The following is a 140,797-nucleotide window of genomic DNA, read 5'->3' on the forward strand; positions in this document are numbered from 1 at the left end:
CTAGCCTAAAAGCCTCAAATGAGAAAGTACCTGTGTGATATGATGACACAAATGAGACATATAATCTGAGTAGAGAAATCACACATTCACTTGCTTGATCACCATACCATATCCTAAGTGAGAATTTAGGCCCTCTTTGGATCGATATAGCTAAAAATTCGTACCTATAAGTAATTATCCGTTAGTCGCCCCACTGAGCCTTTTTCATTAGCCTTTTCACAACCACAAATCCTTTACCCATCTTTTAAACCATTAAAAATAAAAATAAGCCTACCCATCTTTGAATGAGTCTGAAAATAGGATGAGTAAAGAAAATAAAGAAAAAGACCTATGGAAAACCAAAAATTAGTTAGTGCTTCAGAAAAGAAAAATAAGAAAGCTTCCATCTAAAGAAAATAAAACAAAATAAATAAATAAATAAAAACTCCAAAAATAGAATAAAAAGAGTTTAAAAGCCAAAATAAAAAGGCTAAGGATGGAAACTAAGTGTAGAAGAAAAGTAAGAACAAGGTTTTCTCTAGTACATATAATTGAAGACCCTATTATCTTAAACTTGTTTATTTGAATATCCATTTCGTTTCTTCTTAAAATCATCACCTCAGCCCCGTATCACCTAATAAAGACATTTAGCTCAATTAGGATTAATTTGGTGTGATAGTAAGTGGTAGATGTGATTGATCAACCTCGGCTCTCTTGGACGTCATTGAGATTGTGAATAAACGTGTGCCCACTACACACTGGAGTGAGCAAAACTTGAGTGGAAAAATCAAAGTTTTTTTTCTTGACAAATTGTGATGACCTACTTAAGGACGTTATTCCAAAAGTTTCATAAACGGACCGGCCATTGCATTTCATAACATAGTTCATTGCATGCATGTTTACTTTTAGATGATTTGATTATTATGCGTGTGTTAGCTTAGGTTTCAAAAGCATTGTTCTTATTATATCGTTATAGAGATGTATAGATATCTGAGATTAATTGGGAAATTTTATTTTTATCTCTTAGTCGTTGTAGTAAATGAAGTTTGTGAGTACCTTCTCTAGAAAACTCTCATGAGGCTATAACTCGTCCCACTAGGGAACTCCTAGTGGTTTAAGGCCTTATTGCATATGGTCAATGCAATCGCACTCTGCAAAACGAGATTAATTAGGACACATTTTTGCCACTTATCTGTTTTTAATTCTCATCTTTGCTTAAGGACAAACAAAATACTGTTTGGAGGTGGTGTGATAAGCACCCATAAATGTAATGTAAACCCCTTAATAGCATTCTATTTAGGTCAATTATGTTTATAATAAATAAGAGTTAGTAATGTTTACGTGTTTTTGTACATTTCAGGATTTGAAGATGATTAGGTGACTAAAAGCACCACTTTTGCATGGAAAATGAGTCAAGATGATTACTAAAGAAGTTCTACATTTAAAGCCTAAGAATCATGGAGAAAAGCCTTTTTCAAGCCCAGTCAAAGCTAGGCAGTCAAAGTCAATCCGGGTATAAAAATGACAGAAAAGTCAACAGAACTTCAACTGCCGTATCTTTGGACTTGGGCCTCGGAATTGGGCCTACTTTATGTCAAAACGACCGGATCGGAATCAGATTTCCAATGGACCTAGTCTTGCCTCAATCAAAGCTATAAAAGTGGACAAAAGGAGCACAGAAGTAATTTTTAGCAACTATGGCCCTTTTAGACTTAACCTAATGGACTTTTGGCTCACTTTAGAGGCTCCAAGTTCCCCTTTTTGACACATGCACGAAAATATAATCCTAACTCTCTTCTATATAAAGAGGGTTAAGGCTAAACACTTCATCTCCTTCCTCCTTTAGTCTCTAATTAATTTAGTTTAGTTTAGGGTTATAATAATTTAGTTTGAATTGTAGCCACCATTCATTCCTTATTCAATAAAAACCTTAGTTAATTTCAATTATTGTCTTTACTTTATGATGTCTTCTTATTATTGTTTAAGTAATATGATTCCTATGAAACTAGGTTTAACCTCTATTAAAAGAGGTTTATGAAGCCATGTGAGAATGATTAACTATTAGTATTTATTGTTTTGCAAATAAGAACGTCAAGTTATTCGTTATGAGTAAATAGAGATAGAGCTCATAATAGAGAACTAGAGTATAAAGCCACCGCCAAAGAGATTTGTGGTAGAGTTACACTCTCTTGCTAGTGAAATCTCAATCCGAGAGGACTTGGTCTTCCCTAGGGATCGATAAAAGTGATTCGATACTAACTAATAGTAAATCAAATTGCATGGTGGATTAAACCCCTTCTAATACCCTTATTCATCATTTTTACTGTTTATACATCATATCTAATGTTTTGACTCTTATTAGTGAAGCATATTTGCAATCTAGATTTGCATCCAAGTAGTGTACAAATTAGAGTTTGACGAACACTACCTCTCCCTTTTATCTCACATGATTTAGAGAGTATTTATCTACTATTTTTCACCTCTTTCTCTACTGTTCAAGCATCTCTCATACTACTGTTCAAATCAATTCTCAATCCTATTAAATATTATCAATAATGAAGGCTTGGTTACCATTTCGTTTGGTGGTGGCTCTCATGTGTTCATTAGGCAGGCAGTTGGGTTGATTTTGGGTATAGAAGTACGACACGAGGTACCCGAGAGTCAATAGTTCCCTGACACAGTGTTCGATTTGATGCACACTACGGTGTTAAAGGACAAGTACGTCGCTGGTTCCACCTGCGCCAAGCAGACTTCTTTGAGGAAGAACCAATTGGCAGTGGCAACTTGGATTGCACACAACCTTGTGGGGACGACTAAACCTTCAGATATCATTAAGTCGATCCTTCACATTCTTTGGATTTTACAGACCCGAAACAATGGGTTTTGTATTGCTTCTTTCATGTGGGACCAGCCTTCTCAGTGTAGACGGAGTACTACTCCCCTTCTACCCTTATAACTAGGCTCATGCTTAGTTAGGGAGCAGTAGTTCCGAGTGACTTCATGGTAGTAAAGTCTGTCATATTCACTCCTGTCTATCTTCATTGCATTCAGCACGACTAGTCCCCAGAGTCTTTAGAATAGATCGAGCACGGTCTCGACGATGATGCCGCTCCACCTCCACCTCCACCTCCAGTAGACTACTTTGCTTCAGGAGCTCTGTCTCAGTTCACGCATCCCTTGGATGCTTTGAAATTCATGCATGAGGGTCAGCAGCTACTACATCAGCAGTTGAGTATAATTCAGCAGCAGCAATGGACCTTTTAGTCCAGCACTCACTAGATGCTTCAGGCACTGCGAGATGAGATTGTTCCATAGGCTCCTACGCCTGAGAGAGCTCGACAAGAGAGGAGAGACAGGAGTAGCTCGAGTTCATCTCAACGTCGTTAGTTACCCCGCGCGGATTCTGACTTGACAAATTCCCTAGTGTCCGCATAGTTATATGTTAATTATTGTCGTTGTTGTACGTTTCTTTACATTCTGCACTTTTTGTTTTTATTAGTATTATCTATATGGATATTTGTGTTTTGTGGAATTTATGGATGATTTGTGGTATATGAGCAGAAGGACATACAAATACATCATGCCCAAAATTTCTTATTTTCCACGTACTATGCATGTTTTTCCAAATAAATTTTTTTTAAAAAAAAAAAAAAATTTTATATTGGAATAATTAAGTTTTTAACCTTTTAGATAAATCATGTATTTCTCATTCTATATATATCAACCCACGCTCTAAACTTGTTTGGGGGTGGTATATTTTCATAACGAATAACAAAGTACAGGTCACAGTCGTTTTTGCTCATGTTCCTATGGTAATCTCTTTCCTTTTCTTCATACTTTGTGGACAAAGCATATTTCTGTTTGGGGGTGGTATAATAACATTTTGCAAAAACTAGGCATTTCTTATATTAGATATATATTAAGTATATTTCTTTCTTTCTTAAAATATTTTTGAAAATACCAAAAATATATAGTTGTTCTGTTTAGTACTAAAAATCTTGTTTTCCTTTTTCTATGATGAATAAATGGTTTAAAAGTCTTATTATAGCAATAGAGTAAAGATTCGTTCTTCGAACTTAGACGAATATACATATAATAGTTTCTGCATCTTTTCATGAATGGCATGTATCAGCCTTTGATTGTATATAGCAGTAAGTTTCCGAGATCAAGGTTAGAACATTTAAGTTCTATATCCTCTGAGAATCTAGCCAAAAACCTCATAGGAATGATTATTGAGTGATGACACAAGGATGTCCATATAAAAAGATAACACGTCCACTTGCTTGATCACCACGCCATATCCTAGGAGAGAATTTAGGCTATTTTTGGATTGATATAGCCAAATAAATGTTAAAACCCACAAAAGATAGTTTTTCCTCCAGTTACCCCCTTGAACCTTCACCAATTTCTAAAAGTTTTTTTTTTCTTCGCCATCAATCCCTAAATTGTTACTACACACAATAAAAAGATTACCTAGCTAACGAGTTGAGAATTGGATGAACAGTAAAAAAAAAAGAGAAGGCATTGTACAAAAACAGAATAGTTAGAAGCTTCAAAAGAGAAAAGAAAGAAAAGAAAAGAAAAGATTCAAATATCGAAATTAAATCTCCCAAAAGTTCAAAATCAAAAGGAGTTAATTTCAAAAGAAACAAAAGCAAAGTTAGAACTCCCAAAATTCAAAATCATATGGAGTCACAAAGCCAAAGGGCTAAAAGAATGAATCACAATTTCGGAAGCAAAGAACAAAACGAAGTTCTTCTCTAGTTACAAATATCCTGAAAACCCAATTTCTCAACTTATCACAATTTGTTTTCCCTTCCCTTTATTTTTAAACCACTACCTTAGCCCCATAATTCCTAATAAAAGACCTCTAGCTCAACTAGGAATAGGATGGTGTGATAGTAAGTAGATATTGTGATCAATTGACCCCAGTTTCTTTGGACGTCATTCGAGTATGTGAGGAATATAAGTGCCCTCTGCACTTGAGAAAATGAAACTTGAGTGAATTTATCAGAGAGTTGTGGTTGCAACACACACCTGTGAGAACCCGCCATAAGGACGCTCTCCAAAAGTTTCGGAAATGACTCTGCTTTTGCATTTCACCACTCATATTTTACACGTTTATCTTTAAATGATTAAACTACTGTATATATTATTATTAGTTCAAAGGAGATTTTCTTTATTCCCCAGCTAATGAGATGTATAAACCTCTGAGAATAAATAAGGAAATGAGACCCTTTGTACTAAATAGAGGAAGTTTGTGAGTACCTTCTCTAGAAAACTCTCACGAGGCTGAAGCTCATCCACTAGAGAAGTCTTAGTAGTTTAAGGCCTTGTTGCATATAATCAATATAATCGCACTCCGCGAAATGAGACTAGTATAATAAATCACACATTTATGATCTTAGTTTTTTTTCTCTCATCTTTTGCTTGAGGACAAACAAATGTTGTTTGGGGGTAGTTGATCAGCTCCCAAATGTGTGTTTCATTTATACCCTTCTTATGCTTAACGAACAAACAACTTATAGCTTTTGTTACCGTTTGCATGATACATGCCAATTATGACGTATATTCTTAATACATGTATTTTAACGCAAAAATGCTTGCTATTGACGATGTTTGGGAAGATTCCAGCTTATGAGCAAAAGTGCCGGAAATTCAAAGTCAACTCTCAAAGACTCAAGGACTTAAAGCTAAAAACTATGGACTCAAGGACTTAAAGCCAAAATCAAAAATTATATTGAATGAGCTTAGGTCAAAAGCCCACAAGATTGTTTCTATAAGGAAGGGTATAATTGTAAATGGTGTCCTATATAAACCAAAGTTGTAGAGAAAAAACTTTACCCTAGAGCTAATCTTTGGTCATTAGGAGTAAAGTAAATGTTTTAATTTAATTTGTTATTTCCTTGTTTTCCATTTTTATGTTCTTCAAGCTTTAGTGTAAACCAAGTTCTTAATTTTCTCAATACAAGTTTTCATTACATCTTTTCAAATACAAGTTTTCATTACGTCTTTTCTTCAATACAAGTTTCTCTATTTATCTCATATTGATTTAATCCCACAAACACAAGTTATACTCATTTGACAAGTTCAAATTAGTATAACCTTGTGACTAAGATAATCACCAAACTCAATTTCATTCTATATTTCTCTATTGAATGTGTTTAAGATTTTTACAAGTTAAGATAAGAACTAGTGTTGCCACCATTAGAACTTAAGAACTCACAAGAAAGATTAGAAGATAGTAGAGAGAGTAGTTCCATCCATCAAACCCATACTCTAAACAAAGAATTTAAGATGAACAACAACAAAACCCACACCACTATATTAATCAATTCACCTACGTATGATTTGGAATCAAGTCAAACGTAGTTCATATTGAGTGATTGAGTTGGAAATGGAGGGAATGTGAGCATGGAGCTCCCTCCCTTCTTTGGTAGTTCCCTTGTGATTTATAGCTCATGACCTCTGGTCAATGAGGCTCTTGAATGAGCTTCAATGGAGGATAAATGAGTGCATGGTTGCTGTTATAGAATTGTTGTAATGGCTGTCTTTCCTTCTTTGAGCGTTACAAGACCTGGCATGAGCGACCTGGCTGAGGTCTTGACGTGAGTGGCCTGGCAGGTCTTGGTATGAGCGACCTGGCATAGGTCTTGACGTGAGTGAACTAGCAGGTCTTGATATGAGCGACCTGGCAGGTCTTAGTATGAGCGACCTAGCTGAGGTCTTGACGTGAGTGAACTGGCAGGTTTTGGTATAAGCGACTTGGCAAGTCTTGGTATGAGCAACCTGGCAAGTCTTGATATAGTTATGTGATGAGTTGTGTTGGACACGTATATAATATACATTGGTTGTGTATATTAGTCCCTCACAAATATCATTCTTTTTGCAAATATTATTTCATAAATAAGTAATGTGAAAACATGTTACAAACTCATTAGAATTGGCATCTCATTTGAGCATAATGGCAACCATTATTATCTACTGAATGGATGCAGCACCACTGTGATGAATCCCACGCGCATCGAGCGTGCATATTGGCTGGTTGATTATAAGTTAAAAGAATGTGCATTCATTTTTGGTTAAGTTGGTGTGATTGTCACTAATAGGAACTTCATAAGGACTACGTAGCTAGCAAACCAGTGAAATTGGACTTGCCATTCTTTAGACATGCATTAATTAGAGGGTTCCAATCAATCACTTGCATCTGTTAGAAGGAGCTCAATCTCATTTTGTTACAACATCTATGGGAAGGAAGGATATAGAGACTGTGTGTCACTCTTTTCTTCCTCCTCTCTCTCTTCAGCCTGCTCCCTCTCCTCAATGGCTTTTCTCCTCTTTTTTCCTTTCCCATCTCTTTCTCTTTATACTTCTTCCAACTCTCGTCCCAGCCATCCACCTGTCCTCTCATCACTCGGTGTCCCTTCCTCCCGTACATTTGCCACGTCCGCGGTCTAGATATCCGCGGCACCGTTCCCTGCTCCTTGACTTTCCCTGTTATATTGCTTCCCAAACAGCTCACCACTGACCATGTCTCCTCACTCTTCTTAAACCCCTACAGAGACGGAGTAAGGAATCTGAATTTGTGGTGGCAACTCTTGCAGGGCCAGTAGTAGTTCAAACTTACAATGAATGATAATGATTTTTTTTATTATTTATTTATTTGGGGGGGGGTGGTTTACAACATTTTAACTAATTCTACCATATAATAATTATATTTCCAAAATTTTGGAGGTGGCAACTGTCACCCCCTAGATCCATAGTCACTCGTTACATACCAAGCTATCTTAGCTTGTTCATGATATAATGAAGAGACGATAGTGCCAATCCTAATCTAACTTGCGTATGCATTTACTTCTTTAGAGTGGGTTACATACGCATATAACGTGGACAATTTAGGCATCATTGAATTGTCCTAGTGTAGGGTAGTAGATCCATCTTAGTATAAAAGGAAAAAAAGAAGAACGAAGAAAGGAATAGATCGACCCTTAACCTAACATTACTGTGTGGACTAAGCCACAAATTCTAATAGGTCTCACTATAAATTTACCCAATTTTAATCTTCAACAGCTCATGTTCTTGTAAGGTTTTCTTAGAGAGAGTTTGTGTTCGTTTTAATAAATTTCATTATAGGGGTAGTAAAACCGTAAAAAGGTTGGTGCCTGGTGCTAATCCTCTTTGTGTGTACTCATAGAGCACCCATTGCGTGGTGCTCAAATTAATGACCAACGCCATAGAGTCAATGAGCATTTCCAATTGCAGTGTGGCTTCACTAGGTACCCCCAATGTATTGAAACCTTGTCAGGCCGGCTTAGGTACGGCGTAGGGCAAATCTAATGCTGATATACATACTGTTTGCTTTAATTTGGTTTCATTTATCAACTTTTTAACCAAATTAAGCAGTATGTTGCGTTATACATAGAAAATGAGTGGAGGATCCCAATATATAGTTATGGAGCGGAGGATCCAAGGTATAAGGTATAATGATCTATCCTCTCCAAGGTATGCATTACGCAAACTAGCCTCATGCACAACAAAATAGTCAGATACAAAGGGAATTTGAGACCAACTCTCAGTAGATCTGTCCGACTGTAATGTCCCATACCACATTGTCTTTTGTTGAATCATTTTCGTGAATAAGTACGTCTAGTGTTGCAAAGTGAAAACAGCCATACATCCTGCTAAGAAAAAAAAAATCTTAGTAAAACATTTATTTATATGTATGGTATTCCTTATTACATTGACTTCATTCATATCCATTTGAAAGTTAAATGCAACTCCTAAACAATTGTATGGTTCAACAAAAAAAAAAATCAAATAGCAATATGATTGTATGATGTGCTTAAGCGTTTTGGATAAGTAATTGAACATTGTCCAAAATCCACACCACTTAATGATCAATCTTTCCTGCATTCTCCAAAATAAGAAGAAAAAAGTTATCAGTCTATGCATATAGGCACTCAAAAAGCTCTGGTTTTAGGCAATGGAACTTCTTGACTTCCTTTATTCTTGGAGAAAATTCCTCCTAATAATAAAGTGATCAATAGTTTATTTTTTTCATTATTCAGTATAGGATGTCTCTCTAGCACTTCTTCACTATATTTTGTACTAATAACTTGAGCCAGCGAGGAGAGCTAGCAAATTTTACCTATCGTTTGTTCTGAAATTCTTTTCCTTCAGACAAAGATTCTAACAAACAAAATAAGATACAACGAATGGGAAAGAAAGAACGGGTGCATCGTCAAACACAATATGTTATATTGACATGACTGTCCAAATATCATTACACTCATCACTTCTATATCAAAATTCCTTTCAAAAATACAATCACCAAAAATCAGATAAATGGCACACGTACGTATTAATAATACAAACGTGAAAACACGAACTGATCATTGACAACTGACGTTATAGAATACATTCATATATACAAACAGTACAAAAAAAACGAACACGCTGAGATACTGAATAGATAATGACTGAGTGCGAGCTGCCCATTTCCTGCAGAGTTCAGTTAGTAACACTGATCGTTAGTGAATGGAGCAATGACAGTAAATTATTAATAAGAAAAAGAAGAGGAAGAAAAATAGTTCCCGCACAGTTCAGTTAGTAGCACTTATTGTATTGAGTGAGGTAGAGGGCAACATCTTAAAAGATGCACATCTCACAGAAAAAGGTTTGATCATAGCATGCATTGGATATTGGTTGCCATGAAGTTGTAATTTCAAAAGAATATATACCACGCTGAAAGTATTTCTCAAATATCACCTAGCTGCACATAGGTGTTAAACTCAATGAGATAATAAAATTGGCATAAAAAAAAGTAGACAGTTAATTATTAATAAGAGAAATGGTAGTTTAAGTCCAACAGTCAGACTTGCAAAGAGACATGTAACCGACCAACAATGAGCAAGAAAGATATACTTAAAGAGGATTTGGAGTTACTTACAGCAAAAAATATGACAATGCCCGAGAAGCATCGATGCAATTGGGAGTTAAATGAACTGAACACGCCATTGTAAACTAGATTTCTTGTAAAAGTCCCCGTGTAACCTTGTTGATATCCTATTTTAACTAACACCTTGGTAGTGTGTCTGTGATACACCTCTTGAGAGGGCCACAGTGTAAGAAAACGGGAACGCCTGCAAAACTACCAAATAAAATAATAAATTGTCACAAGTCTGTATATGTTCGTGATTTTGTAGCTGTAAGCAAGCCATTCAGTTTTCATTGCTCTGTCAGTCTATGTTAAAAAGTTGGCAAAAAACGTAAAAGACATATACAACACAGTAGACAGTAAAAAACACATAAAAAAACACTAAATATTACACACACACACACATATACAGATGCAAAAGAGCATATGCAGTAATCAGTAAAGAACATGTAAGAAAACACTTAATATCATAATATACATGTTGGATTTCAAAAGAACAAAAGTTAGTTACATAGTGCCAAGTGAAGTTGTCTCTGTCTTATAATAAAGTTCTTCATTGAAGCATTCAGTACAACAGAAGTATAGAATTATTGATCAAGACATACTATATTCATCAATTGAAGCATCATAGTTATAGCTAGTAACGATAAAGGGTCCACCTGTAGTTTGCCCAAAGTTGGTTCCGGCATGGTACCATGTAGTAATTATGCAATTAAGTATAAACTATGGGATATCATTTTATAAAATAATCAAGAAAATCAATTTCACATGCGCATGCATATTACCATTTCAATCAACATCTTGGGTCTCTTGTTAGAATTTGGAGTAAGCTGGTAGTAGTAAAATCCGTTGCACGTGTTAATCTGTATGATTTTGCTTTTAACATCAAGATAATTATCCAAAAAAAAGGTATATTAGATGGAAAACAGTTCGATAGAATGTACAATGACCAACTCATACTGCATACAAATATTTGATAAGTACATCATAATTTGAATGGGACTAAAAAAGAAACGAACTCACTGCTGGCACATTACCCATTGAACTCCTGTCTCCAAAGATGTCATCATGGCTACGGACCAATTATATGGGGCTTGGTAGCAGACTTTTATGAACCCTGGACATTTTCATACTCATTTTTAATCTGCTACAAAGCCCAAATCGCCAAGATTCAGAAGACAAAAACTTTTGACTTCATTTTACCCATGTAGGCACTGCTTTCCCCAGAGTAATATATAATATATATATATATATATATATAGTGAAGTCATTTTTCCCTAAACAGAGGACCATAAGAATTTGAGAAAGGTGGTATTGCCATTGCTGGTGTAAACAGATTTGCCTAACTTTTCCAGTTGCATTGCGACCAGATTTCTTTGAATCCAACTCCTTAATTGTATTCATACTGGTCTGCTGCCTCCCAAAATTTCTCTTCCCACTCAACACCTTTGTGAGTATTGGCTCCCCTAGTCAGCGTCCTGCCAATAACATCTTAAAGCCTGACTATTTAAGACAATGACAATAACTAAGAAAAATAAGAAAAAGAAAAGGCAAAAGGCAAAAGGAAAATAATCAGAAAGAAGGAAAATTACCAGTGAAGAAAAACAAAAAGAACTTGTTGTAGTGATGAAGCTAAGCATGCAATCATGTTACTGTGTAAGCACCCAATGTTAGTTGCATATCGATAGAGATATGGAAATGTTTCTTTTTGAATCTCTCGTTGTTCCTCAGTCATCATCTCATGACACTCTCTATACCGAATTCACCAAACCGACTATTAGCTACTTGATGGGCAACGAAATTAGTATATATCCATTTTAAATCAAATAGGAGTTCCTTACCCAAGATAATGAATCTCCTTAGAAAATTCAGCAACAAAATAACTCCATACACTCTTATCAAAGCACAACCTACATGTTAATTAAGCACACTCTTAACACATTTGGCAAGTAGCAACATATATAATTTACAGTTTACTACACTCTCATTCCAACCAAAACATGAACAATACACAAAAATCCACTCTCACGTGAAACAAAATATGAACCAACAACTTAAGCAACAAAACATGAAAAAAAAAAGGTGGGCAAGCAAGAGAATGCATTCAATTAAAACAATTATAAAAATTACTAAAGCAATGAACAATTAAATAATTAAGCAATCAAGTATACACAAACAAACGAATGAAGATAGGATGGTTTTAAATTCATTCGGGTTATTTAAACATCCACTTCCAATTCTAAACTTCTCTAATAACTCTAAAATTGCAAACAAAAATTCACAAGAAAAATAAAAAATAATATCCAATATATTGAAAAAAAAATCTCAAAACATGCAAAACTATAACCTGATTTCCCAGCAAATTGTAGTTCAATGACTTGTTCCAACATGCGAACAAGAAAGAGAGGACATCCCTAAGTGGATTTCATCCAACCTGAAACAAATCAATTATATTTGTAATAAAAATAAACATTTTGGGATTTGATACATAAATAACATAAAAATAAAAAAAAAAAAATAAAAAATCATCAACATGATAATGATTTAGAAATTTGAAATTTGAAACCAAGAGAATGATTAAACAACCATACGTCCATACCTAATTTAGAGTGAAAATATTTTGATTAATTTGGCAGGTTTTGGGAATCAATGAAAACACACAAAAAGTTAACATGTCTGCATTTATAAAAAAAAATAACATACAACCCAAAAAACAATCAAAACATAGAATTCACCTCTAGTTCAGCTTCGAGCTCTTCTCGCTCATGTCCAGTTGCAATAGGCATTACATCTTCATCCTTCTTCTTCTCTTTCGACAAACCAGTATCTACCACAACTTCAAAACCCACATCAATCACTCACATTTTTCAATCAAAATAATAATAACAAAAAAAAAAAACAAACAAACATACCGGAATCAGAGCTGAATTGGCGAGAGAAGGCATAAGAAGTTCTTAGGAAAGGTGAATAAAGTGGTGATGAAGAAGCTTGGTGGTTCAAGATATGTTGCTTTGCAATTAAAACAGATCGATTGAAATGTTTCAAATCTGATCGAGTTCGGGTTTGGACTTGATTTGAAACAACCCTTATCCACATTTTTAATTCATTCCATACCTGTTTATTTTTCATTTTCTTTATTTTCTCCTCCAAAACAAAGTGGGAGAGACGCAGAGTGGAGATTGAGAGGGAGACGGAAAGAGAAAGGACTCTTTGTATTTATGGTAATTAAAGACACTAATTAATATTAAGTGGGCATTTATTTATTGTGTGGGCGTACAATTCAAAATGGCGTATATTTGGATTTTTAATTAACCACCACATGAAATGACTGATTATCCATATTAAATAGTATTAAGCAACACTTTAATTGAAAGACAATATACTACGAATTTATAAGGGTGTAAAAAGACCAAATAGTTGTTTTTAATAGTATTTAGGTGTTTAATTTAATTATTTATTTTGGGGTATTATGCGTAAGAAAAATACCTGAATGAATTTAAGAGTCCAGGTTAGTTATAGGAGATACTACTAGTAGAGATAAGTATTTTTAGTCATTCGTTTATAAATTACAGTCGACCCTATTTATTTTAAATTACTAAATTGTTCATTTTCTCAATCCTTTATAGCATTTTTTTTTTCATCCATTTTTTCCTCTTGTTGAGGCATCATTTTGTATGTACTCATGTCTATTAGTTATTGTGCACGCAGGTGATCTGTTTGCTAATACTTTTGATGCATGTGGTTTGAAAGACTGGTTGAAGGTTTAGATATTGTTTCAACAAGTCTGTTGCGTGGGGATAAATTTCGGCAAGGATATATGTTGTTTCAAATAGGAAATGAATCTTTGTTTGTTTTTTGTTACGAATCGATAATACATCTCTTCTAGTTGCACAATATATAGTATGACATTGAGCGTTTGACAATTTGAGTTAGTAATGTTCCATCCCAACCCTAAATTAGGAAGCGCTTGCTTGTTTAGCTTATTGTATTATTGCTAGCGAGGACTGTACGTCTTGTCGTATTGATTGTTATTTTGCAATGTAATTTGTATTTTCATGTAAAAAAAAGAGTAAATTTACTTAATATTTATCAATCCTTTGTTAGATATTTCTTAACATGAATCCTAAGATCGTGAACTACATAATAATCACATGTATGATTAATCAAAAAACAATTTATATGTTACCTCTATACATCCTCATGCAGTCCCGACTCTTCGAGAGGTGCCGACTTTGTCAATCCCGTCATCTTCATTACAAAAACAATTTACAAATGAAAATGCAAATAACCTTATCTCAATGCAAAGGAAAACAAAACACAACCCGAGAGATGAATGCTAACGCAAAACCACAAGCAGGCCCAAAATTTCGATATCGTTTATATATATCGGTTATACAAACAACCCAAATAAAATGTCTTACCGGATATATCGGATATCTAAGGCATGTAGTTCCTCCATCGAGGCAGTTTATAACTAAACAAATAACCAAACAAACATATTATATCATTACACTCATTTCATGCTTCAATCACAGAGCTGGTCGCTTTGGTGACCCGGTTTTCTTTGCGTGTTCCTAAAATCACGCCATATCTATGTCTTACCTAGTTTCCTAAGTTTCTAAAATATCGGATATCTCCATTAATTACTCATAATCATTTCTACTATATCACGCGTCAATGTCGATATATATAGAAATATCTCAATATATCTCATATCCATTTTCATATCTTTCACGTACAATATATTATTGCACCACCACACTCCCCGATATATCTATGCTACCTCATAAGGATATATATAATAATGGAGCGGATATTTCCTCCAAAAAATTTCAAATATTAAATTATTAAAAATTTTTATTATAACGGTAAAAAAAAATACACAACATCAAGGTCAAATCAACCACATTTATACAAGCTTCCACAATTTTATATATCGATTATATATACAACATAAAAACGAAATATCGAAATTAAATTATAATGAATATAAACAAACGTGCTAGATATAGTCACTTGTCGTCAAAGTCAAACTATCGGTCAACATGTCCTAGTCAAAGAACATGTCCTATCTGTCATGGTCAAAGTCAAACTGAAAAAGGGGTTTAATATTCGTGGGATATATCCAAGCCCAAACCTTAAATCGAAAGACCGATCTATTTTAAGTCCAATGGACCGCCCAAGCAATATCGTAAAACTTATCCGACAAAATATCGAAACAAGGAAAAATCGTCCCCAAAATTTATATCGGGCCACAACTTAATTTGGAACGGGCCCCACACTTTAATTGGGTCGGATAAAATCTCCACAAAAAACTAGAACCGGCCCAACCAATACCAAAATAGAATCGGGCCCAACAACAAATATTTTGGGCCATGGTCGCCTACCCATTCCAACCTAGCGGTTTGACTCCAAATGAAAAACCCCACCTTGTTTATTGATTGAATGGCTTTTTCAAGCTCCAATCGACACCATTTACAACCTAACATTCACACCTACATCAACAACCTAACCTCAACACAACCAATTAAACCAAAACAACCCAACCACTTTCTTAACGCCAATCAACCAAAAACCAAGCTTTAATCCAAACCCTCAAACCACAAACCACCACCCTCAAAACATTACATAAATACAAAACAATCAAATTCCTAGTATCACAAGAAAACTTTTCCTTGGCTGCCATTATTGAACCGAAGTTTTGTTTTAAGGCACTGATTCAACAAGTGTTTTCTAAAGACAAATCAAACACATTTTAACAAAAGCTTTTAACAATAACCTAATAAATGAACAGGTAAAATCTAGTGAAAACATTGAGAGAGGAAATATCAAAATAGCTATTCTACCAATTCCTCCGAGTCCGAAATCGTCATTTTTCATTATTTTATTATTCCAAATTTAATTTCAAACCCAAGCCCAACGTCCATCATCCCGAGTCCAATCCGGTAATTTTGAAAATAAATTTTAATTAATTAATAAATGATAAAAAAGATAAAATCTTGTGCAAGATAGAAACCATTATTTAGCATATATCCTAAAATATTGGATTTCCTATAATGACCATTTTTAAGGGAAGGAAAGAAAATATAATTTCCTTACAGTCTCCCACTTGGTCGATAGGAAGATCCATCAATGATTTCATTTTAGGAATCATAAGGCGTGCATTATATGCTAAACACTTCTTTAGTTGGCTATCATAAGTGTCGTGGCTAATTCAGTTGTCAATGGAAGTCATGGCATGTGCACATTATTTTGTAACATGCTTACTTCCATGTACTACGTCATTTACAACTTTCATAGTTAGACCGTAATAGGAGATTTACGTAATGGTCTCATAATGTCTTTGTTTAAAGACTATTTCTATTATCATTCATCCAAACGTAAATGTGTGCACAATGGAAAATAGAAATAGCAAATGTAGAATTGCTTTAAGAGCTCAATAAATGTCAAATACAAGTACAGAAATAAAAGCAGGAAATGTTAATTAAGAACTATCTTTAAGACCCATGCTTTCGGATGTCCCCAAAATGTCTTTGGAGGTAGTCCTTTTCGTGAAATATGTCTGCGACCATGTAATCATGCGATATAGACTCAATGACAATTTTCTTTAATTTAACATCTTACTTTAGTGATAGATATTTAAGGTCCATGTGTTTGGCTCCCTTAGATATCCTGTCATGCTTGGAGAAGAAGGTTGCAGCTTCATTGTCACAATAGAGTGTTAATGGCTTATAGATGAAACTCAAAGCATCGAATTGAGAGATAAAATTGCGCAACCATGTTCCCTGAATTGTAGCCTCATAACATGCCACATATTCAGCCATCATGGTGGATGTGTAAAGCAACTCAGATTTCTGTCTTTTCCATGATATTGCACCTCCACATAAGAGATACACATAGCCAAGAGTGCAAAGTCTAGTGTCAGGACATCCAGCAAAATCTGAATCTAAATAACCAATCACCTGTAGGTGATTTGATTTTTTGTATGTGAGCATATAATTTCTTGTTCCCTTGAGGTATCTAAGCATTTTCTTTGCAGCTTTCCAATGAGCAATTCCTGGGTTACTCTGAAATCTACCCAGCATGCCAATAGCATGACTAATGTCAAGTCTTGTACAAACCTGTGCATACATCAAACTCCCTACAAGAGAAGCATAAGGATATTTTCCCATTTCTTTACGTTCCAAAGGGTTCTGTGGACACTGCTCAAGATCAAGCTTGTCTCCTTTATGTAGTGGAACAGGGACTAGAGGAACATGTCATCATGCCAAATCACTCTAGAACTTTGTCAATATATGTTTTCTGAGACAATCGTAAAATACCAAGTGACCTGTCACGGAATATTTCAATTCCTATCACATAAGAAGCCTCACCCATATCTTTCATTTCAAAGTTCTCAAAGAGATAATCTTTTGTAGCATGTAATAGACCAATGTCGCTACTAGCCAGTAATATGTCATCAACATACAGAACCAAAAATATAAACTTACTCCCATTGATCTTGAGATATATGCAAGGGTTAACTATGTTTTCTTTAAAATCGAATTGAGTAACGATTTCATGAAACTTTAAATACCACTACCTCGAAGCTTGTTTCAGTCCATATATTGATTTCTTAAGTTTACATACCATGTCTTCCTGACCTTCAATTTTGAAGCCTTCAGGTTGACTCATGTAGACTTCTTCATCTAAGTTTTCATTAAGAAAGGTGGTTTTCACATCCATTTGATGTAACTCGAGGTCATAGTGAGCTACTAATGCCATAATGATTCTAAGAGAATACTTCCTGGACACAGGGGAAAATGTTTCAATATAATCAATGCATTCTTTCTGATTGAAACCTTTGGCAACAAGTCTAGCTTTATATCATTCAATCTTGCCTTTCCTTTACAGTCGCGTTTGGTCTTGAAGACCCATTTACTGCCAACTGGTTTGTGTCCTGGAGGCAATTGAACAACTTTCCATACTTTATTTTCATCCATAGATTTCAATTCATCTTTCATGGCATCAATCCATTTACTATAATTAACATCCTTAATGGCTTGTTAATAAGAAACCGGGTTTTAATTGTCCATTCTTCAGATTCAACTTGGTAAAGCATGTACTCATTGGAAATAGCGGATCTATTTTCTCTTTGAGACCTTCTTAATGCTGGTTCCTCTGGTGCTTCATCCATGTGTTAGTTGGCGATAATATCATTATGGAGTTGTTGATCATTTATTGGGTTTTCCTCATTGTGAAAAGGTTCAACAACGGGAGGGTTTCCAACATCTTTCGGAATAGAGGGAAAAATAATAGGTGCCCCTTATTTCCTAAATGATCACATCTTGAGTTTTATTACTCCCACTAATTTCGCCATTCTCAAAGAATTTGGCATTATTGGTGATAAAACAAAATTTACACACGTTTATTGGTTTCAGTTACTTATTTTCTTAAGTCCGAGGTCCACAGTCCAAAGTCCAAAGTCCAAATACCCAAGTCCAAAGTCCAAAGTCCAAAGTCCGTATAGTTGTACGTTTTAGTCAAGTTACCTTACTCACGTGGGATTGGTAAGATAGGTCGAGTAAAGGATCGTCCAAACCTTAGGGCTCGGATAGGTTCACAACTGGAATTACAACTTTTGGTGAGTAGGATTTTTAGATTTTTTAATTGGTTTAATAAATTTTACGGTAATGCAATTAATGTAAATTACTACGGTGATTTTATGTAGGTAAACAAAGGTGGAAAAATAGGGAGAGAGTTAATCATGCTCATGCAAGAATCATTTTTCAACAATTTTTATTACCAAATCACTACATCTCTAGTTCGTCTCGCTTTAGAGACGGCGCCGAAGTATTGATTCCTAGTGCATGCCCATATCTCTAGGTCGATTTCACTTCACAGCATAAGGAGTTTCAATAATACCTCATCTCTCGTATATTATTTCAGCTCCTCGCTCGATTTCACATCACCGGACAAATTGGAGAGTCAGTTCGACACTGAGAGAGTCGCGACGGGACATTTTGGTCGCTAGACTGCCTCCCTGGAGCATCGCAGATCAACTTTGTACGATCCTCGATCATTTTGGGACCGGATGTTAATTCTATGCCTAATTCCTAAGTAGTGATTCTAGAATATTAACGAAGTCAATCCGATTTTCACACGAAGCAAAGATAACCCTCCCTCCGGGGGGATTAGCTCATGGTCATAGAAGGAATAATAAAACTTGTCATACATTAAGTAAATAAATGCGTGACGAAATTAAACTAGAAAAGAAATGACTGTATTAAGGGTAAAATAACTTACGATTTTTAAGCCGTTCTTTGAATTGAAATGGCAAAATGTAAGTCTTGAATAAGAAAATCTAACTAGGCGTAGCTAAAAGCATTAATATAGAAGGGGTAATAATGAAGGCACCCCTCATATATATAGGGCCGATACAGGGAGTGATCCGTGAATGTTTTAGATTTTGGTTTTATGCTAATTGAATGGTTCAAACAAAACTTTGTTTTAACCGTTTTAATTTTTGTCCTTTTGTTATTTAAGGTTTTGTTTTTAGCTTATGTCAATTCAAACCACCGGTTTGAATGGAATGCGATGTCTTCTCTCTTGCCGTGGTATCAAATTGAAACCATCCTTTGCCACCGCCTATGTTTTCGACTCATCATGCCTTCGGGCCCTGGGAGAGTGGATCCACCTAGTGTGTCCAGTTGGTCGCTACCGATTTGGCATTTTTACGACTTTTGTCCTTCATACTGAAGTTCGCCGCCGTCGCTATGACAGCTTCACTAGCCAACGCCGGCATCTAGATTTATCCGATTTGAGCTTCGGAAATTTGTTTGCTTCTTTATATGTGGACCCGCTCTGCCTTTGGTTTTATTATTTTGGAAACTTCGCTCTAGTCGCTTTTGTTGGGCTTCCACGGTGGTTGAGTGGGAAACTCCAAATATTCCCGTATTCTGTGCTTGGCAGCTTCACTAACCAACGCCGGCATCTAGATTTATCCGATTTGAGCTTCTAAGTTTGTCGCTTTTTATATGTGGACCCGCCTCGACCGGTTTTGTTCTTTTGGAAACTTCGCTCTAGTCGTCTTTTTGTTGGGCTTCACGGTGGGTTGAGTGGAAAACTTCAAATATTCCCAGATTCTCAGACTTGGCAGCTTCACTAGCCAACGTCGGCATCTAGATTTATCCGATTTGAGCTTCTAAAGTTTGTTTGCTTTATATATGGACCCACCTCAGACCGGTTTTGTTCTTTTGAAAACTTCTCTAGTCGGGCTTTTGGGCTTCACGGGAGTTGAGTGGGAAACTTCAAATATTCCCGTATTCCTCAGCATTTCCGATGCATGTTTTATTACTATATTTATTTTAATTGCGAATCCTCGCAAAAGTACGAAAAATATAATTATTACATGATTATTAAACACATAATCAACCAAAATGCTATGTCTCTGGGGTTTAATATTACGGTTTTGGGTGCTTATCACACCACCCCTTAAACAAAGACTTTGCTTGTCCTCAAGCAAAGAAGAGACATTAAAACGATAAGTGATCAAAAATGTGTTGTCTAAGCTAAATCTCATTTCAGCAGTCGCGGTTGCATTGGACCGTATGCAACAAGGCCTTGAACCACTAGGAATTTCCTAGTGGACGAATTATAGCCCTCGTGAGAGTTTTCGAGAGAAGATATTCACAAACTTCATTTATACTACAAATCCACTCAATAACAAAGGCTTGTTTCCTTAATTAATCTCGTATCTAGACATCTCACTAGCAGGGGAAACAAGGATTTTATTCTTTCAAATTTAAGTTAATATACATACAATAATTGAAACATCTACGTATGAGCATGCATGCAAGTAATCTAATAATGAAATGTACGAAAGGGGCCATTTCGGATCCTTTGGATAAAGCGTCCTTAATTAGGTTCTCAGGTATATGTGTCGAAACACAATTTCTCTCTTATTTTTCCACTCAAGCTTTACTATCTCCAAGCAATGGTAAAGTGGGCACACGCGTTTCCTCACATACTCAATGACAATTAGAGGAGCCGAGGTCGAGAAGTCACAACTACTACTTATTATCACACAATCCTATTCCTAATTGAGCTAGAGGTCTTTATTAGGTGTTATGGGGCTTAGGTGGTAGTGTAGAAGAAAATGGAATAGAAAATTCAAAAATGATAAGTATGAGAGAATAAGGTCTTCGAGATATTTATACTAGAGGATCCTTATTTTCTTTCCTGCTTCTAACATGGGTTTCCAAACTTGGATTTTTCAAGCTTTTGTATTCCCTTTTGATTTGATTTTTTTGGGGGGAATTCTAACCTTGACATTTCTTTTGATTTTTGGAAACATATTTCTATTTCTTTTGATTCTGAAACAGGTAACTGATTTTGATTTGTGACAAGGTTTTTCTTTTCATTTTTCTGCACTTCATCCTATTTCTCATACTCATCATCTAGGTAGGCTTATTTATTTGTGGTTACTAGATGGGTAATGATTTTTTTGGTGAAGTAGAAAGGATTAATGAAAGGTTCAGTGGGGCGACTAGCGGTAAAAAAAAATTTACAGGTGCGAATTTTTGGCTATATCGATCCAAAGAAGGCCTAAATTCTCGCCTAGGATTTGGGTAGTGATCAAGTAAGTAGACGTGTGAACTTCTCTATTCGGAAGAACTACTCCTCTGTGTCATTACTCATATATCATACATTTTGAGGCTTTTGGTTAGATTCTTACAGGATATGGAAATTAAGTTGTCTAACCGTGGGTCCCAGAAACTTATTGTTGTGTACATTTAATGATAGTCAGTGCATGAATGCTCATGAAAAGATGTAAAAACTATTGCATACGTATTAAATTAAGTTTCTAAGAACAAGTCCTAATTTTGATGCTAGGGTGAGATTTCTAAATATTTTTCATCATAGAAAGAGAAACGATAATTTGTCACTAAATACGTTTATTTAGACATTAAGTAACTATATACAACTATGCATGCCTAATTTTTGCAAAAGGTTCTCACCACCCCAAACAAATCGGACACCGGTCCCCTCAAAGTGTTAAGAGGAAGAAAGAGTATACCGGAGGCTTTGAGCAAAAAATAAAGTCGACATCTTCCACGTAAATTTATTGTAACACACTATATATTATACATCATAAAAGTATAAGCACATAATTAGAGTAGCACAATCGTTAGGTTATTTATTTATTTCACATCAAAACATAAAACAAATATGTACATGCATCAACTCACATTGCCCCATCCTTGAACTGGGGGATAGTCCCTCCTTGCCTTGTCCCTGTAGAAATTCCATTCCTTTGCATCCCGCCAATCTATCATAGCTTTCCAGACTTCACTCCACTTCCTCTTCTTTGCATTGTCTAGATGAGCTATCATTTTATCATCGTTAGGGAAAGAACGAACTTTCTTAAGATACCTTGAGGGCGGTCCATGTCCCAAATCACAAAGAACTAATTATCTTGTTTGTTGACACATAGAGTCGACCTTTACCCACCCATTCCGAAAGGTGGCTGCAAACTCGTGGAAGTACGCCCTCACTATCCCGCATGCCAGAATCGGCGGCGGTGATATAGTGTTGCCGAAAAGACCGAGCCTTCTTAAGATTCTCAATTACTAGTTCAGAATGTCGTAGGTGGTATGTTACCGGGCCAATGCATGGAATGTCTTACATGCCGACTTTGATGCGATGGAAAAATGCCAATCCCCATGATGTTCGGAAGAATAAATAACATGGCGCTTCAACATTCATGGTCATAATCGGCTAGTGGAATAGTGAATTCCGCCATCGGCCCGCCTTCGCACGCTCTTTGACGTGGGCAAGGCCATCGCCATACCGGCAAAAAAATCTTCCCTAGAATAGTCATTAAGGTCATTCTCTATCATGTATTGAATGGGGAGATCCGGGTCAAGAGGGAGGAAGGTCTAGAGCCATAGCCACCGTTGGCTCATAAAAAGCGTCGGGTGTTACCAATAATGTGAGTGTAAAACCATTCAAAGGAAAACCCCGGACACCGGTAGATCTTCCATGTTATCATAAAAATAAGTTGCCAAACCTGGGGAGTATGTCTGCTCCGGGTGTAGAATGAGAGAGTTCCAACCAACTTGAGTTATGTAGTCTCTGAAAAGATGTCCATATGCCGGATAATTCAGTAATGAATGGAAAGATTGTTCTAGAATCATCTTTGGAGCTTCCATTGTGTGAAAAAATTGTGACCTGTTTAGACAAGGATAAACAAATATTAGAGTATGATGAGAATAATTAAGTAAAAACAAATTACCATACGAAAATTAAAAACTAAAAAGGAAAATGATAAATAATATAGAATTGCAAAATTTAAATGGTTTCATTGGCCCAAGTAACGGCGAGGATCCTTTTGTGGGAGGGATCCGCTTATAAGATTTTCTATGTCCGTAAATCCGGCAAATGTACTGTTGCAACATTTTGCTTTCTCATGCGGTAAATCTCGGCGGGTTCTCCATTATGAGAGTGTGATTTGCCAAGAACCGGTTGTGGCTGTGCAAGAATTGTGCTTGTTCCTCTTCGCTTTATTGTCCGCAGTCCCGGAATTCAAGAAGGCTGGTGATAATAATGTTCGACGCTTTGAATAATGTCATCAGTCCTTGTTGAATTAAAGCCGCCCTTCCATTGGATTAAATACGCCAGCATAATGCATTTTCAAGAAAGATGTTGTCGGTGGAACAATCTTCGCTTTGGTCCCCAGATCGACATGGTTCTTTGTAACGCCGGGTTCCGAATCCGTTCCTACATACCGAAAGTGAATGGTAAGAATGTTAGCCGCTCAAGAGGTGTATGAGGAGAAGTACTAGAAAACCCCAATGTATCATGATAAGTGTCACAATGGTTGGTAAAGGAGCTGACTTTTTCATGGCACGCGATCGCATTCCGTGAGAAATTTAATAATGCAAAATCATTGCAGCTTACTCCGCAAAACCGAGTAAATGGAGGAGGGTTTGGTTATTTCGGAAGTTTTAGTCGTGCCTAGGACATTATGAGCTACCCATTGGATCACAGATAATTGGTTCTTTTGTAAAGATCTCTGATAAACAATACGGTTTTTCCGGTTGTATTCGCCGTGAAGGATATTTGCAAACATCAGATGCCGGATATTATCGAAAGGTGAATCTTGAAGGTGTACTCCTTGGTTTGTAATAGGAATTTGAAGTACCTCAGAGATGATTTCCATAGTCAATTCATGTTCGCATCCGTTAACACGGACAAAGAATTGTCCGTTTTGGAAATAACCGCTTTTATAAAATAACAAGACCAATTCTCTGGAATAAAATGCTTGCTTATGGTGTAAAAGAGGGTACCATCCTCGACGTAATATTTCAGTGTCAAAAAAAGGATGAAAAAGACCATTTTGGAAATTTTCCATAAAATTTTTGCTCGCATCGAAACTTCGAAAGTGAGGGCCATTAAAAATGGAGTGGTGGAAAATTAGTTTTGAAAAGGGAAGTTAAATTTTTTTGGTGTCTATCCTTGTTATAAATAGGCACCCATCCGAAATGTAAAAGATACGTTTCGAGGTGTCACAAGGTAGTTAAACCACGTGTATCTTCTAAGATATGCGCAAAAGTGGATGTAGTGTGGATGAGAAGAATGGGGCATGTGACAAGGAGTGCCCCTTTTGTGTGTGTTTTTTTTTTTTAGAAAAACGTAAGTAGAAGGACAAGGAAAATGTAGGTATACGATTACAATAAGATGTAAGAACGTACAATGGTATGGAAACACAACACAATGATACGATGACTTAAATACAAACCTAAATGTTAGATGGAACTATATGCCACATTAACAACATGACTATAATAAAACAACCGAGCATGAAGACTTGAGTAGCATATTCAATCTGCTGCTGCTCAAACTTTTCTAGTGCATCCATGAATCTTGAGCTTGGAGTGATCCAAAAACGGTTTTTAGAATAAGAAGTGTAGAGGGAAGAATATGAAATGAGTGAATATGGAGGAAGAGTTGAACTTATTTATAGAAAGAAAATTGCCGTTTTCTGACCGCTTTCCCGTTTTCTAACCGATTCTAGATGGGTCATGACCGCTTTTCGACCGCTTTTTAGATGTGGTTCCGCTTGACCGCTTTTTAGATGTGGTTCATGACCGTTTTCTGACCGTTTTTTTATGCGTTTTCATTATCGGTTTCTGAACGTGTTAGTTACGTTAAAATTTGTTGTTTAAGTATGACATGTGAAATATATTTATATATATGTATATAATTTATTATTACCAATATATGTTCCTACCTATATACTATAATATTAGATATAGCTAATATATCAAGATAGAAATATTTAGGAACCATCTACTATTAAGCCAGAAAAAATGCAAACACGTAAATAAAAAATATCCGATATAAATATTATACAAGACCGAAAAATAAATCTAGCTACCGATGATCCTCCTCCGGTCAGAGCGTAATCCTCTGGGCCGCAGAAGAAGAACCAGAGTCCCGCGACGTCGTCAAGACGAGCTCCGTGGAGGCTAACCGCTCCCGGATATCACCAAGAGTATCCATCATCACCGAAAGCCCGAATCGATGCCGCTCGCCATGAACATTCAATAAACCGGTTCGGCGAAAGTAAGCATATTGTCCCCGAAATGCGCCATGGAGGCTCTCATTTCCTGCTGGAATTCGCCCATGCTGTCTGTCATCGACTCGTGGCGAGTGGTCATATATGTCCTTAACTCGCCCAAGGTGCGTCTCATCGATACCTGGCGAGTGTACATGTCTCTCAGACCACTGTTCACTGCACGTGGGGCCTCTATGGGGTGGGTGAGAGGATCCTACGCTAGCGTGCTCGGCAGCCCTAGGTGCTGTGGGTTCCCAAGGGTCCTGTATGCATTTCTTGAAGACAACCATATTCTCATATTGTGGTATAGGGAGTAGTGGGGTGGCGGACAGAAAACCCAGATTAATCATAACTTGCGTTACTAGAACGGCAAGAGGGGTCAACCTAAGAGTGGCATGTGTGATAATATCAAAAAGAAAGGTAACAATGCGAAGTTACCCTTTCGCCTCTGGAGGATCCGTGAGAAGGTGGAGGAAGGTTTTGTTGATGTCCGAAGGCTTCGAGGTGCCAATGACGTTCAGTCTCAGCCATTGAGTCACAAACCGGTGGTTCCGTCGCGACCGAAAGCAATCGATACGCCGCATTTCCGTCGATGTTGTACTCTCCCTCGATTAGCATGTCGCGTGTTATCGGTTTTTTTGGGTTTAAATGGACCGAGAAATCGATATTTTGGTTGGGCCAAAAAATTTCCCGAAGCCCAAATCAAGCCTAAAGCCCGATTTAAACCTAAAAAATCTAAATGCTTACCCACGACTCGTTTGGACTCCGAATTGGACGAATGAGATACCGAAATGATCGGCACTAAAACTGTTATCCAATTGTATGAGTCATTCTTGAAGGTCACAAGATTTTTTATTATTATTTTTTTTTTGGAAAAGAAGGAGAGTGTTTTATTTATATACAAGAGAGATATACGTGAAAAACATTGGATGTCCAAGAGAGTCACCATCTATAATCATAGAAAATTGTCATGTCGGCTCTAGAGCGAACTCAATCCAGCCAGACTGTGGCTTCACCTCTATGTATTATGGGGTTAGGGGCGAGGGGCATCATCCCATCCGCGGACCGTCGCCACGGTCTAATAAAATTGCCCTTATTACATACGGCTATCCTCAAACCGCCCCAAAGGGAACTCAAAGTAACCAATTCTAGGGTTGGTCTGGTGGAATCCATTGCCGTTTGTGTTCCAAGTGTGCATCATCTGAGGTTGGACACAAATCTCATGTGCAAAACTTAATGCAAAGGGAAAAGGCAACAATATATACAAATCTACAAGGTGAGTCTTTTAACGTCAGATCCTCAAGACGAGTCGAGTCTTTTAACGTCAGATTCTCAAGACGAATCGAGTCTTTTAACGTCAATTTCTCAAGACGAATCCCAACCTGTGGGAGAAACGGCGCGGCGACGAAGATTATCTTCATGCAAATGGTGGTGTCGCAAAAAGTATACCTTAAACCTGGCTAGTATCGATAGGAAGTCGTGGCCTAGATAGAAGGGTGTTTGGCAATGCATACACCAGCCCATCCTTCACAAGACGCTGTTTTACGAAAGCAAAAGAACTATGACCATTCCCTATTCGTGATGTGTGAGACTTACACCAAATGATTAGCTGAAGTTCACGAGGTAGAGAGTAGAAAAGGGAAGAGAAGGAAGGAGGTGAAATTTTAGGTACCCATCGCTTATCGAAAAGCACGCTTTTGCTCGTGTTGCGTAAGACATTTATACTCTCGGTTAAGAAAAAGAGTTTTTGGGACTAAGGTTCCGCTTTGCAACCACACATTTCAAAGAACTTTGGAGATCATAAGATAGAAGATGGCCCGGCTACCAAAATGTCGCACTTCTATAGAAACAAGATTGAGTACGCCAAACGAAACATCTAGTCGGTGTATACCGGATTCCTCAAGAAGAGTCCGCTCAACATCCGGTGAGCCGCAATTGGGTAATGTTTTAGGCGCTTGTCCATTGACTTGAAATTCAATCGTTATCTTTTGGATTAAACAAAGAGATTGCCCCATAATGTTTCACAGTGACACAATGAAAGGACCGCACCATCGTGTTTTCAATTTACCGGGAAAGATGTGTAACTGGAGTTGTACAAAGAAAACTTTTTGGCCAATTTTGAAATCCTTACGCAAAATGTGCTTGTCGTGCACTCTTTTCATATTAGCTTTGTAGGATTTCGAGAGATCATAAGCATCAATCCAAATCTCCTCCAGCTCATTTAATTGCAATTTTAAACTCGCCAGCCTCGATGATATTATAATTGAGGCTTTTGATGGCCCAAAAGGCACGATGCTCAAGTTCAACCGCGATGACAAGGTTTTCCAAAAATAATGCGGTAAGGAGACATCCCTATAGGTGTCTTAAATGCTGTTCGGTATGCCCACAAGGCATCCGATAAGCGGAGAGACCAGTCCTTCCTTGAGGGGTTGACAGTTTTCTCCATAATAGACTTTATCTCTCTATTGGAGACTTCCACTTGGCCACTCGTTTGTGGGTGGTATGGAGTAGCAACCTTATGAGTAACTCCATATTTCTTCATTAAAAACTCAAAAATTTTGTTACAAAAATGTGTACCCCCATCACTGATGATAGCTTTGGGAACACCAAAACGAGAGAAAATGTTTCTTTTACAAATCTCACGACAGTCTTATGGTCATTTGAGCGACATGCGAGTGCCTCAATCCATTTGGACACATAGTCTACAATGACTAAAATGTATAGAAAACCTTGAGAGATAGGGAAGGGTCCCATAAAATCAATGCCCCAAACATAAAAAATTTCCACAATCAAGATAGGATTTAGGGGCATCATATTTCGCTTTTAGTAATTCGGCCCTAGGTGCTTACAACGAATGCAAGCTATGGAATGTTCGCGTGCATCGCGAAAAAGGGTAGGCCAAGAAAAACCACATTGTAACACCTTAGCCGTAGTTTTCTTTCCAATCGAAATGACCTCCGCAAGATTGTTCATGGCAAAAGATAATACGCCGGTGTGTTCCCAATCGAAATGCAAATGACGAATGAAGTTGGTCGAACAATACTTAAAGAGGTAGGGTTCATCCCGAAATAATATTTTACAAAGGATAAGAACTTTTTATGATCGACGCGACCAAAAGGAGGGACTTCCTCAAGAACTAGGTAGTTAACGATATCCGCACATTATGGAGATGAGAAAATATAGTACAAGTATTCGTCGGGAAGGAATCACCAATGGCTTCGAATCACTATCGATGTCACCAACCAGCCTTGATAAATGGTCGGCTACTTACATTTTTCGGTTCCTTTTTGTCTTTTTGATTTCCGTGGTGAATTCTTGTAAGAGAAGGATCCAAATGAACAATCGTTGTTTTGGCGCCCTTTTTCGCGAAAGTAAGTACCGAATTGCTGCATGGTCAAGATATAATGATGGTCGATGTTCCAACTAGGTAGGGCAAAACTTATCCAAAGCATAGACAATAGCTAGGAACTCTTTCTCGCTTGTGGTATAATTACGCTGAGCGTCGTTAAGAGTTTTACTAGTGTAGTAAATGACAATGGGTTTGTCGTCACGCGTCGTTGGCCTAGCACGGCACCAATAGCAAAGTCACTAGCGTCACACATCAATTCGAATGGTTGAGACCAATCGGGGTTGAATGATAGGAGCGTAGTCGAGGCGTTTTTAGAGTATCAAAAGCTTGTTTGCAATTGAAATTGAAGTCGATATCGCATCCTTAAGCAGGAGATTGGTTAAAGGTCGAAAGCAACTTTAGAAAAATCCCTGAATGAATTTCCCAGAAAACCCAAAGCGGGCCTAAAAGGCACGGATATCACTTAACTGTACGCGGGAAAGGTAGTGAAGAAATTTTAACAATTTTAGCTTTATCGACCTCTATCCCGCTTTTTGAAACAATATGACCTAGAACAAGTCCTTTGGTAACCATGAAATGACACTTCTCCCAATTGAGTACCAGATTTTTCTCTTCGCAACGCGCGCATACTTTTAGAAAGGTTGGATAAAGAGTCGTTAAAGGAATTTCCGTAAATGGAAAAGTCGCCCATGAAGACTTCCATATAACGCTCCACCATATCACTAAAAATGTGAAGCATGCAAAGTTGGAAAGTGCCCTCAGGGCATTACAAAGACCAAAAGGCATTCGCCCGTATGCAAAAGGTTCCAAAGGGACATGTGAAAGTTGTCTTTTCTTGATCGGGGATAGATGATAATTTGGAAGTATCCGAATAGCCATCAAGAAAACAGTAGTAAGCATGACCGCTAAATGTTCTAGCATCCGGTCAATGAATGGGAGAGGAAGTGATCTTTACGGGTTCCGCATTAAGTTTGCGATAGTCAATGCAAATTCTCCATTTCAAAGGAATGCGAGTGGAGATGCACTCACCATTTTCATTTTGTACAACTTGAATGCCGGACTTTTGGGAACAACGTGGACAGGACTAACCCAGCCACTATCCGAGATAGGGTATATGATACCCGCATCAAGTAAACGAAAACTTCCTCTCTCACTACTTCCTTCATGGCGGGATTAAAGGCGCCGTGGTTCTCGCGATGTCTTTGTGCCGCCATCAAGATGTATACGATGCGTGCATATGCTAGGGTATATTCCCTTGATATCATCTAAGGACCATCCGATAGCGGGCGGTGTTCACGAATGACATGAATCAAACGTGCCTCTTCGATGCCTAGTTAAGTGAGCGTAAATTATTATAGGGTGACTACCATCGAGATCGAGATGCACGTATTTCAAATCGAGGGTAGAGGTTTTAAATCCGGAGTTGGAGGATTGGGGATCAAGGATTCGTGAGGGATCATCTCTTCAATGGAAAAGAGCAAATCGGTTCTTCTGAATCAGTTTGCACCAAAGCATTAGGGTCAAATAGTGGTACTGACTCTAATAATGCATGGACATCCCTTAATGTACGAGTCATCGTCAAACTCCGGATTATCAAAAGAAAGAAATTGGTGTATCTCGTGCGGGGAAAAGAGTTTGTGAAATAATCATGTTCCGGACTATCAACCAGCTAATCTCGCCCCCATTATAGGATCGGAAACCTGTTTCATTAATTTGAACACGCTGAGTTCGACGTTAAAGGTTCCCCGAAAGACAATGTCATTGAACCGTCCCGACAATTTATGAGAGCGTTAGCGATTGCAAGAAAAAGGACGCCCCAAGATGATAGGGATGGAGTCACGTGCTACTTCAAGATCTCTAGAATGACAAAATCCACCGGGTAGTAAAAATCTTGGACCTTTACTATAACGTTCTCTACTATGCCTTTTGGGTACTTGATGGATCGATCCGCGAGTTGCGTGAGAGTCATATTGGTAGGTTTTAATTCATGAAGACCTAACCGCTTAAATAAGTAGTAGGGAAAGTAGGTTAACACCGCACCTAGGTCTAAAAGTGCAGTAGCGGTATACTTGTCGCCCAACGTGCATGGTACAGTTGGTCGACCTGGGTCCTTGTACTTTACCACACCATTGGTAGTGGTAATCGAGGGAAACTGCTCAATGAGGAACGCTTGTTGAGGTACATTCGTACGTCGTTTGGTGGTGCACATGTCCTTCAAAAACTTGGCATGCTTGGGCAAATGCTTTAGCGCATCTAAGAAAGGTAAGTTTATGGTCAAATTTTTGAAGGTTTCACGGATCTCATCAAAATGTTCATCATGTTTGTTCTTTACCAAACGGGCAGGGAACGGAGCTTTTGGACGGAATCGCGTATAAGGATCAGTGGTGTCTTTCCCTAGGGACATAGGTGTAGATTTTGAAGGTACAACTTCGTCCGTTATAGGTTACGAGGTAGGAGTTGGAAGGACGTCACTCGTGACTTTCATCGATTCCTCGTCTGGCATATGTATATTATTGTCGATGGTTCGGCCAGAACGAAGAGTGGTAATGGCATTTACCTCACCCTGGCTTGGATTACTAGGTCCCGTGCATTATTGAGTTCAAAGGCGCAATGTTTGTAGGCTTAGGGTTTGGAACTGCTTGGCGGGGAACACGCCTTTAACTTTTATCCCGAGCTAAAAAAACAAGAGATCATGGATAGAAGCTAGGATTTGATTCTCATTGATTCATGTATGTCGGAAGGTTTCAGCCATTTTATCGGCCGGATTGTACCAAAGGAGTAGCGGGAACTAGTTCACGGTTATTATTCACGGGTTGATTTTGGTAGCCATATCCTTGATTAGCGGGAACAAGGTTGCGGTTGTTTTGGTATCCTATATTTGCGTTGTTGGGAAAATTACTTTGCCCTTTGCTGGAATTGTGGAGGATTTCCTTGACGATAGGAATTGTAGTTCGGGTGGTCGTGACAGAACGTTGTTGCCACTGAAGGAGCTTGTTGTTGACAAGGGTGCCCAAGCTAAATTCGGATGTTGTCGCCAAGGTGCATTAGGGATGTTGAAAGCACAAGCCTCTTGAGAAGGTTGGGGAGGACACTTTCGTATACCAAAGGACAATAAGAATCGGGCGTGCTTCGGGACTTAAACAAAGAGGGCATGGGGAAGCGTTGGCGGCCATGACTGTTTAGGTTTTGTTCATTTACTTGTACCGAAAAGAGCATCAACTTTTTGTTTAGGGACTCGATTAGAGTTTTTAATTCGGATCGGTTTGACCTCAAACATAGATCGCAACGTAACTTTGGTAGGAGTATCTTTAGAAGATCTAGAAGAATCGAATGTTTCCCCCATGGGGTGCTTCGTGAGGCCTCGTTTCTCAAGAAAAGTGTATGCTTCAAGAAAGTGGTGACTCCTTGTCCATGAAACAACCGCCGCTCATGATATCTAATGTTTTCTTTTTTGGTCGAGAGACTATTAAAGAATGAAACGGACTAATACAGGAGATAATGGCAACGGAGTGTCGAGTTGATGATGGGGACATTTGAGAAGTAGATCAATAAATCCTGCTCCACGCTACAAAAAGGATTCACAGGGTCTTTGGCGAAAAGAATTGAATCTTTTGAAACATTTTACGTAGTTTTCTTAATAGGATGATAAAACTTTATCATGAATGCTTTATTATGATTTTTTTATTTATTTATTTTTTATTTATTTATTTTAATTTACGTAATTAGTGTATTATGGATGGGCATTCATTTTTAAATATGCAATTAAAAACGATAGATGCTAAATTAGAAACTAACTAACATATACTAGTTTACGCGGAAAGTGTCCCAGCAAATCTATATTACCTATCGTGCACTATGTGTAAGTTATCGTGAGCTAAGGGAATGTCGAAACGAACTCATGCAATTGAATACCGCGTCGCGAATGAATTGATGTAACATACACATACAAAAATATTCTAAGCAGGTGGTTTGGCGCTACACATATATCAAAATATATTCGAATCATATTAATTGTGTTACGTGAATATGTAATGACGAACCACCTTTACATACACGGAGTTCTCATGCCACATACAAATATACGAGGTAAAATAGGTTATAGCAAATAATATCCTCGACAAAGTTTGAGGAGTTTAAGAGTTTGAAACCCCAAGGCCCCCGCGATTCCTCGTATAGCGATCGACTACTCCCGAGCTTATGCTTACTAGCAAAACAGGACCAAAGAGCCCAAAAGAGTACTGAAAAGGAAAGTGGCATGTACCTGAAAACCGGAGTGTTGATACTCCATATTAGTCTCGCGTGCTACTAATTCAGTCTCGTCCGAGACTCTTTTGTCTGTTCAGTACTTCAAATTCCTACGGAGTACTTAAACTGTGCTAATGAAAATAAACAAACTTGGTTCACAGATATTTGTTAGTAGAAAAAGTTAAGGTAAACTGTTCCGTAACTCGTTAGTATTGTAATAGAAATGAAAATTAAAAAGATGAGGAGGTAGGGGAGGGGGTTTTTATGGATGTATTCCAGTTATTATGTTAAGTCCAGAGTCCTTCGGCGTGTAGCGGCGCCATTTGATAAAACAAAATTTACACACGTTTATTGGTTTCAGTTACTTATTTTCTTAAGTCCGAGGTCCACAGTCCAAAGTCCAAAGTCCAAAGACCCAAGTCCAAAGTCCAACGTCCGTATAGTCGTACGTTTTAGTCAAGTTACCTTACTCACATGGGATTGGTAGGATAGGTCGAGTAAGGGATCGTCCAAACTTTAGGGCTCGGATAGGTTCACAACTGGAATTACAACTTTTGGTGAGTAGGATTTTTAGGTTTTTTAATTGGTTTAATAAATTTTACGGTAATGCAATTAATGTAAATTACTACGGTGATTTTTATGTAGGCAAACAAAGGTGGAGAAACAGGGAGAGAGTTAATCATGCTCATGCAAGAATTATTTTTCAACAGTTTTATTACCAAATCACTACATCTCTAGTTAAGCCTCGTTTAGGAGACGACGCCGAAGTATTGATCCCTAGTGCATGCCCACATCTCTAGGTCGCATTTCACTAGCATAAGGAGTTTCAATAATACCTCATCTCTGGTATATTATTTCAGCTCCTGGCTCGATTTCACATCACCGACGATTGGAGAGTCGTCGACACTGCAGAGTCGCCGACATTTTTTTAGCGACTATCTGGAGCATCGCAATGATCCAACTTTGTACAGTCTCAGTCATTTTGGGACCGGATGTTAATTCTATGCCTAATTCCTAAGTAGTGATTCTAGAATATTAACGAGTCAATCCGGATTTTCACACGAGCAGCATAACCCTCCCCCTGAGGGGGGGGGGATTAGCTCATGGTCATAGAAGAAATAATAAAACTTGCTGTATACATTAAGTAAACTAGCTTCATGCAAGTGCTCATGCACGTTGTATTAAACAGTCAGAAATTCTAACAACAAACAAAATAGTAAGATACAAAGGGAAGTGAAAACAACCATACATCCTAGTAATTTGCTAAGAAAAAAAAATCCAAGTAAAACATTTATTTATATGTATGGTATTCCTTATTACATTGACTTCATTCATATCCATTTGAAAATTAAATGCAACTCCTAAACAATTGTATGGTTCAAAAAAAAAAACCAAAGAGCAGCGTTTTGGCCAAGTAATTGAACATTGTCCAAAATCCACACTTAATGACCGATATTTCCTACATTCTCCAAAATAAGAAAAAAAAAAAAAGTTATCAGTCTATGCATATAGGCACTCAAAAAGCTCTGGTTTTAAGCAATGGAACTTCTTGACTTCCTTTATTCTTGGAGAAAATTCCTCCTAATAATAAAGTGATCAATAGTTTATTTTTTTCATTATTCAGTATAGGATGTCTCTCTAGCACTTCTTCACTATATTCTGTACTAATAACTTGAGCCAGCGAGGAGAGCTAGCAAATTTTACCTATCGTTTTTTCTGAAATTCTTTTCCTTCAGACAAAGATTCTAACAAACAAAATAAGATACAAAGAATGGGAAAGAAAGAACGGGTGCATCGTCAAACACAATATGTTATATTGACATGATTGTCCAAATATCATTACACTCATCACTTCTATATCAAAATTCCTTTCAAAAATACAATCACCAAAAATCAGATAAATGACACATGAACGTATTAATAATACAGACGTGAAAATACGAACTGATCATTGACAACTGACGTTATAGAACACATTCACATATACAAACAATACAAAAAAAAGCCGAACATGCTGAGATACTGAATAGATAATGACCGAGTGCGAGCTGCCCATTTCCTGCAGAGTTCAGTTAGTAACACTGATCGTTAGTGAATGGAGCAATGACAGTAAATAATTAATAAGAAAAAGAAGAGGAAGAAAAATAGTTCCCGCACAGTTCAGTTAGTAGCACTTATTGTATTGATTGAGGTAGAGGGCAACATCTTAAAAGATGCACATCTCACAGAAAAAGGTTCGATCATAGCATGCATTGGATATTGATTGCCATGAAGTTGTAATTTCAAAAGAATATATACCACGCTGAAAGTATTTCTCAAATATCACCTAGCTGCACATAGGTGTTAAATTCAATGAGATAATAAAATTGGCATAAAAAAAAAAGTAGACAGTTATTAATAAGAGAAATGGTAGTTTAAGTCCAACAGTCAGACTTGCAAAGAGACATGTAACCGACCAACAATGAGCAAGAAAGATATACTTAAAGAGGATTTGGAGTTACTTACAGCAAAAAATATGACAATGCCCGAGAAGCATCGATGCGATTGGGAGTTAAATGAACTGAACACGCCAGTGTAAATCAGATTTCTTGTGAAAGTCCCCATGTAACCTTGTTGATATCCTATTTTAACTAACACATTGGTAGTGTGTCTTTAATACACCTCTTGAGAGGGCCACAATGTAAGAAAACGGGAACGCCTGCAAAACTACCAAATAAAATAATAAATTGTCACAAGTCGGTATATGTTCGTCATTTTGTAAGCAACAAAACATGAAAAATAGTCAGGCTTTAACTAACACGAACTTCATGTTGAAGGCAACAATATCATACTTGACCATATCTGTAGTACCTTATTGTTAAGACTTTCTAATATTCCTCGTTCTGCAAGGTCAAGACAAAGGATGGTATGGGGGAGAGTATAACCTTCTTAAATGGGGACTGTGTCACTGATTCTATCACCATAACCCAGTACAATAGTTGAAAAATAAAAGAAAAATATTTACCATAGTTCCCAAACGTAACGATAGGATCGGAGGTCATATAAGGTTGTGTTAAATCCTAAAAACACCAACCTGTTGTAAAACCACTGGCATAGAGAGAAAGCACAGTCTGAAATTGCATTGCAACATATATGGCAGGGACGTTGAATGTTTCAAACATGAGCTGTGTCATTTTCTCCCTGTTGGCTTTGGGATTGAGAGGTGTTTTAGTGAGAAGAACAGGGTGTCCACACGAAGCTCATTGTAAAAGGTATGATGCCATATCTTATCCATATCATCCCAGTTGCTAACAATCCCATAGTCAATTGGGTATTTTAACGTAAGGACACCTCTTTTAAACTGGGCTTCATCTCCCACATGTGCATCTTTCTGCCCCATTGCAAAGAGCAGAGGAGAGGACCATGAGCATGAGAGTCATCACACCATAAATACAGTTAAGTCGGGTTAGTCGAACATAAACACCGAACTACCGAAACATTGATATGATCATGAACGAAAACAAAATAAACATATGATCCGTTATCTAAAAGCTCTGTAATGAAACTTACTTTGTGCCATTCTTCCGAAAGCTCTCTGCTACTCGGAAGAAAATGCAAGGTTAAACCGCCTGGATGTGATGGATCAATTCATTCTTATCCAATAAAAGTGTATTTATTTCCTTAAGAGTTGCTAAAAAGATAAATTTTCCGCATCCACTTTCTCCAATCAGAGCGACAGTCTAGATAGTACTAAAGTTTGTCAGTCTTAAAAATGAATATATATAGGAGAAGCAAGTTGTCCAGTTGACTACTGTACATGTATGAATTTGAAAAGTCCATTTCGATTTTAAAGCATATATATTTACATGTGTGATCTAACTCCAATCTTAGCTGCTTTGATTTTCTTCTTAGATGTCACCCTTACTTTCAACATATGTTATTAAGAAGCTTTAGATGAGAATCCTTAATTATACTAGACTTCAAGACATTACCTTGCCGAATTCAACAGTGAAACAAAGGTCTTGAAGAATCTGAACATCTGGTCTTGTTGGGTACGTGAAGCTAGCAAGCTGAAATTCAATCTCACCCTGCACAATTTCTAAGATCATTCCATAGTTGTCAATTGGATCTATTTCTGATTTCGTATCAAGAATCGCAAAATGATATAGTACAATTGCGCTCTTCATTATTCTTTACTTGGGACTGCATCATTATGACTACTTATTCCCATCTCTTCTTCATGTAAGGTTACACATGCTTAAATCCCATCACCAATCTTTGTATCCATAACCACAATAAAATTCTCATGAAGCAGACTAAGGACTTACCCATATGGGATTTTCCCGCTCAAAAAATCCACTTCATAGTAAGGGCACCTACACCAACCACTAAATGATGAGACTAATGGCTCTGCAGCACAGTATGCACCAAGCTGTTTTCTAAAACAATTAGGAAAAAAAAGCTCTAAGATCATGTTGTGCTTTCTTTATATATTCAGCTTCCATCTTCTTGATAGACTCCTTCAGACATTGCAACTCTGCAGTCACAATGAGATAACCAAAAGAATGATGAGACAATGGCAGACTCATCCTATTACGCAAGTTCACAAGTAAACTTGCCATAACTAATTTTATTGTCAGTCTAGGTCTTGATCACTTAGCCAGGTTAGTGATACATCGCAGTAAGAGTGCCATCATTGCCTCCATACACATTCGTTGGGCTTATCATGTATAACTCACTGGCAGATTCAATTTTAAGAGCAGCTAAGCCAACACGTCGAATACAAAACTTTTACTGACAACTTCTTGATTGCACTTCCAGTGTGAGGTACCCATAGAGAGAGCATTTCTCTAGGAGGGAAAAGCGACTCTAATCGAATTCAACATCGGAGGCACAATGGTTTTATCATACACATGACAATTGGCTGCTCACATATTGGTTATAGCATTAAGAATTGCTACATTAGCAACCTTATGTGATATAGATGATTACACGCTGCGATCGCCATTCCACCATATAATCAAATGTGGTAACTTGAACAACAAATAGCTCCATGCCAATTCAATATAGTGGTTCAATTCATTGACTTTTGGACTGATAAGATTTAAGCATGCCCGCACTCATTAACATGTATACTGAGTATCTTATTGTTCCACACACTCATTAACATGTATACTAAGTATCTCATTGTTCCACACTCGACAAAAAATTTAGTCTTGCTATAATTAAAGAGCAATATAAAGAACGGTGCGGAAGAAAAACCTTCAAATAAAGAATTACAACCAACAATATTTAAAAGTAATAAAATCTTAGTAAATTGGAAATAAAACAATGAAAGAAACAGGGTATCATGAACAAATAAAATTTGGGAAAAAAAATTAAAACATATATGAAATATTACCTGTTGATCTGAAGGAGTTAATCTGAAAATTGAAGAAGCATAAACCTTAGGTGTGGCGTCATGAATCTAAAACTTAATCAAGTGGAACCCATAAAAGTGCTACAGTAATTACGCGACACAATTCCGAAGCTTTTGTAAAACCAACTGAATGTTATTACAGAAATCTATACCAAAATTAGTTCGTAGTTTCTGCACTAAGGGCTCGGATAAGAATGTTCCCTTTTGTATAATCTTTGAAACTAAAAAAGTCATGCTAAATAAAGCTTGGATGTCAAAAGCAATTATATACCAACAAAATAAAAAGTTCAAAGCGACTACAATCTATTGAAGGCAACTATGCAAATAAAAAGACTATAGACAGGAAAAAAAGAAGTGAGACATACCAATTTTTTTCTGTCGTGAAACACTTGGGTGAAACATTCTTTCTGCCGTGAAGTTGGTTCTCCGAAATGTACTGTCCTTGTTACGTCAGTTGTACCATCAACATATTGAGCGCCACTGTCTAATAAAAACAGTTTCTTATCATCGACAACAGCTCTCTGGCTCTGGTTTGTACTGTATGATGGCTCCATTTGCGCTGGAACCTGAAAAGGTATCAACCATGGTCAACAAAATTTGAAGCTAACTAAACTGCGACTCCAGAAATTTCACTGTACTGGTAAACCAGATTACACTGTTGTCAACAAATTATTTCATTCTAAATAGTGTGCATTAAGAGTGGTAATATTAGTGACCAAATCATGGATTGACTATTTAGACCAGAATCGGGCAGATCTATGTCCCTATAGCTCAGCATTCACACTATTCCTAGTCCATATTTTCCATCCGTTCTTTTAACTCTTTCCTCCCCTGTGATATCAGGAGTCTAAAAACTTCAAAGCCCAGGTCTCAAGTCTATAGACTACAGCTGCAGCTATGCAAAAACATCTAAAATTGATGGCTTATTTGCACTAAGATTTCTTGCACTATATGGATGAAAAAGAAGCCACTGGCTTTGTAAAAAATAGGATAAACAATAGGACGCATTAACATTGTGACACTGCAAATATATTGGTCGTATGAAATTATCATAGAGAGGCTCCATATTTCAACTTAAAACCATGAAACACTTGCGTACCACTTATAGTGTTAAAGCTTGTATCCAGAAAACCATATTGTTTTGCACGGAATTCAGGAAGTTTGTCGGCAACTTCTACTTCTGTTAATACCACATTTTCATGGATTTCCTCTTCCAGCCAAGCCCAAAATTGTGAGAGAGCAGCTGCATCCCTACAAATGAAATATAATACCTTATACTCATGCTGTTAAGATTCTCCATATTTTTTGTACACGTTCAAATCATGGTTAAAAACATCCTAAATATTAGTCAGATACATCTCTCTTTTGTCAATACGGATACCTACAGATACATAAGAGAGACATGCTACACCTTTTCCGAGATAAGAATCTCTTTTAATAGGAGCGAGCTGTGTGCATGAACCATGGTTCAAACCAGGATCATATATAACACATTCACGTAAAAGGTATTATGTACCTCAAGTGTGAACTCTGCATCCCTTCCAATTCAGCTTTGTTTTTCACTGCCTTGGCCATAGATGATGGGGAAATTACGTACACCTGCAGGGGATGTGCAATCTGACCATTTGGCCCTTCAAGTGCTCCACTTTTGTTCTCACTTAAAAGTTTTGCAAGATATTTAACACAATCAGATCTTTAGGTGTTGACAATTGCGGCATTCACAGATGAAGTATCCAACCAGAGCTGTACACCTTTGGCTGCTAACCTAAAAACAATAAACCTTTAGAACAGATTTGCAATGAATCGAATCCTTGTGTATGCTTCCATATAGATAATCATGCTTAACTGAGCAAATGTATAATTTCGATAAGTAGGAGCATTCGTAGCTTATTAATCACTTAACTAATACATTTTAAAGTAAGCATATGCTTCAACCAAGGAAATTGTTCACATTGCAGACATTTCAATAAATCAAGATTACTGAATCCCTAATTTTTATTATTGACAAAAGAAGAAACTATTAAACTTAACGAAAGGCGATAATATGTCAAGCTCTTCATATACAAAAATAAAGTAAAAGCAAATTTATCGAACCAAAAACCCAAATCAAGTAATAATGATCAATTACTCACCAGGCTTCGCAATAACCTTCTCCTGCGGCTTTAGCATAATCTAATAAGAAGACAACACCATTATGGGACTGATATCAAGATTTATAGACATGACGAACTAAGTATCAAAGATTACAGTGGAAAGAGTACCTGAACTATCTGAGCTTCACCTCCCAAAATCTGGAAAGGGATAACTTGTTTGCTTGTGGACTCTGCAATAAGTTTCTCACATAAGTTATACCTTAAACTAATTAGGTTCCTTACATACGGAGTATAGACTATATGAACTCGTCTATATTCATTGATGGGCCTCCAAAACATAATCATTAGTATTTTTGTTTTTTCTTCTTCTTCGTCTTCTTTTTGGGAGAATAGCTTTGTCTTCTAGAGAATCACAGATAATTTTATTTACCAGTGAACTTGCTTGAGAAACTGCCATAGCGGCCAAACAGAGTGCAAAGAAAACCTGCATAATGCCGGAAAGAATAAACCTATAGCCGTTGAAGGCTCAAATTCGATTCTTGAGAAGGAAAAACATAGGATCTACAGTTGATTGTGGCAACTTTCTCAATATCTTTGTTAAGATGGTGAAAATGAAGGGGCACAATAATTTTTTTTTTTGTTTGTTCTTAAGAATTGGGACTGTTTTGAAGAATTGGAATTTTCTTTGGTTGTCCAGATGCAGCAAGAAGAGCATGGGGTAATCGGCATGTTATTATGTTTGGGAAGAGAAACAATTATGGGGCTTATTAAAGTCGGTATTAAAGTGATTGGATTTTTTATTGTTCACCAAAATAGGGGAGACGGAAGGGGGAAGGAGCTGTATTTATGGTAATTAAAGTCTATTTATGACTAATAAATATAGGCGTACAATTCATATAGTCATATAGTGCGTGCATTTGGTTTTCAACCTGAATTTACACGAAACTCCTTTGTGAGTGTGTTATAACTTAAGGGTATAAATGGAAATAAAAGTCGAAATGACGGAATAGTCCTTTTTAAAAGCATTGAATATTTTATTTTAATATCTAATTAAGGGTATTTAGTGGTAGATAAAAAGTTGGTCTAATTTAAAAGGTCAGGTTAATTATAGTGTACTTTACTAATAGAGATAAATGCAGGACATAAATTAAACTAGAAAAGAAATGACTGTTATTAAGGGTAAAATAACTTACGATTATTTAAAATTTCTTTGAATTGGAAATGGCAAAATGTAAATCTTGAAGAAGAAAAATCTAACTAAGCGTAGCTAAAGCATTAATATCTTTGAAGGGGTAATAATGAAGGCGACCCCCTCATATATATATAGGCGATCTGAGGAGTGATCCGTGAATGTTTTAGATTTTGGTTTTATGCTAATTGAATGGTTCAAACAAAACTTTGTTTTAACCTGTTTTAATTTTTGTCCTTTTTTGATTTAAGGTTTTGTTTTTAGCTTATGTCAATTCAAACCACCCGGTTTGAATGGTGCGTGCTTCTCTCTCTTATCAAATTGAAACCATCCTTTGCCACTGGTATCAAATTGAAACCATCCACCTTTGTGTCCAAATGCCGAGCCGTTTGGTGTTTTTACGATTTTTGTCCTCATCTTGAGGGCCCATCGTGGATCCTTCACTATAGCCAACGTCGGCATCTAGATTTATCCGATTTGAGCCGATTTGGCGTTTTTATGTGGACTTTTTTGTTCTTTTGGAAACTTCGCTCTAGTTGCTTTGTTGGGCTTCACGGTGGTTGAGTGGGAAACTCCAAATATTCCCATTCACGTGTATTTGGCAAAATTCACTAACCAACGTCGGCATCTAGATTTATCCGATTTGAGCTTGAGTTTCTTTGCTTCTTTATATGTGGACCAGCTCTGCCTTTTTTTGTTCTTTTGGAAACTTCGCTTTGTTGGGCTTCATGGTTGAGAAACTTCAAATATTCCCAGATTCTCAGTTTTGGCAACTTCACTTTTGCATCTAGATTTATCCGATTTGAGCTTCGTGGACCATTTCACCAAATCACGGCGTTTTTGAAAAACGCCAAACCGATATTGCCAAAGGCGTTCGGTTTTGGTTTTAAAACCAATATAAAACCCGGTTTTTCAAAAACGTTTAAAACCGGTTTTAAAAAGCGCGTTTAAAAACCGTTTTAAAACGTTTTAAAACCCGTTTAAAACCCAAAATTTTAAAACCGAGATTTTGAAAATCTCCTGTTTAAAACTTTTTTTTTTTTAACGCTTTTTGGAGTTTACCTTTTTGAAGAGTGGGCGTTAGATTGACTTATTGAGACCGTTCTATTTTGCTTTGGACTATTAATAATTAATTGAAAATTTTAAAGTTATTAACTTTTTGTTGTACTTAATTATGCCATTATGGTTGGTAATTAGTAGTATCTTATTTTGAGTAGTGTTTTTCACTGAATCTAAAACTTATAGTATTTGGATGAGTAATGATAATTTGATATTTTCATGTATTTGAATTTTCTTTCATTTGTATTATTATTATTTTTATTTTATGTGTCTATTTTTTCCACTTTTATAGAAAATCAAACTCTTTATCTATTATATTATTTATCATCGGTTTTACCGCTTTTTTATATGTGGACCGTTTTAAACCCGCTTTTTGCCCCCACGGGTTTTTTTCTTTTTTTTCCCGAAAACTCCGCTTAAAACTAACTAAGTTTTTTCAAGGGCTTTGTGATGTGGACCAGCTCTTACCGTTTTGTTCTTTTGAAACTTCGCTCTAGTCGTTTGTTGGTTGAGGTGGTTGAGTGGGAAACTTCAAATATTCCAGATTCACGTACTTGGCGGCTTCACTAGCCAACGCGTCGGCATCTAGATTTATCCGATTTGAGCTTCGAAAGTTTGCTGCTTCTTTATATGTTGACCCGCTCTGCACTGGTTTTATTCTTTTGGAAACTTCGACTCTAGTCAGGCTTTGTTGGGCTTCACGGGAGTTGAGTGGGAAACTTCAAATATTCCCGTATTCCTGTACTTCGATGCATGTTTTATCACTATATTTATTTTAATTGCGGAATCCTGCAAAAGTACGAAAATATAATTATTACATGATTATTAAACACATAATCGACCAAAATGCTATGTCTCTCGGGGTTTAATATTACAGTTTTGGGTGCTTATCAATTGGTTTCAACAATTCTCATACTATGGTTAGGACAGTATAACCTAAATCCTTTGGACTTTTCTGGGTAACCTATAAAGTAACCACTAATCGTTTTAAAATCTAATTTCTTTTCATGTGGATTCAACAACGGGATGGTTTCCAACATCTTTCGGAATAGAGGGAAAAATAATATGTACTCTTATTTCCTGAATGATCACATCTTGAGTTTTATTACTCCCACTAATTTTGCCATTCTCAAATAATTTTGCATTATTGGTTTCAACAATTCTCATACTATGGTTAGGACAGTAGAACCTAAATCCTTTGGACTTTTCTGGGTAACCTATAAAGTAACCACTAATCGTTTTAAACTAGCCTCAGCTGGACAACCCCATACTTGGAGATGTCTTAAACTAGGTTTCCATCCTTTCCATAGTTCAAAAGGTGTTTTTGGAACTACCTTACTGGGAACCCTGTTCAAGATATAAACAGTTGTGCATAGAGCATCCATCCACAAGGATATAGGTAAGTTAGCATGACTCATCATGGATCTAACCATTTCTATATATGTACGATTTCGCCTTTCAGCCACACCATTCTGCCATGGGGAACCAAGCGTTGTGTATTGGGCAACAATTCCAAGCTTTTGGAGTAGTTTTGCAAAAGGTCCAGGATGTTGTCCTATTTCGTCATACCTTCCATAAAACTCACCACCTTTACCAGACCTTATGATTTTCACTTTTCTGTCTAGTTGTCGTTCGACTTCAGTAATGAACACTTGTACATCATCTACAGACTGAGATTTGTCATGCAACAAGTATAAAATAAGAACGCGTGAGTAATCATCAATAAAGGTAATGAAATATTTTTCTCTCCCAAAGGTTGGAACGTCAAAAGGTCTGCAAATATCTGTATGAATTATTTCAAGAAGCTGGGTACTTCTTGTGGCTCCTTTCTTTGTGTGTTTTGTTGTTTTTCCTTTAATACAATCCACACATACTTTAATATTAGTAAAATTTAGCTCCGGAAGGACACCATCTTTTACTAATCGTTTGATTTTTTCACTGGATATGTGACCCAGTCTTTTATGCCACAAGAAATAAGAGTCATTTGAAGATGACTCTCGTTTTGTTTCCTTAGAATGCAGGGTAATATGGGTTTTAGCAATTTGATTATCAAGATGAAACTTGTATAGACCTTCAATCAAAATTCCATAACCAATTCAACTAGAATTTTTGAATAAGCTGAAATACCATTTCCTACTTCAAACAAATAACCAACTTTATCAAGTGCACATACTGAAACCAAATTACGGGTAATAGACGGAACATAAAAAGTTTGACATAAGTCTAACTAATAACCACTATCTAAAACAAGACGAAAGGTTCCAATAGCTTCAACTGGAGCTTTGTCTTTATTTCCCATGAAGAGGAAGTTCTCACTTGGGTTTGTGGTTTGGATCGTAAGGAATCCCTATATTGAGTTGGAAACATGAACATTAGCACCGGTGTCAATCCACCAAGTATCAGAAGAAGCATAAGTAAGATTTGATTCGAAATAACTTATGAAACCCATGGGGTTACCTTTCTTTTCGAACCATTCTTTGCGTTTAGTGCAGTCTGCCTGAAAGTGTCCAGGTTTCTTGCAAAATTTGCATACGTCTTCCTTCTTTGTCTTCTTGGGGTTTTGACTAGCCTCATTAGATCTGGGTGGTGCCCTTTTATGGCCTGAATTATGCTTTCTCCCAACTTTGTGTCCAGCTCTGTGAACGAGATGAGCTACTTTTATACCTTGTTGATTCAGCCTGGCCTCCTCTTGAACTAGTTTGATAGCCAATTCATTCATTGTCCACTTGTCCATAATAGTGTTGTAATGAATTTGGAAAGGCCCGTATTGAGGAGGTAAACTATTCAGGATAAATTGGACGAGAAAAGCCTCATCTACTGATAGTCCCAAATTCTTTAGTTTTGCTGCAAGGTTGGTCATCTCAATGACATGCTCATGCATTGAGCGAGTGCCATCAAACTTCATGGTTGTAAGATCTGCCATTAGTTTCCCAACAAGGGATTTGTCTGCAATCTTAAACCTATCTTGAATGGACTGCATGTAGTCCTTAGCATTCTCAGATTTAGGAAGGGATGTTTTGATGTTGGTAGCAATAGTCATTCGCAAAAACATAATGCTTAGTCTGTCAGACCTCTTCCAAGTATTAAGGAGATTCTTTTCCTCAGCGGTACTTTCGGCAGTAAGTGGAGGTGGCTTATCATTAAGAAGAGCCATATGCAGTTCAAGTACCCCCAATGTGAACTCAACTTGCTCTTTCCATTCTAAGAAGTTGGTTCCATTGAGCTTAATGACAGAGGTAGCATGCAAATTTAGATTGGTAGGTATGATAACTGCAAATAGAGATACAATAAGGCTTTTAATTAAAACAACATGTGTATGAATATATACGACATAAAATTTAGGTGTCCTGTGGGTAGTCACCATAACTTCTACACATTATACCATCTAAGGTCGTCATATTCAAGGTGATAAAAAAAAATGAGTGATGTTTCTCCTAATTAATATCTGTGGATATCCTTGGTCTACGTGCGAACAAAACACTCCTTAATTATTGTTTGGACGTATGAATATAATCCGTTTGTGGGCGATTAAAAGCTTCATGCGTTTGAACAATATGTAGTTTAAACATCATGATGGTACTACTAGGGCCAAAATTCAGTGTTTAATAGTTAGGGTCCGGTTAACATGGTGAGACTGGACCCGATCATTATGGGTCAGATCTATCCCGGTCAGAACCAATTCAGGTTCCTCTAGTGCGTAAGGGTCAAACCATACCCAATTCATTAATGGGCTCGGCTTTGGGTTAAAACAGCTTACATCATAACAATAATTTCATTCCTTAAAAAGGTAGATGATGTCATGAAACATCATGTCTTCTTCCTCAACTATAAAAAACGAATAAAAAATCATAGTGGGTCAAAATTGCAACTGTTGAAACCCAAAGGAATCTTAATGAGTTGATGATATCAGCACCTTCTTACATTCAATAAAGGGAACGAGTAGAACCACAAAGCCCATTAGTAGGGTTTTAATCTTCAACCCAAAATATAATGCACATGAACCTCCCAAAAACAGACAATAACCAAACTTTTATCCGTAGGAAAGAATAATACAACTTTCAACTTTGTAAAATATATGCTCATCATCAAAACGGAAGACGTTAATATGCATGTGCTACTGGATAAAGAACATGCTTTGTTACTTACTGTTATCATGATATTATCATTAAACTATTACATTGATTTCTCACGATCAAACAGTCGTGCATTAATTAAAATTGCGGAATAAATTAAACATAAACCATTTATGCAGACCATAATAGTTGGATCAATAAATTGCTACAAAACAGAGTTAACATATGCCGATTATGGCGATCCAAAGTAATCCTAACTAATGGACTATCATGTGTTCTAAAACCTAGCTTCTGATACCACATGTTAGATATTTCTTAGCATGAATCCTAAGATCGTGAACTACATAATAATCACATATAGGATTAATCAAAAAACAATTTAAATGTCACCTCCAGACATCCTAATGCAGAGAGCTTGTCAATCATATTGTCTGATGTTGTTATTGATTAAATGCTTTAATCGCCAGAGAATAGATCTGTTTCTCTCTCCTTGCCTACAAATCTTAATGTGTTGAATTTTGTGAAGTGAAGTTTTTGTGATGAACAAAAGCTTTTACTTATAGGTGGAGAGAGGACTGATTCTACCAATCAGGATTTCCTTAATTTCAGCCATCCATCAAGGCAGAGGATATTGCACAATCTTGTGCAAGATAGAAACCAATATTTAGCATATATCCTAAAATATTGGATTTCCTATAATGACCATATTTAGGGGAAGGAAAGAAAATATAATTTCCTTACATCCTTTTGTTTTTGTTTCACATTAATTTTTATTAGATCTCGTCACTCTTGTGATTTGTTGAATTAAGTATTTCATGTGTTAAAGATAAAAGTTCATGTAGATTGTAATACAATAATATTGATTCTACATACATCATACGATTGTGTATAGCGATAAAAGTTAAAAGTTCATATAGATTGTAAATACATGGCTAATATTGATTGTAACAAAGAATAAAACTAGATAAAGAGAAGAAGAATTCTACACCTTTATTAGTTATGGATAGGCGAGGAGTGTTTTTTGTTGTTGGAGAAGGGTGAGGGAAATGTGGAGAAGACGAGGGAGTATTATTGTTAGCTAACAGTTAAAAAAAACATATGAAAAAATAGGGCAATAGTGGATTGAAATATATTCGGGGCCCTAAGCAACTGCATATTTCGCAATATGGTTGAGTCGGCCCTGGTTACTCATTATCATGCATTATTTCTTACGAATATTCCCTATTTATTTTTTCTAATTTCGCAGGTATTAACGTTAAATTTTATAGGTTAAATTTTCTTATCACTATAGTTCATGATAAGAAAGTTTTTCACATTGTATGGCTTTGGTACTTTTGCTATTAGAGAGTGTAAAAACTTCTTTTTTTAAAAAAGGCAATTATGAGGGGGACTATACCTATGTTAAATGTTTTACAATAAGTTTTTATGAAGCAGTTTAAAAATTGTCATTGCTAAAGATGTTCTTCATTGGATGGACATGTATATGTTTGACTTGATGATAGCTTCACATTTTTCTTTGATGGGGGAAAGAATTCAATTTTTGTAATATCTAAAATAGTGGTCCGACCATGTGGGACTTCTCTAACATCCGTAATATATAATGTATACAATAATAAATTGTTTAGGGACTATCTACAAAGTCCAAAATTTTGAAATGAAATTAGATTAAAAAAAAAATCATCCTATTATGCAAAATAACTAAAAGAGGCCGGGCATATGCTTGGTCCAAAATCTAATGATTACTAATGAAGAGTTCCTAGTCTCCATCCCCCAATAATATAAATGACATTAACATAGTACATTCAGTAGCTTATACAAATTGTTTTGGATTATTTCAAATGAGAACTAAACTGAGTCCATTTCATGAAGCTTGAGTATATGCTAAATATGGGGATTAGTTGATGATGAAGTAAAAAGGAAAATTTAAGCAACCAAATAAACCAAGTGAATGAGACCTATTAAAAAGAGCACAATATAATGTGAAAATAATGTAACAGATCATCAATAACAATATTTCTACCAACTATAAGACTTATTAAAAATCATGTTGGGTGTTCTAACAATTTAGGGACAATTTATATGCTTTGATATGATTAGTTATTCAAACAACAAAAAATAAGAAATCATGAGAAAACATTCTTTGTAGTTGAGTTGGAGGTGCGGGGAATCGAACCCCGTGCCTCTCGCATGCGAAGCGAGCGCTCTACCATATGAGCTACACCCCCGGCCTTGGACACCTTTCCTTAATAACACTTTACTATACTACTAATAATAACTTTTTATTTTTTTAACTATTGAGTTAATTGGTAATCTATGCTCCTTACTGCACGCGATCCCACCTCTTTACATGACAAACTTTTTCCCAACTATATAAACCAAAGTATTCCAAGTAACTTGCTAAAAAAAAAAAAAAAAAAACTATTCTCAACTTCACCACTCTCTTTTTTTTTCACCATCCTCAAAACCCTAATTCCCTAATAGAACCCTAAATAATTAAAAAATGGGTAAAAGAAGAAGTAACAATAACAACAACAAGAATAATAATAATGGTTCAACAAGTAATAACAGTAATGAAAACGGTTTAAGTTATGAACAACAAGTAACAAACATGAGTATTGAAGATGAAGAATTTGAAGAAGCTTCTAATACAGATGAAGGAGCAGCATCAGCTCTTATTGGTAGTGATAAGACTAGTGCTGATTACTACTTCGATTCCTACTCACACTTTGGTAAACCTTTTTTTTTTTACTCTTTATTGTTTTTTAGATTGTTTTATCAAGTGGGCTTGAGAAATTTGATGTCTTTTGATGAAATATGAAGAGTTTTTATTGGTTTAAGTGGTAAAGTATGTTTTTTTAGTGCAAGTAAAGTGAAGTTATCGGTTTTGGTGTTTGGGGCTGTTTTGTTTTATTGTTTTTGAACAACTGTTAAATTTCTTACATTATGCAGTGAATATTTCAGAATGAGTGAAAAATTGCATGGGATACTCTAGTTGTTAGTATAAAGTATCTTAGCAGTGTCATCTTGAAATACGTGTTATTCGGGTAGGATAGACCGTAGTATACTATTCCTTCTGCTAGGAATAATTGTGTTTATGGCTTTATGATTAATTCAGCTGGATGGATAGTTAGCTTTATCATACAAAATGTTCATTTAGGATTATTGTGGTAGCAGTACAACTGTTTGAATCCTTCTTTTGTTCTACTCTCAGAGTTGCAGTACTCTACAGAATATGTTAGTCTAAAAGTGTAGTTGTAAATGTATAGGGTATGATGATATCTGTCGTGTTGTCGGTCATAAAAGTCTTAGTTATACCACCAAATTGGTTGTTTTAAGAAATTTTCCAGAGTCCATACTGTTTTCTAGGAGGTTATTGGAGCGTCGGGGGAGCTTCCTGTTTTTTTTTCGGAACACCTAAATCACATGTGTAAACTGTAAAGTATGCACTGCTCTCATAACTAATATTAGCTAGGCAGTCCTGTGCACCGACAACTTAATATATAAAACAAATTGGTACTGAAATGTGAAAGGAAAGCTACACAGAGGAACAACCTAGACTGTAGGGTGAGAAAGAACAGTGCTGGAACCTATTTCCACAATAGGTCACAGAAACTTTTGTCTTCAATTGGAATGTAAAGAACCACAATAATAACAACCTTTACTAGTTACTAGGGAAATATATATTTTACACACGTGGCAAGACCATACATGTTTGCTGGAAACCAACATGTGGTATGAAGATTTATGTACTTGGAGAATTTGTTAAATAAGAAGTCCTTGTCCATAAACTTGTTAATCCTGTTGTCCTCACACACACACACACATGCAAGTTTTATGAAATATAGGAGAGTTTTTAATCCGTCATCTTCTATAACTAAAAGAATAGTAGAATACTATATACTATTTGCATGAATGAATTCGATTGATATGTAGTCTAAGGTGTGGTACAAGTCAGAGAAGATACCTTTATCAATATATGTAGCTGTTAAGGTTGCTTTGCTGCTAATCATATTATATTAATCCAAATGGTTTTTTCATATTTTTCTGGCTGCACCTTAATATATTGTTGCTAGCTTTGATAATTGGCTGATCTCCCTTACCTGACTAGTGCTTAATCTGATATATGTTTTGTTTCTATTTGCAGGTATTCATGAAGTAAGTGCACGATTTGGTCAATATTACCTGATTCAGCAGACTTGTATCCCCCATTACTATAAATTTAGAAGGATCTTAACTATGCGTTCATTGTAGCGATTTGATGTAGGTTTTAGGTTTCTTTTGTTGACCCGTATACCTACCCGAGTATGTACATACTCAAGTTGGAGACCTCTTGGAATAACCTCCAAGGGTCATGCCAGCTAATCTAGTGGACCATTAATGTTATATAGATTACAATGAGAATTTCCTCATTTGTAAGACTTTGTGGCCTTGTCCCTTTGGGCTAGAATAATGTTTCAGACATAAACTGTATAATCATATTCCTCAAGACACAAGGAAAAGATGAGGATATACATTATCTGGATGCTAAATTTGAATATCTATATATGCATCATTCGGTTCGGTTATTCACACTTGTCTGATTTGTTAAAGCAATTTTAACACTGTAATTTTAAAAGTGGTGCAGGTCCCCTTTTACTTTTGGTACTAAAAAGTTTATTGTTGTTTAGGTAAGTGTAATAGGCTTGAGCGGTGTCTGTTTCACTTCTTAGGAGGATGTTTGTTCTTGTGAATCCATGGGTTGCTCCACCTTTTAACTTTAATGAACTGACAGAAAAATAGAGTTTTTAAAATAATGTCCATGTGAGGAGGGGGTGGGGGGTTACTAGTATACTGCATAGCAGTGGGGGTGTGAGCGGAGAATTGGAAGGGCGTGGAGAGTGGAGAGGGAGGAGTGGAGAGGGAGAGATTGAAAGGGGGTGGAGAGGGAGAGGGAGACGAAGAGCAGAGATGAGGACAGACAGAAACCAACCAAATGACATTTTGGCCCCATACCCCTCCTCGGCCCAAAACGTTCGCTCCGCTCACTTGATTAATGAATACTCTAATATACTGCTTTCCCCACACCCCCCACCACCACCACCACCGTTGGTCTGACTTAATTGTTTTGTAGTTAAATAAGATTGTTTAAGGCGTCCTTTCTCATGTTGAATAGACAAATTTCACAAGAGACCTTAAGAATTGACTCGTGAAGCCATGTTTATGCCCCAACCATGTTACCATGCCATACACTTTTTCTTGTGTGCCTTATCACTTTATCAGTAATGTTGCATTGAACTAATTGGAGAGCTTAGATGTTCGTTATCTACTTTAACCAGCAAATATTACAGTTTTTAGTTGCCATTCACTAATTAAATGCAATACAAGGACCTGGTGTAAACTTAAAACATGATGTTCTGTACGTTAACTTGCAGGAAATGCTGAAAGATACAGTGAGGACGAAGACATATCAAAATGTTATTTATCAGAATACATTCCTCTTCAAGGACAAAGTAGTTCTTGATGTGGGAGCTGGGACTGGAATTTTGTCCCTGTTTTGTGCAAAGGCAGGGGCAAAGCATGTTTATGCTGTAAGTAATTTAATTTGCATATCCTTCTTTTTCTTCCCCTTTTGGTACCAAAGTATTGTAGTAACTAGTGAGTGTGGTTGTATTCTCGAACAAGCAGTAATCTGTTGGTTCTAAGGGTTTCAACTGTTAAACTATAAATCAGTTTCAACTTTCAACTATTTATCAAAAAAATAATAATGTTAAACTGGCTCTTCATGCTAATTCTCTCTGCTCTGTGATGGGGAACAAAGGTGTAGAAAGAGATGAAAGGATGCGGAGATTCTCAAAGGGAGATGAAGATTCATTTTTTTAGAATTTAGAGAGGAAATAGGTTTTTGAGAGATTGATAATTTGATTGATAATAATTGGCTCATTAAAACAAATAATATTGGCCTCATATAAATTAACCAAACTTGATAAACAAGAAACAAACTAGACTTCTAATTCTAATGAACTCAAAATGGGACACTACTAGAATAAACCAACTTCCTTGTTCTATTAAAATAAAACCTAAACAAAATAATTCTAATTACAACCTTTTTGTCCTACATCACTTTGTTTCAGCTCTTTAGTTTATAATTATGTTCGTCTTTGGTTTGTGTAAATTGTGAAACCGCTTGCTGATAATCCAGTTCCTGCATTAGGATAATGGTATATCATTTTGAGGTATTATTGAGCATGAATCAGCGCCTAGTTGATTATATTCCTCTTGCTAGTTTACAATGAAATGGTTGTCGTGTAGTTGATGAGGTTATCATATTTTGTTGCTGCAGGTGGAATGCTCGCAAATGGCTGACATGGCTAGAGAGATTGTAGAAACAAACAAGCTTTCCGATGGTTGGTATCTTTTTTAGTCTTTTAAATTCATATTAGCTATTCTATGTTTTCATACTACTGCTGTTCTGTTCTGACTTCTTTGTCTATGTCTACAGTGGTAACAGTTTTGAAAGGGAAGATTGAAGAAATTGAGCTTCCAGTCCCTCATGTTGATATCATAATTTCAGAGTGGATGGGCTATTTTCTTTTGTTTGAGAATATGTTAGATACAGTCCTCTATGCACGTGACAAGTGGCTTGTAAGTCATACTTTTTCATCAGCTTCAGTACAATTTATTTGTTTTTGATATCAGTCAAGAGAAATTGATTTCTGTGTTGACTCTATATGTGGTTCTTGAGGATACAGAATATTATACTTCCTTTTCTTCCATGCCTAATTGATGTTTGGTGTATATAGTGGGACTAATTAGTAGAATCGTTTTTGTGATATATTGGTTGTATGTTTGTTTCATATTAGGCACCTGAGTATGCACATTATAATTATTTGTAAAGAACAGTTTGCTTCATGAATTGGACATGAATTCAACTTCCATGTCAATGTTTTAGAATTAATCAGATTCCAGATGGGCAGTATAATGAGAAAAAAGAAAACCGTGGTTACACCAATTGTACAAAGGAATAGAACTTGTTCGTGCAGTAATTTTTCTGAGAAAAGCTATTTACAGTTTTGCTACTCGGGCTAATTAAGTTCGTATGTTGGTTTTACATGATATGAAGTGATTTGTATTCTAGGCTTAATTTTTTTCTTGTTAAGGAAAGAGTCAGGCCTATCAATCTAATGTTTATAGCCTGTGTTTGCAGATTAACGATGGGATTGTACTACCAGATAAAGCTTCTCTTTATTTGACAGCCATTGAAGATGCCGAGTACAAAGAAGACAAGATTGAATGTGAGTTCATTTGCATGAATAGGTTGATTAGGGTCCATGTGTGTGCATATTAGCATTCATTTGGATGCGTATGCTGGTTGGTTTGCATCATTGCCAGTGTTCAAGGAGGTGCAAGACTATGTACATTATTCTGCAATAGTACTTTTTCTAGCCAGAAACAATAATTTGTTCGCCAACAGAACTTAACTTTGTTGTTTTGTTTGCTTTTTATCACTGTTGTATTGATATACTTTTGCAGTCTGGAACAGTGTTTATGGCTTCGACATGAGCTGCATCAGGAAGCAGTCAATGATGGAACCTCTTGTTGACACAGTTGACCAAAACCAAATTGTCACTAATTGCCAATTGCTAAAGGTGGCCCAAAACACTTTTCTCATAATTTTTTTTCCTGAAATAATTATCGTGGATTCCTTACCGTACTACTGTTAATTATGGGCCTGATTTTACTTTTTGTATTTAGACGATGGACATCTCTAAGATGACTTCTGGTGATACCTCCTTCACTGCACCCTTCAAGCTTGTTGCAGAACGAAGTGATTATATTCATGCTCTTGTAGCTTACTTTGATGTCTCATTCACAAAGTGTCACAAGTTGATGGGTTTCTCTACAGGTTTATATAACTTTTGTCTGACACTTTTCGTTAATTTTAGACATTATCTGGAGATTCACTTGTATCTCACAAGTAAAGAATTATGCAGGACCGAGATCCCGAGCTACACACTGGAAACAAACAGTTCTTTACCTGGAAGATGTCCTAACGATATGTGAAGGGGAGGCTTTGGTTGGGAGCTTGACTGTGGCACCCAATAAGAATAACCCTCGTGATGTCGATATAACACTCAAGTATACCTTGAATGGCCAGCGTAGCCACGTTTCAAGAACCCAGCATTATAAGATGCGCTAGTGTGGATTGTGGAGGCGCATGATCTGCCTCTTTCTTTATTCCAATCCATCAGGTGTCCCTGGCTCCCTGATCGAAAGTGATTTAAATGTGAAATTTGTTTCGATCACAATCAAATTAGAGTTATTTTATTTATTACCCTGCTGAATGAGAATGACCAAAATGAATATGATGCAAAGGTGTAACATTTTTGTATTCTTAATCAAGTGATTTCAATTTTTCAAAATCTGCAATGTTGTAACCTCTTTCTTTATTCCAATCCATCAGGTGTACCTGGCTCCCTGATCGAAAGTGATTTAAATGTGAAATTTGTTTCGATCACAATCAAATTAGAGTTATTTTATTTATTTCCCTGCTGAATGAGAATGACCGAAATGAATATGATGCAAAGGTGTAACATTTTGTATATTCTTAACCAAGTGATTTCGATTTTTCTAAATCTGCAATGATGGAGGTTACCAACTTTGGGAGAATCCACTTAGGAAGTTTAGTTTATTTAGCTTTTACACTATGAGGTGGAAGGAAGGTAATGCCAAGTGGAACACTGTTGTTTCTTGGACCTGTTCGTAGATGTTCATTTATTGTTAGTTGGACCAGGCTGGCTCGATTCTTGGTGCCATTTTAATGAAACTTGGTAGAAGTTCCTAAAGTGGTTGGATAATGAAACCAAAAAATATTGAACCAAACCAAATACCAAACCAAAAAAATATTAACCATATTTAAGAAACATCAAATTTTCGGTATCAAATGACGCGGTTTTGGATAAATTACGCCATATAGCTCACGTAGTTTTTCCAAAACCGCACCACTAAACCCATCTAACAGGTCTAAGTCTATGCGGTTTTCCAAAAACCGCGGGATGTCACCCACATTAACTTTCTTTTTTATTTTCTTTCCCAATCTCTCGCTGGTTTTTGCAAAACCGTGTGATTGAAGCCCACTGTGTAGCCCAAGGCCCCAAGTCTACACGGTGTTAGAAAAACCGCACGGTTTTTCCAAAACCTCGAGAGAGATTTAATACAGCACCAAAACTGGAACCAAATTTTTTGGTTTGGTGTTTTTTTTGTGTTTTCATCAACATGTGACTCCTAAAGATGAAAAAACACCAAATTGTTGAAAATTTAGTGTTTGGTGCTAAGAAAGTATCTCTCTTAAAGATGCTCTAAGGTGGTTAGATAGTGGGCACGGTTGTGATATATTCTTGGGTATTTCCAGAATAAGAGAGCGGAGCGAACGTTCTGGGCCGGGTGGGGGGGCAAAATGTTGTTTCGTTTGTGGTTTCTGTCTGACTGTCGTCAGTATCTTTCTTCTTCACCCCAAACTCACCTTCCCTCTCCTCTCTCTCCGCTCACTCCCCACTGCTAGCAGTTATATTTCTGGTTATAGGTCTGGTAGTATAGAATCTTACCTGATGAGAATTTAATTAATGGAGGTTAACCCAAAAAATTGGTTCATTGTAGAAGCAAGAACTGCGGCGCCACTTTTAAACTGATTTCCACTTTGATTTTACGATTTACTACAGCATCCAAATAGATATGTTTATGGTATTTCCTGCCCTGCTCAGATTGGCATTGGAGCCATTTGTGACAAAAACGTGTAATTCTGTTACACTACAGTACTATACCAAGCTCAAAACCTTTCTAATTTCTGCTCATGGCTACCGAACTAAACAAGCCAAGAAGTACAATAGAGCCGTTGCTGCTGTTGCTCCAGGAGCCTAAAGATCAGCTTTGTTGCCTTTTGAAGGCTTTTTTGCAGCACTTGTTTTCGTTCTTTTCCACCATTGTCTTATCTTCCCGGAAAACTGGTGTACACGTCTCTTTAATGTTGTTCCTGTATTTGTGACCTGTTTCACAATTTTCTGTTGCCAATTTCCTTTTTCAGTTTCCTTCTCTTTTAAGACTTTCCCCTGCAAGGTGAGAAAACGGATATTTTCTTTTACAATAAGTAACAGTGGCGTGGGAATTTTCTTATAAGAAATTATTAACAACATTGTCATACCAACTTTGAAGGGAACTCTGCTTCATCATCATCTTCATCATCTTCGGCATCATCTTCCCCTAAATTTTGCATGTTCAACAAATCATCCTTCGAGTACATTTTCATTCCAGGAGCTCCCGGCATACCCTGAATGCAGGTACCCCCAAATTGAAGTAAGAAATTGACAAAAACATCGTGTCAATACCAACTAAAGATGAAAAACGCGTCGGTTCTTGTTTTTTTAGCAACAAGAGAAATTACCTGCATTGATTTCATTAATTTCTCCATTTCAGCCTCCTTAGCAGACTTGGGAACAAAAGGTTCTGCTGGGGTCCAATCCTGTACACAATCACTGGTTAAATAATATATTCCAGAAAAAATTACACCACACAATGCTGCTCTATGTGTTCTGTTGATGAATAGATAATACCTTCAAGTGCATCATATGGCAAAATACACCGTCACCTGTACTAGTTGATATGGAAACATACTTACTGTCTTTATTTTCATGCTTTAGGTTCTAGGGCTTCATTTTAATGGCCTTGACAAGAGTTTCAATTATGGAAGAGGTAAAATCTTTGATGTTAAGAGTTTAGGGTTCAAACTAAAAATAAACAGTGCTAAACTGATTTTAGAGTGAAATTACGTTCTCAGAAGTAACACCTGACTTAATGTTCAGAGCAAATTTATTACAAGAAGGATATTCAAATTCCCGACAGACTTAGACATTTAAATGCAAACGTGTTCGCATGGTAAGATATTTTCAGGTGGATTACTATGGATACGAGAAGAAACAGAATCACACCTTCTCATCAAGGCTTACATTTTATTTTCTTAAAATATAATGTCACTGCAATGGACAAACTCACAGATTACGTCACGCAAATGAGAGAGCAAATAGATAAAGAAGAATATTCCAGAAAGACAGATATCCAGGAATCCAAAAAGGAAGTGAATGTCCTAGAATCAATCTAGGATATTCTCAAGATCAATCATGATAAAATCTTTCTTAAGATGTTGTAAATCGTATATTCTGTACGTGTTATTTATAGAAATTATTGTTTACAAATGTATTATAAATTGACATTAATGAATCCTCTCAACTCACTTTGAGTTAGAGTTCTCAAAACATTGTTAATAGACTCCTGCTCATGCAGTCACGCTACCTCATCCTGGTTTCTTTAAATAGGTCTTGGGATAAGACTTTGTTGTTGCTATCGTTTCAGAGTGTTGACTGAACCGATTAGTCGGACATTTAGGTAACGCACTGTCCCCTATCACATTTTCTCGCAGTCATTAGGGATCAGTTGGCTGTTTTGACCCAAATTTTCAACATTTTCCTTCCAATGACATCAGAGAAGCAATGATCCTTTTGGAGCTCGGTGGAAGCGACTTAACACTCCACAAATTCATATTTACATCTGTATCTCAGGTTTGAATCACCCGATTCTACTGACCTTTGGTACATTTATTTTCCTTATACTTCCATAATTTCCAGTCCTCAGTCCTACACCCTTACTTTGATGACATTCTTTACTAAATCTTTTCGCAACTCCTAGCCTCCCAGGAATAGATAAGCCTCATCTACTATGCTCGTTCTTGGCTGGTTTGATTTCATTTCACTCTTATGAAAGGGTGGCGTCCAAGAATGCATTAGTGGAAAAAGAAGAGGAAACCATTGGCTTGTAAATTGTTTAGTCATAAAATGGGAAAAAAATCAGCATTGTGCAGACACGTCATAAGAGAATCTTCTGCATTGTTTAACTATAACTATCATATACAAGAAGTCAAATCAATACTCGTACTCAAAAGTGTGATAAATTACCTTGGGAAGTGGTGGAGGTTTGACAGAGCATGCTTTAGTAAGATCACTGCAAAGATAATTCACCAACGAATTTATCTGAGGCTTGGATTTGAATATATATTCAGCAACATCAGTATCAGAGTACCCCATGACCTAAGCACCAAATTATAACATCAGTAATGCATTGGTCATTTGTTTTTTGAGGTGGATAATTTTTAAAAAAGAAACGTCTCACCTCCTGACAAGCCCGCTCGACCGTCTTGCATTGTGTATTACATTGTCCTTCAGTTTCCTGATCAACTAGCTGGAAAGCAATATAATATAATAAATCTAGGTTAATAGACAACCTGACAAATTAATTCAAGGCTAAAATTGTAATCTTTACCTGTAATCCACCATCTTTTTTAACATAATCCATCCTTAGAATCCAATCAGCTTCTTCTTTCTTCAAATTACAGACATTCTCCGATATTTCAATGATCTCAAACTCTGATACCTTTTTTTCCGATTCTTTCTTCTTCACTTGGTTGTATAGTTCATTTCCAAGTTTCTCACAAACTTGACATTTTATAAAAGGTATGTCCTCCTTTCTTGAAATTGAACTGGGTTTTTTAGCAGATACCCGCGAAAAGATTAATACAACAGTGAGTATTATAACAAAAACTCTCCCCATTCTCTCTCTTTGCAGCTCAAACTCTTCTTCCTTTTCTTTTTTAATAATAAGAATTAGCTGAGAGCTGATTACGTGTTTCGCCACTTTTCATTGGCTGATGAAAGTTAAAATGGTTGGTCCGGCCCACATACTGTCCCGGTTAATGGGCCCCCATATACAATGGCCCGAATTCCAAACGCAAACTTTTGAGTGGGACGACACTTGGTGTTGAGAAGTTAGATTGGTTCTCAAAAGTGTGAATGCAACAGTTTACGTTAGACTTAAGGGAAAGCGAGATCGTGAAATACCACCAACCTTGTTTACGTCTACCATTTATTGCCACGTAAGGCTAGGCATTAAGTGGAGCTTCTCCTTGTTTTGGTTGGTTTTTGATCGACATGGATATCGATCTGTCTTCAACTGTATATCACACATGCACCGACTGATTACGCGATCTGCATGGGCCTGCCAAGATGCACATAATCTTGACTTTACAAACCTTGAACATCACAATAATGTGGATTATATCAAGACATAGGTACGTACGTACGTACAGAAGAGAAGAAAAACGATATCAACGCATAAACGCACTGGACATTTTTATTTATTTATTTATTTTAAAACAATTGAAGATAAATGTCCATGCTAACAATTGATATACAGCGATTACCAACTGATATTCTTAGCCTAAGAGCGGAGATGTGGTATATATAGATACTTTTCTTTTTCGGATAACTTTCTAGTTTAGTTTGCTTAAGATGGTTTTGATCTTTAATTTAATTGCTTAAGGTTGAGTCTTATCTTTGATCTACAGTTTATCTGATTAATTACATATTTCTTCAAAAACATGCTTTATATAGATCTTAATTACAACACTACATTTCTCAAAGAAGACCTGAATGAGTTGCGATTTTTAAATCTGACATCTATAGACTTATGCTCGTACACCAAAGCAATTTGTCAACTCATACTTTTCTTTTGCGTATTGAGGTGAGAATTGAGCAATCCAATGGTCTTACGCACGATCTAGGGACTAATAAAGAAATAAATTAGCTTCAGTGAGAAATTGTTGTGTTGGATTTGAGAGTCAATTTGGGAGAAACATAGCCGGCACAGCTCTTTAATTTGTGCTCCCAATGCACATGCAATTTGTTAAGGAGGTCATAGGATTATGTTGTTTAGCAGGTGGACAAGCACCCCATGTTGTAATTAATGTATCTCCTTCATATTCCATATGGCATCATCTTTTGTGCGCTACTAGCTAGAAAGATCATTGTCTTCTCTACTATATCGTTGGAAAATCTAGCTAGCAAAGTTCTCCATTTGCCATGGATTTCTCATTTCATGGTTGCCAAATTAGATTAAGGCCGAGTTTAAATTAATGTATATTAGTTGATTATGGAATCAGATATGTGCAGCGCAACATCGATCTCATGCTTGCTTGCTGGGAAAACGTACTTGAAACAATATAAAAGGTGATCGGTTTCGTTATTGTTTCGCTTGTCGATGATTTATATATATAGCATATTCAATGGATCGAATTGGTTAGTAGCGCTATTAGCCTACTCATACGTGATTTGAAATTTCGGATGATATTAAAACAGAACTCCACTAGCCAGTTTGATTCTAGACAAATCAACTTTGTTGCTGCTTGAAACCCAAGCAACTAGCTAGTATTGTTGTTGGATATGCAATCCATCAATATGACAAATCATTGCGCACTTGCCCCAGTGGTGCGAGACTCATACATTTGTTTTTGGTCCACTTAAGCAGCTATGTTCCCCCACTGGGCTGGCAAGCTAACATCACCCTCCTCGAAGTTTTTCGTCCATGGAGTCATGGCGACCAAGCTCTAGCTAGAGAAGCCGGTTGGCTGGAAGTTTATAGTCACCAGATGACCAGACCCATATATAAGGCATGTCGCTGCTGAGTTTCAATATGCGGATGGATGCACAACCATGGGATATGGTGCCAAAATGAACCGAATTAATTATTTCATATCAGAGACAAACTGATCGAGCAGTTCCACACTCACACACTTCTAATCCATTACAAAAAATTCTCAACTTACAATAGGGCTATTCTAATGAAAAACCTGTCTCAGTCTGATCACGTACAACGTACAAATCATGGAAGAACCAGAATCCATCGACTGATTCAAACAGGCCAAGAGTGAGGTTGCAAGGCGATCTTAAACTAATAACAACCAAATGCTAAGATTTACATTGACAAAATTCGTGACATATATATGGACTTGTGAAGGGTCCGTTTTGCATCCATGTGGGTGCGGGAGTTGCACCAATCACCAATCATTGGTTTTGAATTTTGATTAGAGAATCAAGATCAAATCTGGTAATGCTGTATCAAATTAGATTAGGATCACAATGGGAATATTATTATTATATCCAATTAAGTTAAAATAAAATATAGAGATATATAGTTGATGACATTGGAACTTATGATATGCTCCCTAGTTCCCAGTCAAAGATTCCGAGATTTGAACCTAAAATGGGTTTAGTAAGCGTTACATGTGGGAATATTAATAAGCTCTTACATTAACCAAGTATATACTTCAAGCAAGAAAAATTGTAAACTGTAATCAATTTGTAATGTAGTAATTAAACAACTGGGTGGTGAGGAAGGAGGTGACTGCAGACGTTATTCTGGTGGGGGCGTTATGGGCTTAAGGCTGAAGGGTAAGGCGACTCAGAAAAGACAGTAAATCACCTGTATTTGAGTTCATATGTTCAATGAACTGAAACTCCTTCAGACCATTACTTTATTTTATTTTATATATTCCAAATTCCAAATCCTTGTTACATCCAAACGCACAAATCGTATGCCCAGTTTTTTTTACTGTGTAAACAGAACATTAGAGCGCCAGCTATACTAGTGCTGTTGACATGTTGGCTGGTCTAATGCATATGAGAACAGTGGTTCGAGCTGAGAAGTACGCGCGCTTGTGTTTCTGTTTATAAAGAGGGACGCCAGCAGGCAAGATGTGCAAAATTTTGTTAAATTTAGCTACACTCATAAGTAAAATCTAATTCATCTAGTTCAACACCATAATATATTATCCAATTAATCAATATATATATATATATAGAAAATGAATTCAAATCTATTTTTTTGTGAATATTATCTACTCACCATAAACAAACATCATCTTTACAAAATTTCAACTCATTTAGAAATCTCTACACTATTTTATGGACTATTAGATTATTTTTTAAAGATGACAACAATTTTTATCTATATTAGAAGTTTTCAAATAAACTGAAATTTTGTGGAGATAGTCTTTATGTTTATGTATTTATTTTAATTTAAAATAAGTATGAGTTAAAATAAGTATGTAAATTATTCGCTCTCTCAGTGAATTTAAACACAACAATTAAAATATGTAAACATCCAATCCCCACTCATCAGTTTCTCTCAATCTCTCAATGAGGAAGCCATAGGATTTCACTGTATAGGCAGGTAACCTAGGTAACTTAGTTTACATTTTCGATTACTTTCTGAAAATTCTCTCTAAGTACATACATTTTTATTCTTAAGAGCAAGTCCAATAGAGAGCTGCTAAATGGGGCTGCTAAAAAGTGCTACATATATAGGCCTTTTAGCTTGCCCAGCCGAATTTGGCACCTAAAAATAAAAAAACCAATCTAATCGCGTTTTCTGTTTTGAAGTGCTAAATGATACGGACGACATAGTTTCTACCGTCCGTCCATTATTTTGTAATTTAAGTTGAATTTTCTTTGGACGGATGACACAGTTTCTACCATTCGTCGAAATTTAACACACGGACGGCAAAAACTATATTGTCCGTCTCCCAAACTTATTATAGCAGTTACTAGCGAAAGTCTTAACTTTGGCTGAGTTTTTTGACTCCTTCCAAATTTAAGACCCTTTTAGTAGCTCCATTGGAATGACATTTTTGTGGTTGGGGTGCTATATTTGCCTTTATAGCATTCCCAATACAAATCATTATGAGGAGAAATTGAGAGTTTTCACCTTTGAATACCAAAAAACCCTTGCCCAATACAAGGATGACAAAGTTGGTGACTTATAACTAAGTCACAACGAGAATAGCACTTGCTATTGAGATTTTCACTAAGTTGTGAGCTTTGGACGGAATGTTTTATTTTGTCTCGTGTGTTTTTTTAAAAAAAATCAATTTTTTTTTTTCCGGACGGAATGTTTTATTTTGTCTCGTGTGTTTTGGTTGTCTCGTGTGTTTTTTTGGTTTTTTTAACTTCAGACGGGATGTTTCCGTCCGGTGTGTTTTTTTTATTTTTACATTCAGACAGAATCAAATATTCCATTCGAGATTCAAAGTCACCTTTGCATTGGGCACTCTCATCTTGGTTTTCACCAAAACAGAAACAGAAAAAGATAATTGAGCCTACATCGAGGTGAAGAACAGTTACTTACATGGGAAATGCTCTTAGCAGCCCATATAGCCCCCATTAGACTTGCACTGATTACTACTGAAGATCTAAGCATAGGTCCTGATAGATGGCCTAAAGTATCTACCATACTTTTTCCATACAAAATTAATTGTCTTATATTAACCGTGGGTATAGTACTATACTATATTACTATAGTTACCTTGCATTGAATTAAAAGAAATTTGATACTTATTAGCTTTCCCCTTCGGCCCTTACCCATTTCATGCAAAAAAGTTTTATCGTTTGTGATTCATCACATGAAACATACACCATTCAACAAATAATAATGGTCGACTTCACCTTCTTCTTACAGCAATTTGGCTTTTTGGCTGAACCTTTATTTTGAACCTTTTTAAATGGCTAGCTTCAGCTTTATCTTACTTCCTGGATCTTTGGCAATTGTCACGACTTATTGGGTCCCTAAAAACAACCTAAATTCAGAGCTAAAATAACTATGATGGGCCATTTAACCAATTTGTAGTTCAATGAATTGGAAGGAGAACATCTTAGAAAGATTGTTTTGCTTAAAGCTGTACTTTAAACGTGGCATCTGATGTGAATTGTTTCTAAAGACAGTCTACCAACTTGATATGGTTCACAAATTTGAAGGTATATTGTGGAACATCGCAATTTTGATGTTCTATCCACAAATTTTAATGAAACCATTAATGAATCTATTAAAATCTTTTTGCCATATAGAGTTTAGTAGTTTTTATGTTTCATCTCATTATACTATTTTTTTTTGTTGGCATGGTCAAGTATTACCCATGGAAATTGTGGGTCGAAAGTAATGACATCCACCTTGCCATCACCATTTATCAATCTCTTGATTTTAGAGCATCTTCAATGTATTTCCCTAATAACACCCAAACTTAGTATTTATGCTCATTCATTTATATATTTTACTTGAACAAAAACAAACTATCTACAATCCCCAACTGTTTGTTTGCTTAAGTATTAATTTTTACAATTGAAAGATCAATTCCAATATAGTTTAGAAATACAATGTGAAAATTGGTATTTTAATCTGGATATCCATGCACCTACGTGCATCGATGTTCCCTAATTTCGTTGTTACTTCATCACCAAATTTATCAAAAATCAAAAACCAATTCCACAACCGCGTAAAAAAGAAAAATGGCAGCACGACTAATTAAGAGCCAAAATATCTAATTGATTCTTAGTCGTGCTTTATACAAGTTTTGCTCGTACTTAACACGACCAAATCAAACTAAGAAAATACTTTTCAAACTGAAAATTCAAATTACACACAAATAAGTTGTATTCAAAATTACAATTCACTCCAAAAAGAAAAACAAAAAAACCGAAATAGTAATAATCGCATAAATCCAGTTAAGGGTCAAAGGCTATTCTCCGTAATTCCGTATCACCAACTGTCGGTCTCTAACCGTAGTTAGTATTTAACCACGCATTAAAGGGACCCACATGTGGAGAGAGAAAATCGTCGGTGGGAGTGTTTAAACCGTGGGGGGGTAAAAAAGCAAAAAACAAAAAAGAGGAGAGAGAAATAAGAGAATCGCTTCGTAGTTGGTATATATATAAAAAACCCATTGAAGAGAGAGCCAAAATTTTCATTAAGCCTATATTTGAGAAAGAGAAGAAAGGGGCATCGGGTGGTGGGTTTCTTGACTCAGTGAGTTGAGTTACAGAAAAGAGAACCATGGCTGATTCTGTCTCTCTTGATATGGAAATGATTTCTCTTGGTGGTAAGGTGAGGAGATATATTTAAGGCCTGTTTTCCTGTTCATTATATGTCAGGCTAACCTCGATTTCTTGTTGGTGTCATTTCGTGGTATTTAAAATTTAGGTGTTTCGTCTTTTCTTGATTTTTTAATTCCATTTGATTTATCGTTTTTGCTTACAGGAACATTTTGTTCGAACGAGTTGTGGTTCTGTTTCTGTTGTTGTATATGGAGACCCTGATAAGCCAGCACTAATTACATACCCTGATGTAGCTCTAAATCGTAAGTGATTGTTTTTGTTTTTGTTTTTGTTTTTTGAAAAAAATGTTTTCTTGTCCACTGTATTAGATTACATGGAAACCATTAAACAAGTGAAAAACGTGTTAGAAAGTTTGGAATACTGCTTCCACTTTGCTACATTTCTAATTGAACTTTCAATTCTCCATGTGTTTCACCAGATATATCTTGTTTCCAAGGCTTATTCTTCTGTCCTGAAGCAGCTTCTTTGTTGCTGCACAACTTCTGCATTTATCATATAAGTCCTCCTGGGCATGAGGTCCGTAAGTCGCCACTCTTGAATTAATTTCCCCTTCTGAGTGGGCTTTCTCTGGAAGCTCTAATTAATCTCTGTTTGAATACTATTATTAACGTAGTCTTTCTTCTGGCATTTTCGTTAAGAGCTCTTGCAGTTGGGAGCTGCTGTGATTTCTTCCGACATTCCTGAGCCTTCTATTGATGACTTGGCGGATCAAGTTGTTGAAGTTCTCAACTTCTTTGGGTAATATACTACTTCTGTTACATATATATATCTTTTAAATCCCAGATTAATCTGGTGTATGTAAGCAGCTGTATCATTGTTTGGAATTTTGTGGACAATGACAACCTGGATCCTGGAGTAGCCTAGCCATTTGGGCAGACGGTGTAAGAGAGACAGTCTGTTTCTTCAGCAGTGATGGATGTTCATGGTTTTTCTTCATTGGTCATTGCCTGAAAAAACAAGTTTTATGCTACTCTTCTTAATGCTTCACTATTTTCTTTTCAGGCTTGGTGTAGTGATGTGTCTGGGGGTTACGGCGGGTGCTTACGTCCTTACCCTATTTGCCGTATGTTGGATCCCTATATGAGATTGTTCATTATTACTTTTTAGGATGGTTTTGAATATTTTTTTCCTTTCTATTTATGTGCAGATAAAGTATAGGCAGCGTGTCCTTGGTTTAGTACTTGTTTCTCCTATATGCAGAGATCCTTCTTGGACAGAGTGGTTTTATAACAAGGTTTCTATTCGATCCTCTCTTGTTATAGACTCGAAATAAAATTTAGGAACTATGAAAATTGATTCTATCTCTGCAGGTAATGTCAAATTTGCTATACTATTATGGTATGTGTGGTGTGCTTAAGGAGTTCTTACTTCAGCGTTACTTTAGCAAGGTATATAGCATCTACTTTGGACTATTTATGTATTAGTTTTCTAATTTTCTCATGTCCAGTGGCCTAACCGTGAAGTGATGGTTTTATCTATGTTCTTGCAGGAAGTTCGTGGTTGTCCCCAAGTACCTGAGTCAGATATAGTGCAAGCATGTAGAAGTGTAGGTGCTCACTATTTTTTCCTATTTACTAGATTTTTGTTACGCACTGGGTTTCAGAATGGGGGCAATCTTTTAGCATTTTCTTGATATTCTTGGTGTTCTGGTTCCTTGCAGCTTTTGGAGCAGAGAAAAAGTACAAATGTTTTGCGGTATCTTCAAGCGATTAATGGGTAAAGCCTTGAGCTTTGATTTTCTAGGTTTCTCACTTACGCGCACAGACACACGTGTCCTTGGTCTATACACACTATACACTTGCAATATGGTGAGATCCAAATTTAATTTTTTTTTCCCATCTGCAGGAGATACGACATTACTGATGGATTGAAGAAGCTTCAGTGTCGTACACTCATATTTGTTGGTGAGAACTCTCCTTTCCACACTGAGGCTATACACATGGCAATGAAATTGGATAGAAGATATAGTGCTTTGGTAGAGGTACGTAATCAATGATCAATGCTGGTATTAAAGGCAAATTGCATGCCGGTCAATTTGTTTTTCGGGTTCTGAACATTAGGCATATTGTTAAGTTTGCACTGCTTACACGAGATGTGGCCGACTGAACAGGTTCAAGCATGCGGGTCAATGGTGACGGAAGAGCAACCTCATGCTATGTTGATACCTCTGGAGTATTTTTTCATGGGATATGGCTTGTATCGGCCGGTTCAATTGAGTGGCAGCCCAAGGAGTCCATTGAGCCCTTCATGTATTTCACCCGAGTTGCTTTCACCAGAAAGCATGGGTTTAAAGCTAAAGCCAATAAAAACTCGAGTATCACTGAAAGTCTGACAAGAGTCATGGCGCCAGGACGATGATGACAATGAGGATGAAATTTTCGGGAGGAAGTTGGTGTAGATAGACAGATAAGAGAAAAAGAAAAATACATAGAGAGAGGGAGAGATGTAGATTTGAATTCATTCATTGGTGGTAGTCATAAATGATGAAATAGCCCCAGCTGAGTTAAGCTGTTTGTAAATCCACGAATTATTTATGATTACGAATGCAAATAATAATGGAAAAAAGGGGGAATGGTGCGGTGGTTATTCCAATCATGGGGTAAGAGGTGCTTTTCAATAAAGGTTCTATTTGCTGTGAGTCTCTTTGTTTATTAAACTTTGAAGTTTTCTACTCGTGACTGTACATTATTAAAAATACAGGTGATGTGATGCCATACCTACACGCAAAGTGGATTCTGACAGTTTTATCTTCTCAGGATGGAAAGCTTGTCACTATTAGTCTTTTTTTCACCCTGAAGTGAAGTGTTCCTCTGCCAATGACTCAATGAGGCATATGAATGAATGAACGTTGCTTTACTGTTAGTTAGTATTCTCATCATTGTGAGCTGTTATTGTGTGTGAATAATATAGGAAGTTTCCAAGACTATTTGTCCCTGTTGTGGGGATCAAGAATCTTCTTTCTTCTATAGGATGCAATGAAAATGTAAAAAAACTGTTGAAGTTACTTGCATTCCAAGCCATTTTTATCAAAAAGACCAAAAGGTTGTCACTTTATATAAATTTTGCAGTCTCCGTCTCTTTCTAAATGAAGGATGGATGGCCTGATATATATATATATATATATAGTGATGTTAGGTTATCAAGTTGAGGTAATGAGCTAACTAACTCTTAAATGTCTTAATTCTCCCATGTGATGGTGATGCTTTCTTTATTTATTCCATGTGCTTGGCTATCTGGTCGTGCCAATTCTTTTTACCGTGTGGAATTCGGTTTTGGACCACTAAGATGGTATTCATCTAGGAATGCACTATTTTACAGAGTACGTGTATCACTGTCGTTGCAGACAAAAAGTTTTATGTGTGAACATATGGGAAACAGTTTTTAATCGTCTCCCTTGTTTTCTCTCCACGTAGGCAGGAAAGTGACTACTTGTACAGTAGCAGTCTCAGTTCTCGCTGCGTCACGCCAAATTTTGGGTAAACAATTGGGAATTGGGTCAGTGAAAGAATAACACTTCGGTATGTTACTTTTTCTTGGACATAAATCTCATTTTTTGCTAGTTTTGGCGTTGCATGGCTGAAGTACTTACCCATCGTTGAATATTTAGGTTAGACATATCGAGCATTACGTAGCCAAATTTTAGATTTAAGAACTCAAACATGGATGTGAGTGATACTTGGTATCTGTTTTCTGTACTCGATCAGTAGTCCTTGCATCATGATCGAAGACGGTGACATAGAGCCCAATGAGGACGATTATAAATCACAGAGGGTGAGAAGTTAAACTCAGTTGCTATCACAAGAGAATTATGGTTATTACTCTAATAGAGTAATATAATCGTGCCACACTAAGTGAAGATTAGTAGAAATTGGAACTTATTTAATTCATGTTTTTGCTTGTTAAGCCACTCAGATGTAATGACGTTTGGAGTTTATTTGTTGATGTGGTTTCCAAATCTTTGTCTATGATTATCATATCTGAGCTGAAAAATAATTTTAAACAAGAAAGTTCTCTATACAAGTGAGACTAACGCATCAACTAAGAAATGCAATTAAGTATTTCTATTGTCAGTTTATTTATTCAGATGATGGCACGTAAGAAACTTGTAAGCAGATCAGTTGCCACAATAGGGTGAGAGAGATTACATACTGAATTTAAAGTCACGCGTACATTATGAAATATAAACAGTTGCACGGTAACTTCCGATACTTAAAAGTCGCTCAAATATAATAGTCCATGTCTTTGTTAGATTACGTTGTCATCCTTTTGCCTATTAGATTTGTCATTGATCAGATGAGGACGGTCATTGTATATCAACTTCTTAATAATGTTCTTACAATCACAATCATGCCAAATTCTTCTTCTGTTTTGGCGTTGTTATTTTTTTGTGGGCGTTAACAGTAACCTAGCTTATATAACAGATAGTGAAATCATAAATAACACGATTAATTACTTAATAACTTCGCATGTAAATTTTTTTCCTTTACAAATTACGAAGTAAATTTAAAAACTTGTGCTATCAATATACTTCTTACCTGTTAAGCAACTAATTAGTATTCCTTGAAAACTGTTGTCAAGAAATGGGTAACTTAACCAGAATCATAACATTACCCCTAAAAACACTGATCATATATACATCTAATATTTGAATCGTCTGAACTTTATTTGGCAGTTTGGAACAAGCTGAGCTCCTTCATAAGGTTCTCTTGACTTGATCGTCAATCTTTACACCAGCAATGTGAAGGCCGGAAGAAATTTGGAAAAGTTGGTAAAATTGGGAATTATCAGTTGTATTTCATTAGAGCATTCCTAATGTAAGCAACAACTTGTTACCTCCACATAGGCGCCACATATGACTATTTCCCTCATAGCTATCTTATTGGTCAAAAGCTACCAGAGGTTGCACAATGCAAAAATGACTTTAAATTTCGAAAGGAATGTAAAAAAACAAAAAAAATATTGAAAAAACACATTGGACGGTGTTGTGGATAAACAACTGCGGAAACAACGTTATCCACTCTCAATAGATCAACTCTACACAAAGATTGATTATTCTCTCTAGACAAGACTTCAACACCCTCCAAGTACTATCACAACGCTTCTCATTAACAATTAATAAGCATATAAAGTAAAGATAATAATGCAAAAGAGAACCAATTACAAGACACGGATATAACGTGGTTCGGCAATGTGCCTACGTTCACCGACGAGTTCCAAACTTTACTAGATGTTAAGAGTAACAAATTACAAGAGCTCTCAATTCACTCACAAAGAATGAACACTTAACTCACTAAGAATTTCTTTTTTACAATCTCTCTCTTTTTTGGTTTTGGTTAGGTTAAGTTTTTTTGAAAAAAAAACTTATGTTTATACTGTTTCCGAAATCAGTCGAATGCTCTGAATATATGGTGGAGCGCAGGCGCGCCTTAGGCCAAGCATACTTAGAGTGTGGGCGTGCCTGACAACCTGTTCGCCAAAGAGAGAAAAAAGAAAAGAAACTCATTTTTCTCTACATTCTCCACCTCGGTAAAGTTTTAACACATAAAATCAGGCCGAACACATTCAGCAAGAAGCACTAGTCTCAGAACTCGCCGTCAACTGCTCCGAAAGGCCATGCCTACAAAGGGCTCTAATCAAACATGTAGAATTTGTAGCAAGACCAAACAGTGTTGGAACTTAACTCCGGTGACAACTTTGTCAGTATGTCAGCAGGATTATCATGGGTGTCTACTTTCTCAAGTGCTACATCACCATCCTCAATGACATCCCGTACAAAGTGATAACGGACATCAATATGTTTGGTCCGAACATAATGAATTTGGTTATTCGCCAAATGAATAGCATTCTGACTATCATAATACAAAGCAACACTATTCTGCTCAATACCCATATCATCCAGAAGACCTCGAAGTCATAGTGCCTCTTTCACTGCCTCTGCCACTGTCATATACTTTGCCTCTATAGTAGATAAAGCAACTGCAACCTGTAGCATAGACCTCCAACTAACCGGTGCACCATGCATCATAAACACATAACCAGTAGTCGATCGTCGTCTATCTAGATTACCAGCATAATCTGAATCCACATAACCACTGACATAACAAGTACCTCCACCATAAACTAATTCCACATCCAAGGTACCCTTCAAGTACCTCAATACCCATTTCACTGCCTCCCAATTAATATTGCTTCCCAGGATTTGCCATATATCTACTTACAACACTAACTGCCTGTGAAATGTTTGGGCGTGTGCACACCATATCACACATCAAACTGCCCACTGCACTAGCATAAGGAACATGAGCCATATGCTTTTGTTCCTCCACCGAACTAGGAGATAACTTAGTTGAAAGCCTAAAATGACTAGCCAAAAGAGTAGAAACCGACTTTGCATTCTCCATACCAAAATGAGAAATTACTTTCTGAAGGTATTTCTTCTGAGATACAACTATCCGTCGCTTCTTCCTATCTCTGTCATTCTCCATGCCCAATATCTTCTTGGCTCCACCTAAGTCTTTCATCTCAAACTCAGAGCTAAGTTGAGATTTCAACTTGTCTATCTCCACCATGCTTTTGGAAGCAATAAGCATGCCATCCACATAAAGCAGGAGATAGATGAAGTCATTACCACAAAGCCTACGAAAGTAAACACAACAGTCATACTTACTTCGGGTATACTCATGTTGCATCATGAACGTGTCAAAGCGCTTGTACCATTACTTTGGCGATTGCTTTAAACTATACAATGACTGATTCAACCTGCACACATGATCTTCTTTCTTAGTAACAACAAAACCTTCAGGTTGTTTCATATGATCTCTTCCTCCAAGTCTCTATCTAAGAAAGCAGTTTTCACATTAAGTTGCTCTAACTCGAAGTCGAAGTGAGCAACTAAACTCAATAACACATGAATGAAAGTATGTTTGAGCACCGGGGAAAATACCTCATTGTAGTCGACTCCTTCTTTCTGTGAAAAACCCTTTGCGCGCTACCACTCTTGTCTTGTACCCAGTACTGCCAGACTCAGAAATGACCTCTTTCTTTCTAAACACCCATTTACTACTGATAGTCCTTTGGTAATAAAACAAGATCCCATGTGTGATATTTATCAAGAGATTCATCTCTTCCAGCATAGCAACCAACCAATCTCTGTAATGAGCATCTCTAACAACTTCCTTGAAGCTATTTGGTTTATTATCTTCAATATTCAGTGTATATGCCACTAAATCCACCTGACCATAGTGTTTCACCGGCTTATCATGCCCATACTTGTGCACTTCCTTAACTTGTCTCTTTGGCTTAAGGTCAGCTGTTTCAACCCCAACCTACGTGGCAAACGTCCATTAGTAGGAGTCTCTATTTTATTCGTTTAATCGACAGGGCCAAAGCTCAATTTGCAATATCATAGATTGATGTACCGGCCCATTAACTCATGTGTCTAGGGCTGAACCCTAGCCACATGGCTTGCCACTTACGTACATTAATTTATGTCCAGATTTGTTTCTTATCAAAGAGATAATTATCAATTAAGAGTTATATTCAATTACAATTACTTGAGCTACAAGAAATCTCTACTTCTATATAAATACCAAACTATTTCTCATAAAAAACTACGTTCTTGAGACTTGATCCCATCGATAATTTGGGTACGTAGGCAATCGAAAGGTACAGTCTCATCACTCACTCAATCACTATCACTTTTCTCACTACTTTTCTACGTTATTCATCTTTTTCGTCACAATATCCACTCAACCCAATACACGTACTCCAATGAACCTATTTTGTCTCGCCTAATTCCAACGAACAAGTGATGGACAATGACAATATTAAGTATTTGTTAGATCACTACATGCCGAAGAAGCGGATTCAACTGAAGAACGATCAGGTAAATGAAGGTTTGAGCTCAAGTTCCATAAGAAATATGAAGACATTGTGCTGGGTTCTTACTTGCCACACGTACTCAAGACAGCAGACATCATGAAAGAAGAAGATAAAGCATATATTAAGGAAAGATAATGCGCGCACCTGACTCTTTTACTAGCAAACTTGAAACCCTCTTAAGACTTCGTCACCCAAACCTTGTTTCTCTACTGGGTTGCTGCTCTGAAAACAACAAACTTTATCTACGAGTACGGTTATATAATATTTAGTAGATAAAGTTTTACATTGCTGGTTAGATTCTTATCTAACTCGGATTCTCATCTAATTCGGGGTGGCATACAGTTTTAGTCGCTCAAGTCTTCACCTTCGAATCCAATTTGTATTTCACTTCTTTTTCTTCCTATTCTTACTAAACTGTCCCTACATTTAATTTTAACTGTCTAATCCTGATATCGCTATTCCGTTGGCATGCGTCGCCGAAATCAATTTTCGTATTGTTACGTAATGCGTTCGGTACAGTTTCGGCCATCAATTTCTTTTGCAATTTTTTCTGTGCCCCCATTTAACTTCTCCCTTTAGCTATCTTTTATTTAATTACATTGCGTCCCATATACGTTAGTTTGACATTATTTCATTCCCGATAATTTACGAATTTTTTCCCATTTTCCTATCGTTTACGTTCACACGACACTTTGTTATACATTCCGCTCACTCTTTTCTTATTCCATTTTTTCCTTGATTTTTCTTCTCTTCTTTGTCATATGAACTTTGTTCGCATGCCAAAGAGGGGGCGGTGTTTCGACCCCCACCTACGTGGCAAACGTCCATTAGTAGGGGTCTCTATTTTATTTGTTTAATCAACAGGACTAAAGCCCAATTTGCAATATCATGGATTGATGTACATGCCCATTAACTCATGTGTCTAGGGCTGAACCCTAGCCACATGGCTTGCCACTTACGTACATTAATTTATGTCCAGATTCATTTCTTACCAGAGAGATAATTATCAATTAAGAGTTATATTCAATTACAATTACTTGAGCTACAAGAAATCTCTACTTCTATATAAATACCAAACTATTTCTCATAAAGAACTACGTTCTTGAGACTTGATCCCATCGATAATTTGGGTACGTAGGCAGCCGAAAAGTACAGTCTCATCATTCACTCAATCACCATCACTTTTCTCACTACTTTTCTACGTTATTCATCTCTTTCGTCACCACTTAGTGTTTTGATCATATTTGATCGAAACAGTTAGCCATTACAAGTTGCGGATGCTCATGTTCTTCTTCCTGTTATTGCGTGGTTCCATGATCTGGTACCTCATCATGAACCAACCAGTCATTTGCTGCATCAGACAACTCAAGCTCAGTAGCTTGAACTTCTATAGACTCACTATTCTGCCCAATTTTTTAGCTTACTGAAAGATAACATGGAAGTCTCATCAAAGGTAACATCTATGCTGACCAAGAACTTATGGTCTTCTAGACACCACAATCTGTATCCCTTTACCCCATTTGCGAAGCCCAAGAATATTGTCTTCTTAGCTCTAGGATCTAGCTTGTTTTCCCTCACATGGTAGTAAGCAGTCGATCCAAACACTCGTAAAATACTATAATCAGCTGGGTTACCTAACCACACCTCATAAGGCGTCTTGCAATCTATAGTTGGAACTGGTGGCCTATTGTACACGTAACACGCCATGGACACTACATCTGCCCAATACTCTTTGCCTAGACTGACATTAGACAACAAACATCTCGCTCTTTCAAGCAAGGTTATATTCATCCTCTCTACCATTCCATTCTACTGAGGCGTGCCCCTGACTATCCAGTGTTTGGCAATTTCCTATTGCACACAAAACTCTTGGAAAGGCCTATAGGTTAGTATCTTTACCTTCATATCTGTGCAATTCTCAACCTTTGTATTCCACTTCTTAAATATCTCAAACACTTCATCTTTTATTTTCATCATATACACCCACACATAGCGAGTATGTATGATCATCAATATATGAATGAGACATAATAGCGGTTACCTCCTTTTGAAGCCACTCTGGAGGGTCTCCAAATATCCGTATACACATAATCAAGAATGTATGTTGTTGTGTGCTTGCTTAAACTGAACTTGACTCTGCACTGCTTCCTATAGACACAATGCTCATATAACTCCATACTTGGCTTCTTCAAGTCATTCAAGAACCCTCGCTTGCACAACTCAGACAAACCCTTTTCACTCATATGCCTTAAACGCATATGCCACATCTTAGTGCACACAGAATCATCACTACATGTGCCTACTGCTACATTACCAGTCACCGTACTACCCATCAAAGTATACAATGTTCCATTTCTTTGACCATTCATAACAACTAAAGAGCCACTAACAATCTTTAGGACTCCACCTTCTCCCACAAACTTGTGGCCTTTGGAATCCAAGGTACCAAGAGAAATAAGGTTCTTCTTTAGCTTAGGAATATGTCTCATATCGGTTAAAGTCCTCACTACACCATCATGCATCTTGACCCGTATAGTTCCAATTCCTACCGTCTTACAAGCAACGTCATTACCCATCAAAACGGAACCACCATCAATGCTCTCATAAGAAGTAAGCCACTTTCTATTCAGGCACATATAGTAGGAACACCCAGTATCAAGAATCCACCTTTTGGCCAAATAGTCTTGTGTGGACACATAGAGATTCACATCATCCCTTTCAGAGCCTAAAGCAAAACTTGCCTCAACTTTAGCCTTACCTTTATTCTTACCATTGTTTTGTTATCTTTCTTCGGGTGAGAACAATTACTTGCGTAATGTCCCTTTTCATCGCAATTGTAACACTTCAAATGTGTCAAAGGCTTCTTTGACTTGGACCTAGACTTCTCATAGCTTGTAGAAGCCTTTTCATACGACCTTCCTCTTCCTACTAGCCCTTGTCCTGCATCAATGATATTCTTAACTCGTGTCTTCTTCATCAACTCATAAAAAAGAAGTACACTTTGAACTTCATCAAGATCAACATCTTCTCTGTTCATAAATGTAGTCATTAGATGCTCATAGCTTTCAGGCAAAGAGAGTATTAAACATGCCGCTTGATCCTCATCATCCATCTTCATACCAACATTCAAATAATCCACTAGGCATCGACGAAACTCACTAACGTGCTCTTGCATCGTTGAACCATCCACCATCATGTACCGATAAAGATGCTTCTTAAGGTACATCTTGTTCGCCGTGCTCTTGGTCATATACATAGATTCTAGCTTGAGCCAAATACTGGCAGCGGTTTTTTCTCCCATCACATTATACATAACCTCATTATCAAGACACAACCGGATTGATGAACAAGCCTGTAGATCGAACTCTTCCCAATCATCATCACTCATACTCACCGCCTTTGATTTAATCCCCTTTAAAATATTGTGCAAACCTTGTTGGATGAGGATGTCCTTTACTTGGACTTGCCAAATCCCAAAGTTATTATTCCCATTAAATTTCTTTACTTCAAATCTAGCATTTGACATATTGGGAGCCATTTTTCAAGTCACACGCAATAACCCAAAAATATCTCACTCAGGAATTTTATCGAACACCTTGTCTACTCAAATTTAGACCACTATGGTTCTTCACCAAAACTCAAAATCCTAGGTCGTATACCTCGCTCTGATACCAATTATTGTGGATAAACAACTGCGGAAACAACGTTATCCACTCTCAATAGATTAACCCTACACAAGGATTGATCATTCTCTCTAGACAAGACTTCAAGACCCTCCAAGTACTATCCAAACGCTTTTCATTAACAATTAACAAGCATATTAAGTAAAGATAATAATGAAAAAGAGAACCAACCACAAGACACGGATATAACGTGTTCGACAATGTGCCTACGTTCACCGGCGAGTTCCAAACTTTACTAGATGTCCAAAGTAACATATTACATGAGCTCTCAATTCACTCACAAAGAATAAACACTCAACTCACAAAAAATATCTCTTTTACAATCTATCTCTTTCTTGGTTTTGGTTAGGTTAAGTTTTTCTGGAAAAAAAAACTTATATTTATACTGTTTCCGAAAATAGTCGAATGCTTTGAAGATACGGTGGAGCGTGGGTGCGCCTTAGGCCAGGCATACTTGGAGCGCGGGCGTGCCTGACAACCTGTTCGCCAAAGAGAGAAAAAAAGAAAAGAAACTCCTTTTTCTTTACAGATGGGATCTGTCTGGAAAAAAAAAAAAAAAAAAAAAAGGACAGACTGAAACAATCCGTCCGAAAAAAACAATTTTTTTTTAAAAAACACACGAAACGAAATAAAAAGTTATGTCCAAAGTTCACAACTCAATAGCTATGAAGGTAACAAGTGCTACCCTCATTGTTACCTAGTGAGGAGCAACCTCTATAGTCACCCTTGCATTGCGTTGTGCCATTGTTTTTGGCTCATAAAGTGACAAGTTACTATTTCCCTTCAACACTTGCATTGGAAATGCTCTTACAAGGTTTCCGGCTGGGCAGAAAAAACATTTTGTATTGGTCACATACTTGTTGATATTGAACCATGCTTAACAAAAGAAGATAAACAAGAATAGATTGTATTATTTGAAGCTGAATGCAACTTTGAATAGACAATTGGGAACATGCTACTAAAGAACCAAAATGTACGTATAAATTACAAAGTATCATTGTTGGCATTATCCCTCCCTCAAATTGGTCTTGACCCAAGCGCGATCCGCTCGTGCCTTGATGAATCGCCTGATGAGTGAGCGCACCCTGTGCTTGACTTAGCCTTACCACGAGCGCGACCCGTGCCCAAGCCTATTTTGGCAGGATTCTATTTTTCTGGAACCGCGAGTTTGGCACTATATGTTTGGGTTTTTGGCAAAACCAAACACACAAGAGGCATCACAAAAGTCAGAGAAAACTCAATCTTGAAAGCTATCAAGATTGAGAGATAACCTTTATAGAGATACAACCCTGTAAAGAGATAAGAGTGATCTAGTAAGGTGAGAGACTGAAATGAGAGATTGCAATCTTCCTTCCCACTTTATACAGAACTAGCTCTTGTGGAAGTAGGCATCATTGGCCGAACCACGGTATATCTTTGTGTTGTGGTATGCGTTTAATTCTACTTTACATTATTATCTGTTGTTAATAGTTGTTTAGCGAGTTGGGCATATTAGCATAGGTTGTAGTTGATATTTAGAATTTGTCTGGAGTTGAATTATGTTCAAATACAAGTTATCTGTGTAGTGGGGGAATCGATTGGTATTGGTATAAACCCAACAAGTAGTATCAGAGCCAGGTTAGATTAGCCTAGGGTGTTATTCCAAATTTGGTCGGAAGGTGTTTGACAAAATTCCTAAGAGAAGATTTGAGTTTAAATAACTTGTAGAAATGGACCATTCCGTGAACACTCGCATGACGAGTCTGAATAGGAAGAACTACACCATTTGGAAAGCCAAGATGGAAGACTTGCTTTATTGCAAAGACTTGGCATAACCCATTGAGAATGGAGGAGAAAGACTGGAAACGGTTGTTGCGGCTGAGTGGATCAAGCTTAACAGAAAAGCAATTGGGTACATTCAACAGTGGATTGACGACAGTGTCTTTCACCATGTATCCCAAGAGACAATAGCTTTTGGCTTGTGGAAGAAACTTGAAGACCTTTATGAGAGGAATTCGGGCGGAAACAAAGTGTTGGTCGTTAAGAAGTTTGCCAACACGAAGTACCAAGAAGGTTCTTCAATGTCTAAGCATCTTAACGAATTACAGAATACCATCAATCAGATGCATTTGATGAAGATTAATTTGGAAAACGAAGTTAAGGCTTTGTTTCTATTAGGCTCTCTACCCGAAAGTTAGGAGACATTAGCAGTCTCTTTACACGGAGCAGCCAAGGATGGAATAGTTACCATGAAGATGGCTACCGCATCTTTGTTGAATGAGGAGACTAGAAGGAGTTCAAAAGGCAGCTTCTCTCACTCAGAGATCCTTGTCACAGAGAAACGGGGGAGAGATAGATACAGAAAACCATCTTGTTCTAGAGGTGATGATGACGTAAAATCTAGGGGTGAAGCTAGAACTCCTAAAGGCAGAGAGGCAATGTTACTATTGTGCCACCAAGGGCCACTTCGGATATGAGTCGCAACATCGGAGGGATGAGAAGAATAACTGTGTACATGAAAACATGGTGCAGAGGAACGAAAACACAGTAGAGATACTACCGCACTAGTCGACGACCTAGTGGGAATTATGTCAGATTGTGGTGTGTGTTGTCTTAGTACCTCATGTCAGGATACAGAGTGGGTGATAGATACATGAGCATCCTATCACGTCACACCGCACAGGGAATTCTTCACTACCTATAGTTGTGGTAAATATGGTGAAGTGAAGATGGGTAATAGTGGCGTCTCAAAGATTATAGGCATTAGTGATGTTTATGTAGAAACCAATGTTGGCTACACCTTGACACTTAAGGATGTAAGACATGTCTCTGACATTCGGCTAAGCCTAATTTCGGCTGAAAAATTAGATGACGATGACTTTGTAAATTCGTTTGGTAACGGGGTATGGAAATTGAGTAGAGGTTCTATTGTAGTAGCCAGAGAGAAGAAAACTTGCTCTCTTTACAAAACATAGGCTAGTTTGTGTAAAACAGAAGTGAATGCGGCAGAAGAAGAAGCTTCCTCCGAACTGTGGCACAAGAGACTGTGTCATATGGGCATAAAAGGGATGGAAGTTCTTGCTAAGCGAAAGGCCTTTCCATACATTAAAGGTACACATTTAAATACATGTACTCACTGTTTGGTAGGAAAGCAACACAGAGTGTCTTTCCAAAGATTCCCGTCTCATAAGAAGGACAATGCCCTTGAACTTGTTCACACTAATTTATGTGGTCCTATGAGAGTAAAGTCCCACCAGGGAGCTTTGTACTTCTTGACATTCGTTGATGATGCGTCAAGAAAGATATGGGCCTATAGTCTGAAGACCAAGGATGAAATACTTGGCGTGTTTGAGAAATTCTATAGCATGGTGGAAAGAGAGAATAGGAAGTTGTTGAAGTGTATTCATTCAGATAATGGGGGTGAGTATATTGGGCCATTTGAAGAGTATTGCCAGAGTCATGGGATTCGTCATGAGTAGACCGTTCCCAAGACACCGCAACAGAATTGAATAGCAGAGAGAATGAACCGTACCATTGTAGAGAGGATGAGATGCATGTTGTCTAACTCTAAGCTATCTAGAACCATCTTGAGTAGAAGCAATGCGCTGACCGTGCATGTGATCAACCTATCGCCATCAAAGCCTCTGAATAGTGATTATCCAGAGAGAGTATGGTCAGGCAGAGATGTTGATTATGGATACTTGAGGGTATTTGGGTGCAGGGTATTTGTGCATATTCCGAAGGATGAGAGATCCAAGCTTGATGACAAAGCCAAGCAGTGCATTTTTCTAGGTTATGGAGATGAAAAGTTTGGTTACAAACTCTATGATCCGATTAACAAGAAGGTAATCCGAAGTCGAGATGTTTTGTTCTTGGAAGACCAAACCATAGCAGACTTTGAGGAGGGTGAGAAGCTACAGGCTTTCACCAATGATCTTGTTGATTCAGAACCAGAAGTTCCTATTGTGGAACGTGCAGACGGCATTGAGAATGCAGAGAACCATGAGTTTGAAGCTCATGATGAGAATCTTATTGCTCATGATGGGATAGAATCTATTGGTATAGAAGATGCAGATGAGATACATGAACCACCACCAGAGCAAGCAGAAGTGTATTCTCCTGAGGCACCAGCAGATGGGGCAAGGAGGTCAAACAGAGAGAGACTAGCTTCAACCAGGTATTCACCACATACGTACGTGTTACTATCGGATGGTGGAGACCTTATGTACTATCAAGAGGCACTTGAAGGTACAGACAAAGAAAAGTGGTTGAAAGCCATGCATGACGAGATGGATTCTTTGCATAAAAATCACACTTATGAGTTAGTTGAGAAACCGCAAGGTCAAAAAATTCTCAAGAATAAGTGGTTATACAAAGTCAAGCATGAGGAGAACAATCCTCACCTAAAGCACAAAGCTCGCCTTGTTGTGAAGGGATTCGGTCAAAGAAAAGAGAATGACTTTGATGAAATTTTCTCTCCTGTAGTGAAGATGACTTCTATCCGGGTGGTATTGGGTATGGCCGCAAGTATGAACCTAGAGGTTGAGCAGCTAGATGTTAAGACAACCTTTCTTCATGGAGACCTTGAAGAAGATGTCTACATGGACCAGCCAGAGGGGTTTGAGGTCAAAGACAAGGAGCACCTAGTATGCGAACTGATAAAGAGCTTGTATGAGTTGAAGCAAGCACCGAGACAGTGGTACATAAAGTTTGATTCCTTTATGGCGAAGTAAGGATACAAGAAGTCTACTTCCGATTATTGTGTGTTTGTTCAGATATTTCCAGATGAGGATTTCATAGTGCTATTGCTGTATGTGGATGATATGTTGATAGTTGGCCCAAACATCAACAAGATATCCAAGTCGGGAAAGACTTGAGTAAGTCCTTTTGAGATGAAGGATTTGGGTCAAGCAAAGCAGATACTTGGGATGCGGATCACTCGTGACAGAAAGAGTGGGAAGTTGTGGCTTTCTCAAGAAAGCTACATTGAGAAGGTGTTGAAGAGATTCAACATGGATCAAAGCCGCCTACCCGTCGGTTAATCCGCTTGGTGGCCAGTTCCGCATGACCAAAGAGATGTGTCCAAAGGGTGAGTATGAGCAGAGTCAGATGAAAAATATTCCTTATGTATCCGCAGTGGGCAGCTTGATGTACGCAATGGTGTGTACAAGACCGGATATAGCTTTCGCCGTGGGCGTTGTAAGTCATTTTTTGTCAAATCCGGGGAAAAAGCATTAGGAAGGTGTTAAGTGGATATTGAGATATCTCAAAGACACTTTCAAATTGTGTTTGTGCTTTGGTGGAAGTAAGCCCTTACTTGAAGGCTACACTGATGCAGACATGGCAGGTGATGTTGACTCGATGAAGTCCACCTCCGATTATCTGGTTACTTTTGCAGGGGGAGCAGTTTCTTGGCAATCAAAGTTGCAAAAGTGTGTTGCCCTCTCCACTACAGAAGCCAAGTATATTGTAGCCACTGAGTGTTGCAAAGAGTTGCTATGGATGAAAAAGTTTTTCGACGAACTAGGGCTAAAGCAGAAACAGTTTGTAGTTCTATGTGACAGTCAGAGTGCCATCCATTTGAGCAAGAATCCGAGTTTTCATTCTAGATACAAGCACATACACGTGCATTATCATTGGATTAGAGAAGTACTCGAAAACAAGTATTTGTGTATTAAGAAGATCCATACCGACAAGAATGGGTCGGATATGATGGCCAAAGTCTTACGGAAAGGTAAGTTTGATGTTTGTTGTGCTATCACGGAATGGCGCGACACCCTCCCTGCTGATTTGGAAATTGCAGGAGGTAGCCCCCTCACCGCTCGAGGGGGAGATTGTCAGCGTTATCCCTCATATGAGGAGAGAAAAAGGAGTTGATTTCTCGCTGAGAAGTCCGAGCGACCCGCCTCGATTGGTCTTGACCAATCACGACCACCTCGTGCCTTGATGAATCGCCTAATGAGTGAGCGCACCCCGCACTCGACTTAGCCCTACAGCGAGCGCGACCCACGCCCATGCCTATTTTGGCAGGATTCTATTTTTCCGAAACCGCGAGTTTGACATTATATGTTTGGGTTTTTGGCAAAACCAAACACACGAGAGGCAGCACAAAAGTCAGAGAAAACCCAATCTTGAAAGCTATCAAAATTGAGTGATAACCTTTACAGAGATACAATCCTGTAAAGAGATAAGAGTGACCTAGTAAGGTGAGAGACTGAAAGAAAAGATTGTAATCTTCCTTCTCACTTTATACAGAGCTAGCTCTTGTGGAAGTAAACATCATTGGCTGAACCATGATATATCTTTGTGTTGTGGTATGCGTTTAATTCTGCTTTATATTATTATCTGTTGTTAATAGTTGTTTATCGAGTTGGGCATGTTAGCATAGGTTGTAGTTGTTATTTAGAATTTGTCTGGAGTTGAATTGTGTTCAAATACAAATTATCTGTGTAGTGGGGGAATCGATTGGTATTGGTATAAACCCCAACAATAATTTCTTATGGAAAGTGATGAGTTAGTTTTAGATGGATAAAGAGTAAAGGAACGCAGAAACTACCCTGTGTGTGGAATGCCACAGTTAAGCTAGATTAAATGTGGTTTATACTTTCTATAGCCAAAAATTCCTATAGCATTTTATCAAATATTCGTTCCGAATAAGATTCCCCTTAATAAAAGCAACAGGTAGAAAACATAAGGTTACATGCTTTTTTGCTTAAACAAAATTCCTGTTAATGATCCGAATCTTTCCGATGTTATGAGTGTAACATGATTACAATGAATTAAGGGCAGTTGGATACATCTTTGGATTACTTGATGTTTTATACGGGTATCTTAGGCCCACATGTATGGGAAAATAATTGGCTAATTGAGGCTGACATGACATTAAGCCGTTTGTTGGTTAATGAGATTCTTCGCTTTGTAAAGTGTTTTTGTCTTGGGTGGTGAATTATATACCTTAGACAATTTCACTATTTTTTTTTTGACGAGGCAATAAAACTTTCTGAGAGGTCCCTACGACCCTATCCCTTTCATCTTTACCAAGTAAACAAAACTCCCTACGTAATAGTATTTTTTTCCATCGATCGGATTTTTTTTCCGAATTTGTCTTTTGCCAAATACTGATATTACAGTTCATACCATCTTTATTTTATCCTTGTCAAATACTGATACTACGGTTCATGCTCTTTTTGTTTTATTGTTATTTTATCTTTTTTGTATGGGTGTAAATGTAAATGAACTGATTGACACCATCACATAAGAATTTTTTGGACAAGTCTGACCCGGTTAAGACAGTTGACCCGGTTTGGACAGTTGACCAAGTTTGACAAAAAAAATAACATTCCAAAAACTTTCCAAAAAAACACCAATATTACTGTTCTTGCCATTTTTTTTTGTTTTATTTATTTATTTTTTTTTTACAATCCCCGGCAAATTTAATACAATTAGTCTAAATTAGTGTGTTAGTTGGACCTCTTTACATCTATAGCAACAAATTGGGCCGGAAATTTAGATTTTTATGTTTGATTCGAATTTAAATTTTGGATTCATAGTTTTTTTTATTATCCCAATTGATTCCGGTTTCGAAAATGTAGCATAAAATAATAGCAAAAAAAAACATGCGCATCATATCGCGCGTTTTATTTTATTTTTTATCCGGTCAAATTTAACATATTCAGTCTAAATTAGTGTGTTAGTGAGATCTCTTTACATCTAGAGCAACAAATCGGATCGAAAATTTAAATTTTTATGATCAATTCATATTTGAATTTTGGAATCAAGGTTTTTTATTAACCCGATTGATTTCGGTTTCGGATTGTTAGCATAAACTAAGTACGCAAAAAAGCGATCGCCAAGATACCGTAATAAATTTCATGCTCATCGTTTCGGATAGGTATTATAAAATAAGCACGAAAAACAAACATGCGCATCGCGCGTGCGTGGCAGAATAAATTTCACGCTCATTGAGCGTGCCTAAAATGCTAGTTAAGATAAAACAAGCTGGTTACATCCATGACATACATTTTGCCATTGGCATTATCATAGACAATTTCATTATGAAGTTACTTGAAATATAATTTGGTGATGCAATATGGATTAATTAGAGTGTAATATACCCCGTACGTGTTGATTGTTGGTCTGTTGGGCCTGTAGTTTGCTCTTGTAAATCTTCTGCTTTGTAGAGTTGGTGTGATTTTTTTTTCCTCAAATATTTTTTGCATATTATTTAAACTAAACAGGGCGTTGAAACACCCATACAGTCGAAATAGAGATCTTTACTGATGATATTTGGAGGTACGGTCTACCATGCCAGCTCATGTGTCGAGCTAAAGAAATGACATACTGTGCCAGTGTCTGTTGTAGCGTTTCCTTCTCTGTATATGTGGATGATGAGGGATATGTTTTTGAAAAAGGAGAAAAGTTGACGAATATCCTCTATGATCCCAGCTGCCTCCCATGGACTATCATTGTCTTCTCCCTTAATGCAATTGATCAAAGCCTTCGAGTCACTTTGGATATGTATGTGGGTGATGCTATAGGAGATAGCTAAATAGAGACATAATCAAAGCTTCGGCAAGGAAGGATGTTCAGATAGGGACATAATCTACTGATGCAGCAACAAAACGCCTGTCATAATTCCTTAATACACATCCCAAGCCTGCAGGACCTAGATTTCCTTGACACGCACCATCTGTATTTAAAGTAATGTATGGAGCTAAATGAGGCTTCCAGCAGAGATGGATGAGTTGTTTTGGTCTCTTGGGTTTAAGGAGTAGTATCTGGGCATCCTTTGTGCTTCTCCAGAAAACAAGACTAGCTCTAAGTGTGCCTTGAGGTGTCACCCTTTTTTGTTCAAAAAGCATTTCATTTATACTCTTCTAGATGTTCCAGCAGATGATTACGAAGAGGTCCATAACAAATTAAGGGTATATTGCTATGTTGATTTCTCAATAATATTTGAGTATTTGTTATCCATCTCTGTGGTGTATCATTGAAGGGTGCATGTGCAATTTGGGGGATTGGGCTGATTCTCCATATTGTTTGAGTAAAAGGGCATTCAAGGAACAGGTGTTGTGAGGTATCTGGGTGGCTTTTACAGAAGATGTAGTATGGGTTAAAGTTTAAACCTATATTGAATAGGTTAGAGGATGAGTTTAGAGCATCAAGCGAAAGTTTCCACATGAATACTTTCACTCGCGGAGGACATCGGAGTTTCCAAATGATTCTCCAATCAAAGAGAGGGGTATTGTGGTCAAAATGTATTACTTGATACCCCGATTTCACCGTGTATGTATTTTCCATTGATTGATAGAGTCCAAATTCTTCTGTCGGAGTTTTCACTATGGGAAAGTGGAATGGAGATAATTTGTTTCGCAATTTCTTCCAGCCAGCAGTGGTAGATGATGTTTGAGCGCCATTTTCTTGTGGTACTATCAATGAGGTCTGAGACGAAAAGCGGTTTGATGGTGGGATTGGAGTATATTGGAGTAGATACCTTCATTGCTTGGGATCCATCTCTCGGTGAAAAGGTTGATTGTTGATCCATTTCCTATTTCCCATCCCAATCCTTTAGTAAGGATTGTACGGGCCTTTAGGATGTCTCTCCAGACTCTAGAGTCAAGTGGTTTGGGACACACAGTCAAAAAATCTTGATTGACAATATCGACACATAGAGACTTGCCGCTTGCAATGACTTCCTAACCTATTTTGGCTAGGAGGGCTAGATTTGTATGTTGAAGATTTTGGACTCCCAGACCGCCATATAGCTTTGGTTTTTCGATCGTTTTCAAGTTAATCGAGTGAACTTTTTTAGTGTTTACTTCATGTCCCCAGATAAATGCACGCTGATGTATATCAATAGGGTGAGTAATCACTTCTGGTAGTTTAAACACCCCCATTTGATGATTAGGAATTGCAGAGCTAACCGCATTGATGAGTGTCAGTCTACCCGCTTGAGAGAGGGTAGATGCCTTCCATAACCTAAGTCTGTTTTGCAGTCTTAGAAGTAGTGGGCTAAAGGACTTGCTTGTTACTCTGTTGAGGCAAGTTGGGCTCCCCAGATAGATTGAAATTGGTTGCTGTCTTTTGATGTCAAAAATTGTGTGAGAGTTTTGCTTGAAGTCTACCGTCGCATGAGGACTGAAGAGCAAATTAAATTTTTCAAAATTGATTTGATGACCTGATGCTTGACAAAACAACTTCAAAGCCCCGACCATTTCATTAACTTCTTTGAGCTCATTATTACCAAAGAGTACAAGATCATCTGCGTATAGCAGGTGGTGTATCGAGGGGGCACCATGACCAATAGAGATTCGCTTTATGAGCTTGGAATGTTAGATATATAGGAGATGGGTGGATATGACCTCCATGCCTAGAATGAAGAGGTACGGTGAAAGCGGATCACCTTGACGTATACCTCTCTTTGGATTGAAGTTGCTGCACGGTTTTCCATTGACGATAATAGAGTAGGAGACAAACTGCACACAAAACGTCACCATGTTGAACCAGTGTTCATTGAAACCAAATGAAGAAAGTGCTTTCCTCAAGAAATTCCAACCAATGCGATCATATGCTTTAGATAGATCTATTTTTGCTCCCCATTTTTGTTTGGCTTTTTTGTTCCTGGTGTTGATGTGGTGAAAAAGTTTGTTGGCTAAATGAATGTTGTCATGGATGCACCAAGATGGGATGAAAGCGCTTTGGAAAGGTCCTATTATCTTATTCAGTAGTGGACGTAAACGATTCACTATAATTTTTGATAGGATTTTATAAGCCCCATTACAAACGCTGATTGGGCAAAAATGAGTAGGATGTTCAGGATTTTTTGTTTTTGGGATTAGGACGATGTTTGTGTGGTTAAAAGGTTTTATGAAATGGGCATTGATGTAGAATTGTTGAATGAAGTTTGTGATGTCCCTTCCGATGATATCCCAGTAGGTATGAAAGAGCTTTCCTGTAAATCCATCTGGCCCTGCGAATTTGTTCGCTCCAATCTGAAAAGCTGCTCTTCTGATTTCTTCCTCCTTTGGGATTTTGTTCATGTCGATGTTGTCCAGAGCAGTGATTCTTGGTGTACAGGAGTTGAAAATTTGGCTTGTCAAATCATCATCCGACCTTTCAAAGTTTCTTTGGAAATGTTCCACAAAGACCTTTGAGATGGCTTCTTGATCCTTTTGCCATATGTCGTCCTTGTCTTTGACTATAGTGATACCTTTGGCTTGTCTGTTGATGATGACAGACATGTGGAAAAATTTGGTATTGTCATCCCCTTCTTGGTGCCAACTGGTATTTGCTCTTTGTGCCCAATGACTTTCCTCACGTAATACCAGGTTTGCAAGGAGCTTTGACAATGCCTTTTCTCTTTGATCAATTGCTCTAGTTCTGGCTGAAGGTGGGAGTTGGTGGATGTCCGCAAGTATCTCTTCAATTTCCTATATTTTCTTTTCTGAATTTCCAAAAACAATGTTTTTCCACCTAATGAAATTTTGTTGGCAAATTTTTAGTCTCTGAGAAAGTTGATAAGAACTAGAGCCTTTGAAGGTTTGGTTCTAGGTGTTTTACACATGGGACTTGTTGTCATGGTGTAAAAACCAGGCATTTTCAAATCGAAATCGATGAAATTTGTGAGAGAGTGGGTTAATATTGCTAGTGAAAATCAGGACTTTATGATCTGACTTTTGTGAAAATACATAGCTCAACTGGGAATTTGGAAATAAAGATCGCCATTCAATATTACAAAATAAATGATCAATGGTTTGAGCTACTCTAGCTAGGCCATCTCTCTTATTCGTCCAACTAAAATATTTTCGGCAGGGTGCATAGTAGATCATATTGCATCTATCGAGCATGTCCGTGAGAGGAACCACTTTTAATTTGCAGGTGTAATAGGCCATCCTCCCACCTTATCTTCCTGGCAAAGAACTTGATTAAAATCACCAAACATTGCCCAAGGACCTTGTACCCGATCACCAATAGCCGATAACAGCTGCCATTGAATTTTCCTTCCATGATGCTTTGGGTGGGCATATACAGCAGTGAAAGTCCACTTAGCTGATGGGGATGAATTGCATTGTGCCGTACCATGTATCAATCAGTTTTCAGATTGCTCGATGTGTACTGAAAGATTGTTTATCCATAACAAACTCATTCCACCGGACCGACCATTTGAGGGGACATGAAAATGGTTAACAAACCCTTGTCTTTGGATTTTTTGGGAGATTTTTGGAGATTTCACCTGGGTTTCAACTATCAAAATCATCTCCGGTCGATATTTGCAAATTTTCTTCAGCAAATCTTCACCTGTCGAGGGGTGACCAAACCATTGACAGTTCCATGAGAGTATACTCATTTTGAGGGGGTCCGGCTAGCCGCCATCACCGTTTCAGTGTTTTCTGATATCTCAGTGGATGTGGTATCATCTTCCTGTATTTCAGTAATGGAAACTGAAGCTTTTGTGGTGGAAATGTCTTCTGACAGTTGCATGAGGTTGAATTTCCGTTTGAGATTTGATTGGTGAAAGAAACAACAGTCTAGGACTTGGTTAACATCTAGAATGATTTTGTTTTTTGACTCATCTAGTTTCTGTTTCTTCATTCCTTGTGTTGGTACCGGCCATTTGCCTCCCAAGAGAAGTTCAAGCTCTTTTGTGGGTAAGATGGGTGAAAATGAGGGATGTTGGGATAATGATGTGATAAAAGGTAAACTTTGTGTGGCTGTGTATTTGGGTGAGGGTGCAGCTTTGAAAATAAAATTTGCCTTGTCTTGCTCTATAGGTGGGGTGTCGTGGTCAATGTTAGAGGCAGTTAGGATTAGTGGGTTGAGGTCAGAGATAGGGTGTTGAGTATGGTTGGCTATTGTCCCGAGAGGAGTTGGTGAAGGGTTTTGGATGTTTGTTATGATTGGTTTTCCTTGGAGGTTTTTTGGCATGAGGCGGGGTTTATATTTCTTGACCACCAAGTGTTTTGAGGGGTTAGGTGAAGGTGGCAGACCTTTGAAATTAGGGGTTATGATATGTTGACTTATTTTGAAGAGTGGGTGAGTGCCCCACTTGTTAGAGTTTGGTAGGGTGTTACGAATAATGTACTGGGGAGTGTTGACATTTTCCTTCTGCATAGTGTTCTAGGTAGTTTTGGTATTTTCCTGATGCATAGGTGTAGTGTATCTAGGGTTTGGGATGATCAGAGGTTGGTGGCTGGCGGAGGTGATGTGGTGATGTTTGTTTGAATTGAAACGGAGGTTTGATGTGAGGAAGGGTTTTAAGCCAATAAAAGGATCAACTCTTTGATATCCTGGGGGTGGAATGTTTTCGATGCATTGTTTGTAGCTATGCCCGAGAATCCCACATCGAAAGCATACCAGCGGAAGATGTTCATAGGCATATTCGACCCATATACCTCCAAAAGTTGATGGTATAGCTGCATCTGCTGCTATAGGTTTGTTGACATCAATCTTTATTTTAACTTTCACCATGCTACATGGTTTCTCATCTTCTGCCTGCACATTTTGTGGAATGCTCACAAAAAGGACCTCTTCGCACTTTGGTACACTTCGTTGGTAGAGGATACTACGAACATATTGTTCATCATAATAGCAGTGAGGGAGATTGAGTAGATGAATCCATAAATAGCTTTTGGGAATGATCTATCAAGAGAGAAATCTTTCCATGATCTTAACTGTAAAGTAGTACGCGCCGGAGTCCAAGGCTGGTTTTCGATGATGAAATCCGTATCGGCCTGGTTATTGAAAACAAATTCAAAGAGACCTAGCCTCCAGGGTAAACCAGTGACTTAATTGGACGAATTGGATACCAAGCTGTGGTGAGATCAGCTTTGATTGTGTTGTACCCCATTTTATCAACCAGTATCTTACCCATTAGAGTGAAACTGTTATGCTTGTTAAATAGTGTTTCCATATGATTGTCCAGTGGAAGTATTTTTTTACTATCGGTTGGTAAAAGAACCTTATCATATTGGGTGGCAGTGTCCTCTCTCAATAGTTCCTTTCCCTTATCTGTGGAGGGTTTTGGCAAAGGGGGAGTTGGTTGATTAGTATTTTTCGTGGTAGAAGTCCCTAAAACTAGTTTAAGGGAAAGCTTTTTTGGGGTGGTGTTTGTGATATCCATTACGAATTCTTTTGATGGATTGTGGGAAGTTTGTGATGTTGATGTGGATGCTGGTGGGAGATCGGGTTTTATAGGAGTTTTTATGCTGGTATTGATGGTGGTGGTAATGATTAGTTGATATTGTGAGTTCTATATTTCAGATCGGAGTAGGTATAGATATTGCAGAAGTTATCGTGGGGAATCATCTTAGTCTGGATGAAGAGTCTAGTGACAAGTCTTGTGGCGATGATTTTTTCCGGAGAGAAGGGTTGATTTGTGGTGGAGTGGTTGGAGTGATTTTGGGGTATCAGTTAGGTGTCAAACGAACGGAGCTTTGCAAATTGCTTGGTTTGGAGGATGTTTAAAATTTTGGAGGAAGAAAGGTCAGATGTTTGATTTGTGAGAATACTTACAGGTTTAGTTGGGTTTGTCCACATGCTTTTTCCAGTATGGATCGTTCAGTAATTTGGAAGTGGGAGATATGTTATTGAAATCATGAAGAATCCATCACAAAACGCCTAGCCAGTTGAAAACACTTGTTGATACCCAATGTGGTGATGATCATGTCAAGACAAAGCACAACCTTTGGTTGAAAAGAAAACTTCTACTTCAAACACAACTAAGCAGTTGTTGTTTGTTTGTTTGTTTGTTTTTTTTTTTTGTTTTTTGGTTTTTTTGTTTTTGTTTTTGTTTTTATTTTTTTTTTTTTTTGTTTTTTTTTGTTTTTTTTTTTTTTTCCAGCATTCAGAGCCTCTTAAACTTAAGTTTTGAGCATTAAGAGTCTCTAAACTTGTTTTTTTGTTTTGTTTTTTTTAAAGTAGTTTAAGCATTTAGTGGTACTTTCAGCATTCAGCACCAAAGTTTTTCCTGAATGTTGAATTATAATATTTGAAACGAGGAAGTCATTTCTTGTCCTTTCTTAAGAACCCAATCTCAAGAACCCATCTACTTTCTTACCTTGAACTCTATAGCTTCAAAATAGGTTTTTCAAAATTTGATGTTGGCGTCAGGGGTTTTTTCATTTTTTGGGGTGAATGATATCCACTTTGTTAAAAATAGAATTACATATATATTTTCTAAAAGTAAACAAAATATGAAAATAATCCGTTAAAATATATTTGTGAAAACATATTTTAAATAAATTTAGTTATCATTTCTTTTCTTCGATAATCCATCTCCCCTCCTCAAATATAATATATATTTGGTTTTACAATAAATCAAATTAGTGTTTAAAATAGATAGCATGGGTAAAATTGTCCGAATGATTTATATTCAACCTTCAGAGCCAAGTTAATCTAACAGAAAACAAACATGTTTTTCAGCAATCAGCCTTTAGTATTCAGAGGATGGACCATTTAACATCCAGCATTCAGCATTCAGAGGCTCAGAAAAACAAACGAATCTTAAACTCCTCCATGGAAAGTAAGTAGTGTAAATCCTACAGTACTTACAAGTTATAGACTTATTATAGCTACTGTTGGTGTTGTGCTGTTTGATCCTTCCAATTACTTGGCTATGTAACATTGTAAGCGTCATATTAGGCCAAACCTGTAATAGTTGCCGTTCTGTGGCCCCTACCTAGTGAAACCAGAGCAGGTTATTAAGTACTATGTGTCGAGCCCAACCCACTACTGAAGCCCCTTCTAATGTTGGGCTCCTTTTTTTTTAACATATAATTGGGCTTCTAATGTGGACCCCTTACTAACCTGTGCTCAAGCCCACAAGTAATTGGTAACAGCCCAAATTAGTCCGACCTCAGACCCATATCATTTACATATCTTGTGGACGATTTTTTATATCTATCTATCTATAATGTCGGTGATGCTATAAGGTCGGTGCTGAAAATGATTGTTGTTTATTGGCATGTGTTTGAGATATCGAAAAGATGGAGATGATCCGAATCTGAACTTGGATATACGCCGGCTGTGTGATGATGACAGTAAGTTTGTGTATTTTATCAACAATGTTAATGTTATGCTACTCCATGAAAACTTTAATATTTCCAGTTTCTCTCTATCATGTTGTTGGAGTATAAGCGAAGTAGATTGAATTGAACGATGGATTAATGCTGCCAATTCCATTTTGAGTACTGGTTAAGTTATTACATTTAATTGCCTGATTCTCTTTTTACTTTGGCAATTACATCTGCTACTTTAAGCTCCCAAGACATTGGAACTGGATTCATGCGGAAGGTAAATTGCTCTTAAGTTGTCCATTCCTGGAGAATTTGATCATTAAAAATTTAAGTCTCTAGATATCAGTGCTTCCACTACAAAACTTAGTGCTAGAAAATCGTTTTTTTGCTGGAAGGAATCACAAATGTGTGATTAAGATATGTACTCATTATCTTAGATCAGTCGGCAGTAAACGCGACAAGTACAAAGATTATTCTCTGGGTGATCTTTCTTCTCTAGTTACTGCTGAAGTTAGATTGAAGGTCCTTCGGAAAGAGGCTGCTAAAGTTTTGATCAAAACATGCCTTCTCTTCTCCTTCGGTTTTTTCTTATTACAAATACTATACTATAGCATTGAGAGGATAATTCTTGAAGGGAAGTAGCTGTTTTTGAATTTAGGTTTGTTTTAATGTTAAAGTTGCAACTGCAGTCCAAATCGCCTGAACTAATTTAAATCATGAACCCATATAAGCTGCGGGTGACTTCAAGTGGTGAATAGTTTATGCTATTTTATCATCTCTTTCAATAGGTTGGATTCTTGTGAGTATCCATTCGAACAGTTGATTTCGACACCATTTTCCATCACCCATACCATTGTGTTGGAAGTGGATGCTGAGACAATTGATTATTCCGTCTTAAATCTGTTTGGCGATATTGGTATTCTTTGTCTTTACCCCAGAAGACTTCGAGATTAGTCATTGGACATTTTGGCTCTCCTAGTTCATCTGTAAAGATTTTCAGGTTTCACTGGAGCTAGAACAGGGATGCTAATGAACATTTGTAAGAATGCTTTTAGTAGGTGTAGGTACTTTTACCTCCAAAACCCTTCCCAGAATGATGCAAATAGAGCTAAAACTCCGCATTTACGTGGCAGCAGAGTTTTCTTTGTATTTGAATCATTATTGGTGGGTCTATAGTTGTAGATACACTTCCATCTACATAAAACATGCCCTGATTTAGTCCAAACTAACCTGGAAATGTCCAGGTAAACAAGCACAGCCTTTGTCACACATATACGTATACTTCCTTGCTCTTGCATGATTCCAATCTTGCAGATTAATTTGGCAATAGGAACATATGCATAATACGCCACCATGAAGACACTTCATGACTTGAGCACAATTCAATCCCACTATAGTAGACGTCGTCAGTCTATCACTAATACCATAGTTTATACACATTGGGATGTTATCAACTTACTACTCCATCTTAATATTGCGCTCTAGCCGTGTATCACATTGTAGTTTATACTATCTAGTTCATCTGTGAATTGCTTGGACAAACTTTTATTTTTGTGAATCACACTAAATTCATTATGTTATAGTTGGACACACTCATTGGAATTATGATAGACAGAAATACATTTTTGAGTTAGTATCTGGTAATTGGAAAAAGATAGGTGGACATAGTATTATTTGAATTTGGAAAGAAAACATACAGATAGGAATCTAACCCTGCACAATATCGCATGGATATATTGAAGGAGAATATGATCCCCTCACCACAAAGTATATCGGTAATAAACAACTCTTTTGAGTTGTCATAAATTTGCTAAATACTCTGAAGAAGTTCAGTTAGTTTCTTTTTGCACAAGTCACAACAAGCTTGGGAATATTCTAAATGAGTTGATTTTCTGTAAGGGTCATCTAGATATTTTCTTATTGTTTCACGGGAAAATGAGAATTCAATATTAAAGTAGCCCGAGACGAGCTTCTTCTACAAGAACGAACAGAAACACAACTATTGGTTAACACGCGAGTCAACCATCCCATGTCTAGAGACACTAGTTGAGCTGAATAGCAACAAAAGAAAAGAGAAAAATTGTACAGCACATAGTATTTTTTCTTTTCATCTCTGATATATGATATTCAGACATTCAGGCATTCAACTTTTTTTCTTACTGTACTATCCCATTAATCCTTTCTTTGGGAGTATCAAATATCTCCTATTTCTGTATTTGCTTATGTATTTCTTGTATTATTAGAAAATAATACATCAAATCATAACTAGAATGCAAATCTTATGACTGAAAATTATTACAATACTTATCTTCAAGCTGAACTGTTCTTTCTATGTTTGTTTTGAACTTTTGATCTATCTTTTCTCTGACTGGAAAGACATTTGTAGCGCTCACAGTTTTTGAACAAGTCCCCCCTCCACTTCAAAAGTTAAGGACAGTGACGATTAGCATGGATTGTCGAGTTCTGTGTTTTGGAGCAACAACAGACTTGATGAAAAGCTCCCCTTGCATAGAAACTCTTCACATTACTTTACTTGATGTTGCTACAGAGGTACCAACTATCCAGCTATCAATCTTATCTATCAGTTTTCGTAATTATTTGTTTTGTTGTCCACTATATTCTGAGATAACATATTCTAAGAGGTGATCATCACATACTTGATATCTTCTGTTACTTAATTCTTTGTTTTGAAGTACATTAACTAGCAGTATTCAGCCTATCATTACTCTTTTTGTTAGACTACAAAACGTGATCGGGAGCAGATTTGGAATGGCTGTTGTGCTTCCAGTGCACACTATCTCAACTAAAATCAGTTATGATTTTATACCTTGATGATTCTGAGTACGAAATGAAGTTTGTTGAAATCATAGCACAAAATGCTACAAATTTAAAAAGCTTTGCGTGGTGCACAACTTTTCTGCCATTAGTTACAGCAGTTCTCAAATTGCGAGTTGACTATAATAAAAAAACGAAGAGATTTATTTAAACCTCTTCTTTTTTTAAGGCAATATCAGACAACCGAGATAAGCTGGCAGCTTTTGAAAAGAAGCTATTATCCATATTTGGATAGTGACAATTGGAGATAAGCATGAGAAAATTTTGAAATCTTTCTCCTGAGGTAAAATTTATTCAGTGTTTGTATGTGTCTGTGTGCAATGTTTCCTGTCCAATTTTATGGATCTTGTATTACCTTCGGATTTGATTACATCCCTGGTACTTTGTGCTTTCAATCTAGAAAAATGTTCGTTGTTCTGTGCTTTATATGGTCAAAAGCCAAGTTTAGAATTGGAGTTAGTGGACGATGCTTGCCTTATTATACCAGTTACAGAGAAATGACTGACATTCACCAAGTTAGAACTGGAGTTAGTGGACGATGCTTGTCTTATTATACCAGTTACAGAGAAATGACTGACATTCACCATGTTTTCTTTGCAGGATGATTTACACTGTGTTGGATGGGGGTATCCGATGTAATCAGAAATTAAGATCCCATCCTTTTTTGTGGTTGTGTATGTTTTTTCCCTTTTAATTTGGCACGCGGGTATTGTCTGTAAAAAAAATTTAGACTTTGGAGTTCTGTTTTCTGGATGCAATTGTATGTGGTTTCTAACTTGGACATATTTGTAGAAATGCTGAAAAGTTAACTCCAGAGATTGGTTGCTAATCAAGTTTAGAGTGTTTTACTGTAGAAGAACGGTAGCATAGTGAAATGGTTCAGTGCGTTCTCAGTAATTATGTTGCACGAAATTCTTTTATTTGTCTTTACCAAGTTGTATGCTGCTAAACGCTTAAGATCTCATGTCCACGATCATCTATTAAACTCTTCCTTTCGACCACAAAAACATCTACTCTTTTCTAGAAATATTATCAGAAACGATGTGAAACTAAAGACTCTGACATCTTAACCTCGCCTATAGTTTCTTCTATCTGGCTTGCCTTCATCATTTGTTTGAAGAAGTCACCAAATTTCTCTTGCATTGACCTTATTTCCTCGTTTCTATGTTCGAAACTTCGAATTACATCGAAACATTACGTCATCTCAGCCGAGTTTGCTTCAATAGCCTACTTCACGGTTCACATGGACATATGGTTCCACAGCCACAGGCACACAACAACGATTTTAACAATCAATTTAAAGCTACCCAAGCTCAGAGTCATTCCTCGACAAGCACATAACGCCATCCTCATTTATTGACGCTTCTACCGCATTTCCTTCACTAAAACAACATTCTACACGATTTTTGCTCGCAGTTTCTACACCATTCTCCAAGTTGGTGCCTAGTTGCACTTAATGTAACTTAAAATACCTGAAGTATAGGTATTTTCTTTTCTTTTTCTTTTTCGGATGAACAACTTATTTTAGGATATCATGTAAGAAAAGGCTTTCGTCGTGAAGGTGTATTCTCTGCCATGATATCACAATGCAGTATACCATGTGTAAACTGTAACCAATTAGCAATCATCAAATCAAACCAAGTTGACAGAGTTACCTCATATCATCACTTATTATACTCAAAATCGTTCTCCCACTAAGGTGTTTCAATTCGAATCTATTGTTCTGAAGTACAATGTAGTGAATGTACGTAGGCGGGCGTTTGTTGTTTAGAATATTTTAATGCAGCTGTCCAAAGCAAGTGAAACCAATGATTTGACCATGAAGGCATAATGCCAAATATCCACTACAGACTTGAAGCATGATTTCTTAATTCTTATGATCTAGAGTCTAGACTGATTACTTTCTAAATTAGGACTGTAGTAGACGTAGACAAGCTGGGAAAGAACGGGAGCCAATAGCACCCTTGGTATATGAATATGATTAAACGAGGTGTTTAATCTGGCTGTATCACCAATCCACAATCCACATGTATAAACGAACAAATTAATAGGATCATAGAATCCAACTTTAGTTTTGCTATCTATATTCTAAAAGTTGAAAGTAGTCAAAATATTCAGGCTGGCGCACTAAGGGGTTGTCTAGGTTGCAGTAGACTGTATGCTGTCCCTCATTATTTCACTGATTCACAATTTGAACAAATAGAAGAGAATTTCAGACCATAGAGGCTTACACCTTTTTTTTTCTTTTTTTTTTGTGTACAACCTTTATAAGACCTTAAAATATTTGTTGTGCGCTTGAAAAATCTTTTACAGTGGGCGAAAATGTAATGGGGAAAACTAAATGTAGTTCCTTCTAGAAAAAACTGTACATGCTGTTCCCAGGCTTGACAAAAGAATGTCCGGGTAGCTTTAGATCAACTTGGGATTTCAGGACCATGCACTTTCTCCTTCAAATTTTGTAACTTAGTTTGGTCCAATAAGAAAACGTATTAATAATTGTGGAGATACACGGTACACCTGTGGTTCGTATTGAGAATTTGAGATACACGACTGCATGTATTGGCAATGCAAATCAATGTTATCCAATTATGAAGCCTGATTTAGAGTCGGGGTAGAAGTGCTGAGAAAGCATATTCTGATACGGACATGAGATGATGAGATATCACTTATCCGCCTAGTGGGAGCACACCAAAAGCTAATCGGATCAAGCTAGAAGCGCACCAAAACTCACAATTAGAGTCCTAAAATGGAAATATTTGTTCAAAATAAGTTTCCATATTCGTTTGGCACCAATTGAGAACAAAAATCGCATATTCTATCAAGTCTCAACTAATAGTGGAAATAAACTATGTGACACGTGCAAAATCTTTGTTCATTATTCTCTGGGCATATTCCCTAAGAACCTAGATCCTCATCGGACTTGGAAATCATGTGGTTTCAACTTAGTAGTACGTCTCTGAAACGTAATATTCCTTGGCATAAAAACACTAGCCGCCCATTCAACTTGTATTCGTTATAAATACCAACGAATTCGTGTAATGTGACATACTAGCTCCATTGCCTTACAAAAGTGTTGGCTTAACAAGTAATTATCAAAACACAATTTTTTGTCGACGTCAAGAAATTGTTTCTGGTAGTTGTTGCAACTTGCAATGGCTGGAATTGTAGTGGTTTTTGATTTCGATAAGACGATTATTGATTGCGATAGTGATAATTGGGTGGTGGATAATTTGGGTGCTACAGACTTGTTCAATGAACTTCTCCCTACCATGCCTTGGAACACTCTCATGGTTAGTTATTGTTGTCGTTTTTTTTCTTATTGTTTCGCTTCATTGTTGTTCTTTGTTAACCAGTTTTTTTTTATTATTAATGAGAGACTTCGTGTTTGTAATCTGTTCAGGATAAGATGATGAAGGAACTTCACTCACAGGGAATAACAGTTGAAGACATTGCTGAGGTTTTGAAAAGAGCTCCTCTGCATCCCAAGACCATCTTTGCCATTAAATCTGCACATGCCCTTGGGTATTTATCCTACACATTATCTTCCATACTATTGTTGTCTATGCAAACAATTTAAGATGACTAATGGGTACTTTATATCTTCTTCAGATGTGATTTGAGGATTTTGAGTGATGCAAATCTCTTCTTTATTGAGACAATCTTGAAACATCATGGCCTAATTGATTATTTCTCGGAAATCAACACAAACCCGAGCTACGTCGATGAAGAAGGAAGGCTTAGAATCTTCCCTTACCATGATTTTAGTACCTCTTCTCATGGTTGTCAACTCTGCCCTCCTAACATGTGCAAGGTAACTCGACTAAGAAACATCATTTTCCTGGCTGAATTACGAGAGAGTTGTACATTGCATGGTATTTAATATATTTGTGTAACCATAATTTATTTTACACTTGCAACAGAGTGTGGTGATAGAGAGAATTAAGACTTCGGCATTCGCAAAGCAACTCATTTATCTTGGAGATGGAAAGGGTGATTTCTGCCCAAGTACCAAGCTTAGAGATGGAGATTATGCAATGCCAAGAAAGAATTATCCAGTGTGGGACTTAATATGCAGTAATCCATCACTCATCAAGGCAAAAGTGCACGAGTGGAGCAGTTGGGATGAACAAGCAAGGATTCTTCTTCATATCGTTAACACGATCATCTTTGAACACAATAGCATTGGAGTTTCTTCACATATTTCGAGTGATTTCAAGTTTCAGGATGTTCCCATCGTGGCCCATGAGCTATTGCCTAAAGCTGTTTCAGTTCCTCATTAGAAGCTAACAAGTTGATTAATTGTAATGTGTCAATTTTTCACTAATCAAATACAAACATATTGGAAATAATGTAAGTTTTGTTGTTATTTTTGTGGTGAAACTTTACCCATATTCTTTGAAAGTGTATTCGCGGTTTGGATCTATCTGTTATCTTGACTACTCTGCTTCAACTACGCTGTCAGAATTTTGTCTTTATAAACGGGACAAAATCTATAACATCTACAGTACCCGGCTACCCGCAACTCAATTCCATTGCCAAGAATGCTGACGTTCGAATGTAGGCTCTAGCTGTACGTGTTAAACAGTTTAACCATATGTTCAATGGTTTAGTCGCAAAGATCGAGATGCTTCTTTTTTAGTCTGATTACCTATCACAAGACTATATTACCGACCACTGCTAACTCCATCAGCCATACTTATTCCTCAATCAACCTGTTCTGGTATTTGGAGCCAAAGACTAAAAAAGAAGCATAACTCAGCTGCAGCAGGAGCAGCAAAAATATATTAAGCTTTCCTTGCCGGGTTCAATCTGTTGGAATCTCTTGTGTATTTTTAAATACTAGTGTGTGTACAAAGTGGAGGAGATGAACAAATGGTGTTCTCTCCACTTTAGTGCATAGTAGATAGTCCCACATTGGTTATCCACCACATCGGGTAGGGTTCGGGCTTGGGCTTGGGCTTACTGTTGTGGGTAGTGGTTTGACCAATAGCCTAAACTTGTTTTGCCTTTTCTTGAAAGATTTTTCGGTGTTCTATTAGGAGTTGGTCTCTCTTTCCTCCTAACCTCTATAAATAGGACTGTGGAGTCCATAGAGAGAAGAGACTTGATCGAAACTCAACTCGGAGAAATAGAAAACTCAAACCAAATTTTCTTTATTCTCTTCTTCCCACCCGCCCGAGAGTTATATTGCTTTTCAGAGGGTAGTCCGTTCTAGTGCAAAGTAAAGTCGGTGTTCTAGTGCAAAGTAAAGTCAGTCAGTGTTAACCATTGAATCTGTGAGGAAGACGCCATCGTTGCCTTTCTCGCACCATTGGAAGGGGCTTAAATCTTTCCTTAAGGGCGACCTAATCCGCCTTGGTTATTATTTCTTGTTTCGTCCTTGTTTCTTCATTGCTATCTTGTTTCTTACGTCTACTTTTAGTTCTTTGTGTTTATACAACTATTTTAACAATCTTAAGGAAAGAGTTTTGTAGTAGAACAAAGGAGAGTGCTTTAATACGACAATCAAAAGATAAGTCTTTTACTTTGAGTTATTGTTTGTGTTATTGGGTTATGACTTTAGAAATTTTCTAATAATTTCGTTTTTGGTAGAGAAACCAATTAAAGATTGAATATTTATTGATCTTTTGTGGTTTATCAAACCCTATATGGTTGTAGACCTTTCTCCTACGTTTGTGGGAGTCAAATATGAGATTTCTATCAAGAAAAACGTCAAAGTTCGTCTTTTTAACAGTTGAGTCACTCGTTATGGAAACTGCTATAACTTTCAGTTCAGAGCTCGATTTTGCAATCCGCTTCTTGTGTTGGATAGCTGATTCAAAGAGCTTTCCAGTGGTATAAGGCTTGATACCCAATTCATCCTGAGCTGGTTTAGAATTACAGTTCTTTTGAACTGTTTTTCTAGAAGGAGGAAAATATGGTAATCCGGTTTTTCAATCGGTTAGGTATCGTATTCTTTCACTCTTTGCAATTCTTTTGGTTTAATTATATGGTGATATTCTTGCCTTGAGTTGCATGCTAGTTTTCTTAGGAGGAAAATCCCTAAGCTTAAACTTCTTTAATAACCTAGTCAACAAATTATACGTGTTTATCACTGAGGAATTAATTGGTTTGACTAGAAGTAGTTTGATATTAATTTTCTTTGTACATATGTAGATGTATGTAGATGGTCTAAGAGAGACCTTAAGATAGTTAATATCAACCACACTCAAATCTTGGATAGTAATTATAATGTATTCAATGCATAATTGCTTACCTTTATTGAGTGAACGTGTTATTAGACGATGGTTATAATTGTATTGTTGTGAAAATACATGTTAGATGAAGTAACTCGTAGCTTATATCCAATATAGCATATGTTAAAGTTGTGTAGCATGCTAGTTTTGGATATTAATCATCGTGGATTTACTTTAAACTTGATAATAGTTTATTAGTAAATTTTTCTAGTTGAAGACATTAATGGGTTGAGCCATTAGATGTTGTGGTAGTACTTGAGGTCTTGTTGATAGGGTATTCTATCTTACTTGAGCTCATGTAAAAAGAGGAGGTGGAGTCCTCAGTTGTTTTGCATATTTAGTGGCTATATTTGCTTAAATATCGTATACTTTTTGTTGTGAGGGGTACAGTTAAAGCTTACTTTTCCTGAACCTATGATATGATATTTACCATATTTGGCATGAATGTATTATTTAACATAGGCATGAAGTTTAACCATGTCATATATTATTAAGTAATGAGCATCGTTGTCTACGAGAGGAAACAATATGGGAAACAATCATATTCTCCTAAACCTAATTTAGTCAAGGAGATGTAAGGTTATGGATTGTCTTCTTAGACAATATCCTCCAGTGACTATTTTAGACAAGGAGATGTAATGCTTGTGGATTGTCTTATTAGGCATCATCCTCCTATGACTATGAATAAATAGCCAAGGTGATGTACAAGTGCGTGGATTGTCTCTCTATGTAAGTTGGAATGTTGAATGATGAAAATAAGAATGATAATGATTTTATCTTGGGTAAAACCTTTTTCATCTAATTCTTCTATTCTTTAAAATTCATTTGAATCACTTGTGGATTTCCTTTCATATAGATAGCATGAACATAATATGACTATGTTTAATATGATCCATAATCATAGACTTGAGTAAAGTATATTCTTGTCATAAGAGTGCATATTATTGTTGGTGTTTCTTTTAATGTTTGTAGCGGTATAATGTGTTTTGCATGTAAGTTTGATTAGGTTGAGTAACCATTGAACTGTGGGGGTTGGTGACCCATTTGCATGACACTGTTTTACCATAGTTCATTTCACAAGATAATTGGAAAGACACTGAACTACAAAGTATGGAAAGGTTTTGGGCCTATCCAAAAATGCTTCAAAATGTGGGGGGTGTTTTGCCAAGGCTATTGTGAATGAATCTAAAAGATTTTTTTTGAGACCTAGAACTATCTAGTAGATGTTCATTGGTGAAACTCATAATAGTGATGTTTGTTTTAGTTGTCATGCGTGATAACAATTTTGTAGATATCACACTATTATTGAATGTCTTATATGCTAATTTTATTTGAGGTTGTGCTTTCTGAGAAATTGGCATAGAGTGGTTGAATGTTCATAATGAACTACATAAGATAATCCCATTATTTCTGCACAAGAAATTTGGAAGACTATCAATGAGTATTTCCACCATTAACGGTGATGATGTTTATATGTTTCTTGAGAAAAATTCATTAACCTATAAGGAAGTTGTCTGTCTATGAGAAATGTCCTTTTTGAAGGATACAACTCCTCTAAACTGGACTCTTAATTTATTGGGGGATCTATAGGTTGAATTGGATCTTCAAGAGAAAACTAAAACGTGATAGTTGTATTGCAAAATACAATACTAATAATAATAGCCAAGAGGTTTCAATCAGAGACAAGATTTATACTATTTTGAAACCTTGCTCATATAACTAGAATTTCTTCTACATAATTCTAAAGACTCTAGTTGAGTAGTTGTGCGGAACTACAATACCAAGTAGTACCAGGTGATGAGCTGAAGGTATACAATTTAGTTAAATCTTTGTATGAGTTGATTCATGTGCCTATAAATGGCATGAGCAATTCAACAACATATTAGTGTCATATGGATGTCAAAGTACCGTTGTTGATAAAAAAAAAATGTGTACTTTCTTTAGAGTAAAGCAAGACATATGTGTTAATCTCTCTTTGTTTAGATGATTTAATATCATGAGTGCTAGCATTGAGAATGTGCATGAGACAGAGAAATTCCTATTTGAAACACATCATAAACCATCATTGAAAATGATAGTTTATTATGTTGCTAAACTCATTTCTGTAACTGTTATATTCAGTTGTCAAGATGTTGACGTTTGAATATGGTTGAAGGCCACAGCGTACCTTAAACCAGACCGGCCAGATGGTATAGGGGAATTTCGGGCATTATAGAATTGAATGATTGGTGAATATAGGAATTAAAACTCATGTTGGTCTCATTATATTGTTATAGCACTTAGTAGAAATATTTTTTATTGAAAAGTATGGGTATTATGATAGTAAGCATGTGTTAACACCTTTTGTGGCAAATATCCATCTTATGAAAAATAATCTCCTTGTATTTTCTCATACTAAATATGTCAATATCATTGGTAGCCAATTGTACTTGATGGATAATGTATGTGAGACATGACATTGCCTACATTAATGGCATACTGAGCTGATAACCCATTGTGTCCTTATAAGTATATTGTCAGATTATCCAAGTACTATAGCAGAGCCATTGATTATGGACTGATATTTAGTAGATTTCCATCATTGTTAGAAGGGTAATATGTTATAAACTGGATTCAGTAATGTTTATGTGTTTACCTTTGGTGGAAATTGAGTATCTTGGATATCATCCAAGCTAATCGCCTTAGAAAAGGCATGTGATGATGCTGAGTGGGTTAGCAACCTCTTGGCAAATCTTCCCATTGGCTCTAAACAGCCTCTTGATGTGTATATGCTTTGCAACTGTCTCATTGCAATAGCTAAGACATGTTATCTTATGTGCAATGGGAAAAGAATACATGTAAGTTGAGATATAACTTAATCAAGCAGCTGCTAGAGATTATGTTAGGTTGGACTTAGTTTGGTCACATGTCTAACCGCACCACTTATTTAGAGGCAAGTGGTTATACGTCGAGGGGGATGGGACTTTTGCCCAGATATAGGGCGACACTGACGGTAACCCTACCTATGTGATTGGAGATCCCATGAAGTAGGTTCAAAGGGAAAAACAAGTCACTTCGTCGTCCTGCAGTACTATCGTCTTATTTATTTATGAGACGTCCCACCCTATGACGAGATGGTACTATAGTATACTTTGTATAACTAGAATTGCAATGAGTAAGGATGAGTTATAACTCTTATTGGAATCCATAGTCCATTTTATAATGAGATAGTGTATTTTAACTGCAATGTACACTTGATGGATATCCACCTATGTGAATGTAGAACTGGTCGGTTCTTATGAGTATACGAGGCAAAGTACTCTAGAGCATTCATGGAACAGCAGTAAAAGGGCCAAAAGCGCTAACACCGCTTAACATGCATATAATGAAAGAGCAATGTGGGTGCATGTCCTCTATTTTACTACAAGGGAATGTTGGTTCAAAAGATTTTTAATCCACCACTTTCAATGTATTATAAGATATGTTACCTTATGACCGGTTCAAGCCCGTAAAAGCACCAAGATCTTATGCATTGTTTTTTCGATTCTCTCTGGCATTTCGTTAACCCATTTCTTTTATAATATCCTATTCCAAAATAGTGGGGGACTATTAGTATTTTGAAATAGTGGGGGATTGTTGGAATCTCTTGTGTATTTCTAAATACTAGTGTGTGTGTACAAAGTGGAGGAGATGAACAAATGGTGTTCTCTCCACTTTAGTGCATAGTAGGTAGTCCCACATTGGTTATCCACCACATCGGGTAGGGTTCGGGCTTGGGCTTGGGCTTACTGTTGTGGGTAGTGGTTTGACCAATAGCCTAAACTTGTTTTGCCTTTTTCTTGAGCAGCAAGTTTCAGTGTTCTATTAGGAGTTGGTCTCTCTTCCTCCTAACCTCTATAAATAGGACTGTGAGTCCATAGAGAGGAGAGACTTGATCAGAAACTCAACTCAGAGAAACAGAAAACTCAAACCAGTCCTTTTCTTATTCTCTTCTTCCCCGCACCGCCCGAGAGAGTTGTATTGCCGTTCTAGAGGGTAGTCCGTTCTAGTGCAAAGTCGTTGTCATTAACCATTGAATCCTGTGAGGAAGACGCCACCGTTGCCTTCTCGCACCATTGGAAGGGCTTAAATCTTTCCTTAAGGACGACTTAATCCGCGCCTTGGTTATTCCCAGTTACTGCTGTCCTTGTTTCTTCATTGCTACTGTTCCTTCTGTTCTACTTTAGTTGCTGTGTTTATACAACTATTCTAACAATTAATCTTTACAGAGTCGTAGTACTGTCCATTCACCAGTGCAGGCAGGAATACAATACTACTGAAATGTTCTTATCTAACAGACTTCCATATACTTGTAAGTTTTAAACTTGTCATCTTTTGGCTAATTGGCTTGATCATGAAGATCTAATTGTTGGAGTTATCCCTCACATGAGGATGAGAAAGAAGTTTTGTTTGCATCAAGAGGTCTGAGCGCGCGCTCAGATTGGTCTAAACCCAAGGCGCGCCCGTGCCCTTGGTACTTGAAAACGAAACAAGCACTTGAGGGCGCGCACGCTCGATATTGGCCTTGCCGAGAGCGCGCCCGCGCCCATGTCTAATTTCGCAGTTTCTATTTTGCTACAGTAACCACGAGATTGCAGTTTACTATATAAACAGAAATAAAGTTTTGGAAAACCTAAGCAACACAATTGAAACCCAATTTTGAGAGCAATCAAGATTGAGAGAAAACCTTTGCAGAGAGAAAAACCTGTAAAGAGAGAGGAGTGATCTAGTAAGGTGGAGAGACTTGAGAGGACTGATTGTAATCTTTCTTCCCACATTATAAAAAGATTAGTTCTTGTGGATGTAGGTATCATTGGCCAAACCACGGTACTTCTTTATGTTGTGGTATGTTTTATATTTTCTTTGCATTATTATTTGTTGTCAATAGTTGTTTAGAGAGTTGGACATATTAGGTTGGTTGTAGTGGATATTTAGAATTTGTCTGGAGTAGTAGTGTGTTTATATTATAAGTTATCTGTGTAGTGGGGATCGATTGAAATCGTTATTCCCCAACAAGTGGTATTGGAGCCAGGTTAGATTAACCTAGGGTGTTATCCAAATTTTGCTCGGAAGGTGTTTGACAAAATTCTTGAGAGAAAGTTTGAGTTGAAATAGCTTGTAGAGATGGACCATTTAGTGAACACTTGCATAACTAGTCTGAATAGAGCGAACTACACTATTTGGAAAGCCAAGATAGAAGACTTGCTCTATTGCAAAGACTTGACACAACCCATTAAAAATGGGGGAGAAAAACTGGAAATAATTGCTGCGGCTGAATGGAGCAAGCTTGACAGAAAAACGCGTAATAGGGTACATTCGACAGTAGATTGACGATAGTGTCTTCCACCATGTATCCCAAGAGACTACTGCTTTTGGCTTGTGGAAGAAACTCGAAGACCTCTATGAGAGGAAGTCGGCCGGAAACAAAGTGCTGCTCATTAAAAAGTTTGTCAACACGAAATACAAAGAAGATTCTTTAATGTCTGAGCATCTTAATGAAGTACAGAATACCATCAATCAGTTGCACTTGATGAAGATTGATATGGGTGACGAAGTTGAGGCTTTGTTACTATTAAACTCTCTACCCGACAGTTGGGAAACTTTAGTAGTTTCTCTTAACGGAGCCGCTAAGGATGGAGTTATTTCCATGGAGATGGCTACCGGGGCATTATTAAATGAGGAGACAAGAAGGGGTTCACGAAACAACTCCTCTCACTTAGAGATATTGGTCACAGAGAAGCGGGGGAGAGGTAAAAGCATAAAACCATCTCATTCTAGAGGTGATGACAGAAGCAGAGAGACAATATTACTATTGTGTCACCAAGGGTCACTTCAGGTATGAGTGTAGAACACTAAAAAGGGATAAGAAAAATAACTGTGTACATGAAGACATGGTAAAGAGGAACAGAAACACATGCAGAGATACTACCACACTAGTCGTCGATGATCTAGTGGGAATTGTGTCAGATTGTGGTGTGTGCTATCTTAGTACCTCATTCTAGGATACATAGTGGAGCATTCTATCACGTTTTGGTGAATTTGGTGAAGTAAAGATAGATAATAGTAGAGTCTCAAAGATTGTAGACATTGGTGATGTTCATGTAGAAACCAATGTCGGCTACACCTTGACACTCAAGGATGTAAGACATGTCCTGACACTTAAGGATGTAAGACATGTCCCTGATATTTGGCTAAGCCTAATTTCCGCTGGAAATTTAGATGATGATGGCTTTCTAAACTCGTTTGGTAATGGGATATGAAAACTGAGCAGAGGTTCCATTTAGCAGCCAAAGGAAAAAAAAACTTACTCTCTTTACAAGACACAGGCTAATTTGTGTAAAGAAGAAGTAAATACGGCAGAAGAAAAAACTTCCTCCGAGCTATGGCATAAGAGACTATGCCATATGGGTGAAAAAGGCATGGAAGTTTTTACCAAGCAAAAGGCCCTGCCAGACATCAAAGGTATGCATTTGAATAGATGCACTCACTGTTTCGTAGGAAAGCAACACAGGGTGTCTTTCTAAAGATTCTCGTCTCACAGAAAGGACAATGTCCTTGAGCTAGTTCACACTGACCTTATGTGGTCCTATGAAAGTAAAGTCCCACGGGGGAGCTTTGTACTTCTTGACTTTCATTGATGATGCGCCAAGAAAAATATGGGCATATAGTTTGAAGACCAAGGATGAAGTACTTGGTGTGTTCAAGATTTTCCATAACATGGTAGAAAGAGAGACAGGGAAGCCTTTGAAGTGTATTCGCTCAGATAATGGGGTGAGTACATAGGGCCGTTTGAAGAGTATTGCAAGAGTCATGGGATTCATCATGAGCAGACCGTTCCCAAGACACCGCAACAAAATGGTATAGCCGAGAGGATGAATCGTACCATTGTAGAGAGTATGAGATGCATGTTGTCTCACTCTAAGTTACCTAGAAATTACTGGGTAGAAGCAATGCGTACAGCCGTGCATGTGATCAACCTATCGCCGTCAAATCCTCTGAATAATGATTATCTAGAGAGAGTATGGTCAGGCAGAGATGTTGATTATGGATACTTGAGAGTATTTGGGTGCAAGGTATTTGTTCATATTCCCAAGGATGAGAGATCCAAGCTTGATGACAAAGCCAAACAATGCATTTTTCTGGGTTACCGGGATGAGAAGTTTGGCTACAAACTCTATGATCCGATTAACAAGAAGGTAATCCAAAGTCGAGATGTTGTGTTCTTGGAAGACCAAACCATAGCAGACTTTGAGGATGGTGAGAAGCTAGAAGCTTTCATTAATGATCTTGTTGATTCAGAACCAGAAGTTCCTATTGTGGAACGTGCAGAAGGCATTAAGAATGCAGAGAACCATGGGTTTGAAGCTCATGATGATGATCCTATTGCTCATAATGGGATAGAACCTATTGATATAGAAGATGCAGATGAAGTGCATGAACCACCACTTGAGCAAGCAGAAGTGTATCCTCCTGAGCCACAAGAAAATAGGGTAAGGAGGTATGATAGAGAGAGACAAGCTTCAACCAGGTATCCACCACATACATATGTTTTACTATATGATGGTGGAGAACCTATGTACTATTAAGAGGCTCTTGAAGGTACAGACAAAAAGAAGTGGTTGAAGGCCATGTAGGATGAGATGATTTTTGCATAAGAATCACACTTATGACTTAGTTGAGAAACTGAAAGGAAGAAAAATTCTCAAGAATAAGTGGATCTACAAAGTCAAGCATAAGGAAAATAATCCACACCCAAGGCACAAAACTCGCCTTGTTGTGAAGGGATTCGGTCAAAGGAAAGGTATTGACTTTGATAAAATTTTCTCTCCTGTAGTTAAGATGACTTCTATCAGGGTGGTATTAGGTCTGACCGCAAGTATGAACCTAGAGGTTGAGCAACTAGATGTCAAGACATCTTTTCTTCATGGAGACCTTGAAGAAGATGTCTACATGGACCAGCCATAGGGGTTCGAGGTCAAAGGCAAGGATCACTTAGTATACAAGCTGATAAAGAGTTTGTATGCGTTGAAGCAAGCACCGAGACAGTGGTATATAAAGTTTGATTCCTTAATGGTGAAGCAAGGATATAAGAAGTCTGCTTCCGATCATTGTGTGTTTATTCAGAAATTTCCAGACGGGGATTTCATAGTGCTCTTGCTGTATGTGGATGATATATTGATAGTTGGCCCGAACATCAATAAGATATCCAAGCTGAAGAAAGACTTGAGTAAGTCCTTTGAGATGAAGGATTTGGGTCAAGCAAAACAAATACTTGGGATACGGATCACTCGTGACAGAAAGAGTGGGAAGTTGTGGTTTTCTCAAGAAAATTACATTAAGAAGGTGTTGAAGAGTCAGATGGAAAAGATTCCTTATGCATCTGCAGTGGGCAACTTGATGTATGCAATGGTGTGTACAAGGCCGGGTATTGCTTTCGCCATTGGTGTTTTAATCCGATTTTTGTCAAATCCAGGTAAGGAGCATTGGGAAGGTGTTAAGTGGATATTGAGATATCTTAAGGGCACTTCCAAAGCATGTTTGTGTTTTAGTGGAAGTAAGACCTTGCTTGAAGGTTACACTAATGCAGACATGGCAGGTGATGTTGACACGATGAAGTCCACCTCTGGTTATCTTTTTACTTTTGCAGGGGGAGCAGTTTTTTGGCAATCTAAGTTGCAAAAGTGTGTTGCCCTCTCCACTACAGAAGCCGAGTATATTGCAGCCATTGAGTGTTGCAAAGAGATGCTATAGATGAATAGGTTCTTCGATGAACTAGGGCTAAAGCAGAAATAGTTTGTAGTTCTATGTGACAGTCAGAGCGCCATCCATTTGAGCAAGAATCCGAGTTTTTATTCTAGATCCAAGCACATACATGTGCGTTATCATTGGATTAGAGAAGTACTTGAAGACAAGCATTTGTGCATTGAGAAGATCCATATCGACAAGAACGGGTCCGATATGATGACCAAAGTCTTACCAAAAGGTAAATTTGATGTTTGTTGTGCTACCGCCGGAATGGAAGCAGACTCCTCCTATTGATTTGGAAATTGCATGGAGGTATCCCCCCTCACTGTTCGGGAGGGGGAGATTGTTGGAGTTATCCCTCACATGAGGATGAGAAAGAAGTTCTGTTTGCATGAAGAGGTATGAGCGCATGCGCGCTCAGATTGGTCTAAACCCAAGGCACGCCTGGTACTGGAAAACGAAACAGGCACTTGAGGGCGCGTGCGCTCGACATTGGCCTTGCCGAGAGTGCGCCCGCGCCCATGTCTAATTTCGCAGTTTCTATTTTGCTACAGTAACCGCGAGATTGCGGTTTACTATATAAACAGAAACAAGGTTTTGGAAAACCTAAGTAACACAATTGAAACCCAATTTTGAGAGCAATCAAGATTGAGAGAAAACCTTTGCAGAAAGAAAAGTCTGTAAAAAGAGAGGAGTGATCTAGTAAGGTGGAGAGACATGAGAGGAGTGATTGTAATCTTCCTTCCCACATTATAAAAGAATTAGCTCTTGTGGAAGTAGGCATCATTGGCCAAACCACGATACATCTTTATGTTGTGGTATGCTTTATATTTTCTTTGCATTATTATTTGTTGTTAATAGCTGTTTAGAGAGTTGGGCATGCTAGGTTGGTTGTAGTGGATATTTAGAATTTGTCTAGAGTAGTAGTGTGTTCATATTACAAGTTATATGTATAGTGAGGATCGATTAGAATCGTTATTCCCCAACACTAATGGGTATACTGTACGTTATCCTTTATATTAATTAGTAGGTTACATTAATCTACTATTTTGCAATTATACAATACAATGAGTACTCTTATACAACAGGGAGTGACTCTTCATGATAGATTGGGGGAAAAAGTAACTCTGAGAACCATTTTTTTTTAATCACTCACGCGAAATTAAAAATTGCTTGGGTAGATGAAAAACCAAGTATACCCTAGCGCAAAATAATAAACGGCCCGGCCCAACCGAAACAACCCAGTGTATATAGTATGAACAATCATTGCTCATACCTATTTGGGGTATGAACAATTATTGTTCATACCTCAACGTAAGCTATGAACAATCATTGTTCGTACTATATGCACCGGGTCGTTTTGTTTGTATGAATAATCATAGTTCATACCAAATAAGTATGAACAATCACTATTTATATTTCAACATAATGTATGATCAGTAAGAATACTTATTGGAGTATGATTGACCTATTTGGGTTGTTCATATATTAACATGAGTTATGAACACTCATTGTTCATACCTATGAACAATTACTGTTCATACATGTTCATAATGTATAATCAGTAAGAACACCTATTGAAGTATGAACAATCACTATTTATATCCCAACATGAGCTATGAACAATCATGCTAATACCTATTTGGGATATGAACAATTAATATTCATACCTCAACATAATGTAAGATCAGTAAGAACATCTATTTGAGTATGAATAATCACTATTCATACCTCAACATGAGCTATGAACAATCAATGTTCATATCTCAACATAATGTATGATCTGTAAGAATGCCTGTTGGAGTTCATACATTAATATATTGTATGAGGTACGTTCACTTATTTGGGTATGAACAATCATCAACATAAGATATGAACACTTATTATTCATAGCAAATTAAAACGACAAAAAATGTAAAATCGGAAAATATTTATTTCAAATCCGGACTATTTATCCTTATGGGTTATTTTTACTAGAAATTTGTCCTTTAAAAACGCGGGTTGAGAGAGTTATTTTCACTTGAAAATGGGCCTTGGACCAATTTCTTGCTTACACATTTCTTGACCTAACCGATTAAAAAAAAAGAATACACAACGTTCCTAAGATAAATATAATGTTGAGGAATCAAAACGTGCTTCCTTCAGTACTTCTCTAATTCCTCTATCAAAGGGATGAAAGTAGCAGATATCCCATTTAAACCATGGGTGCTGCCCTGCATCCCTTCTTCTCTTTTCATCGAGTGGAAGTTGAACGTGCGATCAAATATCTACCGGTCTAGCTTCCCATCATTTTTCAAGAGGGATCAGTTACTGAGTTACCCACTTACGATACCCATTGAGACCCGATCTGCGCAGAAGCCACTAATGCACTTGTAATCGTTCTTTCTTGAAAATGGAAATTCTGAAAAATGTTTTCGAACTGTTTGATTTTTGACTCTTGACAAACAAATCGTACAAGACGTCAAGGGTACGTGTGCTGATTAGCTTATTACTAGGCCTAAAATGGTACTTACAATTTACTAGGCACGTTTACAAAGAGGCCATTTAATTTGGACTTCGTACGTATTGCAAGGCACTGGCACATAGTGGATTCAAAACTGATCAAGTCGTTCAAAATTCTTCGATTAAGGAGAAAACGCCCTAGTAAGAACGCAGTTCTTCATCTCCTTTAGTAACACCTCTTCTCCCAACTATAGCATTGTTCCTAGCTAGCTTTGCATTGAGTGATGATTTATTTCATATTGCTAGGAAACTTCCTGAAAGAAATCTACAGACACGTTGTTACTTACAGGGGAAAGAAAAATATAATGAGAGAATCAACAGATTAATTATATTCCATATCCGACAGACTAGAAGGCCTATTGCTAATTGCTCCTGGACCAACTAACGATTATCGCTTACTGCCCCACAGTTATGCCGAAACAAAAATGTAGTGGACATTTTTTTTAGTTTTATTCATTTAAATTTTGAGACCTTTTGGCAACGTACAGTTGAACTTATTACAGTCTTTACAGATGACATCAAAATACCGTGAACTTACTAAAGCATCTAATTCTGTCACCCATCCGCGAGTTGGGGCACTCCACTAAGTAGTGGATAAACCAAGAAGGCTGCAAGTGCTCAACTGTGTCATGAACAATAACTTTGGAGACCTAAAAGTGAAAAAGTGCGTTCAATGGGAATTAGGATTTGAACCAATTGAAGAACAAAACTCGCATATTCTCTCAACTAATGACGAGAAAGAATTTGTGACACATGCAAAACAGCAAAACAGTTGTTCTTAATTTTTATCCTCGGGGAATATTCCACCAAATCTAGAACCTCACCTTAAAAAGGAACACTCGTGGATTCAAAACGTATTACAAACAATTGGATGTAATATTCTTTGGCATTAAAAATAAATACCCGAGATTTGGCTTCTCTAGCAGCTCGTAAGGTGCCTATAAATACTATAAATTGTAGTGTTGTGAAAACGTGCTTCGTTGCCTTAGAAAAGTGTTGGTAACAAGTAGTGATCTTAAAAATATTTAATTTGTTTGTGAACGTCAAGAAATTGATTCTGATAGTTGGGATGGCTGGGATTGTGGTGGTTTTTGATTTCGATAAGACAATTATTGATTTTGATAGTGATAATTGGGTGGTGGATGAATTAGGTGCCACAGACTTGTTCAATGAACTTCTTCCTACCATGCCTTGGAACACCCTCATGGTTAGTTTGTTTTGCCCCCTTTTCTTTGCTTTTTCCACACTTTTCAAGCACAAAGTATTTTTTTTCTGAAAGAACTCATTGAAAAGAACATGTTATGGTAAAACTTAATGGTTGTTCTTTATTTCCCAGTTTCTTCCTTTGTTGTACTAATAACAGAATTCACATTTGTAATCTGTTCAGGATAGGATGATGAAGGAGCTTCACTCATTGGGAAGAACTATCGAAGAGATTGCAGAGGTTTTGAAAAGGGTTCCTCTGTATCCCAAGATCATCTCTGCCATTAAATCAGCACATGTCCTTGGGTAATTTTCTTCTCATTGTCTTTCAAACTATTGGTTTCCATCATCCATGCAAGACTGATGGTTTTTTTCCTTAACGTTATCCTTCAGGTGTGACTTGAGAATTGTGAGTGATGCAAATCACTTCTTCATTGAGACGATCTTAAAACATCATGGCCTAATTGATTGTTTCTCCGAGATTAACACAAATCCATGCTTTGTCGACGAAGAAGGAAGGCTTAGGATCATACCTTACCATAATTTTAACACCTCTTCCCTTGGTTGTGAACTCTGTCCTCCCAATATGTGCAAGGTATCTTAACTGCGATCCTTAAATTTATTTTTCATGAATCATGAATGCAATAATATTGGTATTCTTTGCACATAAACTAACTTTAAGAATGTAACAGGGTCTAGTGATTGAGAGAATCAAAGCATCGGTGTTCGCTAATAGAAAGAAACGGTTTATTTATCTTGGAGACGGGAAAAATGATTTCTGCCCTAGTACTAAGCTTAGAGAAGTTGATTATGTGATGCCAAGGAAGGATTACCCAGTGTGGGAGTTAATATGTAGTAATCCATTACTCATCAAGGCACAAATTCACGAGTGGAGCAATGGGGATGACCTTGAAATGATTCTTCTTCATCTCATTAACACAATCAACATGGGAGACAATAGTAATGAAATTTCTATGTTGATTCCAAGTGATTGCAAGTTTCAGACAATTCCGCTAGCTACCCAGGAGCTACTGCTGCAAGCTGTTTCAGTTCCTCAATAGTAACTGAGACTTCATTAAAGGTAAGGCCTGTAATGTGTCAGCCTTTTACTAATGGAATACAAATTGATCAGAAACAGTTGAACCTAAACTTGTGTTGTTATTTGGACTTGTGTTGTTATTTGGTTTCGAGAGGATTTATTAACTGACAAAGTACCGCTCTATGAATCTTTGCCTCCTCTAACTTGTTGAAAAAACTAAAGAAATGTAGTAAATATAAGAACAATTAGCAGGACAACTTCACTAACTCACCATTCATATATTGGTTTGTAATTCTTGTAAGATATGACTGCATAGAAAGGGTCTGATCCGGAGAACAAACTCAGTATCCTCTGAATCCAACCAAAAGTTGTTGATTCGGATTCATAGCCACTGCCTAGCTTCCGAATGGTTTCAGACTGTGTGAAACCTTCAACGCATTGGAAGTATTGAACAACCAGTTGAACCCGACTGTAACCAGTGCCCTCTCTCCATGCACTGATAGCTTTATCGTAGAACAATCGATTACTAATGCTCACAATAAACACTCCTCCTTGCTTTAGCACCCGAAACACCTCAGCAAATACCTGTCAAAAGACATAACATGCATTTTCATCTTTTTTACTTCATCTCCACGCATGCCTTCTTACATTTGCAATGTATACTAGTAAACTGATACAAGTTGAAGATGAATAACTCAATAACTGCAATGTAAAGATGAGGAATTTTACCAACCACAGTGGACCTACTGATTTGGCGCAAGAATAAATTTTGATTTCACTAAACTTTTTAGACATACATAAGGGCAGTAGCGCGCATTCTAGGCAAAGCTATTATTGAGTTTTCTCAATGGTCTGTTTGGATCCACCTATTCAATAGGTCCCAAGGTGCAAATCAAAATAGAATATAATTTCAACCTGCAATTTTATATGTAACACTAACTATTGCTAAATATTCATGCTAACTAGGATCAACTGCCTTACCTTCTCAGGCTGCTGAAGATACTGCACACTAACTGTGCACAGCACAGCATCAAAACTAGAACTCTCCATTTGCACCTCTTGATCCTTGTTAAGGTCCTTTACAAAGAAATAATCCAGCCTACGATTCTTGGCCAGTTCTTGAGCATTAAGTCCATGTCCAACTACCTTCTTGTACTTAACTTCACTCGGTAAATGACTAATCCATGAACTCATAAGATCAAGCATCTCCCAGTCTGGCTTCAATCTTTCTCTATAGAGATCAGTTAAAGTAGAATGAAATCAATGTCGACGTGCGTAACAAAACGTGGATATGCATAGAAGTCTCTATCTGGAGCAATGTTAAGCTTTGTTCTACCTTCTTGGGACAAAACAAGACGTTTAATTTTTCCGGCTGAGGAGAGTTTTGTTTGGTTATTCTCATGGGGGGTGTTTGATGAGGAGGTTATTGTAGTTCTTGTTAATGGAAAGGTGGAGGTTTCGATTTGGAGTTGTGTACGAGTTGAGAATGGTTTAATGGGGTTTAGATAAGAGGCGAGCATGGAATATGAATTGATGAATATAGTTTGGGATGAATTGCCACATTGGTGGTATCGGTAATCGGTGATATAGTGAGATAAGTGATTAGTGGCGCATAGAAAACGAATTTCGTTGCCATGACAGCACTTATGACTTGGGAGATATTCTTATTACAAATTCGTGGCACGGTGGGCTGGAAGCTAAATTCCCCCTAATTTTTGTAACTTTGATAGTTAGTACTCAGCCTCAGCGGTGACTTAAGATCAAGAACATCATCATCTTGTTGGGGAAAACGATACCAATCGATTCCCACTAAAATAGTTTGCACTTGGACAATCTTCTACTCCAATAAAAATCTAATTTTTCACTACAACCAATAATCACAACCTAAACTATGGATATAACTATTACAGATAAGCAATAGAAATATAAAGCAAGTAAAACATACTACAACATAAAGGTGTACTGTGGTTTGACCAATGATGCCTACTTCCACAAGAGCTAATCATTTTATAAGTATAAGAAGGAATATTACAATCACTCCTCTCAAGTCTCTCCACCTTATTAGATTACTCCTCTCTCTTTACAAGCTTTTATCTTTACAAGGGTTTTCTCTCAATTTTGATTGCTCTCAAAATTGGATTTCTATTCAAGACTTGGTTTTCCAAAACCTAACTTCTGTTTTTATAGTAATCTGAAATTTTGGCACGTTTGCGAAATTTCGTGTTAATGTAGAAAAATTAGAAACTTGAGATGTTAAGGCATGAGTGCGGGCGTGCTCTTGGCAAGGCCAATCTGAGCGCGCACACCTTCTTATTTTTCCATCTCAAAACTCTAGTAGACGTAGACATGTTTCGTGAGAGGGCTAAAAAAAAACTATCTTCTTTTTCACGGCAAGGGCGCGGGCACGCCTTGGTCACGACCAATCTGAGTGCGTGCGCGCTCAGACCTTTTCACACAAACAGTACCAGTTTCTCTCCTCTTTCTTATCCTCATGTGAGGGATAACTCCAACAATCTCCCCCTCCCAAACAGTGAGAGGGGGGGGGGGGATACCTCCATGCATTTCCAAATTAACAGGAGAAGTGTGCTACCATTCGGGTGGTAGCACAACAAACATCAAACTTACCTTTCGGTAAGACTTTGGTCATCATATCCGACCCGTTCTTGTCGGTATGGATCTTCTCAATGCACAAATACTTGTCTTCAAGAACTTTTCTAATCCAATGATAACGCACATGTATGTGCTTGGATCTAGAATTAAAACTCGAACTCTTGCTCAAATGGATAGTGCTCTGACTGTCACATAGTCAGAGCACTCTGTGGTTGCAACAAACTGTTTTTACTTTAGCCCTAGTTCATCGAAAAAACTCTTCATCCATAGCATCTCGTTGCAACACTCTGTGGTTGCAATATACTCAGCTTTTGTAGTGGAGAGGGCAACACACTTTTGCAACTTAGATTGCCAAGAAACTGCTCCCCCTGCAAAAATAAATAGATAACCGGAAGTGGACTTCATCGAGTCAACATCACCTACCATGTCTGCATCTGTGTAGCCTTCAAGTAAGGTCTTATTTCCACCATAATACAAACACACTTTGGAAGTGCCCTTGAGATATCTCAATATCCACTTAACACCTTCCCAATGCTCTTTACCCAGATTTGACAAAAAATGGCTTACAACAGTAACGGCGAAAGCAATATCCGATTTTGTACACACTATTGCATACATCAAGCTGCCCACTGCGGATGTATAAGGAATCATTTCCATTTGACTCTGCTCATGCTTACCCTTTGGACACATATATTTAGTCATGCAGAATTGGCCACCAAGTGGACAACTGACTGGCTTCGCTTGATCCACGTTGAATCTTTTCAACACCTTCTCAATGTAGCTTTCTTGAGAAAGCCACAACTTCCCACTCTTTCTGTCACGAGTGATCCACATCCCAATTATTTGCTTTGTGATCAGCTCCCAAATGTGCATTTTATTACCCATATATTGTTGTATTATAGTCCCTCTTACGCTTAACGAAAAGACAACTCATAGTTTTTACTGCATTTTTCAGGTTAAGGAGTATTTCAGACCACTTATCATAAAAGCTGCGTCTTAGCACCAAAAGGAGCCTTAATCACGTTTATTATGAAGACCAGTAGCTGCTATGGAAAAGTGCTGAAAAAGTCAAGTCAACCGGTCAAAAGACTCAATTCAGAAGACCAAAGATGGAGGCCTTTATTTCAAATTATGAAGACTTAGCCCTAAACCTATCTTGGTCAAGGCACCAAAACCAAAAAGCAAAAGCAAAAGCAAAAGGGATGAGGTGTCTAGTTTAGAATGGATGAGGGCAAATCTATAAATGGCAAAAGTAGGGGTATATAATCAAAAAGCAAAGGAGAGAGAACTCATTCATTGTCTTAGGATCCAAACCATTTGGTTTGTTTATTTTCTTGTCTTGTTTTTCAATTCATGTTTTTAATTTCTTGTTGTTTTATTTTATTTCAATCAACTTGTTACTTGTTCTTTGTTTCAATCTTCATCTTGTTTGCTTGTTTCATTTCAATGTTTTAATCAATCTTCATTTCATGTTTTCAAGTCATTTTAATAAACAATCAAAGCTTTCAAGTTCATTAGCTTAGAACCATTATAATATTCAAGAGTGTACCTTTCTTCTTTTATCTCCCTCACTCAAACTCTAAATAATTTAGGATGAATCTCAACTCTTAATCTAAACTCTTTTGAAGTATACTCACTACAATATTAAAGCTTTAAATGGTGCCGCTGTCATAGATTGAAAAAGTGAGAGTGATTGGTTGAGAATCTAAGAAGGGAGCATTATTCTCACCTCTCCATTTCTATTTTTTTTTTCAATTTTTCATCATTTTATTTTTACTGTTTCTCTGTACTGATATATTTTTTTTGCAAATCAGGTTGCAGAACAACAAAGGTGGAGAGGAGCTGAAAACAAACATAAAAAACCGACGGCCGTTCATCGGCAAGTGACTAGGCGGGCGTGGCGAGGGTGACTGCCCGACCACCTCAACAGAAGTGTGTGCGATTTTTTCGAAGTCCAGTTCATTTGTCACACACAGTATGTAAGCATGTAAGCAATGTCGTCTCAGATCAAGCTCCAACCAACGTCGTCTTCTCCTCAAGCAGCATGTAAGCATGGCTTGAGAGGTAAATTCTAAACCTCCTCGAAGCCCAAGTAAGAGGATACTTGTGTTCAAGCATGCTTACGTGATTGTTTGAAATTTACTTTCTGCACTGCAATTTACATTGGCGCATAAGGCTGAACTCGAGCCATAACAACCATTGGGAAGTCATTACCCAATGTAGGTAAATTGGACGTTGCTTGATTCTTGAAAGCCCTAGACAAAAAATAAATAAAAATAAAACCAATCAACTAGAGCCTAAGTAGTCACGCTCCTCCAGAAAAGGACAAAAATATAGCCACGAGAATTTAGAATAATCAGTTATCAGATTCCGGTGGACCAACTACCTTCCTCACTCCCCTCCCCCAGATTCATTGTGATTAAGATTCTTGATAGCACACCACTTGGTGAAGTGACTGTCTACTCTTCTGAGACGTGTAGTAGAGTCATCCTAGTTATGCGCCCAATTGTTCCTCTGAACAGGGCATAATAAAATATATACCAAAAGCAAAGTTTTCAAAACTTCATACTTGCAAAAACGAATTTCGATTTCTTAAGCATACATTGCACTATTTGCACATGTTAGGATAGTTTTGGGGTCTTGCTAAAAGTGTATGATACTATTGCGTTCAGGCATTTCTAGTATTAGCAAGAATAAAACTTACTCACGTAGAAGAGTTCGTCGCCCTAGACAATCTCTTGTTTTTAGTCTTCCATCTCATAAGATGGCTGACGAAGTACTGCAAGCTGAAGAGTGATAAGAGCCCAAAACTGTAGTTTTATACTTTTAGACCAATTATGTGAGTAATAAATAAGAGTTAATGCTAATTACGTGCTTTTATGTATTTCAGGCATTGAAGTCAATTATGTGCAGAAATGTGCCACTTTGGCGATATAAAGGAGCAAGGGTTGGTTGCTAAGAAGTTCTGTGATTAAAGGCCAAGATTCAAGGAGAAAAAGCCATTGTAAAGCCCGGTCAGAAGCTGAAAAGTCAGAGTCAATGCGGGCAGAAACATCACACAAAAGTTAGCAGAATTTTCGAAGATCGTATCTTTGGACTCAGCCTTTGGAATTGGGCGTACCTTATGTCAAAACAACCGGCTCAGAAAGAGCTTTCCAATGGTCCAAACCTTGACCCAATAAGAGGAGCAAAAGTAGACGAAAAGCGTATTGAAAACAAAGCCAGCTGAAAAGGGCCCTGTGGACTGAAGAAATTGGGCTTTGGGCTCGATTTTCCGGCCCAAAACATAGAGTTTTAATTCAGTTTTAGTTTTACTTGCGTTTAGAGTTTCATCGCTTTATTCATTAGTAAAACTATATCAATTTTTCGTTTATCAAATGGCACTGCTGCCATCTTAGTTGCATTTAGCATTATTTTCTTTAGAATTGTTAATTTTCCAAAGTCCCATAACCCACCCACCTTTGTTTGATTCTCACTGCGGTTGTCCATTTCAGCACTGAAAATTTTCCTCAAAGAATTACACGGAACGCGACCAGCGCCCTGGGTAGGCTAATTTGGAGCGCGACCAACGCCCAAGCGCCTGGAACTCCACTTTTTGGCTGAGCACGACTCGCGCCTTGCCAAGGCAAAACACGAGCGCCTGGACCTCGAGGTTTTCCTTGAGGGCTACCCGCGCCCTACCAAGGCTAAATTGGAGCGCACCCTGGGCCCAAGCGCTGAACTCCAAATCAAACTCGAAGGCCACTTACCTCTACTTAGGCCTATTTTGAGCGCGACTGCTGAAAATCGAAATTACCGGTTACCACAGGTTTGTTTCAAATTTCCATTTCTTCATAGTTTTCAGTGTTTTAACTTGTTATACACACTGAGCACGCATAAACAAGACACTATTTATAAGCGAAGCAAGGAGGCATTCAAGTACTCTTTTCTTCCACACCTCGCATCTCCTGTTAGAAGTTCATACTAGCATATCAGGATTGTTTGGAGTGTTGTTGTGTTTCGTTAAGATTGGCTTAGCCTTGCATGAGATTAAGGTTAGGCCAAAGAAAAACGCCTAACGTAATCAACCAGCAACATCAACAAACACGCCTTTCTAGTATACCACTCACTACACCTCTAACTAATATACCACACACACCACCTGAAGTAATGGCTGAAGAAAGAGAGTCTCCTCTCTCTGACTTTTACAAAGCCTTGAACCATAGCCCTAAATCTTGCATCGTTCTATCAGACCCAGTGGGGGATTTCCGAATCCCCCCAAATATATTTAATTTGTTACCCGTTTTTCATGGGTTAGACCATGAAAACCATTATCAGCACATGCGTAGGATTGACCAAGTCCTTACTACATTCCACCATCCTATGGTTGGTGCTGAACAAATTAAACTAAGGGTATTTCCCTTCACTTTAGCCGATAAGGCAGCATCTTGGTTAATTACCTAAGCGCCAAATTCTGTGGACTCGTGGGCTAAACTTGTTCAACTGTTTATGGAACATTTTTACCCACCACTGAAGACCGATGAAATGCTTTCCAAGATTCATTTCTTTCGATAGAATCCTCATGAATCATTTTCAGAGGCTTGGAATCGTTTCACCGATCTACTTATAAAGTGTCCACACCATAACCTCGCGAAAGACACGCTAGTTCGTGCCTTTTTCAAGGGACTGTTACACCACCACAAGGAGGTGCTTGACATAATGAATGGGGGTAGTTTCCTAAGTAAGGGAGCTTCAGAGGCTTATAAATTTTTAGAAGATCAAACTAAGTGTAATAATAACTAGGGGGGTAGTGACGATTTCTCCCGTTCCGCTAGTTCTTCTACAACAGTTAAAGCCGCCGGTATGTTTGAGATGAAACCCGATCCGGAACTTAAAAATTTAATCGAATCTCTAACTAAAAAGGTAGAGGCTATTTCTGTTCAACAAACGCCTATCCCCGTCATGAATGTCAACTCCAATCCATGTAATTTATGTTTGAGTCTAGAGCATCCCGACTCCTATTGTCCTTTCGCCTATGAATAACAACAGTCACAACAAGATAATGTTTGCTCGATTAATAGTTTTCCTATTCCTAACGCCCCTTGGAGACAACATCCTAATTTCAGTTGGAGAAATAATCAACAAGTAACACCTCCAGGGTTTAATAATCAAAATGTTAAGCCAGCAAACAATTATAACCAAGGCCCACCACGACAAGGTCAGGGTAATTATAATTATAGCAACCAAGCTTAACCACGACAAGGACAAGGTCAGGGTAATTATAATAATTATAACAATAATAATTATAATACTAATAGAGGTATCGTTCCGGTAAATAATAACTACCAAAATCCACCCAATAATAATCAACGTGACATAGTTCCTGTCACACAACCAGTAGCAAATACTACTCCACAACCGGATAGTTTTGATACCTTTATGCAATCTCAACAACAGATTTTACAAGCCATCCAACTTTCCTTACAGCAGTTAGCTCAAGAGAAAATACAACCCAAAGGTGTGTTTCCAGGACAAGCGATAGCTAATCTTAAAATAACAAACACAGCCTTTGAGGTAAATGGTAATACTAGTACGGAAAATGAAAACGTAGGTGAGCTAAATGCCATCTCCACTCTCCGTTCTGGGAGAGTGGTTGATAACAAAGTAACTATGCCTATAGTTACCCCACCAATTGTCCCTACACTGGAGATTGTATTAGATATCGAAACAGAAACTGAAGATCCTACCCCTGTAGAGGTACCAGTTAAACCACAGCCTAAGAAACAGAAAAGCAAGGTTAACCATTCTGTTGATCCATATGCTAAATATAGAGAGAAACCATCGTTTCCTCAGAAATTAGCTATGCTAAACAAGGATACAAATTTTGTCGAGATTAGGAAAGTTTTTAAAAATCTAACGATAAACTTACATTTTCTTGACGCGATTAAAAAGTTACCTCACCATGCTAAGTTTCTTAAAGAGTTATGCACTACTAGGCGTAAGACAAAGATTCCTAAAGACGCCTTTTTAACTGAACAGTTTCCAACTTTAATGGAACACAATGGAATCGTTAAGTACAAGGACCCTGATCGTCCTACTGTACAATGCACCTTAGGGGATACTCACACGACCACTGCTTTATTAGACCTCGGTGCGAGTGTTAACTTACTCCTTTATTATTTATATAAACAAATAGGTCTACATGAAATGCAACCTACAACAATGACGTTGCAATTAGCTGATAGGTCTATCAAGTATCCTAAGGGTGTAGTGGAAAACGTGCTGGTTAAGGTTCAGGATTTCTACTATCTTGTGGATTTTGTTATCCTCGATACAGAAGTTGCTAAGGATTCTGTTCCGATCATTTTAGGGCGCCCTTTCTTGGCAACTGCCAATGCGCTTATAAACTGCCGCGATGGTTCGATGTCCTTGTCTTTTGGCCATCTTTCCGTTGCGGTTAACGTTTTTAAAATGATCAAACAGTTGCCTTATACGAATATCGATGGAGAGGTTAACATGATCGAGAGCTTAGCTCATGATTATTTCAAAACCACGTTTCCGAATGACCAGATGCACAAATTCCTTTCCTTTGGAAGTTCCAACTTCGACAAATACTCTTTGGATGTAAAGGAAATTGAGGAAGATTTCCTTCAACTTTTTTGCAACTCTTCCCTGCCACCTCACGAGTCCCACCCTGCCAACATCCATTTATCCCTTGACGCTATGACGGAAGATGAATTTTTCATCCTCTATCCCAGTGATTATTTTGACCCACCTATTGAGGAATGTTTGGCATATCTCAAGGCTTCTAATGATCTAGACCTGATAGCTCTAGCTGACACTCATTCATATTCCCTCACCAATATTCCCCACCTTCCACCCTTTCAAAGGAACCTGAAGTTTGCGCTTGACCCTTTTGTTTCTTCTGTACTTAATGATTTTCTAAATCCTCTTAATACATAAATAATTCCCAAGGGAAAGGCACTTGACATCTTCATTTTTAGAATTGAGACAGTTCCCACCTACACCATGAATGAATTTTGTGCCAAACCTACATTCTCATTTCTTCCATTCCTTACATCTAAAATTCATCCATATCCACCATATCTTTCACAAACATCCATTTTCTCACGATCATTCACTTGGACACCCTCTCGTTTAAAAGCGAAAAAGAAGGTGCATGCGCGGTTACATTCTAGATCCATCAGACTTCGCTTTCATTTCAATAAGTTGCGTCGTAGAGAATCTTGGGGCTTGATTCTATTTGGGAGTGCATTCCATGTTATTTATTTATGGAAAAACCCCCAACTCTTTAGGTTGTTGATATATCGAAACTGAAATATATATATATATATATATATATATCAAGTTATTTGTTAAAGTCTCGAGTATCTGATTATAAACGGCTCATTTTGTTGTTTGGTGTCCTTCCTTACAATTCCATATATTGGTAAGTGCACCGCTCAGGTAACCGGGCCCTCCTTATGGAGTATGTGGCTGTAAGTACCGGATCCTAAGTCCACGTTAAACATAATTCACGTTTTCCACTCTTGCATGTTTTCTCGGATTTTGAGTCATGTTCTTCTATGGTGTGAATTATGCATTTATTGCTTTATTGTTTTTCTTATATTAAACCTTATTCATAAAAAATAAAAATTGTTAAAATCATAAAAATAGTAATTTAGGAAGTCTCGGGAATCTGACTTTAAAAGACCCGCTTTTAAAACAAATTTTCTAAACTTCATTGCCAAAAATTTGTTTGGGGGTGGGGTGTTCATTTATGTACTGGATTGTTCAACTTTCCATTTGTGTTGCGTAGGCCATTTAATTGTATTTCGATTCGGGTTGACTTTATCTATGAAATTAGAGTTCATTCGTTCGCATAACTTACGTCACGCACTCACTTCGAGGTGTTTTCCAGCTTCTTATATGTCATCAATGGTTGAAATAGAGTGTTTTATGGATCATTGGATTATTGGAAATTCTCTCCTGATCATTTTCATATCTCCTTTGCAAAAATCGGACCGGTAACGAAGCGACAAATTTAGTTTGAAGTTGCGCAAAAAATCGAAAAATTTGAAAAATCAAATTGGGCTTGAGCCCAATCTCACGCTCACGTGCACGTACGTCTCCATCTTCAACAAAACAGTCGCGATTTCACCTTCCAAAACCGCCATTACCAAATTCAAAACCTAACCTAAAAAAAAAAAAAAAGAAACCTAACTACACCCACGCCAAACATTTAAATCAATCTCAATTCCTCTCCAAATCATTCCCCCACCAATTTCCACCACCAAAACATTAGAAAAAACAAAAAAATTTATGGAATTTGAACTGCCGGGCCACCACCGCGCTACCACCACTGTTTGTTTAGTGAGGTTGTCTCAAACTCCATCCCCACATTCCATTTAAACCCCCAAATCGTTCCAAAGTCTCAATGGCTCAAAGACGTTATATTTTGCCAGAGCATGCGTTTACTGCCGACCACTTCGCGCCGTTTTACGGTGACGAGATGGTTAGGAGAGATTGGAGTGGTTTGTGGTACTCGACAGACGATTTTTACCATGAAGATTTGGTCTGACAGTTTTATAGGATGAGGGAGTTGGATGGAAATAGAATTTTTGTTAAGGTGGCTGGGAGGAGGAGAGAAGTATCTACTGGGTTGTTAGCTGAGATTTTAGGCATTCTGCCTAGATGCCATCTCGATGCCACATTACAGGATTCCCAATTTATTGGGGTCGAGCCTTTGATGAATGTGACTGTTTCGGAAGGGAACTACAATACGAGTTCGTATTGTGTTCGCCGATCGTCTCGAACCAACCACCGGTCAGAAGCTCTTCGATGGATTGGTAGGAATGTCATAGGGAAGGAGAAAGTCAGTGACATCGGTCTGAACTGCCTTCACATTCTATGGATACTCTAAGAGCAGAAGTACGAGTTCTATATTTTGGAGTTTTTGGGTAACATGATTAGGGGAGTTGGGAAGAGTATTGCACCTCTCCCTGTTTTGATAACCAAGATCATGATGACCTTGAGAGTGATTCTGACTTCTGATAGGATTTGCTTGAAAGAGCACCAAAATCTTCATATTTATACGAAGTGTATCCAAAGAGTTTGGAGGTTGCTTGAAGAGAGGGTAGTCGAAGAGGATGACTCGGAGGATGAGGAGGACACGACATGTTTTGATGCCGACGCCTTGGAGAGGTGTAGGTCGGATGCAGAACGCATGGTTGTGATTCATCGTGGCATGTGTTCTCTCAATACTATTTGCGAAGACCTCCGAACTCAGTAGGCTACCATACATCATAACTTCGAGACTCGTGCCCAGCGCGAGGATGAGCGGTGGAAACAGACGAAGGCCGAGATGGAAGCTCAGCGCAAGTTCCGAGACGATATGCTTGCACGCTTTCCACCCTATGGGGGGTGCTTCTTCTGAGGAGCAGTCTGTGAGGCACGAGCATCGTCGCCGCTGGATGGATGGCTCTGGCCCATCAGGAGCTCGGGAGACATCACCTTCCCATGTCCGCCGACTACCGGCCCCGGTTTACTTAATATTATGAGTTGATGTTGTTTTGTATTTGCTTTTTATTTTAGTTCGGATGTTAATTTATGAATTCTGTATTTAATTTTGAATTTGGTTGTTAAATGTTGTTTGAATTTCCGTTTTAATATAATATGGTTCTTTTTAAATTGTGCATTGTTTTTATCGTTAATCCCACCTTCCCGAATTGTTTGGGGGTGGTATTATGTATTCTAGCATGATTTTTGATATGATTCTCCAGTTTAGAATTTGTGTTGGAGTGAGGGTTGAGAATATTACCGATATGGGCATCCCTATGAATAGATATTGTGGTAGGATGAAATCTCGATGAATTAGGCAGTTTCTATCCTAAATTCAACCTAAAAGATATTAGGTTTGTTTTGGAATAGAGAATATGGGTTGTTTCCGTTTTCGGTTTTGGAATTTTTTTGTTTTCGGCAATTGCCTTAAAACTTTTTGGCAACTTCTCGATTTGTTTTAGCAACTTAAAACTTATAAAAACTTCATTCATTCTACACTCACAACCTACACTACACCTCACTTTCATCTCTAACCTTTCACTCCCACGATTCCCATCTTTCTTATCCATTTTAGCACTATCGCAGCTCGGAGCGCGCAGTGGAGCATGACCTGCGCCCTAGGCACTATCTGATAGTTAGCATCCTGAGTGCGACCTGCGCTCTACCAAGCCCTGAGCTGAGCATGACCTGCGCCCACAACACTGGAATTCCAGTTTTCATCCTGAGCGCGACCCGTGCCCATTCCAGGCACAAAGTGAGCGCACCCTGCGCCCAAGTGCCTGGAACTCGAAAATCACCAAGGCGCACCTCGCGCCCTACCCAGGCATAGGTTGAGCGCACCCCGTGCCCAGATGCCCGTGGGCAAGAAAAATTCCAATTTTTTATGGGTTGTTCCAGGATCCTTCGTAGCTATTCCAGGGAGTTTATTGGGGATGACATTCCCTCGTATCATACCGGAATAGTCTTTTGAAGACTTGTTCCAAAGTGACACCTATGGTGTGTGGTTTCGCGAAGTGATCATTCTAGCAGGATGGGAGCCGCTATTGGTAAGTCCTGATGAACTTTATTCTCCCGCACTTACATCTTATTTTTATGATAATTGTAAGTTCTTTGATAGACCAGATGGAGAACAAGTGTTCTCCATCACCATCGGGGATGAACCAATGGAAATTTCCAGGTTCTTAATAGCCTTTGTGCTTGGACTTGCTATGCCGGCCGAAATACAAGACTCATGGGCCTATTTGGTAGATAATATGTACATGTATAACTATGATGATTTGCATGAGAATTATGGGGCAAGAATCTTTAGGATAGAGGACCAAGGGGATTATAATGTCGCCCTTGGTAGCCTATCTATGAACGTGGGCATTGTTATGTTTTGGATCATGCTAAACATTAGAGGAAAATGGCGTTATTCTTCTGTGAATGACGAAACTTGTGATATTTTCCTTGCTTTAGCTGGGGGACGTACACTCTATGATATTCCCCAGACCCTAATGCCTAGTTTAGCCCGAGCCCATAGCAAGAGGCATGAGTACCTTCTTATGCCTGTTTTAATTTTTCGTATAATGCTATGTTTCTTCCCTATTTTTTGTGCCCGTTTCAAGGATTGGGTTGGGGTCGACATTGTGAGACCCACCAATTGTATTATTCGATCGTTCCGTGCAATGACTTGGAAAGGGTGGATGATACAATCTCATCAGGTTGCACCTTACACCCCATCCGACCAAATGGCGCTTGACAGATTAGCTATAGTAGACGATAAGTGGCGTGAAGCTTGGCAAATTACCATGGCGTGGCAGGATGCGAAGGAACCTCATTTCTTTATTAAGGATGAGGAGGAAAATGCTTAAACGGGAGTTAAGGTTAGTTTTTATTTCAGTTAGTGTCTGCTTATGTCTCAAGCAATTTATTTCTCATTAACCCCATTACGGGTGAAACTCTAATAGAGTTGCATCAGTTTTTCTTTTCTATATTAATATGATTAACCTTATTTTGCAGATGTTCCAGAATTTCACGTGTTTCAATGGTATTTTTCTACCCTATTTATTTAAATACTTTGAGGACAAAACATGCTTCTTGTTTGGGGGGGGCATAGAAACACGTGTAATTAAGACATCTGTTAGGATATAGATATGTATAATATGCACTTGTTTTCTAGTTAAAAAAATTCAAAATTTTTAAAAATATAAATAAAAAGTATGTTATACACTTAGGAATATTTTCATTGTTTTCTTTCTCTATGCTCTCAATAATCTAGAAGTCTCACATAGCTTTTGCATTAGAATAGTTTTTAGAAACTTAGGCTAATATGTAGGTAATAATCCTTGCATCTATCTATAAATATGTTACATGAGTATCTATGATTGTTGGCAGTAAGTTTCTGAAATCTAGGCTAGAGTACTTATTCTACAAATCCTGTGAGATATTAGCCTAAAGCCTTATATGAGTGAACATTTGAGAAATGACACAAGGGAGAAGTAAAATCCAGATAGAGAAATCACACGTCCACTTGCTTGATTACTATACCATATCCTAAGCGAGAATTTAGGACCTCTTTGGATCGATATAGCCAGAAATTCAAACCTATGAATTATTTTCCGCTAGTCGCCCCTCTGAGCCTTTCATAAACCGCAAATCCTTTACCCTGTTGCAAAACAAAACAAAATAAAAAATCAACCTACCCAATTCTTTGAATAAGTATGAGAATAGAGATGAAGAATAGAAAAGAGAAGAACCTTTGAAATCAAGAATTCGTTAGTCGCTTCAGATGAGAAAAGTAAGTTTCCATCCAAATAAAAAAAAAAAGTTAGAACTCCAAAAATAGAATCAAGGAGTCAAAAGCCAAAGAAAAAGAAAAAAAATATGGCTAAGGATGGAAACAAAGTGTAGAAGCAAAAGTAAAAAACAAGGGTTTCTCTAGTTGCATAATATGAATCCTCTATTATCTCAGACTTGTCCTCTTTGAATATTTCCTTCCTTCTTAAACCATCTCCTAATCCCCGCAACACCTAATAATGATCTCTAGCTCAATTAGGAATATGTTAGTGTGATAGTAAGTGGCAGATGTGTTTGATCGACTCCGACTTCCTTGTGTATCATTGAGATTGTAAGATAAAGTGTGCCCACTGCACACTGGAGTAGCGAAACTTGAGCGGAAAAATCATAGTGGTTTTTGTCTTGACATTTATGTGAGGACCTACTTAAGGACGCTATTTCGAGTTTTCAGAAACGGATCTGCTAGTTCATCTCATAGTATTCCTCATTGTAGATATGTTTATTCGTAGATGATTGATTATTATGCATATATTAGCTTAGGTTTCGACTTGATTATTCTGTATTCATTGTTAGTGAGATGTATAGATAATTGAGACATAGATAAGGAAATAATAGTTTTATTTCTGAGTCGTTGTAGTATAGATGAAGTTTGTGAGTACCTTCACTAGAAAACTCTCACGAGGCTATAACTCATCTACTAGGGAAATCCTAGTGGTTTAAGACCTTGTTGCATATGGTCAATGCAATCGCACTCGGCGAAACGAGATTAGTTAGAACTCCATTTTTGGTCACTTATGCTAATTTCTCATATTTGCTTGAGGACAAGCAAAATAATGTTTGGGGGTGGTTTGATAAGAGCCCAAAACTGTAGTTTTAACCCCTTAACAATAATACTTTTAGACTAATTATGCGAGTAATAAATAAGAGTTAATGCTAATTACGTGCTTTTATGTATTCCAAGCATTGAAGTCAATTATGTGCAGAAATGTGCCACTTTGGCGATATAAAGGAGCAAGGGTTGGTTGCTAAGAAGTTTTATGATTAAAGGACAAGATTCAAGCAGAAAAAGCCTTTGTAAAGCCCGGTCAGAAGCTGAAAAGTTAGAGTTAACGTGGGCAGAAACAACACCCAAAAGTCAACAGAACTTCTAAAGATTGTGTCTTTGAACTCAATCCTTGGAATTGGGTGTACCTTATGTCAAAACGACCGGCTCGGAAAGATCTTTCCAATGGTTGAAATCTTAACCCAATCAGAGGAGCAAAAGTAGACGAAAAGCCTATTGAAGTCAAAGACAGCTGAAAAAGGCCCTGTGGATTGAAGAAATTGGGCTTTGGGCTCGATTTTCCGGCCCAAAACATGGACCCTTAGCCCATGCACGAAAATGTGGATCTGGTCTCCTCTATTTCCATACATAAGACTTAGCTCTTAAGTATCAATTAGGTTATGATAGAAAGTAGCCATTAGAATAGCCAAAAAAGCTTAGTTCTAGATCTAGTTTTTCAATTAATTAATTAGTTGTTATTCTTATTTTAATTTCAGTATTGAATCATTGTTTATCATTTATTAGATAAATAAAATAGTTAGTTCTTATTAAATTCAATCTTTGTTATTTAATGATTGTTTAGATTAATTTCGATTCTTGTTATTTAATGATTTCTTAGTTGTTAATTTAGATTTCAATTATTGTTTAGTTAAATTTAATAAAGGTATAATTTTTATATTATGTCGTATTCAATTTCATATGGAAATGATAGTTTGATGAATCAAGGCTAAACCTCCATTAGAGGGGTTTGATAAAGCCTTGATGAAAACTTGATTATGTAGTATAGAATCGTTGTAAGAGTCTATTCCACTCTAGAAGGTCGTTGATTCACCATGAGAATGGGTGGACGTCCTCACATGCTAGTTATGAATTGGTAGAGATGCCATGTTTAATTAGGGATTAGAACGACCAATTCTTATCGTAAGAACGTAAGAATTGGATTACAACAATCTATGCTAGTTTCTTAAGTTGGATTCAAGATGGATTCAATTCCCCCCTAATTCTTATTATAGATTCAAACTTTAGTATTTCGTAGCATTTTGTAGTATAATTCGTAAAACTCTCATTGACTTTGGTAGGATTGATAGTCGTAGGAAACTTGAATGCTAAAAAACTAAGAGTGGAACGAATCTTCTATTCCAACTCTACTTCAATAATATCGAGAGTAGAAATCTTTGATAATCACGAGTATAGTTCAGTTTTAGTTTTACTTGCATTTAGAGTTTCATCTCTTTATTCATTAGTAAAACTATATCAATTTTTCGTTTATCAAAGAGCCTCTCTCCAACTTCTACTCAACATTGCGAGATGGACCTCCATCTTGTATACGATTCACACCACTTACGAGCGATTTTAGGATTCCATCGAACGTGTTCAATCTTATACCCATCTTCCACGGGTTAGAACACGAGTTACCGTATGAGCATCTACGCCGGATACATAAAGTATGTAATACCTTTCATCATCTGGGCATCACCGACAATCAGGTTAAGCTACGAGTGTTTCCTTTCACTCTAGCTGGTAAGAGTCATGCTTGGCTTCTGTCACAGAAGGCCAACTCTTTCGATACATGGGAAAAGATTGTTAACTCCTTCATGAAGAAGTACTTTTCGCTGAAGAAAACAGAAGAGATAAGAAACAAGATACAGTTCTTCAGGCAGAGTCCAAGTGAGACATTTTTCAAAGCATGGAATAGATTCTCTGACCTACTCCATTCATGCCATCACCATAAACTAGAAAAATCTACTCTTGTCCAATGTTTCTTCAAAGGCCTTCTCCCAGAACACAAAGTAACCCTCGACATCATGAGTAATGGTAATTTTTTGGATAGAGGTGCAACCGAAGCTTTAACCTTCCTTGAAAACCAAGCTGAAAAGAGTACCCATTGGGGCGACATAAACAATTCCAAAACAGCCCAACCCAGTACAACTAAGGCTAGTGGTATTTTTGAGGTGAAATTAGATCTAGAAATCAAAACCCTAATAGAAACCCTCACAAGAAAGATAGATGCCTTCACAACCAAACAAAAAGACCAAAGTCCTCATTCTGTCATGAACATAAATACCTTACCATGCAATTTCTGTCTAAACTTAAATCATATAGTTGCCACCTGTCCCTGGGTGACGGTTGCGCCATGGTGTGATCCTACTTGGCTTAAGCGATTGTCCAAAGATCTTGGCTATGAGTAATTGATCCACCAAATCCTAACGTTGAGGCCTTTTCAAGCACAATTGGCTGTGGGGTTGGTGAGAACTCTACAGTTAAACGTGCTCGGGCGGGAGTAGTTTTCAGGATAGGTGACCTCCTGGGAAGTCTCGTCTGGACAAAACCCCATCCTGTCGGAGGTCCGCGTGGTGACTAAGTGGGGACAATATCGACGTGGTAGGATGGGGCAGGTCGTTACAATATATCACTAAGTTGGTTTTCATAGTGTTTGATTATAGATTAAATTGTTATGTTTTTTGTGAATATCTTTTCTGCGGATTTAAGTAGTTGACTAATAAATATTTTTTCTGTGAATGTTTGTACAGGTGAAGTTCAAATTTTTTACTAATACAATTGAATACACTACTATTCATGTGACACACTCAAAGATATCCAAAGTTTAACCCCGAATTAGAATTCTTCATGGAAAGGTGATGAAGATAGTCAAATTGGAAGGTCATGCCAAACAAAAAATCATCATGCCTTCCATATCCGGCCTACTGGCTACTGCTAGACATGATTTGTTGTTGGTGCCACAAATGTTGTGAGGTATTACCAAAGAAATCTTAATGCATGATGTTTAGGTGTGAGTAGTTCTTTTAGGGTTTAGGTTTTAGGGACGTAAACTGTTTTTAGCTCAAGCAGATAACATTTCCAAATTTAATACCAATTTCTCTAATCTAATGACACGTTGAGATACCCCATAGCACGTCGACAATCCTTTGGTAAGAAGTAGCACATAATATTCTTTTTAGGCAACCTTTTCTTACTTAGATTACTAATACATTACACTTATTATTGGATTTCTTGGACTTCTTATCGTAATATTGTACTAGGTAATGCCCGTGCCTTTGGCACGAAAGTTCTTGGGTTTTCTTGATTTGAATTACTTTAGGAACGAAAATTTGCACCAAATAAATTATGTCTTGGCACATAACCAACACTGTTTTTAAGCACCTATGAACACAAAGTGTGCATGCCCCAAAATATTATGGCATAAACTCTTGCCATTCTAACATTTTGGATCTTGTTATAGACCTACGTAGACAAAATCCAACTCAAAGGAACAATAGTTCCAGAAAAGAAGCAAGACAACCAACAAATTAAAACATATATAATCTATTAGTTTGTGCATGATATTATATGAATAAAACTATGTACACCGTTTCACTTGCAATAGATTAATATTAAACAAAAAAGAAAGAAGGGAAATGGTAGACAACAAACACTTTTTTTTCTTTTTGGGAATGAGCTAGATCAGTACGGATAGCGTGACATGCAAGGGATGTAGTCCTAGAGCATAGCATGGATGAGCTTCAAGCTAGTTCGATCTCAAATTCCTGGTACAAACACTGCCATGGAGGAGCCTCAAACTCATATTTGATATGAATAACCTCATATGGTCTGATACAACTCAAGCATTCTTCTTTATCACACCAAATCCCTGACATATATAGATTAATAGAACAAATCATTAGTAAAGATAAAAGTTGAAAGAACAAATGAAAATAATGAACATGCACATGCAACAGTTAACATTGGGAATCCTTAGAGTTAGGACATTGCTGAGAACACAATGAGGTTCTTGAGCAAAAACTATGTGAGGCTGACAATCTGAAATTGAAAAGAACAAATTAAAAAATGAAAAAAAAAATCACACAAAATCAAGACGGCTGAAAACATGAAGAGGTTATTGACCTAAAAATTATTTGATGTGGACAATTTGAACCAACAATGTGCATTTATTTAGACTGTCCAAGAAAATATTTCATAGCCCATGGTAGAACTCAAAATGCAATAGAAACACAACCAATGAAGCAATCCCAACATACTTAGAAGCATGAAAGAAACACAATTAAGCACATATTGATATACATTTTCAGGCCATAAAGCTGAAATTAAAACACAGAGAGTCCTATTGAGGTGGTACTTATAACTTTTAAGTGTTTTAGTCTTTAACAATAATTCAGCAAAATAGCTTTGCCATCTGTTAGTTAGCAACCAATATTCCTATTCCATAAGAAAAAATGACGCTAGAAAAGAAAACAAAGAAAAAATCGTAAAAACTACATCAAAAAGAAAAGAAAATGTCATACTTGAATTACTGAACTAAAAGGAGCACTGATCTAAAAAAGTGGCATGCAAAAGAATCATCAAAGCAGATGAATTAGGTAAATATTGAACGAAAGCAACCTGAATTACTACAAAAAGAAATCGTTCCTTCAAAAAATAAACTATTATTTTAAATTTTTTTTTTGCTTGGTAAGTGAGAATATATTAAAACTTGAAATAAAAACAAAAGATGTTGTATAGGGTGGCCAATATGCTGACCCCCTATTATACTACAAAGATGTCATTGGATGAAGCACTAGGCAAAACTACAGATAAGTGCCATGCGTTTGCACAAAGTCAATTTCTGTAAAAAGAAACTAATCATTTGAATTTTATGGAAGATATAAAATGATTTGAACAATAATCCGTCCACAATGGATTAGTTCCTTATGCTTGGATAGTCAAGTACCAAACTTAATTAGAAAGATACTTTTTAGTCTTAACAATTACATACCCTAGAGTATATATTACTTTAATTTAATAACTTAACATGAAAGTGCAGTTCACTATTAATGATCTACCCATCAAACATAATATAATGGCAACTTCAAAAAAGTGATTCCACCTACTTAAGCTTCTACATAGAAAGAAGAAGAGAAAAAATAGTGAGTGAAGGGGTAATAGATGTACATTCATTAGACCATGGTCGTTGCATTTCACAAATCTTTTAGAAAATCAGAAAAAAGTCCTCCCTTTCTTCCACCTCTTTTCCTAGCTCACCATGGAACCTGTTAAAAACTTTAGTCATGTAGAGAGAAAGGACCCACACTGTACAACAATTCCGTTGAATGAAACAACTTCACCAAAAATTTCAATAGAAACGCAGGAAAACAATGAAGAAATAGTAAGTAAAACTGAAGACGTAGTATGTTGACAATTGTACCCAAAATTTATTGTTTGGTATGAATAAAAGCTAAAATTAATGGTAGTAAGAGGATTTTTAAATCATTCTGTATTGTACCTCAATAAAAAAAAATCAAAATTTCGAGTTGAGTTAGTCCACTTTTATAGTGCATCTACTATCAATAGGCTTACAGAAACTTATTTGGTAAATAGTAGAAGATAATGCTAACACTACTAATTAGTAATAATACATTGACATCTATCAACAATTTGAATATATTTCATGCCATATAGTGCAAATATCTATGGATGGATATTAAGAACCTGTTGTAAGGAAAGTCTCAATTGTTTATCTAACAGTAAAGAGCATCCAAAAAAGAGAAAAAGAAATAAAAAAAGTATAATTGTAAGAATATTGTGTTTTCAAATCAACTGTATTACCAAACTTTAATATTGTGGTAAATTCCCATCTTGTGCTCAATGTGCAATTCATGTTGCAAACTCAAAATTAAAATTTGACAAAGCAATAAGAAATTATGTTACCCAAACTGGTTACCTTTGAATTGCTCTTAGTTCCCAAAATTGAAAGGAGAAGCCTACTCATCCATCAGCTATAGAGGACCAAGTACACTGACAATTGAATTTGATAAAAAATAATTAGTCAGTCATAAGTCATAACTATAGCAAAATCATTGGAATGGGAAAACACAAAAAGTCAATGAGTAAAGAGAACGAATAAGAATAATACATAATGGCTAATATTTTGTGGGGGAAAAGCCTAATTTTGTAGCCTGGGTTGGCAGTCTAAACATACAGACAAATTTTAAAACTTCATTGAATTTTTCTATCTCAAGCAACTGGTTAAGTTTGGGACGTGACATTTCAAAAACCATATGAAAAACTCATCCAAAGTTTATATTCATTATTCATCTTTGTATCACGTTCACAAACACTAAACTTTAAACCTTCAATGCTTTTGAATTATTGAAGAAAATGGTAATAGATAAAGAACTGAAAACATGAATTCAAATTTCTGATGACTTATAAAAAAGATGAACCATACCTGAACAATAAGTCGATAGAGTTGAGAAAATTATGAGATTGTGTTGAATTTTAGGACTTGATCTTCTTTCATAGCTAGATTCTTGGGGAAGATGGAAAAAAGAAAGACAAAGAGAAGGAGAGAGAGGGTCATAACGTAGAACTTAGTTAATCGTGATTATTAATTTCTAACTGTGAATTGGGAATGAAAAGAAAGTATGATAGAAACTTTACCTTGATATGCATGCGTTGGTTTTGGTCCTTTTAATTGAATTATGACGTGATGGAGATCAAATATGGAATTGAGCAGAAGCTTATGTGAGTGAGAGGAAGAAGATGAAAATTGAGGGGAAGTTAGACAGAGTTAGAGAGCGTGTTGGAGAAACCAAACAACCGGTATTAAATTTTGATTTACGTTTTTTGAGCCCACGTCTAAAATGCCCATTACTTTCCAACACAACAATTGAGGCATTATGTTCAATCTCATCCACCACTCAGCCTATCCTTGAATGGAATCCCAGCCGTGGGTTATAAAACTTCTCTCCCTTGTTATATTGATATTGTTGAGTTATTATTAGATCGCTCTACTTTTATTTATTTTATTTATTATTGTTAGTTTTTTCTCCAGATAGGTTGATTTGTTGCTTTTAAGCGGGGAGTATGGCACGGCGCTAGGCATACTGCTCACCTTAAGCTGGTGTGAAGTTGTGTACGAGCTTAGGGTAATCTTGGTTTCCTTCACTGGGAATGCTCATTTCCTTAATAACATTGTATGACAGAAAAACATCTTCTATTGTATCATTTCAAAAAACGTTGACAAACTAGGTGGGTATGTAAAAGATATTCTTTGTTTTCCATCACTTTGGCATGTATAAAATAAAAAATTGTGACATTTTATTTTGTTGCTTAGTCTCAATTTTTTTCAATAACTATGAATCAATCGCTCACTGGGAATGTTCATGTCCCTAATAGTCGCCTAATTGTTGATAATATGTTGCATATGTACTAATTTAAAGGAGTATATATGTTTGAAGTTTCTTGCTAAATGACAATTAATCAGTCCATAAAATTGCTAAAATGAATTTCCATTTCTTTTTTGTAATAAGTTTCTTTCAATTGAAAAAGAAATTTAACTAAAACATGTGACCAAGATAAGACGTAAGCAAGATATAAAATATCAAGTAAAAAAAATCAAGGACAATTCGTGCCAAAAAAGATCTAAAAGAACTTGAAGCGAGCTATATGTTTCATGTATTGTGCCTATCAAATGAAGAGTCTTTACTGAGAAAACTCATGTAGTTAAACCCTTATATATATTGACAATACAATAAATCTTTATACCTTGGTAAAACCTTAATTATGCAGTCCTTGCACAATTTTCTTTTTAAAGAATCTCTTGGATTCTAAGAGCAAACCAAACAAGGATCGGAGAAAGAAACATAAATTCAAGTCTCCCTGTCGCAATAGAATGAATCATGGAGAGAGTTTGACAAAGCGACTAATGATGTAATGGATTCTCAGTATGTTTATTTGTGTTGAGCTTTGCATCTCTAGCTAATGGAACAAATTGAGCACTATGAGTTTTACAGAGTTAACTAACCTCAAAGAAATAATTAACGGGAATCGGAAAATTGATGCAACTGCATTGAACTAACCTAATTAATAGGAATTCAGAAAGTGGATGCAAATGCATTAAACTAATCTCAACGAATTAACGAGAAATCAGAAACTGGATGCAAATGCATCGAACTAATCTCAATGAATAATTAACGGAAAATCGAAAACTGGGTGCAACTCCATCAAACTAACCTCAAAGAATAATCAACGAGAAATTAGAAACTGGGTCCAAATGTTAAGAGCTAACCTCAAGGAATAATTCACGAGTAATCAGAAATTGGATTCAAATGCATCGAACTAACCTCAAAGAATAATTAACGGAAAATTGGAAACTGGATACAAATACATCGAACTAACCTCATAGAATAATTACCGGAAAATAAAAAACTGGATGTAAATGCATTGAACTAACATCAAAGAATAATTAACGAGAAATTGGAAACTCGGTACAATTGTATTGAACTAATCTTAAAGAATAATTAATGGGGAATCGGAAACTGGATGCAAATGCATTGAACTAACTCAAAAAATAATTAGCAAAAAATAAAAAACTTGAGGAAAATGCATTAAACTAACCTTAAAGAATAATTAACAGGAAATCAGAAACTGGATGCAAATGCTTTGAACTAGCCACAAAGCATAATTATGTAGTCAGAATGTCTCAATAAGTATAGTTTTATATTAAAAATGGTGTTTATCATATCTATTTTCATATGATTGGAATTGCTTCCTATTCAAGTAGCTTTAATATGATCATTGCCTCATTGGGCATTCACACAGGATTTCAATAAAACTTAATTTTATTTTCCGACAACAAAAAGAAGTCGAATGGTTTTTTCATGGATGGGTTTTTTCTTTGTATGGAGAGTGGAGTTTTCACGTTACAAAAAATTTAAATGAGAAATCAATATAATATTTATATCTCATAGCTTTATATATATATAGTAGCAAATATTTTTCAGAATAATTTATATAACGACACCCGTTCGTAGGACGGGCTCAAAAACTAGTTTAATTTCTTATTTAGGCACCCTCGAATGAAGGTCACCTAAAACTGACTGTCACGATTAGAAAAAAAAAAAAATGAAGAAAATGTCTTGACAGAACTAGAATGTCACGATTAAGTGCTTTTTGAAATTCAGAACATTAGTA

General features: G+C 37.2%; 8 protein-coding genes, 2 long non-coding RNA genes and 1 other non-coding gene across 46 annotated transcripts; 6 read left to right on the forward strand and 5 right to left on the reverse strand.

Annotated features, from left to right (window-relative positions):
* Window positions 1-9,213: 9,213 nt before the first annotated feature.
* On the reverse strand, window positions 9,214-41,235 carry LOC147512033 (aminopeptidase P2-like). 33 transcript variants are annotated; one of them, XR_015219582.1, is made up of 12 exons: window positions 40,771-41,235; window positions 40,642-40,681; window positions 39,609-39,760; window positions 38,492-39,075; window positions 37,419-37,627; window positions 37,083-37,178; window positions 36,661-36,830; window positions 36,185-36,481; window positions 10,702-11,826; window positions 9,929-10,129; window positions 9,579-9,751; window positions 9,214-9,480 (listed from the first exon to the last, which is right to left on the reverse strand). XR_015219582.1 is itself a non-coding variant. In XM_086603619.1 (12 exons), the coding sequence occupies exons 4-6, from the start codon at window positions 39,061-39,063 to the stop codon at window positions 37,539-37,541; spliced, it is 300 nt and encodes a 99-aa protein (XP_086459745.1). In that variant the 5' UTR covers window positions 39,064-39,075; window positions 39,609-39,760; window positions 40,642-40,681; window positions 40,771-41,235; the 3' UTR covers window positions 9,214-9,480; window positions 9,579-9,751; window positions 9,929-10,129; window positions 10,702-11,826; window positions 36,185-36,481; window positions 36,661-37,178; window positions 37,419-37,538. The 33 variants fall into 33 exon arrangements, 7 of the variants coding, with proteins under 7 accessions (XP_086459745.1, XP_086459744.1, XP_086459746.1 ...); XR_015219583.1 differs by having other exon boundaries at window positions 37,083-37,189; XR_015219587.1 differs by having other exon boundaries at window positions 10,702-11,394; window positions 11,509-11,568; window positions 11,758-11,826; window positions 36,661-37,627.
* A 3,927-nt stretch (window positions 41,236-45,162) lies between these two features.
* LOC147512034 (uncharacterized) lies at window positions 45,163-46,021 on the reverse strand. The gene is made up of 2 exons (XM_086599439.1): window positions 45,308-46,021; window positions 45,163-45,197 (listed from the first exon to the last, which is right to left on the reverse strand). Exons 1-2 carry the CDS (start codon window positions 46,002-46,004, stop codon window positions 45,163-45,165), a joined length of 732 nt encoding a protein of 243 aa, XP_086455565.1. The 5' UTR covers window positions 46,005-46,021.
* A 3,054-nt stretch (window positions 46,022-49,075) lies between these two features.
* On the reverse strand, window positions 49,076-49,148 carry TRNAA-CGC (transfer RNA alanine (anticodon CGC)). Its single transcript has one exon. It is a non-coding gene; the product is annotated as a tRNA-Ala (tRNA).
* Window positions 49,149-49,314: 166 nt separating this feature from the next.
* On the forward strand, window positions 49,315-55,322 carry LOC147512036 (protein arginine N-methyltransferase 1-like). The gene is made up of 9 exons (XM_086603622.1): window positions 49,315-49,652; window positions 51,068-51,078; window positions 52,335-52,490; window positions 53,243-53,306; window positions 53,402-53,544; window positions 54,107-54,194; window positions 54,433-54,548; window positions 54,655-54,805; window positions 54,894-55,322. The coding sequence occupies exons 1-9, from the start codon at window positions 49,424-49,426 to the stop codon at window positions 55,097-55,099; spliced, it is 1,164 nt and encodes a 387-aa protein (XP_086459748.1). The 5' UTR covers window positions 49,315-49,423; the 3' UTR covers window positions 55,100-55,322.
* A 1,250-nt stretch (window positions 55,323-56,572) lies between these two features.
* On the reverse strand, window positions 56,573-59,788 carry LOC147512037 (nucleophosmin). Its single transcript, XM_086603623.1, has 6 exons — window positions 59,266-59,788; window positions 59,116-59,184; window positions 58,902-59,033; window positions 57,338-57,415; window positions 57,098-57,223; window positions 56,573-57,005 (listed from the first exon to the last, which is right to left on the reverse strand). The coding sequence occupies exons 1-6, from the start codon at window positions 59,551-59,553 to the stop codon at window positions 56,814-56,816; spliced, it is 885 nt and encodes a 294-aa protein (XP_086459749.1). The 5' UTR covers window positions 59,554-59,788; the 3' UTR covers window positions 56,573-56,813.
* A 5,679-nt stretch (window positions 59,789-65,467) lies between these two features.
* Window positions 65,468-68,783, forward strand: LOC147512038 (protein NDL1-like). Of its 2 annotated transcripts, XR_015219590.1 has the most exons (12): window positions 65,468-65,712; window positions 65,866-65,965; window positions 66,142-66,239; window positions 66,373-66,461; window positions 66,726-66,786; window positions 66,871-66,957; window positions 67,034-67,111; window positions 67,213-67,269; window positions 67,384-67,439; window positions 67,569-67,704; window positions 67,834-68,322; window positions 68,424-68,783. XR_015219590.1 is itself a non-coding variant. In XM_086603624.1 (11 exons), exons 1-11 carry the CDS (start codon window positions 65,662-65,664, stop codon window positions 68,053-68,055), a joined length of 1,035 nt encoding a protein of 344 aa, XP_086459750.1. In that variant the 5' UTR covers window positions 65,468-65,661; the 3' UTR covers window positions 68,056-68,361. The 2 variants fall into 2 exon arrangements, 1 of the variants encoding a protein (XP_086459750.1); XM_086603624.1 differs by lacking the exon at window positions 68,424-68,783 and having other exon boundaries at window positions 67,834-68,361.
* Window positions 68,784-68,903: 120 nt separating this feature from the next.
* LOC147512039 (uncharacterized) lies at window positions 68,904-70,559 on the forward strand. Its single transcript, XR_015219591.1, has 3 exons — window positions 68,904-69,042; window positions 69,137-69,241; window positions 70,396-70,559. It is a non-coding gene; the product is annotated as an uncharacterized LOC147512039 (long non-coding RNA).
* A 22,577-nt stretch (window positions 70,560-93,136) lies between these two features.
* LOC147512040 (uncharacterized) lies at window positions 93,137-96,947 on the forward strand. The gene is made up of 3 exons (XR_015219592.1): window positions 93,137-93,303; window positions 95,666-95,829; window positions 96,715-96,947. It is a non-coding gene; the product is annotated as an uncharacterized LOC147512040 (long non-coding RNA).
* A 2,041-nt stretch (window positions 96,948-98,988) lies between these two features.
* On the forward strand, window positions 98,989-100,463 carry LOC147512041 (inorganic pyrophosphatase 2-like). The gene is made up of 4 exons (XM_086603625.1): window positions 98,989-99,404; window positions 99,515-99,636; window positions 99,724-99,925; window positions 100,035-100,463. The coding sequence occupies exons 1-4, from the start codon at window positions 99,267-99,269 to the stop codon at window positions 100,392-100,394; spliced, it is 822 nt and encodes a 273-aa protein (XP_086459751.1). The 5' UTR covers window positions 98,989-99,266; the 3' UTR covers window positions 100,395-100,463.
* A 14,008-nt stretch (window positions 100,464-114,471) lies between these two features.
* LOC147512042 (inorganic pyrophosphatase 2-like) lies at window positions 114,472-119,882 on the forward strand. 3 transcript variants are annotated; one of them, XM_086603629.1, is made up of 5 exons: window positions 114,547-114,822; window positions 115,003-115,124; window positions 115,212-115,413; window positions 115,511-115,899; window positions 119,423-119,882. In XM_086603629.1, exons 1-4 carry the CDS (start codon window positions 114,685-114,687, stop codon window positions 115,877-115,879), a joined length of 831 nt encoding a protein of 276 aa, XP_086459755.1. In that variant the 5' UTR covers window positions 114,547-114,684; the 3' UTR covers window positions 115,880-115,899; window positions 119,423-119,882. The 3 variants fall into 3 exon arrangements, with proteins under 3 accessions (XP_086459752.1, XP_086459755.1, XP_086459754.1); XM_086603628.1 differs by lacking the exon at window positions 119,423-119,882 and adding an exon at window positions 116,847-117,321 and having other exon boundaries at window positions 114,553-114,822; XM_086603626.1 differs by lacking the exon at window positions 119,423-119,882 and having other exon boundaries at window positions 114,472-114,822; window positions 115,511-115,967.
* Window positions 116,103-117,063, reverse strand: LOC147512043 (uncharacterized). The gene is made up of 2 exons (XM_086603630.1): window positions 116,839-117,063; window positions 116,103-116,442 (listed from the first exon to the last, which is right to left on the reverse strand). Exons 1-2 carry the CDS (start codon window positions 117,061-117,063, stop codon window positions 116,125-116,127), a joined length of 543 nt encoding a protein of 180 aa, XP_086459756.1. The 3' UTR covers window positions 116,103-116,124.
* Window positions 119,883-140,797: the final 20,915 nt, after the last annotated feature.

Source organism: Coptis chinensis, chromosome 3 (genome assembly GCF_015680905.1).
Source record: "Coptis chinensis isolate HL-2020 chromosome 3, ASM1568090v1, whole genome shotgun sequence".
Lineage (NCBI taxonomy): Eukaryota > Viridiplantae > Streptophyta > Magnoliopsida > Ranunculales > Ranunculaceae > Coptis > Coptis chinensis.

Bases quoted from the DNA above. Each gene is read 5' to 3' on its own strand.
- LOC147512036 (XM_086603622.1), top strand. From the start codon at position 49,424: ATGGGTAAAAGAAGAAGTAACAATAACAACAACAAGAATAATAATAAT. The intron at 52,491-53,242 runs GTAAGTAATTTA...TTGTTGCTGCAG, and splicing joins GGGCAAAGCATGTTTATGCT to GTGGAATGCTCGCAAATGGC. The intron at 54,549-54,654 runs GTGGCCCAAAAC...TTTTGTATTTAG, and splicing joins CTAATTGCCAATTGCTAAAG to ACGATGGACATCTCTAAGAT.
- LOC147512038 (XM_086603624.1), top strand. From the start codon at position 65,662: ATGGCTGATTCTGTCTCTCTTGATATGGAAATGATTTCTCTTGGTGGT. The intron at 66,240-66,372 runs GTCCGTAAGTCG...GAGCTCTTGCAG, and splicing joins TAAGTCCTCCTGGGCATGAG to TTGGGAGCTGCTGTGATTTC. The intron at 67,112-67,212 runs GTATATAGCATC...ATGTTCTTGCAG, and splicing joins TTCAGCGTTACTTTAGCAAG to GAAGTTCGTGGTTGTCCCCA.
- LOC147512037 (XM_086603623.1), bottom strand. From the start codon at position 59,553: ATGGGGAGAGTTTTTGTTATAATACTCACTGTTGTATTAATCTTTTCG. The intron at 59,185-59,265 runs GTAAAGATTACA...ATTGCTTTCCAG, and splicing joins AAAAAGATGGTGGATTACAG to CTAGTTGATCAGGAAACTGA. The intron at 57,224-57,337 runs GTAATTTCTCTT...ACCTGCATTCAG, and splicing joins AATTAATGAAATCAATGCAG to GGTATGCCGGGAGCTCCTGG.
- LOC147512042 (XM_086603626.1), top strand. From the start codon at position 114,685: ATGGCTGGGATTGTGGTGGTTTTTGATTTCGATAAGACAATTATTGAT. The intron at 115,125-115,211 runs GTAATTTTCTTC...GTTATCCTTCAG, and splicing joins AAATCAGCACATGTCCTTGG to GTGTGACTTGAGAATTGTGA. The intron at 115,414-115,510 runs GTATCTTAACTG...AGAATGTAACAG, and splicing joins GTCCTCCCAATATGTGCAAG to GGTCTAGTGATTGAGAGAAT.
- LOC147512041 (XM_086603625.1), top strand. From the start codon at position 99,267: ATGGCTGGAATTGTAGTGGTTTTTGATTTCGATAAGACGATTATTGAT. The intron at 99,405-99,514 runs GTTAGTTATTGT...TAATCTGTTCAG, and splicing joins TGCCTTGGAACACTCTCATG to GATAAGATGATGAAGGAACT. The intron at 99,637-99,723 runs GTATTTATCCTA...TATCTTCTTCAG, and splicing joins AAATCTGCACATGCCCTTGG to ATGTGATTTGAGGATTTTGA.
- LOC147512034 (XM_086599439.1), bottom strand. From the start codon at position 46,004: ATGGCTCTTCTTAATGATAAGCCACCTCCACTTACTGCCGAAAGTACC. The intron at 45,198-45,307 runs GTAACCCCATGG...AACTCAATATAG, and splicing joins AGAATGGTTCGAAAAGAAAG to GGATTCCTTACGATCCAAAC.
- LOC147512043 (XM_086603630.1), bottom strand. From the start codon at position 117,063: ATGCTTGATCTTATGAGTTCATGGATTAGTCATTTACCGAGTGAAGTT. The intron at 116,443-116,838 runs GTAAGGCAGTTG...GTCTTTTGACAG, and splicing joins ATCTTCAGCAGCCTGAGAAG to GTATTTGCTGAGGTGTTTCG.
- LOC147512033 (XM_086603617.1), bottom strand. From the start codon at position 13,045: ATGAAAAATAAACAGGTATGGAATGAATTAAAAATGTGGATAAGGGTT. The intron at 12,753-12,828 runs GTATGTTTGTTT...TGGGTTTTGAAG, and splicing joins CCAATTCAGCTCTGATTCCG to TTGTGGTAGATACTGGTTTG.